This window comes from Pimephales promelas, chromosome 23 (genome assembly GCF_988280905.1).
Source record: "Pimephales promelas chromosome 23, fPimPro1.hap1.1, whole genome shotgun sequence".
Taxonomy (NCBI): Eukaryota; Metazoa; Chordata; class Actinopteri; order Cypriniformes; family Leuciscidae; genus Pimephales; species Pimephales promelas.
The window spans coordinates 16,107,999-16,252,177 of record NC_142791.1 but is presented as its reverse complement, the minus strand read 5'-3'; the positions used below and the strand labels follow the sequence as shown (position 1 = coordinate 16,252,177).

The following is a 144,179-nucleotide window of genomic DNA, read 5'->3' as shown; positions in this document are numbered from 1 at the left end:
ATGTATTTCTATCTATATTCTGAAGAGTTTTATAGAGGGGTTCAATAATATATAATATGCTTGATTTTATACATTTAATTCCTAAAAAATGTGTGAAAATTTATTTTTTGACAGTATTTTCTATTACTAGTATTTCTATTTCCCTCCTCTAACATGTCAACTAAATGAAGCTAACATTTTGAACCGGATGATTTCTAGAACTGTATGCAAATGAATATTTAATTCGTTTAATTAGCATCATTTGCATATGTAAACATATTTCAGAAAACTTGTAATACACTTTTTTGTTGTTGTTGCATTCCTTAATGTAATCAAAAAAGTGAGAAAATAGTTTAATTTATTATTTATTTATTATTTTATCCTTTTCACCTGGGGTGTCTGGCCTTAAATCAGATTAAATAGAATCTATTTAAAAATCTATATATATATATGTATATATCTATCTATATATCTATACATCATTTAAATACAGGCAAACTCATAACAAAGGACGACATCTAATCAGATGCAATCACTAATGGGAAAACCGTTGGACTTCCTCTGTATGAAACAAGCTGCCTTCAAACCTGATAAAGATTTTAAAGAAAAGAGAAATGCTGACTTTACTAGTTTGCTGTCAGATTTGAATTTGCAGGCTTTGAATGATCTATATCAGCAGCTATGGGTAACATTGACGCCTCTTATTCACCAAAGACAAATATCTATTGATTTAATACTTCCTACTGCAGTCAAATAAAGTTGTTCTGATAACATCAGCGATGTAGTTATATAATAGGCCTTTTCCCCCCATTGTGCTGCCTTTGCAAATAGGATCTGTGGTAACAATCACATACTGGAGATATGCAGTCGGGCAGTTAGGAAATGACTCACTTTTACTTCTGAATAATATCATTTCTTTTTAATTCATATCTATTTGTAAATATAAGTTATGCTTCAAAACTCAATCATTGCATTATTGAAATTTATTTTTTATCACCCTTATTATTTTTTTGTGATTATTCTCTGTTCTAAATATTAAGTAGGCCTACAGATAAATATTGTGTTATTATAATACTTGAAAACATGTTATTGTTATGCATGTTACATGTGCTTATTACAGTACTAAAAGTAGATTATGTATAATTGCATGTAACATTGTACAATTGCATTGTAAAAACCAAACCCTACCCCTATAGTAATTACAAATAGTAGTTTTATTAATACTATTCAGAACTTTATTGTATAATTACACTGTAACAAGGACAACCTAATAGTTTCAGTAGAACTAATACAAAATACAATTCTAAGTCATTTTAATAGCTATTCATGCCTTACTAATGTGTAATTACATTAATTATCAGTGATTTGTACAAGATGGGATGATTGGATGGATGGATGGATGGATGGATGGATGGGTTGGTGGATAAATTGATGGATGGATGGATGGATGGATGGATGGGTAAATTGATTGATGGATGGATTAATTTGTGAATGGATGGATCGGTGGATGGATGAATGGATGGGTCAATTGATGGATGGATGGATTGATAAATGGATGAATTGATGGATAAATGGATGAATGGATGGGTAAATTGGTGGATGGATGGATTAATTGATGAATGGATGGATAGATGTTTTAAAACTAAGTAAAAGATGTAAATCTAAGTAAAAGATGTTTTAAAACAAACTAAACATGGTTCGGTTAACAATACACTTGCATTTAAGTCAAAAACAATCCAGTTGTTCACTTAGATGCTTATTAAGTTAGGCCTACTTAAATGCATATTTAAAAATGCATTTAAAACACTAAGTAGAAATAAATGAATGTGATTCCTGACAGTGATTCTTTGTATAAATCGACACTCTCAGCCCTGTTTATTGTCTCCGATTTGCACTCACAGTAAATTTCCCGTACAGCACTATGAAATATTCACACTGAGGTTATCGCAGCAGCGGTTATGAAATTTTAAAGACTGTTATCTGTTGAAGCTATACTGTAAAAGCCCAGGCGAAGCGGTCCGTGTTTATGGAGCACTTCTTCAAAAGACATCAAACGAATGATTGTGATCTTAAAAAAATAACTACCACAATAAACAATAATCTGTTTTAAAAACTAAATCATTTCTCCGGAGGCACTTTCCCCATTGATCAAAAGCAAACAAACCATTAGTTTTAAAAGTCCCAGGCTTTCACAGAGATAATGCCAAACAATCTGATAGAACAGCACAATTTTTGTGAAAACAAATGATAAAAAGATTTGTTTCAATTAAAAAAAAATCATGTTAATTTAAAGGCAGTGAGGGGGGCATAATAGAATACTTGGGATTCTATGTGCATTTAAATTTTTAATAATAAAAAATTAGATATATTTCTTGGACAATCTGAGTTAGGACATGTTTGCCAATCCGATGTCATGGCAATTTGTACGAATTTTATAGGTGGCTAATTCGTATGAACTCGCACGAATGACCTACCCCTGACCCCTGACCCTGCCCCTAAACCTGACCATCACTGGGGTTTAGACAAAAAGTACAAATTCGAACAAGTGAGGTCATGCAAATTCATACGAATAAGCCACATTTACTCACGAATTGGTCGTGACATCCGTTGTTACAAATCCCTTCAACAACATCAATTTTTGACAGCAAATTTCCTAAACATGTCCAAAACTAAACTCTCAAGTAACTATTCATGTATTAAAGACAATCCTTTTATTGATTATAAGTCTTTATTCTGTTATGACATCCCATTTTTCCCATAATATTCACCTACACAGTAACGAGACATTTTAAAATAAAGTGTAACCTAATACTTTCAGTAGAACTATAAAAAGGACAATTCTAAGTCATTTTAATAGCTATTTATACCTTACTAATGTGTAATTACATTGAATCAGTGATTTGTACAAGATGGAATGATTGGATGGATGGATGGATGGATGGATGGATGGATGGATAAATTGATGGATGAATGGATTAATTAATGAATGGATGGATTAATTGATGGGTGGATGGATTTTCACAATTTTCATGTGAGTCCCTTCCCCTTTCATTATTTTTGAAAACAAACTAAACATGGTTTGGTTAACAATACACTTCCAATTAAGTGAAAAACAATCCAGTTGTTCACTTAGATGCTTATTAAGTTACTTAAATGCATATTGAAGTCAATCAATTTCTGACCGCAAGTTTCCTAAACGTATCCAAAACTAAACTCTCAAGCAACTATTCACGTATTAAAGACAATACTTTTATTGATAATAAGTCTTTATTCTGTTATGACATCCCATGTTTTCCCCATAATATTCACCTACACAGTAACGTGACACTTTAAAATAAAGTGTTACCTAATACTTTCAGTAGAACTAATAAAAAAGACAATTCTAAGTCATTTTAATAGCTAATCATACCTTACTAATGTGTAATTACATTGTATCAGTGATTTGTACAAGATGGAATGATTGGATGGATGGACAGACGGATGGGTGGATGGATCGATTAATTAATGAATGGGTGGATTAATTGATGAATGGATGGATTTTCACAATTTTCTTTTGTGAGTCCCTTCCACTTTCATTATTTTTAAACTAACTAAACATGGTTTGGTTAACAATACACTTCCATTTAAGTGAAAAACAATCCAGTTGTTTAAGTTACTTAAATGCATATTGAAAATTTGCAAATTTCCTAAACATATCCAAAACTAAACTCTCAAGCAACTATTCATATATTAAAGACAATCGTTTTATTGATGATAAGTCTTTATTCTGTTATGACATCCCATTTTTTCCCCCATAATATTCACCTCCATTGAAGAGACACAAGTTTTTTGGACTGGTTGTGTCATTGTGGTTCCTGCCCCCATCCCCATGTCCCGAGTAAAGCATGGCAGTTACGAGCAGCAGGCTGTTCTCTCAATGGTCTCATCTGTCTTTCTCGCAGTGAGTGTCCTCTGCCCTCCGCCACTGGCATGACTGCGTCTCCCGGGCTCGTCCTGTCAATCAACAGCCAGGGGCAGATGGCCCGTCCTGTAGACGGAGGCGACCGGTGGGCCTGTGAGTGGCCCCCACAGCTATCCCCACTCGAATGGAAAGCAGAGGAGGATGGAGACATACAATGATCTCAACGGTCTGCAAACATTCCCACATCTGACGTGCTCTGAAAGAGCCCGAAGCTTTCCGTTGACACTGTGGCGTAATGGAGCCGTGCCAAGCCAGGATGTGTGATGGGAACTGCGACACCCTACACAACATCATTTGTCCATTTGGTTAATGCACTGTTATACATTTTTAATTGCAAATGAATCTATCAATAAAATCCAGATTGACTTTTTTTGACTTTTGGCAATTCTGACTTTATAACATGCAATTTGGAGATATAAAGTAAGATTTTTTGAGAAACAATTCCTTAGAATTTAGACTTTATAGACTTTATAGCTCGCAATTGTGTGTTTATTTCTCACAATTCTGAGGAAAGATGTCAGAACCGCGAGATTTTATTTCTGACAACTGTGAATTTATATCTTGCAATCGCAACTTTATATCAAGCAAATTCTGACTTCATATCTCACAATCCTGAGTAATAACGTCAGAATTGTGAGATAGAAACTCACAATTGTGAGTCAAAAAATGTTTTATTCTGTGGCGGAAACAATACAAACAAGCTTGCATACAAACTAGAACAAGGAACAGAAATATAATGTAAAATGTGTGAAATTATGTATATGTAATACCAGCGCAGTCATATAACTGACGTTTTGGGACGTCTTTTGACCATACGTCAATATTCGCCTTTTTAGGGCCCCCTTAAACGTCGGTAGATGAGGTTATGGGATCCTAACTCTACCCCAGACCTAAACCTAACCCTAAACCTAACCCGTCACCTAACTGACGTTAAAGGTAAAGCGTCAGTTGTATGACGGCCCGGGATCGCCATCTAGCGACGTTTAAGGGGGCCCTAAAAAGGCGAATATTGACGTATGGTCAAAAGACGTCCCAAAAAGTCAGTTATATGACTTTTTGGGATGAGAATGTGTTGGTAATACTTAAGTCACAAACATTGTGCTTGTTTTATATATTGACATTCATTGAAAATGCTGCACAATGAATACACTCATTTTCTAATTATTCTGGGCCTCTGAATTATTATACATGATGTTCATGAAATGGAAAGGGACATTTAAGTCTTTAAAAAGTAAATTTTGGAGAAGGGAAGTCAAAGCATTAAAACACATTTCTTTATCATTTAATGAAGTTGGATTACATTAATTTTGACAGGTAGTGTGGGAGCTTCTCTCAGTAGACACTGTCTGAAAACTCGACTGCATTGAGATTTGTGAAAAAAACTGAGTTAGAATGAGTTTAGAAAACAATAATAATGTTAAAGTAATGTTGTGAAATACTGCTGAATTATACAGTATGAATATATTGTAATCTCAATCAAATGTACTGCACATGTATACAAAACAATTATGCAAGTCTTACCAGCAAAATCAATAAAAACAGGCATCACTTGGTAAAAAAAAGTATTATGTTTTACATGGTCTGCATTGTGACTGAGGAAACAAAACAATATTTTACCTAAAGCAAAAAAATGCAATAAAATGCAGGGAGATTTACAAATCGTTTTACCTTTCATTGTCCCTTTAGAGGAATTTCCCCCTCCCCTCGAATCCATTAAAAAATTTAATCTAAATTTAAACTGACATCTGTGGACGTTTTTTTCAAGGCTTTCGAGAATTTACATTTCATTTGCATGCCAGTGCAGTTAATGCCATTGAGGTGTTTCTCTCGATGAACTCAGCACTTCTGTACCTCTTCATTATCTCTGAAGATGCTGTAGATTTCCATTCTTTAGATCTATAATTATCTTCCAACTGGAAACCCAGAGAATACATTGCGCTCACAAGCAGAATTCATTGTTTAAAACTAATAATATCATCACTACATATCTCAATCTACGCTTTGTGGCCTAATGAAGATTCAGCTGGGAAGGAAGCTCGATGGAACGCTTGAACAGTACATAGAGCAGTGGTTTACAACTGGTAATCTTCAGTCACTTTTCCTTCAATATGGTGTAGATACAACATCCTGCAATGAAACTCTTTGCTATTCAAATCTAATTCCTAATCCCAAAGTGTTTTCTCCTGAAATATTGGTACGATCAGTTGGTGGCACTAGTTGGTTATTGCTCCCAGTGTCTGTAGCCAATACATTTTATTTCTTCTTCATTTGGCTATGGACCACTCACAGATCATTCACTCACAGTTTGATTGACAAGAGTTGCCAATTCCAATTTGTTTCGGTGGTTTTACAATAATCTATGTGGAACTAAACCATTTTACTTGGTACAGTTTTGATACAATGAACACTTGCCGTAAGTTGCCAGGTTAGAGGCATCAGACCTTTCAAAGAGACTCAGATTTGAGGTCAGAATATTTGTAATGTGGGCCAGAATTTTGTGCCGACAATCAAAAGTTTGGCTATGCAAGACTAATCTAGCTTCCTGATTTTGAGAATCTCTCAGGCAAGGGTGTTCAGTCCTTCTCCTGGAAAGCTCCTGCAGAGTTCATCTGCAACTCCATTCAAACACACTCAAATCAGCTAATCAAGGTTTTCAATGTTACTTGACAATTACGGGCAGGTGTGGCGCAAGGTTGGGACTGAAGTCTCCAAGAAGGTACTGTAAGCCTCTAGGAGCAGGGTTAGAGATCCTTGGGGAAAGGGTAAACATAGTCACACAATTTTGACAGAGACAATCAAATCAATAAAAGGCTCTCGGTAACAAGTGAACTTGACTTCTTGAGCAGAAACACGTCCTCTGCTTATATGTATGAGAAGTTATCTCTATTTATTAATTGTGGCCTGACACCTTCCATACATTTTCCAAACCACTTGTCCTATGTAGGTCTATCCTAGCTACTTGATCTGTAGGCCAGCCTGTTCACATCCCAAGGCGTCATCTAACTTACACTTTTGATAACACAGTCTCATCCCAAGACGTCATATAACTGCAACGCATTCTCACCCCAAGGCGTCACCTTTGACCATGCTTCAATATTTGACGTTTTAAGCGCCCTTTAGCGTCACTTACATGACGCGATCCTACGGCGTCATCTAACTGACGCTAAAGGAAAGCGTCTGCTAAAGGACGCGGTTAGGTTTAGGTGTGGGGTGGGGGTAGGGTACACGCGATCCTAGGGCGTCATCTAACTGACGCTAAAGGGCGCCTAAAGCGTCAGATATTGAAGCATGTCCAAATGCTTCCCAAGTCAGTTAAGTGACGCCTTGGGGGTGAGAATGGGCTGATAACTGACGTCTTGGGACGTCTTTTGACCATACATCAACATCCGCCTTTTTAGGGTACCCTTAAACATCAGTTACATGATGACGATCCCAGGCCGTCATACAACTGACGCTTTATCTTTAACGTCAGTTAGGTGACGGGGTAGGTTTAGGGGTAGATTTAAGTCTGGGGTAGGGTTAGGATCCGATAACGTCATCTAACCGACTTTTAAGGGTACCCTAAATATGTTGACGTATGGTCAGTTGTATGACGTCTTGGGATGAGACTGCGCTGCTTTTGACCATGCGTCATCTAACTTTAGGCACACTTTAGCGTCAGTTAGATGACGCTTTCCTAGTGGTCTAACCCTAACCCAGACCTAAACCTACCCGTGTCATCTAACTGACGCTAAAGGTAAAGCGTCAGTAAGATGACGCCCTAGGACAGTGTCATCTAACTGACGTTCTAACAAAAGTGTCAGTTAGATTACGCCTTGGGATAAGAATGCGTTGTGTAGGCAGGGAGACACCCTGGATCATGGTGTGTCTAATCTTTTTGCCAGAGGGCCAATGTCCTATAGAGTTTAACTCCAAACTGCCCAAACAGGCTTGCCTGGAAGTTTCTAGTTATCTTGAAAACCATAAGCTGGTTACAGGTGTTTAAAGGGATACTCCACTTTTTTTGGAAATATGCTCATTTTGCAACTCCCCCATAGTTAAAGTGTTGCGTTTTACATTTTTTGAATCCATTCAGCCGATCTCCGGTTCTGGCGGTACCAATTTTATCATAGCTTAGCATACATCATTGAAGTGCACAAGACCATTAGCATTTCTCCCAAAAAAATTACCAAAGTGTTTCGATATTTTTCCTATTTAAAATATGACTCTTCTATAGTTACATCGTGCACTAAGACAGAAGGACAATAAAGTTGCGATTTTCTAGGCTGGTATGACTAGGAACTATACTCACATTCCTGCGTAATAATCAAGAAACTTCACTCTCATACCATGCTTGCAGCAGGCATAATGATTATGTCGCAGTGCATAGTGCCCAGCTTCCAACGTGACCGGGACTAAGTTTGTGTAGTCATCGCGCCTGATGCACTCATGGTACGGCAGTAAAGTTTACGGTTGGTTCAAACTTACATATAATTAGATGGAGTAAAGCTATATGCATATTTGGCATGCTGTGCGGGGGAATTTAGCCCGAACCCAGAGTACTCCCCCTGTGGTCGGAATAGTTCAAACTAAAAGTGTGGAGATGGGGTGGTGGAGGGATGCTGATAAACTGTCAATGAACTGAGGTAAGTGTGCTGTATACACTCTAAAAAATGATGTGTTGGATTTACTTAAAATATATATGCACCATTTTTGCATCATACTTTTTAAGTAATCCCAACTTGGAATAATTTTACTTAAAATTAACAAGAAAATCTTTGTTATATGTACTTAATTATTTGAGTTCACGCAACATTCTTTACTTAAAAATTTATGCATCATGTTACATATATTTTTAAGTAAAGAATGTCACGTGAACTAAAATATTTAAGTTTATTTTATGTAAAATTATTCCAAGTTAAAAATTTACTTAATTAAATGATTACGGATTACTTAAAAAGTATGACGCAAAAATGGTGCATATATCTTTTAAGTAAATCCAACACAGTGCAGGCCATGTGAGATCAAAACAAATCTTAGTTCTGTTTACTTAACATTTAAGCTCATTTATATATAAAAATAAGACAATTAAATCAGTTGAACCAACCCTTTTAACTTATTTTAGATCTTCAGCTTACATGTCTTAAAATAAATCAAACTTGCAAATCACACACAATAAAGCATTTCACTTTAATATTTATTTTTTACCCAAAACTTTTAAATTGCATCTTAAAATATATTAAAATAGAAAATAGTTTTTAAAATAATAATAATAATAATAGTCACAATATTACAGTTTTTTCTTGGATCAAAGAAATGAAGGCTTGGTGGGCAGAAGATATATAGGCCTATATATTTATTTTTTTCAAAAATCAATAAAAAACAATTAAATGTAACAAATTAGTCCATTATTAAATGCCTATAAATATAAAAATTAGTCTATTAATATCTATTAATTTAAACAAAATAGAAGTTAATTAATGACTTTTGTCCAGAGGTTTTGAACGAATCTCTTCAAAAACATTTTACTGGAAAACAGTAAAGATCTACAATCTTTATTTGAAGCTAAACTTTTGTTTAAAGGGTTTTTACTTATTTTGATAATAATTTTGAAGGTTTAATTTACTGAATTGTCGCTGTCATTTAGGAATAATATGTGCTAGAATCAAGATTGCCATTATTTAATTATAAATTGTGCACACGGAGCTGTAGGCAATGTGTTTTTGAATGTAATATTTATGTTAACGTTACCAAAAGGCTAACCCGTGCCCAAAGCCCCCTTCCCCGCGATCCATGTAGCCTATAGATAGAGAATATGGGAATTTGTAATGCAAGGTACATTTGTTTTATCCAAAAACAACTCGCTAATAAAGTAGGCCTATAATCTAGGCTATCCGTGGGGGAGAAAGCGCCGTCCGAATTGGTAACCGAACGCGTCAAACACGTCGCGTCTAGTTAGATGCTTGAATCTTCCGCAGCCCGCTCAAGTTCAAATTTTTCTACCGAGGAAGACGTTCGCGGCAAACGAGTCACCCAATTCGCGACGCCCGGCGCGAATGATGCGTCTTCGCGTCTTTGCATTGACTATGAATGTAATCTGCTATCGCAAATAATTAAATTCACGTTCTGTGTGAACACACCATTAATGCATAGGCCAACATCATGGTCATATATTTTGAAAAAACACAATATACTCTTCAAATACTCGCGTGCAAAACACTTATTTCATTCATTAACATGTAGACTACAAACGTTTACATTCGTAAGTAACACGTTTCTAATTGTTGATGCAAAATTTGTAGCAATTCTGAAATTCAGTTAAAAGTACATTTCTTGACCAAAAATGCAATAAATGATCATGTGTAGGCCTAAGTACAAAAAATAAGCTTACCTCTTCTCAACGTCTTCACATGTGCTGTGAAATAAAATGGCTTAATTTTTGTCTAGGCATCACGGGAAATTGCATCACGTGGCTCATATAGTACTTAAAATGATATGCTAGATTTACTTAATTTTGACGCAAGTTGACATGCCTTATGTATTTTTCATTTTATTTATACATACATTTAAGTGCACCTAGTAACTTATATTTTTGTGTTACACACACTATATATGTTAAGTAAACGTTGAAAAGTTATGAATACTTAATTTTTTATGTTTGATCCAATTACTTTTATAAGTAATGGTTGTTCGGCCAACGAATCGTTTTTTAGAGTGTATATACCTCTTATAGTTGATTAACCGAATGCTCTCCACTCGTGTGAATTATGTTAATTGTCTGAACATGCTCCTCCCGAACTTTGTTAATAAAACATCATTTAATTATTTAAACTCTGAGGATAGAAGCCCTCCAAGAGCAGTATTGGACACCCTTCCCCAACATGCACTTGACCTGTATGTCTTTAGATTGTGGGGGAAACCAAAGCACCTGTTCGATACCAACACATGCAAGCTCCACACAGAAAGACCTCTTGGCTCAGACGGGACTCAAACTGTTGCTCTGCTGCAACAGTGCTACCCACTGAGCCACCTGAATCGTGATTGAATATAATGACACAAACCAGCTGTACATTACTTTCAGTCAGATGGCCTATTCCTGTGGGAAGTTCTTCATCAGAATTTGCTGTCGTTGGTAGTCGTTCAAGCCCTAAGAATGACCGGCAAAAGATCCAAGGTGTTTCCTTGCCTACAGCCCCTAAAAGTTGGGATAGGCTCCAGCATTCCGTGACCCTATATAGGACAAGTGTTTCAGAAAATGGATGGATGGATGCTTCCCATTGACATTCCTGGACTACCCTGCATTGAATGTTTCCCTAACCTGCGGACAGTTTGTGGCAGTTTGTGGCAAATGAATTCGAGTTAGAGATACAAGATTTAGGATCCCTTGATTTCAGCTTTGTATATGTCTAAATTACTTCACTGTCATGCAATCATCACCAAAGCCCTTATAATGTTCCCATGGGAGTTTCACAAATATCTCTTTACTCCTTCTGTGTCATTCATCCAATTGATATAAACCATATAGTGTCCAGAGTTTGGCTGTACGAAGCGATAATAGATCAGAGTGTTGCTCAGATTCAGATAGCGTTGATTAATAAAGCAGAGCGCTTAACTTTGTGTGGGTAAACACACTTTGTAACCTACACTTACATTTCTCTGTTGGATCAATTATTCATTGCCAGCGATGATTCTTTCATGAGACTTGCTGCACATTATTCATGCTGGGCTGCAGAAAGTAGGACACATATAGAGTGAGTGAGCAAGTGCTGCTAGCATAAGGATGAGAGTATCGCTGGAAACTCACAGGCTTCAATCGAGGGGGGAGGGGAACGCTCGGAGATGTCTAAATTAGAGAGTTAGCAGGGTTGGGGCTGACGCAAAGATGGAGAAGGGTAGCTGGAGAACCTTGGTGTCTTCTCTGTGTGGGATGAAGACACCTCAGGTGTCAAATAAATGTTCAGGCAGCAGTTTTCTTTGCCGTCGTTAGCTCAAGGGCAGTGTGTTTTCAGGAAGGTAACGGCAAACACAGTGTGCTCTCGGGAGGGTGTGTGTTCGATGGAGGGAGAGAGAGAGAGTGATAGGATGCAATGTTTTCAGGCAGTAACAAGTGTCAAAAATCATCTGGTTTTATAGTCTGTGGCACATCTATACTGCTTTTTTTCCATATATATATATATATATATATATATATATGACAACCATGACAGGGTCAAACATTTCAACAGCTTTTGGTTCCCTTGCCATGGAACAGATGACAGAAGACAAGTCTTACAGAATGCATTGACATTTCAAAGGCATTTTTTTCTTGTGGCCTCACAGTGACCGTGTAATTGTTGCTGTACAGTACGTAGCCTGAATTACAATCACCATGTGCTTATTGTTATGAATTTACTTGTGTTCCTCTAGACTAGACGGCATGCCCACAGTCTGTTCACTGCCACCTGGTGCATATTGCTCAAAAAACTGGCAAGAAATAGCGGAGATTCACAAGCTTCGCTCAGACTACCTAATTACTCTTATCTCTTTCCCAGCCAACGTTTTTTTTTTATTTATTTATTTTTTTTTTTAAGTTGTCGGCCACCATCCGTGTTTTTGTTTTTTCCAGATACCGAACAGATCCTTTTTTTATCAACACTTAGTAAATTTTGTATAATTTTTTATTTATTTATTTTTTTCCAGAAAGAGAAAGTCACGTTTTTTTTTTTTTTTTTTGTCAAAAGCTACATTCATATTCGATTCAGAACGATGATGAAAACACAGATGGAGAAGATCGAGTCCCTCAACACCCCCAGAGCAACACATTCTCATCCCAAAAAGTTATATAACTGACGTTTTGGGACGTCTTTTGACCATATGTCAATATTCGCCTTTTTAGGGTACCCTTAAACGTCGGTAGTTGGCGATCATACAACTGACGCTTTACCTTTAACGTCAGTTAGGTGACGGGGTAGGTTTAGGTCTGGGGTAGAGTTAGGATCCCATAACCTCATCTACCGACGTTTAAGGGGGCCCTAAAAAGGCGAATATTGACGTATGGTCAAAAGACGTCCCAAAACGTCAGTTATATGACTTTTTGGGGTGAGACTGCGCTGCCCAAAGATTCACAGTCCTATACGCTGATTTCACTTTTGGTGGGAAGAAACCCGGAAGTACAGATAGACAACAATGCCTTGGACTAATAATCTGAAGCTGCTGCCGCGATTTACACTAGTGGGGGTTAATATCCAATATAGGATATGTTACATGTACTTACAGTGTACTTACCTATTAAGTACTGGCTAATATAAGGTAAGTACATGGGCTAGGGATAGGTTTAAGGTTAGTACCTAGTTATTACCCAGTAATTATAATTACTATAATAAGTACAAAGTAAAGGACTGTAAAAGGAAGTGTTACCCTATATAGTCCTGCTTCTTTTTTTATGTTCTGAATTATATATAAAAAAAATATTTTATTTATAAATAAATTTCACTGTATATAGTCTAAACTATGAAAGAAATCTATGTACATTTTTAGAATAACTAATTTCTACATTAAAACAACAATACACCATCAAATTCGCGACTCTCCTATGATTAAAAGCGACACTTCCGGTTTTCTTCCCACCGGAGCGATTTCAAAATGGCGTCTGTGTGAAATCAGTGTATTTCTCGTCCTGGGTCGACATTTCATTCAGTAACAGTCGGACATTTTCATTTATATACTGTTTAATAGTGATGATCACATTGTTTTTCATATGCACATGCTTACATATGATATCACTTGTTTCTGCTTCTTCTTCACCTGTGTTTTGATCAGGAGATCCAGTACTCTTTCAGAAGATGTGTAATAGCGCCCCCTACCGTATAACAGTGAAAAGCGACAGGGTTTGAGTTCAAATAACATATAGCTTGTTTTAAAATCACAGTTTATTCACCCATTTAGGATGTCTATGTTTTAACTGTAATAACAGATGGGAATATTCTAGTAGTCCATTAAGAGCTGAAAGGTCTCTTTCTCTCTCTCTCTCTCTCTCTCTCTCTCTCTCTCTCTCTCTCTCTCTCTCTCTCTCTCTCTCTCTCTCTCTCTCTCTCTCTCTCTCTCTCAACCAATGGAAGTGAAGAAATATGTTCCCTGTGACAAACACAAGAGGTTAGTCTGCTTGACTGCTTGATTGTTGGGAATAAACACAATCTCTTTCTCATGTATTGTATAGTGCGTTTCATTGTTAGCACACCTGGACTTTGTTATCAAGGACAGGTTTGTTCTTTCCTTCACCTCTTTAACTGTGAGGACATGTTTTCATTCTTATCTATATTGAATGTCCCCTCAATGTGGTCCAGACGAAGTCCAACCTTTGCACAGGACAACACGGCATTGATATCGCATGTGTTCTGCGATAAAGCGTCCCATGTCTGGTTTATGTTTGCTGTGACTTATTGAACGTCACGTTACTTATAAAATAGACAATTATGAACAATTATGATTTGTTCATTTCAGTGTGATAGTACAATAGATTTCTAAACATTGATCATAATAAACAGAAATGTTTAAAAAATTGATCATGTGACACTGAATGCTAATAATATTTTGTAGTATAATATTACTGTATTTTTAATCGAATAAATGCAGCTTTGGTGAGCATAAAATATTTATTTTTTATTATTTTTTTTTTTTTTGCAAATCTTGCCGACCCCAGACGTGTTTATCTTTACAGTCAATGCATTGTACTGATGACAAAGAGTTACAACATTTTACAGCCAAATGATCTATGTCGTCTTGCCAAATATGGCCAGATGTACAATATCTTAATAGTACAACCTTGTTTGTACGGTACATCGTGTTTGCAGAGCCTCCCAGAAAATCAAGCCATAAAAACAGAGGAAGTATCAGTTTATAATGATCCGATTACTCTTATAGCGTTCACAAGACGATAACAATCGTCTCCATATCGACATGCACTCAGACGGTCTGATGACCGGGATTATATTATATGATGAAATAATTGTTTTCATAAACAAATTAGTCCCTTGAAATGGATACGGTCCCAAAGTGGAGAACACACTTTTACTGTAACCGGCTGCTTACGTCAGTACAAAATTATATATTTATATTCATACGCTAAACAAGACTTTATCCATTCTGATAAGCCTGTAAAGCACATTTACTGCTTACTTTTTTTTTTGTGTCTGTGGCACACCAAAGCGATTTTTGCTCTTTGTACTCTTTTTTTCTTTCTCTTCTGCCTGAGGACAAGTTCAAAGTTTCCTCCTAAAGCTCCATTTATCACTATGTCTACTTTAGAGGTCAGAGAGCCCTTCAGAAAAGAAAACACCCCCTCCCCAATGATACGCTATGAAGTAATGGATGATTTGAAGGCAAAATCAGAGTTGAGCTTGCTATCAGCGATTTGGCGAGGTATTTGACAGATAAGAAGTGTGTAGTGGTCATTAGCGCGTGAAGAAAAGGATGTGTACAGAGCATGATGCAATCACACACCTGTGATGATAGACACATGCAAATAGCCATGACCGACCTTGCAAGGCGAGCTCTTTCAGGATCACTCGTATGTTTTCGGCTATTATCATCTGTAATGTGTATGAATCTCTGATCATAAATCAGCTGTCACATTTTAAGATGCTTTGAATGCAGATACTGAGCTTTTTCATGTGTCTGTAGGAGTGCAGGGATCGTTCATACGCCTCATTGCACTTCAAGGAGGAATTTCAGCCAATTTCCATTCATTGCAGAGCAAGCGAAGCATTTTAACCAGTCCGTGAAAATTACTGTAGCCTATGTTGTAAAAAAAGAGTATAATTTCAGATAGCTAGGTTATTATCAAACCATTTATTTTAAAGAAAGGTGGTGCAAGTATACATTTTAAGCACTAATAAATAAATAAATGTAGGATTTTTTTATTATTATTATTATTATTATTATTTTTTTGAAAATGTTTAGGAGTTTGTTATCAATTCAAATCAGTAAAACATTTGTTATGATTTGCAATGCAGTCAAATAAAATGAAAATGTGTACTGGTTCTATGTTACCAGCCTGAATACGAAATTAAAGTCATAAAAAAAATGATAATAATAAAAATCAATAATGTTATTTTTAAATTATACAGAAGTAAAAAAGAAGAAAAATGTCATGCTTTTGTTGAGTAACATATTAAATCATATCCTTTAATACTCTCTTATATGATATATGGGAATATGAATGAGGATTCTTTTTTTTTTGCTTAAAAAAAGCAAAATGAGAAATTTGAGGCAGTTGCCAAAATATATAAATATGAATTAAATTATTATAGCTTGTAATGTAAATAAATGAGATCTTTATAACAGTATTATATATGTATTATAACACAATACGTACATAAATGCTTATCATTATCAATGTCATTCTGCTTCTCTCAATAATATGTCTCAATAAAATATTTAATTCTTAGATTTATGATCAAACTATGTATTTTTTATTGTTAGGGGGAAACTGCAGTGCAATACAATGATGATTGAGAAATTAACAAATAAATGATCCTCAAAAGCTTGATGGATCACATAACAATTGATTTCTATATTTGGATAACCAAGTAACTTGCTTCAAACTAGTAAGAGTTGGACTTGAAATATTACCACAATATAAATGTTAGCCTTCTGGTTACTTTATAAAAATACATAAAGTAAAAATACACATTAACCATACACAAAAGGCCTTTTTTCTTGCAATTAAAAACAAAACAAAAAAACTATCAATCAGACGTGGTAGATTTTGTACAACAGTTTTACTTATTTAGAGACCTTAGAAACTTGCATATGAAATATAATTGAGTTCAAATACTCTATCTATAAGTACTGTATGTTTGACATGTATGATATTATTATTCTGTTTGTTGGCCACGACTTTTGGAAAGTAAAGACTATTGGAAAGTGTGATAGATTGAAAAATATGCCGAATTACTCTAAAACAATTGCATTTATATATTTTTTTAATTCTATAAATCCTATTGTTTAATTTCCTGCACCAAATATCTCATTCCTCGGGCAATGAAGTTTATCTAATGTGTGTATGGAGCCCTGTAGCTGAACTTCAGATTTGTGTAACAGGATTCGTATGCGCGGGGCTAATCACTTCACCGTGAAACCCAGCGGCCGCGTGGGGCGCGAGACCGTCTTTGATGTCCTGTGTGTGCATTGGGGTCAATTGACATCACACTCCCACAACTCTGCGCTAGTCCAAATGGCAAAGCTGATGGTGAACACACAGCAATTCAGCCCTTCGCTTTTAATAAAGCTGTCAGAGATGACACAGCCAGCCGGGGTCTGAGTGCATGCCCCAACTTCTCTCTCTCTCTCTCTTACTGCGTTCGGGATGAGGGGGATTATGGAGATGAGGCTGTTCATTGTTATAGACTGGGGAGCATTGTCTTTTTTCCACACGGAGCAGTCTGCAGTTTTCCTCGGGTTTTATAAATGCCTGCACTGATGAGCTGTCTCTTTGGGCTAAAAAACACCTAACAAAGCTATTTAGCTCAGCTGTTAACTCGATGTGGCAGGCTTTGGCAGGAGGAAACCATGGTGTTCTTTTTTTTTTTACAACTTCCTTTTCTTTCTGCCCTTTCAAGTTAATTGCCCTTGTCCTGCCAAGTGCAGCCATCTTTTGCCAGTGTCACAAAAATAGCAATTACGCAGCATGATTTTGTGTATCAATTAAAATAATATCTGAGTTTGCTTCTTTTTTTTATTGGCAAGTGTAACACATTAAAAAAAAAAAAACATGTGATACAAAATTACACAATTGCATGAAATGATATGACAAATCATGACTTAGAGCTGGATACACACTCAAAAAAATTATATGTTGGCTTTAAGTAATTTTATTTCGTCAACAGGTTCCACTTAACTGACATAATTTGTTCATGTAACTTCAACATCATGAAATTAAGTCATTTTAACCGACCCAATTTAAGTAGTCTCAACATGAATTTTTTAAAGGCTTCCTGACGTGATTCAGGTAATTTTTTTGTTATATTCATTAATCCATTAATATTTCATTTATTTTAGTGACACATATATAAATTGATAGACTATAGCTAGCTATTTGTTAGCAGTAGCACATATTAGCATTTTAAAAGCTAAGTATTACTTGCTCATTCAACCAAAGCAATAGAAAAGAGTTCGACAACCAAATCAATCGACAACCAATCGGTTTTACCTCGTTTTTATTTATATTGTTTTTACATTAATTTTATTTCGTTAACAGGTGTCACTTAACTGGATTATGTTAAACAAGCATAATTTGTTCATGTAATTAAGTCATTTTAACCGACCCAATTTAAGTAGTCTCAACATGAATTTTTAAAGGCTTCCTGATTTTTACCTCTTGTAACCGCAGCCACAACAACGTTGTTTGTTGATATATCGAAATCGTCTTCCATTGCAATGTCCTGTATATCTAAATATGTTTAGATCTTCACAGTGAAGGGTAACACTTCTGAAATTTCTGTGTAAACAATGAGTGACGTACACCGGCAAGAGATCACTTCCGGGGCTTTCCGGCGCTCCCTCAGAGTAATTGGACGTGACTGTGATTACAAGAGGTAAAAACGATATAAATACTGTTCGTTTTCTCACACAAACCGCTCGTTTCGTGTCTTAGGCCATCAATGTGTACTTACATTTACGAGTCATTAAATCATGTTTAATTTGGACTTCTCTGTGCATGTTTTTTTGAGGTGGATCCCATAGACCTCCAATGAATGACTGACAAAACAAGAACGGTTTGACCTAAAAATATCAAATTTGAAAATACTGTGGAAACAAAGACACCTGCATCTTGGATGCCCTTGAGGTAAGCTAAAACATATCAAAAATTTATTTCAAAGTAGACCATCCCTTTAAAATCTATATGAAACATGCTTTTGTATCATTTTATTTGTTTAAGCAATATAAACAGGATTAAAACAGTGTGTCTAGTTTTCAATAAATAGGATTTTAATAAAAATGCGATGGTGTTGCAGTTATTACATTGTTATAACATCAACTAAAACATGTTCCCTGCATCCAAAAAACGACTGTGTTTCAGATGCCTTCGTAAACGTCAGATGTTACTGAGCGTGACTTTATATTGCGGAGTGCAGATAGACACTGCTTCCTCATTTTAGAAGTTCACCACTAATGACTCTGCAAGTATCTTGACAGGATAAACCACTATGCAAAGCAAGTGATGAATAAACTCATCAGCTAAGTCTTCTCATGTTACTCTCCCAGATCCCCAAGGTCCAATCAGTGTTGTGGGCTGTGTGATTAGAAATGTCATATGCATGTGCGACCTCCACAGACACACACATACCGGCCACAGTAACCAGGATCAAACTGTTGGTGGTTTCTCTAAAGTGTCAGTGTGCCAGAGGATTACAGTATAAATCACAGTATTACCGGTTTTCCGTGTACTGTGGAGACGGGGATGTTTCTGTGTGAGATGCCTGCACATGCACGGTAACAGACGGGCTTGCAATTTTAACAACCCACTCTTCTCCTCCCCCCCTCCCTTTGGACTAAGAAGATTTGTGGTTCAGACAGCTGGGCCTGGCAGTTCATGGCCCAAACCAACCCTCCTCAGTATTTAACAGCAACCCCAGACGCGTTTCTGAGTAATTATCAGTTGATAGATTGGGATATTATGCAAATATCTGCTCACATGCATGACGAATGAACTTTATAGCTACATTTTGAAAATCCTAATGCAATAATATGTAGAATGATGCAATAATTGCTGCACACTGTATAGAGAATTTCACCCTGCCTTTGTGACAAAATATATATCTGTGTCATATATGATTATCCACTAGCCCAAAGATGACACACCGAGTGCCGTCAAGATCTATTATTCATTTGCACCCTGCATGTGTTATGATGGTTTTAATTAGAGACCGAACTTTTTTCTGACATTGTTTTGGAGTAATGAAGCTCTGAAAGACTCAGTAACACCCAGTATCACAACATACTGTACAGTCTCACTACTATGTGACTGTAAAAACATGTATGTACACAATAAGCACATTCTCTTAAATTATTCATTTAAATGTTAGTAGTAGATAAAGACACTTAATATAAAGTGGGACCAGCTTGATGGTAACATTACATGTATTGTAACGAAATGAAAATAACGATGTGCAGCAACAAAACAATAAGTTTTTCATTTCCAATAACAGCTGCTGATTTTAAATGTCATTGCTGTCTTTTACTGGACAAAAAAAAAGTTAGGATAAAAATGTAATATAACATATAATATATAAGTAATTGCATGTATTCTTTCTTCAATTGGCACAATTATGAAACCTCAATTACAACCTGATGTCATGAGACAACATAAGTGCATTACAAGATGGCGGTCTCGTATTAATTCATACAATTTCGCTTGTACAAACACATATGATTTTGAGAATAAATAAGTAAAGCCTGGATAAGATTCTACCAAAATGTATTTGACATCCTTTGAATTGATACAAATTTGCCAAATTTCGCCAAAATTTTAAATAGTTACGAATTATGAAAAGATTGTGTTGTCTATAATGTAATATTTTGCAGGAAAATACCAAGGTAGTGATAGATTAACAAGGGCTGTGTTTTTTGTGTGATTTTGAGCTTGTCAGTCTCATCATGTCACATCATGCACTGAAAAACTGGACAAAAGACAGATATAAAACTTTGCACTTAAAATACTTCACCCCATTAAGCACTGCAAATAACAATCATTTTAAATAATTACATTTTTAAAACTAGATTAAATACACATCTCTTTAGCCAAGCATTCACATAATGCAACTCATAACCTTTCATTCCAGTTATATATCAAATTCAGATGACCATGTATTGCTTGAAATGTTGTGCTAACAGCTAATGCTAAATGCTAATTATTTCCCATTTGCTTTTCTGGGATGCATTTACCGAAAGTATCGTTAGCCAACTGTGGTCGCAAGTTGGTCGCAATTTCCATTGAACTCTATTGGTAACGACGGAACTTGCGACCATAGTTACCTAACAATGCTTTCGGGAAACGCATTCCTATTTGGTAACAAAAGATTACACCAGCTGCATGGCTCTTATGAGGACTTCAGATGACTTCAGAGACTTCCAACTCTGAATCAATATCTACTACTGCCAAATGTTCTATATATAGTATTGTACTCACTATGATCACAGTTTCTTTATTGAGCTCACTAAATGAATACATAATGTTAGCTAACTCTTGATTTGTATCATCTTAGACCTGTATATTTCTTGCATATGGATATTAATTTGACACGGGCACCTCTGATAACAGATTAATCTAAAATGTAATATAGAACAATGTATTTTCTTATAAGCAGTTATGTATTGTGGAAATTGCTACAAATAAATTTGAATTGAACTGAATTGATCAAACCAGGAACAATGGTATACTATAAAACTACTGCTGATTTATGTGTCAAGTTTGATTTATTTATTTGTGCCAAGTACCGATCCAAAAAAAAAAAATGCTACAAATGTAATTTATGAGGTAATTTATAAATATTGCAAAATATGTGTCAGATACCAAGGCAGTAAAAGAGTTGGCCTAGGTCCGGCCCACATCTGGTACTTGTGGAATCCAGTGTTGTAGTCGAGACCACCTCACTCGAGTCCGAGTCGACACCGAGACCAGAGAGAGTCGAGTCCGAGTCAAGACCGAGTCCATAGAGAGTCGAGTCCGAGACCAGAGACGGTCGAGTCCGAGTCGAGACCGAGACCAGTGAGGGTTGATTACCTAATTTACTTTTATTTACTTAGAGAAATCCTTTTTTTTTTCTCTTTTTTTTACTGAATTTACTTAGAGTTTAAAAAATATGATCAGTTTAGGGTGAAAAGGCCACATAGTAGGTGGTGTTAAAAGTAATTTTATTACAATTTGCCATGCGCAGTTGCGCACTAGAAAATCACCAATATCTGGGCGTGTAAATCAATTTAAAGAAATATTTTATTAACATACATTAATAATCATGAAAAATATTTTTAATTGAACTCGAGTGGACTCGGGAATAATTCCGAGTCCTAAAAAAAAAATGTTCGAGTACGAGTCAATTCCGAGTCCAAATGGCCACGAGTTCATGACAAGACCAAGACCATTAAAATATGGTCTCGAGACCGAGTCCGAGACGAGTCCGAGTCTCGAGTACTACAACACTGGTGGAATCCATAAGTACCAGACGTGGGCCAGATCTGGGCCGCCATTATGTTTCTCTCTGGGTATACACACATTTTGATAGATTGAGATAGTAGTCACTATCAATGTCATTTAAAATTTAGATTTCAAAATATCTCTCCACATAGACTTCACAGTCGGTTTGATGTTGGTCATGTGGATTTGTCACAATGAACAAGATTGCTTTGCTTCATATATTGCTACACTATTGACGACAGACAATATTTTGCCAGTGAAAACAAAAAGTTGAAAGGTAGAGGAAACCTAATGGCACAAATATCCAAAGAGTCATGTGGTTTGCTGGCATTAGTGTTGTATAACATCACAGGAACATGTTAGCCGAACCTCACCACAGGGGGTTAAGCCTTTCACCCACAATCCAGACAGCGAGTGGGATTTTGCAAATGACATCTGATGAGCTGACTTGTAACGAAGAATCACATTATGCAATTGAATGCAATAAAAAGTTTGCATTCAGCAGCATAACGTCTTTCTATGGGAGTGTATTGCATCTGGCAGCGATGTCATAGAGACGCAGTGTAGCAGACGTCTGGTCTGCACGTATGCAGCTCACACACTCACAATATGCTTGAGTTTCACAGTGTTACCTCAGGAGCCTCCAACATGCTCAAGGACTGGCTTAAAAACATGCTGCGATGGATTGCTCTAAATATCTCTTTCACTGTATTTTGAGATATATGTGAAGACAGTCATTGACAGATCACCTTAAAGCACACAATATATATTGTTAGGTAGATTTTCATTATATGTTTTGAGGCAAGCATCTCTATTACTCTGAGGAGAAACTCATTGAAGTTCTCATTGAGATCCAGAATGGTAAACGCAAGTGAATGAAAAGGTTCTGACGAAATCCAGGATTGTCCCTTCAAAACCAAATGTATTCAAATAAATGTAGTGTAGAAACAATGTCCACTCAGAAATTCAGAGTACATTTCATAATTAGTTACAAATAAATAACACTTTTCATAACTGAAACAGTGTTTTCTTTTTAAACACATTATCCAATGTTTTGTTTTATTTACAACTTTGAAAAGGCTTTTTTTTTATCAAAATTTTTTTCACGATCATCATTTAAACACTAAAGTCTCAGCTAAGCTCAAGTGCTCAAAAGGGGCATAAGTAAACCAATATCCGTCAAAAATGTGTCTTCAATAGAACGAATGAATAAAATAATGTTAAGTAGAAAAAATTTAGGCTGCAGTCACGTCCTCGTCTCATGTATGAAACTAATGCACTCGCATTCACGTAAAGCAGCCATGTTGACAAGTTTGGGTGAGCAGTAGCACCTCATTGCAGTACACGAAATCCAGGGGGCGGAGTTTGATCCAGATCTAAGGGGTGGAGATCTGTAGAATTAGGGGTGGGGTTAGGGATCAGAGGGCGGAGATAGGTAGGTTTAAAGTGGGAGGAGTTGAATCTGAATCCAACTCCTCCCCTTGGATTTCGTGTTCTGGCAAAACACACAAAAACACACAAGATATAGTACCATGCTCTGTAGATGGCGTTATCACTTATTAATAGCAGATATAAACAGCTGTAGGAAAAGTTGGTGCCATGCAAAACTAAGGAGTAATTGCACCACTAATCACAAATGTACTGGAGTAAAGATTACATATACTTATTAAAAAATGAAGTCAAGTCGAGAGTAAAAGTAGCTAATATTGCTAATATAATGATACTCATTAAAACTACAAAGTAGCCAAAAAATATACTTAAGTACAGTACCTAAATAACATTAAGTAATTTACTTCACACTACTGGTTAACCTTATTTGACACCCAGTCCAGTTATTTCTGCAACTGTTTTACGAGGAGGCGTATGTTTTATTTTTGAAAATAATTCTGTAAATTGAGTATCTGAGCCAATATAATAAAGACTAGAGGGTGTAATATTTCAACGCGATCTCATTCTAGGGCGTCATATAGTGACACTTTTAAAATTCCGTCTAAATCCAAGGCACATGGCACCCTTTAGCGTCAATATAACGCGCACAGAGCTTTGTTCGCTTATGGTAGGTTTAGGGTTAGACCACTAGGAGGAGCCTTCTGGCAAATATATATCTGCATCTCATATTGACGCTAAAGGGTGCCATGTGCGTTGGATGTAGAAGAAATGTCAAAAGTGTCAGTATATGACGCCTTGAAATGAGAGCGGGCTGAATATTTACACTCAAGGCCCATTCACATCAAAGACGATAACGATAATGATTACAGTATTGACAACACCATCAACTACCCAGCGATAAGCAATTAGCAACTACATGATTGATCCGCAATAGGAGGTAACGCACTACACGAGTTGAGAACAACTCTGTCACCCAACGATTCTATATTGTCTTGAAAAATCGCGCGATAAAACAAACCAGAAATGACGCAAAACAACATGTGCGCCAATACCCAGCGAATATGGACGGAATATGGACGTCAGACAGAAACTAGTGCTGCAAACTGTTTGCACGATGATTTGCTCTGAGAAAAACTGCAAAAAAAGAGAAAAAAAAAGATTTACTATGATTGGCTGTAGCTCATGACATCACTGAGGTTGCGTCGTATTTTTATTGCTAGATATTTTTCTGGGCTCGGTGACCCATCTGCGAGCATCTTTGATGCATTGTTGGCTCTTTCATTCTGTACTAACAGAGCATCCCGCTAATCCCCCCGCGATTTGCACGCGATAATTTCCAAATCGCGCTCAAATCGGGGTTAACATCATGCAAAGTCTCTAGTGTGAACTAGGCTATTTTATTTACCTAGCCACATCCCCTCAGAACACCCTAGACAGCCCATAGCAACACCCTGGAAACCAACCACAACAACCTATAGCATCTGACTTTTACATGGACAAGCACTATTTACATTGCTTTAAAAAAAAAAAAAATCTTGTTTCAAAGTAATTTCAGCAAGCAATCCTCTCAGTTTCATTGAAAGAGCAAATAACCTTTGGAAATGGAAGGAATTGAAAGCTTCCAAACTGCTTTTGTTTTCATTGTTAATGAAATCATGTCATGTGTAACAATGGGGTGATCAATCACTGCTATTCGTCACTGTCTCACTGTCAAGCTTTATGAAAAGGGAGAAAAAAAGAATCTGGCAGTGACCAGTGATTCAGTGTGCTTCATGTTTGTGGAAAAGAGACACAAAGTGAAATGCACAATTAGCAACTCCAATGCCACTTGCTAAGTTTACAAAAGTGAGAAGTACACATAATAATCAAAACATTAATATTGTATATGCCTCCGCATGCATGCAGTCATTAGACTACTCTGCTAACTCATTATTGTGAAGGTCATTCAACAGACATTCTACTGACTAGAAGTATCTTTGCAAATAGGGTACTTGAACTTATTCTACTAACCCCTAACAGTCTATGAATACTATAATGAGAGTTATTTGACATGTAGTTGGAAATTTACTTATAGTTAGTGGAATGTCTGAAAATGGATCATTGAAATAAACTGTTACCCAAATCTAATTGACAAAAAAGACCTGAGAAAACCAAACAAATCCAGTCAAGTTTTGATCGTTTATATCAGGTTCAACAAGTTCACAATGCTTGCCATTCACATTCTCTGTCAACTCAGCGTGTGCACCTTAAAGTGTGACATCTGCAGCAGTCGGTCAGCTTTATTCACTTCTTGTAAGAAAGACGGGGTTATTAAAGTTAACTAAATTTAAAACAATCCAATCCAATATTCGTTTAGTTTGATTTACTTTAAATAAAATAAAATATAAAGAACTCTCATGATTATGTACTCTTATTTTGATATTGTGTTTTCGTTCGTTTACTGTAGTTCTTGTTTCCTTGCTCTGTTTAGATTAAGTTCCCTTGGTTTAGTGATTAATTCCTTGTTTGTTCCATGGTTAAATATTATCTGCACCTGTCTGTCAGGAGCCAGGCATGGACCACTGCCTCATCGACCTGTGGTCCGTGGATCCAGTTCCCTTCTGAGTTCCTACACTCGCCTTCCTGGCTCCCATCTCCGATGATTCCATCCAGTCCCCTGGATCCGGCATCTCCACTGGTGTCGCCCAGCTCCTCGGCTCTGCCCCTGCCGCTTACTCTGCGCAACTCTCCGGTTCCACCTGATTCCCGATCCCTTGTTCGGCACGATGTCTTGGATTCCATGGCTTCACCTTAGGCCTCCAGGCCTATGTCTCCACCTCAGCCTGTCAGCCCATCGGCTCTGCACCGGCTCTGCGTGGTTGTGTTTCTATATTGTCTTCTTCGTTATGTGATTTAAACAGCCACCCATTACAAGAAGTTAAAGTTAGTTTATCTCAGCTATATACTCCCCTGGATTTGCCATCTCCACTGGGGTCTTCCAGCTCCTCTGTTCTTCCCCCATCACTAACTCTTCCCAATCTGGCTTCCCAATCCTCTGCTAGACATGGTGTCTTGGATTCCCTGGCTTCAACTTAGGCCTCCAGAACCATGTCTCTGCCTCAGCCTATCAGCCTGTCGGCTCCACCCCCGCTCCCTCTGCTCCACCGTGGTACGTCAGCTCTAGGACTCTTCCGGGCTCCCTCGTACCTCCGGCTCAGCCTCAGTCGGTCATTTCTCTGCTTCCGCCACAGATTCCTGGCTCTCCGGCTGCTCCTTGACCCTCCACCCCTTTGGCTCCACCGGGCTCCTTCTTCCCCCCAGCTTTCCGATCATCCTCACTTGCCCCTGGTTTGCCAATTCCCCGTCTCGGCCCGCGAGCCAGTGGCTCCACCTTGGGCTTCCAGGCCGGACAAGGATGTTGCCTGTTTTTTTTTTTTATTATGCCTCTTTTGATTATGCCTCTGTCAGTCAGTCCTCATGTTTCGCCACGGTGTTTCCCTCTACTGGATCCTACTGGTCCCTGTCCATCACCTGGAGGGGACTTTGGAGGAGGGCGTGAAGCAGGTCCCCTCCACCTGCTTCACGCCCTCCTCCAAAGTCCCCTCCATCCCTCCACAGTTGGGTTAGCTGATATGCCACGATGATGCGCCTTCCAAGAGGGGGAACAACTGTCACGATTATGGACTCTTTTAATAGTCGGTTACACTTTATTTCAATAGTCACTTTAGTCATTCTACTAATTATAAGTAACTTTTCAACTACATGTCAAGTAACTCTCATTAGAGTATTAGTACAGTATATTGTAGTGGACTGTCAGTAGACGATTAGGTTATGGTTAGGTGTTAGGCTTTGGGTTAGGAGAATAAGTTTACTTGTAGTCGCCAAGTTACATATAACCAGTTGAATATCTGTTGAGGGACCAACAAAATAAAGTGTTAGCAGATATTCAGCTGACACTTTACTGATACTCTAAAGACAGTTAGTTGACTTGTAGTTGTAAAGTTACTTATACAGTAGTTAGTAGAATATCTAAAGTGAAAATAAATCGAAATAAAGTGTTACCTAATATTCTGTTTTGTTCTCTTTAGTTCCTGTTTCGCTACTCTGTTTAGTTTTGGTTTGCTTTGTTTCTGATTATGCCCTCGCTATTTTCCCATGGTTACATATTATAATGTAAATTTGTGTGGTTGTGTTTCTATATTGTCTCCTTCAGTGTCTGATTTATACAGCTACCCATTACAAGAACTTACACTTAATTTATTCCAGCTAGGTGCCAAGGCAACATTTATCATTTTCATTTAGTTTAACCTGTACCAAAATAACTTAAGTTTAAATAAAATTAATAAAAACTAAATTAAACATTCTTAAATAAATAAATAACCCTTTTATTACTATTGGAAATAGATGTAACGTGTAACTACGTCACATTAAAATAGTGTTACCATTTATTCTTTTAAAGCATTTTTTTGTACTTCTTTTTTGTAAAAAAGTACATATTTTTCACGAGGGGATTGATCAATCAAAATCACATATTTCAGAGAGCTATAATAAAACCTGTTAAGGTTAACCTCACATAATATTTTTAGTGTGTTAATGGTTATTTGAAGTGTCCACTTATGTCTAACCGGTTTGCATTTCATCAGTCAAGACTACCCACTGGCTTCTGAGTCACCCTACCTCCCACAATGCACTAGTGTGCTGCTCTGAGATTGTGTGTGCTGACTCTTGGATTGTTTCTCTTCCTGTACTTTTGTCCAAGTCCTCTCTCTCTCTCTTAAATGCCAGGACACGATTATCAGTTGTGACAGCTCAGCTGTGTCTGCCTAAACCAAGCCTCCGCTCTGAGTGTGGTGGCAAAGACCCTGCTGTTTTAGGATCAGACAGCGTGGGTCTTTGCTGAAGTCTATGACAAGTCCAGTTCACTCTTTAATTTAAAAGCTGCAGCCTCCTCAGTAGACTTGGGGTACTTGCACTCGGACTCAGATTGTAATTATAAATGAACTTCAACTTGGACGCGTTTTGAATTTTTTGGAATACAGCCAAATACACATCATGAAAAAAGTAAAAACATAGGGATAGTTCACCCAAAAATGAAAATTATGTCAGTATTTACTCACCCTCATGTTGTTCCAACCCCGTAAGACCTTCGTTCATCTTCGGAACAGGAATTAAGATATTTTTGATGAAATCTGAGAGCTGGACCACTCTTCCATACCAGTCCATAGTCTTCTTGAGGGATTGAAACTTGCCGGCCTCGAAAAGTTATTAATTAAAGTTAATTAAAGTTATTGTCAAAAATAGTCCAAGTGACTACAGTGGCTCAATGTTAAGTTTATCAAACGTCGAGAACACTTTTTGTGCGCGAAAACAAACGTATAATAAATCTCTTTCTCTTTGGGCCCCTAATCAGTTAAACATCACATGTAGGATCACTATTGGCTGACGCTGGTCGTGTGTGGTGCGTGTGACATACTTACGCTGTTAAACTCGAGGCCCAGAGGGAAGGAAATTAGTAGTTGAAATAAAATCGCTGTTTTTGTTTGTTTGTTTTTGCGCACAAAAAGTGTTCTAGTCGTTTGAAAAACTTAAGATTGAGCCACTGTAGTCACTTGGACTATTTTAACAATGTCTTTAATAACTTTTCGAGGCCGGCAAGTTTCAATCCCTCAAGAAGCATATGGACTAGTATATGGAGGAGTGATCCAGCTCTCAGATTTTATCAAAAATATCCTAATCCATGTTCTGAAGATGAACGAAGGTCTTACGGGGTTGGAACAACATGAGGGTGAGTAAATACTGACAGAATTTTCATTTTTGGGTGAACTATCCCTTTAATAAACGTCTCACACTCAAACCCAATTGGTTCAGGACTCCACAAGGTGGACTCAGACAACCCTGTGCATTGGAACCATTTTGCAACAAAAAAACAAACAAACAAACAAACAAACAAACAAACAAACAATATATATATATATATATATATATATATTGTATATATATTGTTTACAATATATATTTTTGTATATATATATATATATATATATATTTTTTTTTTTTTTACATTTTTTTTTAAAGAAATTGCCAAATTATTTATTTTGGATAGCCCCTTGAGATGTACCATCTCATTTGGTACATGGTACACCCCCCTTTCAATCACTGATTGTAAATAACAACCTGACCCACACATGCTCAAAACAAGACGATACACAACACAGAAAAACAAGACAACCAAACTCATCAAGACATCATTCACTGAATGACCCAAGACCTACCCCCCACCCCACTGCCCCCAAATTATACAATATATTATATGGATAATTTGACAATAATAATGCCTCATAGGGTATTCACATGACATTACAGCATTTTAATGAGCCCAAATTTACTACAATATAAACTGGAAAGGAGAAAAAAAATCCTCAATTAAAACATGCACATGGTGTCTTTAAGTACAAAAATAGTGCCAATTTAAATTAATGTATAGATGTAATAGATTTCAATGACAATGGAATGGAGCTTTATAACAAAATGCTCTTCTTTCACGATGTATTCTAGGTGTAGCAAAACATGGATGTAGCAAGTGTTGTATGGGATAGGCTGAGGTATGTCTGACTAAATATTGTTGAAGATAAGGGGGACATTTGTTGGCATAATTACTAAAAATAAACATATACCAGTGAAACCTTCTTCTTTCTTTAAGTTGGAGTCAGTCCAATTTTTCATATGTGCAGTGATGTGTCATGAATGGATAGCTTAAAGAAGTTTCTTATGCTCACCATGGTTGCATTTATATGGTCAAAAATACATAAAAACAATAATATTGTAAAATATTATTACAATTAAAAGTAACTGTGTTGTATTTCAATTTTTTTTTATTCCTGTGATCAAAGCTGAATTTTCTGCATCATTTCTCCAGTCTTTAGTGTCACATGATCCTTCAGAAATCAGTCTAATATGATGATTTGCTGCTCAAGAAACATTTATTATTATCAATGTTGAAAACTACTGAGTCATATTTTTGTGGAAACCATGATACATTTTTTTTCCCTCAGGATTTTTGAATGAATATAAAGTTAAAAAGAACAGCATTTATTTAAAATATAATGTTAGCAATGCATTTTTTTATTGTCACTTGTGCCATGGTTGATGTTCTTTTGTTTGTGATTTTGAACTCCAGATCAGAGTCTGATGTCGGCTGCTGAAGAGTGTGTGTTGAATGAGGATGCTGAGGAGCGTGGGATGTGTCAGGAGGGCACTGCACGGGAATATGTATAATCATGCAGATGAAAGAGATTGAGCTGCAGTTATTGAGCCACATTTATCTTGTGGGTGGAAGTGCTGCTTCTGCTAAAATTTGGATTTTAAGAATGCAGTGGAAAATACAACTAAAGATAAAAAGGCCATGCAAGCTATCACATTTGTTCGGTGAATACAGACTTGCTTTTTTTGGGAAATCTTTACATGTTCATGTTGCTTAAGCTTGTTGATTTAAATTCGTTACAGTTTAATGTATAGAGGTCAAATTACTATGCCATATTTTTAGTGTTTTACTTTACATGTTTTCCTTAAAAACTAGTACAGAATGTGCATATATTGTAAACACTTAATGTAATTATCACAATAAAAAACAAAATTGTATTGTTCCTATTTCATGAATTAATTGTATGTTCTTCTTATTATAGATATACAGAAACAATTTGTTTGTAGAAAGTTGGCATTGGACTGTCAAAGCCTTTTGGTTTTAAATAGAACCATTATCACATTATAGCACACGAACGTCTGCAAGATGTCTGTTAAAGATCACTTGTTTACTAATATCTAATGGACATCTTTAAGATGTCAGTTTAACATACATTCTAAATCATGCATCTTAAAGACATCTTCTAAACGTCTATTTGACATCTGACAGGAAACAGACATATTGCAAGCACTCTAAAAAAATGTCTTCCAGATGTAAACACGCACATCAACGTCTCTGTGATGTAGCCTATGTGCTAGATAGATAGATAGATAGATAGATAGATAGATAGATAGATAGATAGATAGATAGATGCACTTATTAAACTATGAATAGTATTACGTAGGCTAGTTACTTATTTGTGCTTCAGACATTTTAATAGATTAGCCTACTTTAATACTGCAATGCTTCATGGATTCATATAAACTGCAAATGTATCATCGTTACCTTTAAAATGCATCTTAATAGCATTTCTTTATTAATCTCATTGGGGAAATTACCGAATAGGCCAATTAGGCTATCAGTCAAACACGACCAATACTCACACGACTTGCACATAGATGTCATTTCTGAACATTATTCGTCTGACTTGCACCTTCATTAGTCTAGATGAGCAGCAGTCATTGATGTCTATTGGAGAGCTGTAATCGTTTACTCCTCCTCCTCTTCCTCGTGCTGTCGGCTGTGTGTGTGTGTGTGTGTGTCTGACAGCTCCGCGTCCGCGACTCTCAAACACTCACCGCAACGAGCGCGGCGCTTTTCTCCGCTCAGATGTGTGTTTCTCCCTGCGTGTCTTCGGTCAGCGGTCCTCATGTCCCCCGCAACTCTCGCAGGATCGTTCCAGTGCTGATGTGATCTCAGTACGTTCATTCATTTCGACACATTTCTTCAGTCGACGAGGATGCGTTCACGGTGGAGTTACATCGCCTGGATTTGCGTCTTCAGTCTCGGCGCGTTCAGGACTTTCTGCATTCCTAATAATGAAGGTAAGATATGGGGAAATCAGGGAAAGCTGTAAATGTATTTGCAGGGATATGATGGTCGTCGTGATTCCGCAAAAAGAACATACAGTTCTGGAAGTAGCCTAAAGGTTCTACAATCCATTGGGTTCTTGGGTGGCTCTATGGTTGAGACAAAAACAAAAGTTCTTGATGATTCATTATGGTTCCTCAGATTAGAGAGTTGTTGTCTCAGATTTGGTGTCTGCATTACTGGTACACAATGGTCACTAAACCATAAGTTGTTTGTAGAACTTAAAAATGTTCTCCATGTTCTCCAATGAGATCAGATTGTCAAACCCTTTAGCTTTTAAATAGAAACATTATATAGCTTTTTATATATAGATAGAGTATAACCAGGGTTCACGATATATATTAAGAAGTAAATGCATGTAACCCCATCATATCTTCTGTTGTATGGGTCTACATGGGTATTTGATGGTATACACAGGTACAAGTGGCTCTCTAACATAAATGTTCTCAACACAGGTTGAAATGTTGAAGCATTATGTAATATTGTCCATAAAGCCAGCAATGATTTCACACCAGAGCAAAAGTTCCAGAACATTAGTTATTACAGTTCACCAAACTCCCAGCCAGGTGTTATTTAAAAAGTCTCAGATCACTGCCTCATATTCACTGAAAACACGGATAGAAGTCACAAAGTGTATTGTGAATTGCTTCATTTCCTTTGAAGACATTCAATGGAGCTTTTTAAAGACTTTATGAATCGTGCTGCTGAAGCTAACGTAGATTCAATAGTCTATTTTTAGACCTGTTGTACACAGATCTTAAATGCTAGATTATTTTTGATGAAAAGGAATGCCTATGATTTCGACAGTGCACAGAGACAAAGATGAGGCACTTCATGAAGGTTTTAAACCTTCTTTTCAGAGGTTAAACATGCTAAAAAGATCAAATAGCTCCATAAAACATAATGCGTTGGACCACAATGACAGGTTTGGAAGAAATGTGATGTCTTATTTTTGTGATAGCTGAAGTACACGTACACGTGGGATGGCGAATTTGCATTAGAGGCGTAGAGACAAAGGAAACATAGAGACAGCGTGCATCAAAGTTCCCTAAAATGTGCTTTGTTGTGGTCAGAGAACAATAAGCACCATTCCATATTTTACAGCTTTATTTCCCAGGATACAGCAGTATATTCACATAAAAACCCTCTCAAGCTTTTGGGCAGAAAACATAATAAAAAATAAAAGAAAATCAAGATTTCACCACTGGTTACCATGGGAAATGTCAGCAAATTATCTGCAACTAGAATGAATGTGTTCCAATTTATCACTCAGGCTGAAGTGCGCGGACTATGGAATATGTAAATATTGTAATGAGCAGAAGTCAGCATATGGATAATGCGATGACAAGTGTGGGGATGAGTTGATTGATTGTACGCTGATGATGGCACAATAAAAAACGAGAGCAGGAATGGGGGGAGGGCGCTAGGGTGCCTACACAGACTGGCACAATGGCCCGGCAGACGCGCAAGGACAACGGACACTTGAAAATCACAATAGCTGCAAGTATGGCAGGTTTGGGACGAACCTGTCGATTCTGAGAGCTAGGAACTGTGGTGAACTGTGATCTGTAGGGCAGAGTGCTTTAAAAACACCTCAAATGAACATGAACCATTATACCCATTGTATTTAGACTGTTTAACCTTGAGTATTCCGAAGCAGAAAGGCTACAAATCCGAATATTTACCTTCAACGTCCCGCAGTGTTTCTTGAGAATCTTTCTTTCATGGTTTACTTTTTTTTCGGTTTTAAAATGGGTTTTCTTCCCCTCTCAAAGTTTGATTTCCATGTATCGTGCCTCTTTAAACACTTGTATTTGCCTAAGGATGGACATAACCTCTCTTTTATCTAGTTCAGAACTGTACTTCTTCATGCTAATTAGATTTATGGGATTCTCCCCAGGATATTTTCTTTCAGTTTAAGTAGGACAATGCACATCGGTGTCTGCCATTCAAACAAAAGACAGTTAGACCTCATTTCGAGACATTTAAATGCACCACACGGACCATTTCATTTGTTGTTAAAAGCACGTTAAATGTAATTGAATGGTTTTTTTTTCCCTTAGCAGATTTGTCCTAATGTGTATGAGTGAGGGCACGTTTACACAACACCGATACGCTTAAAACAGAGACGCTTTTCTTTTGAGGTTTCCGCGTACAGACGACACCATTGTCAAAAACGATCCAAACGTTCACACGGCTCCGGGCCATTAGATGGCGGCGACACACTATAGACTGAATAATAATATGAGTAATATGCATGTGCATGACGTCATCGTCTTCAGAGATTCACATTTTTGTTGTTTACACGGAGACCGCTTTCAAAAATGTGCACTTTGGCCCTGGTTACACGAGAACTCGCGGGTGTAAAAATATTTTATTGGATGTGCCTTTTGTTTACACGGCGACCGCTTTTTTGGGGCTTAAAAACTCCAGAGTGAAAATCTAAAAAACGCTCCACCGCCGCGTTCCCGTGTAAAGGGTAAAAACGCAAAAGTCTGCTTGAAAGTGAAGGTTGTACGCAGGCGCATGGACTTGGTGTTTTTGTGTGGCAGTGCTCCACATTGCCACCTAGCTGCCTGGAGTGCATACTACATTGAATATCACAAACTTTTGCGTCACCATATGCACGCGGATTTCCCACCCAAAACGCTCGTCTAAACGCAGAATAAAAAGTGATAACGCAACGCCACTTTTGCGTTTTCTCTTCAGAATCGTTTCCGTGTGAATACATAGCCTCTGAAACGAGTTTTCAAAAGTTTGCGTTTTCAGGCAGTTGTCGTGTAAACGAATGGCCAAAATGCATAAAAAAGTTTTACATTTTTAGTTGAAAATGGTGTCATGTAAACAGCCCTCAAATTGTGCATTACATAACATGTAAAATCAATAATCTCTCTCTCCCATCCAACTGTTGGCCTTATTGATTAGGGTGTGAAGTGAAAGATTTTTTTTTTTTTACTTTTGACTAATGTATTTTGCATTCTTTTTTTTTTTTAGCACCATTGTGTCATTTGTGTTGGTTTCTTAGTCGTTAGCTTGTTATTTTGGAGCCAAAAATGATATTGCTATTGTGAGTCATCTCACACATGCTAAATAGTCTCGCCACACAACCTTTGATCAACACAAGGTCAAATTAAAATTCAGCCCATATCGGCTGTGAATGTAAAGGTCATCTAATTAGCTGTTGCGGTACTCATTCGTAAAAGGTTCCGGCAGATAAAAAAAAACGACCTGTGACCTGCTCTGCGTATCAAATACTGGCACAGTAATATATAATAAAAAAAAAGAAAGGATTGTTTTATAGACAGCTCGCATAGAATATGCACTCAATTTAAGCAAGGGCAAAGATTAGGAAAGAAATTATTTTGCACTTCCTGTTGGGTACGTTTTCAATGATTTGTCTCAGTGTTCAGGCAGATTTTGATCAATATTGTAACAAGCCAATGCGATTTTGTAGCTATTCAGATGCTAAGTGTCTGGATAATATTTTCCATCTGGGACTGGTTTTCATCTTTATTAGGGGTTTCCACTGAAAAGACTATATGAGACACACGGTGTCATTTTAGTTTAGCCATTACAATACACAATATTTAAAATATGAAATATAATTACATATTTTTGCCACTTGTGGTTGCAATTTTGACCAAATCCTCATTCATTTTTGATGATATTTTAATTTGACATACTGACAGCATCTAAAACACTTTTACATGTGTGCAGCCTTTCATGATTATTGCATTAATGGTATTTAGTGATTTTATTGTATGGCATAACACTTAAACTCCACATTTTTATATACATAGGTTCATGTGCATTCGTTCTATGCTTATTAGGGGCCAAGCACCGAAGGTGCGGAGGCACCTATTGTATCTGTGCCGGTTCTTATTATTAGGGGCCAAGCACCGAAGGTGCGGAGGCACCTATTGTATCTGTGCCGGTTCTTATTATTATTATTATTATTATTCTTCTTCCGACTGGGCGTCTATGGCAGCCCATAGACCGGTTTGCGGGAAAGTTGTTTTGGTTTGACATTCTGATAGAGGACAGTCCCAACTTTAAATACACCAATTTTGGTGTCTCTAACTCATTCCCTCTAGCGCCACCAACTGTCCAAAGTTTCACTTTTATTATGCTAATAACTTTTGAACCGTAAGGCCTATCAACAAAATTCTTTTTTCCTCTTGTTCCTGAGCTCATGCCGATTCGATCGCACCCTATGACGTCATTTTCCGTCATAAAAAAACGGCCGCCATTTTGAATTTTCCAAAAAACCTACTTTTGCGAACTCGTCCTAGACGGTTTGTCCGATTTTCACCAAAATCGCACCGGATCATCTCCAGGCAGTGCTGACAAAAAGTTATGGAATTCAAGATGATTCGAAGAACCGTTTTCGATAAACGCGCAAACTAATTTTACGTAGCGCTTGCAAAAACAGACGTGAGGCTGTATCTCCGCAACGCTTCATCCTATTCAGACCAAACTTGGTACGTGTCATCACAAGCATGACCTGAGGCTACGTGCAGCGTTTCGGCGCAGCGCCACCTAGTGGTCCGGAGATATGAAAAATGGCTATTTTTGCTCGTAACTTCTGAACGGTTTGTCCAAAAATCATAAACTTCATCTCGTTAGATTCAGGGCGTCATGCCGAGTCGACTGATATGCAATTTTCCCAGATCGGCCATTTTGGCTGTCGGCCATTTTGAATTATGTGCTAAAATGCTGTATTTTTTGAACGCATGAACGAATTGTTACGAAACTCGGTATGGGTCATCAGTACGATGCCCTGAAGGAGCCTGAGAAGTTTCGAAACAGCGCCACCTAGTGGTGAATTTCTTTTTTCAAACGCTTATAACTTTGGGTGTGGTACACTTATTTTCACGGGAGTCATCTTTTTGAGTTCCTGAATCGTTGCCGAGTCCAACGATACTAAACATGCTGGGTTTCGTCTCACGGTTGGTGTAGCGTAGCGATTTAGCGCGGAAAAAACACTTGGCGATATCTTTAAAACCGCTGTTCCGATCGAGACGAAACCACCGCCAGAAACACGGAATCATAGCTTGTTAACTATACGGTAATGCCCAAATGCGAAAATATTGATAGTAAGGGGTAGTAAAATTCAAACAAAGTCATGTGTCAGTCATTTTTTACGTGTTTTTTCATATAAATGTTTATAACTCGGAAGTGAATTGAGATATTTGCACCAAAATTGACACACATATGTATGGGGTCACTCTGAGGACACATAAAAAAAATTGTGGGACTGAGCCTCTTGGTGGCGCTATAATAGAACAAAACGTGAAATTCCCATTGACTTCAATAGAGTTTTGTGAAATAAAATGCTATACTAAACTAATGCATTGGTGTAATATTACAAAACTCAGTGTGTGCCATAAGCAGCATGCCCTGAAGGTACTCAAAAGATTTTGAGACAGCGCCACCTGTTGGTCAAAAGTTATAATTAATTTCTGAGAACGCTAATAACTTTTGAATAAATTTGCCTATTGCAATGAAACTGATCTTAATAGATTCCTTCGGTTATGCTGAAAACATAGATATCAGGTTTTCCATAATCAGACAAACGTCCTGTTCGCCATCTTTATTTCTTTGAAAAACCTTCTTTTTCGAACTCCTCCTAGACCGTTTGTCCGATTTTCACGAAAATTGAATCGTATCATCTCCAGACCGTGCCGACTAAAAGTTATGAATTGCACGATGATAGACAAAACCGTTTTTGTATACCACAGCATCAAAATTTAGGCATGCTGCCAAAATTACTATTTAGGCTTTATCTCTGCAATGCCTTCACATTTTGACACCAAACTTTGCATGTGTCATTGTCACCTCACTCTGACCACATCACATCTATTTCGTAACTGCGCCACCCGTTGTTCGAAAGTGATAACCCATTAAATCATCTTATAAGTTAATGTTTGTGATTTTCTTAGCCATTTGCCCAAAGTTCTCTCAAAATGCCCTTAATTGCTCCTTGCTGCAGTTGGTCTGCCACTCCTTGCCATTTTGGCATATGTTGCCGCTTCTTGCGCTTGGCCCCGGTAATGGCTGCTTGCAGCTATATTTATTATTATTATTCTTCTTCCGACTGGGCGTCTATGGCAGCCCATAGACCGGTTTGCGGGAAAGTTGTTTTGGTTTGACATTCTGATAGAGCACAGTCCCAACTTTAAATACACCAATTTTGGTGTCTCTAACTCATTCCCTCTAGCGCCACCAACTGTCCAAAGTTTCACTTTTATTATGCTAATAACTTTTGAACCGTAAGGCCTATCAACAAAATTCTTTTTTCCTCTTGTTCCTGAGCTCATGCCGATTCGATCGCACCCTATGACGTCATTTTCCGTCATAAAAAAACGGCCGCCATTTTGAATTTTCCAAAAAACCTACTTTTGCGAACTCGTCCTAGACGGTTTGTCCGATTTTCACCAAAATCGCACCGGATCATCTCCAGGCAGTGCTGACAAAAAGTTATGGAATTCAAGATGATTCGAATAACCGTTTTCGATAAACGCGTAAACAAATTTTACGTAGCGCTTGCAAAAACAGAGGTGAGGCTGTATCTCCGCAACGCTTACTCGTTTTCAGACCAAACTTGGTACCTGTCATCACAAGCATGACCTGAGGCTACGTGCTGCGTTTCGGCGCAGCGCCACCTAGTGGTCCGGAGATATGAAAAATGGCTATTTTTGCTCGTAACTTCTGAACGGTTTCTCCAAAAATCAAAAAATTGGTCTCGTTAGATTCAGGGCGTCATGCCGAGTCGACCGATATCCAATTTTCCCAGATCGGCCATTTTGGCTGTCGGCCATTTTGAATTATGTGCTAAAATGCTGTATTTTTTGAACGCATGAACGAATTGTTACGAAACTCGGTATGAGTCATCAGTACGATGCCCTAAAGGAGCCTGAGAAGTTTCGAAACAGCGCCACCTAGTGGTGAATTTTTTTTTTCAAACGCTTATAGCTTTGGGTGTGGTACACTTATTTTCACAGGAGTCATCTTTTTGAGATCCTGAATTGTTGCCGAGTCCAATGATACTAAACATGCTGGGTTTCATCTTACGGTTGGTGTAGCGTAGCGATTTAGCGTGAAAAAAACACTTGGCGATATCTTCAAAACCGCTGTTCCGATCGAGACGAAACCACCGTCAGAAACACGGAATCATAGCTTGTTAACTATATGCTAATGCCCAAATGCGAAAATATTGATAGTAAGGGGTAGTAAAATTCAAACAAAGTCATGTGTCAGTCATTTTTTACGTGTTTTTTCATATAAATGTTTATAACTCGGAAGTAAATTGAGATATTTGCACCAAAATTGACACACATATGTATGGGGTCACTCTGAGGACACATAAAAAAAATTGTGGGACTGAGCCTCTTGGTTGCGCTATAATAGAACAAAACGTGAAATTCCCATTGACTTCAATACAGTTTTGTGAAATACAATGCTATACTAAACAAATGCTTTGGTCTAACATTACGAAACTCAGTGTGTGCGATAAGCAGCATGCCCTGAAGGTACTCAAAAGATTTTGAGACAGCGCCACCTGTTGGTCAAAAGTTATAATTAATTTCTGAGAACGCTAATAACTTTTGAATAAATTTGCCTATTGCAATGAAACTGATCTTAATAGATTCCTTGGGTTATGCCGAAAACATAGATATCAGGTTTTGCATAATCAGCCAAACTTCCTGTCCGCCATCTTTATTTTTTTAAAAACCTTCTTTTTCGAACTCCTCCTAGACCGTTTGTCCGATTTTCACGAAAATTGAATCGTATCATCTCCAGACGGTGCCGAATAAAAGTTATGGATTGCGTGACGATAGACAAAACCGTTTTCGTATACCACAGCATCAAATTTGAGGCATGCTGCCAAAATGACTATTTAGGCTTTATCTCTGCAATGCCTTCACATTTTGACACCAAACTTTGCATGTGTCATTGTCACCTCACTCTGACCACACATCTATTTCGTAACTGCGCCACCTATTGTTCGAAAGTGATAATCCATTAAATCATCTTATAAGTTAATGTTTATGTGATTTTTTTAGCCATTTGCCAAAAGTTCTCTCAAAATGCCCGTAATTGCTCCTTGCTGCAGTTGGTCTGCCACTCCTAGCCATTTTGGCATATGTTGCCACTTCTTGCGCTTGGCCCCGGTAATGGCTGCTTGCAGCTATATTTACAATTTGATTTGATCCAATTTGAATACTTTTGGCATTTCTGTCACTAGTTTTGACATTATCGTTGTGTTGTGTTGAGTGATACTATTTTTATACTACTTTTCCAGCTCCAGATCATTGACTTGTCCCTGTTTCTTGTTCTCCCGCAGTGAACCTGCTGGACTCCCGCTCTGTAATTGGTGACCTAGGGTGGGTCGCCTACCCGAAGAATGGGGTGAGTTCCACACATCTTCCTGTCTCGCAGCACTTTGAGTTAAGAGCTGGCTTAGGAGAACATCTCAAGGTCTCCAATTCCCTCGATGGCAGAAAAGACAGTTTCAAAGTGAAAAATAATAGAACGTGGCGAGCGTAGCACACACACAGAGAGAGAGAGAGAGCGAGAGAGTACGAGAGGTCAGAGACAAACCCAGAAGAAGGGAAGCCCGTTTTCTTCTAAAAGAGGCACAAAGACACACTAAACCTGCTGTTCTAATTTCTTTATGACACTCAGAATGCAATTTATTTCTGTCGAGCCAGCCGATTGGGAAACCCTGCGAACAATATGTTGAATTTAAATGACAAATGGGCAACTTTCTAAATATCTTTGTTTTCTATTTCCTTGTGTTGTTTGGCATATTATAATACATTGAGAACACTAAAGAGAAGAAAGCTGAAGCTAGATGAAATGGTTTGTCAGCAGAAAAGGAGCATAGGTGTTGAGTATCTGGGTTGTTTTTGAGAGGCTGTCGAATGAATAAGCAGTTACAAACTTGTACAGAATGGGACAATACACATCAGTGTACACAGTGTTCTTTTAGGTCTGCCAGTGTCGTGTTGTTTTAATGCCCACCCCCCCCCCCCCCCCACACACACACACACACAAATCATCTTAAAGGGATAGTTCACCTAAAAATGTAAATCATGATAGGTGCACTTTTGTGATGGATAGATGCACTTTTACGATTGATAGATGCACTTTTATCATAGATAGGTGCTCTTTTATCATAAATAGGTGTACTTTTATCATGGACAGAGGCACTTTTATCATGATTAGATGCACATTTATCGTGGTTAGATGCACTTTTATCATGGATAGGTGCACTTTTATAATGGACAGAGGCACTTTTATCATGGATAGATGCACTTTAATCATGGATAGATGCACTTTTATCATGCATATTTTCACTTTTATCATGATTAGATGCACATTTATCATGGATAGATGCACTTTTATTATGGATAGATGCACTTTTATTATGGATAGATGCACTTTTATCATGGATAGATGCACATTTATCATGAATAGATGCACTTTTATTATGGATAGATGCACTTTTATCATGATTAGATGCACATTTATCATGGATAGATGCACTGTAATCATGGATAGATGAATGTTTATAATGGATGGATGCACTTTAATCATGGATAGATGCACTTTTATGACGGATTGATGCACTTTTATCATGAATAGATGCACTTTTACGATGGATAGATGCACTTTTATCAAGGAAAGATGCACTTTTATGATAGATAGATAGATAGATAGATAGATAGATAGATAGATAGATGCACTTTTATCATAGATGCCCTTTCATGATGGATAGATGCACTTTTAGCATGGATAGATGCACTTTTATGATGGAGAGATGCACTTTTATGATGGAGAGATTAATTTTTTTATGATGACAGATGCACTCTTTATCATGGATCTATGCACTTTTATGATGGATAGATGCACTTTTATGATGGATAGATGCACTTTTATGATGGATAGATGCAGTTGTATGATGGACAGATGCACTTTTATGATGGATAGATGCACTTGTATGATGGACAGATTCACTTGGAGCATGGATAGATGCACTTTTATGATGGATTGATGCACTTTTATCATGAATAGATGCACTTTTACGATGGCTAGATGCACTTTTTTCATGGAAAATTGCACTTTTATGATAGATAGATAGATAGATAGATAGATAGATAGATAGATGCACTTTTATCATAGATGCCCTTTCATGATGGAGAGATTCACTTTTATGATGGATAGATGCAGTTGTATGATGGATAGATGCACTTTTATGATGGATAGATGCACTTTTATGATGGATAGATGCACTTTTATCATGGATAGATGCACTTTTATGATTGGTAGATGCACTTTTATGATGGATAGATGCACTTTTATTTATAGACTTCAAAACAGAAACGGCCATGAAGAGCCAGGATGTTTCAATTTAACTGATTGTATTAATCTGAAAGAAGAAAGACATATACACCTACTGTAGGATGGCTTGAGTGTGAGTAAATCATGGGCTAATTTTCATTTTTGGGTGAATTAACCCTTTAACATCTTATCATGATATCGCCTAGTTCTAGTTTGCTAATCCAAGAATAGTTCAGCGATCCAGTGCTTGATTTTAGTGTTGGGCCCCTACTAAGCTATTGCTTGATTCTGAAGATTTTGATTAGAAAAGTGTATTTGCTTTTCGGCTGTGCAAACACTGTGATTTCTCCATTCTCGATGCAGCTTGCTCGTCCCAGCTGCGGTTTAGAGGCTTTCATTGTTATCCAGCACGGCCTGCATCCAGTGTTTACAGTGTGCTGTTATAGCTTAATTCAGTTTCCTGTTGTGATGGTAAAAAAGAGAGCTTGCATTGTGTTTACCTGCACCTGCCCTCCAATACAACAATACAGGCCGACAATAGATCCCAAAGTCTCTTGGCACGCTGCATAACACCTGTTATGAGAGGCGATTATTCCTCCTTTGAGATGGAAATACAAACGTCCATGCGTGATATCCTGAATATGACGTGAAATCTAGGGGGCGATAAATCAGTGTCGGATTCATCAGAGGGCTATTCAGATCCTTCTCAATGGCTATTGAGATTAAATGATTTTTGCTCTATTATTAGATGTTCACATTACTCAAGGGTGACACTTGCAGTTTATGAAGATTATGTCAACAACCTCGGGATGCTAACTAGTCTTGCTATTATGCTAGAAGTATTGAGTTTTGATCGAACAGTTGATATAAAAGGCTGACTGAATTGGTGTAGCTGTTATTTTCTTTCTTAAGTCAGATTTGTTTTTTGACAATAGTCCATTGAGTGAATCTTTTTTTCAGTGCAATTTCAATGGAAATGAAGGTATAAAATGCCATCAGTGAAGTAGGAAATTGTTTAGCCTCAATCTCAGATTAGATTACCAGGTACTAACGACTTTTATTATACTCATTTTTAAATCTATTAATTTATTCAAAACACGTTAAAATGTAGTTTGAATATTCAATAAATGAAATGCACCTTTTCTATATTGAACATGTTTTTCTGAATTAAAATTCATTTATTTCGGTAATACTTGATATGATATTCCACTATAGAAATAAGTAACTTTGCATGTACATGTCGACTTATTCTACTCACCCGAACCTAACAGTCTACTAATACTCTAATGAGAGTTAGTTGACATGTAGTTGAAAAGTTATTTATAGTTAGTAGAATGTCTAATTTTTTTTTTTTTGGGAGGGTTTAAAGTAAAAAATAAAATAAAATCGATTATGACGATGATAGATAATGTCTTGATATCATAGTGAAGGAAAAGGTATCATTGAAATAATAAATTTTCCAAAAGAAATCCTTAGAATTGATGTTTTATTATTTTCTTACTAAAATGAATAAAAATGCAAATTAAAAAAAAAAAAAAAAACGTCCACCAAATCAAAGTTGTGTGGTGCGATCAGCATTCAGAAACCTGCAGAAAAAGCAAGCCAAAAAATAGAAAGTAAAAATAAAATAAAAAACAATCATAAAATAAACTAATAAAAAATAAATAAAATAAAACAATAAAATTACATCATAAAGATGGCCCTTGTGAATGTCACTTAAAATATCAGATAATTTATTAAATGGTTGTACAGTTATGTTGGCCAAATGCCCATAAACCTAATCATATTTACATTGCTTATGTTAAATTGTTCTGCTGTTTGTATGTCCCTATTTTTTTTTAAATTTCTTTTGCAAAAAATAAATAAGTAATGTAGCTGGACGATAATACAGTAACAATATCGTTTTGTTATGCACCAAAATAAACTAACAAAAAATAAAATAAAACTAAAATTACATCATAAAGATGGCCCTTGTGAATATTTCACTTAAAATAACAGATAATTTATTAAATGGTTGTACAGTTATGTTGGCCAAATGCACATAAACCTAATCATATTTTTTACATTTCTTATGTTAAATTGTTCTGCTGTTTGTATGTCTCTATTTTTTATTTATTTATTTATTTATTTTTTTTCAAAATTTCTTTTGCAAAAAAAAAAAAGTAATGTAGCTGGACGATAATACAATAACAATATCATTTTGATATGCACCATTACACTGAATCATTGCTATGTTCGACTAACATTGTACAAATAATATATATTCTTTTTTAAATAAAATGTTACCTAACATGGTATGTAATTTTTTTTTTTTTTTTTTGGGTTGGTGATTGTCCGAAAAAAAGAAAAGTGGTGCGTGTGCAAGTGTACATAGAGTGATGTTGAGTAGATCACCATTACAAAATGGGCCGTAGATATCAAATTGCAGTTATAGAGAGAGTTCTCACATGAAATAAAACAGTTAATCTAATAGTTTTAGGCTATCTTGGACCTAGGTTAGTGAGGTTGGTGGTAAAGTGAGATTTGGGATTGATAATGAGTTAGGGAGGAGACGCTGGTTTGTTTGCTGGGGTGTTTGCTATGCTGTTAGAGTTGACTACACTCACAATCATATTAATTCAACAGAGCATCTAGAGTGTGAGATGAATTTAGCATCAGCTCAGCAGTTTCAAGAGATTCAGTAAAGCCTTTCACTAATGAGAAATGACACATAAACCCTCCTAATTTATCTGGGTATTGGTTAACAGTTATTTAATGTTTTAACACATTAAAGGGATAGTTCACCCAAAAATGAAAAAAAAAAAAAGGCTCATGATTTACTCACCCTGAAGCCATCTTAATCATGGGCTTGTTTTTAGTTTTGTGTGAACTATCCCTTTAAGAGAAACCTAATGGATTAGCATATTCTTACATCCGACATTTTTGCTATCTAACCTAGAGTCTCTGTAAGGTAGCATCCTAATTGAAACTGAACACAAGTGACTTATTTCGAATGCTCTTCATTGGCAGAAACTCCTCACTGAAAGCCCTCCTTATATGAAGAGAGTCTCACAGTTGATGCCCAGATGTTAGCATGTTGTTAAGCTATCTGCATCACACTCTGATATTGTGTCCTAACATGACCTGGACGATAATACGAGTAATCAAACTTATCTCTTCCATGTTAAGCCTGTTTTTGTCCTAACCAGCTGTGACCACAGCGAGCAACACACTGTTTTGTCAGCTGTTTGGTTTCTGTTTATGCTATGTTGCTCCAGCTAGCCCCCTGAACACACTGAAAGCACATTGACCCGAAGTAGTGCTCGTTATGTATATTAAACATGATAACGTCATTCAATTATAGATGATGAGAGACTTTTGAAGATAAGATTCAGATATTTTATGACAAATCAATTCGTAAAAAGTATGCAAATCTTTTGAAACATCATGGAAACATCACAAAAAGATTTGTAACCGTTTGGCCACCCACATTCCTAATTTTATATATAGAATGTGGGTAGCCAAACGGTTGTGTTTTTTTCATACTATGGAAGTCAATAGGGTCCATCAACTAATGGTTACCCACTTTATTATAAAAAAAACAACAACTTGAGGGCGAGTAAATGATGGCATAGTTACTATTTTGAACTACGTTTTTGGAGTGCATTCTGGGATTTTCCCGTTTTTGCGTGGAGTTTGAGAGAAATTAGGCATAAAGAGATATAGCACAATGCTTCTGCCTAAAATGCTGTGTAGGTAGGGAAGCTCACTAGATTTCGGAACATATATTTTACATAATAAGTGTTTAAATTCTTGTTTGCATGGTTCACGTAGGCAACTCATTTGGGCTAGATGCTTGTTTTTGAAGACTCAGAGGCTTTTGGGGCTTTTGGATCTACAATCACCAATCTGTACTGGCAGGTACATCACAAAATACCAGCGATTATCTTTTCTCCCCGGTTTGTTTGTTTTCAACCCTGGCTTCATGCTGCTTTCACCGCTGTCAGAACAGGCCAGATTTGCCAAGTCAACGAAGCGGTTTACAGGAGCTCAGCTAAATCCGGGCTTTGTGCAGGCCTAGGGCACCTCTGGCTCACACCGCTGTCCTTTTTTTCCTCCGAAGGGGAAAAAGCATTGACGTGATGCTCAACAGAGGAATCGCTTCATCCACCCTGAAAAGTCACATTCACGTGTCCCACCACACTTTCACGCAAAGAGCCAAAATCCTAGCAGGGAGTTGTTTTCAAGCACGCTTGTCAGTCAAGTTCAGCTCCGCCCCCATGTGGACCCTGGGTGGCAATGACAGGGATGGCTGGGCGATGGTGATTGGTGGGTAATGAAGGGTTATTGTTTGAAAGTCAGTGGAGAAGCGTCAGGAAACAGCCGAGAAGGACGTGCTCTGGGAGTTGGGGTTTATGGGTAAATGCATGCTTATAGCACATGCTAACTCACAATGGGTGAATTGAGGGTTTTAGGGGCAGAGCCTATTGGTAAATAAGTGTGCTGTGATAGTGGAGGGAAGGATTTAAATGGAGAAAACTAGAAAATGGAGAGGGTCTCAGTAGGGGATGAGAGTTTGAGTGATGATAGTTCACAGAAATTGATGTGCTGAAAGGCCCGACAAGTGAAATGGCCACAGAGGTACTGAAACAAAAAATAAAATGATAGTTTTTGTGGTCTATCATATGGTCGGTTAGACACATAATAGTATAGATGTACAGGCTGCACTGACTACTGTTGTTAAAGGGTTAGTTCACCCAAAAATATAAATTACTCGGACTCAGGTTGTTGAAAACCCAATAGACTTTCGTTCATCTTTGAAATACAAGTGATATATGCTATTATAACTATGCAATAACAACAAAATAGTCAGGTTATGTGATTTACCATAATTGATGTGCTCTACGTATGTATGTGGTTTGATCATTGTTTATATGAGAATAAAAGCCTAAATAAAGCACCCCTGTTATGCTATTTTAAAGGTTCCTAATCTTGTTTTGGACGTCTCCAACAATAGGTTTACGTGCATCCAAGGCTTATTTTTTTATTTATCATAATATACATTGTGCATTAGCTCCTTTCTCACTGTATCTGAAACAGTACGAGAAAGTATTCAGTCTCTCTTAAACCCTCTTAGTTTTTTCTGATAGCCTCCTCTGCTCTGATTGGTCAAAAACCCAGTCTGTTGCGATTGGTCGACTCTGCTGTGATTGGTTGAATGACCCAGTCTATTGTGATTGGTTTACTCTGCTCTGATTGGTCAGTTGACCCAGTCTGTTATGATTGGTCTACTCTGCTCTGATTGGTAAGATGGCCCAGTCTGTTGTGATTGGCCTACTCTGCTGTGATTGGTCGAATGACCCAGTCTATTGTGATCGGTCTACTCTGCTATGATTGGTCAGTTGACCCAGTCTGTTATGATTGGTCTACTCTGCTGTGATTGGTAAGATGGCCCAGTCTGTTGTGATTGGTCTACTCTGCTGTGATTGGTCAAATGACCCAGTCTATTGTGATTGGTTTACTCTGCTATGATTAGTCAAATGATCCAGTCTCATATGATTGGTCTACTCTGCTTTGATTGATCAGATGGCCCAGTTTGTTGTGATTGGTCTACTCTGCTCTGATTGGTCAGATGACCCAGTCTGTTGTGATCGTTCTACTCTGCTCTGATTGGTCAGATTGTCCAGTCTGTTGAGATTGGTCTACCACCTCTAGCGCAAAGTATGTTGTTCATGTTTAGCCAATGAAGAGCATAGGCTTGCATTATGCAAATTTGTTACACACCTACATAGGTTTGAGCCGAAAATAAGACAGAAATATACGGAAATTGATAACTCATTTCAGGCGGTTCAGAATTGGTTATTTTATTTTACAATAACTCTATTTATCTGCACTTTGATATTTGAAACTTTGCACACCTATTAATATACAGCCATAAACACATTCGACATGAAACATTTTTACCACATTAAAATCTGTTCATGTAAAACAATCTCTTCAGAAGACGTGGATTGAAATCCTTGACTCATTTTGATAACTTTATTATCTCTTTTTAAGTGTTAAAGTTTTGGCATTGTAGACTTTCAGTGAAGGGACAGAAATCTCCCAGATTTCATTAACAATTTTGTCATTTGTGTTTCAAATATGATCAAAATTCTTATGGGTTTGGAGCGACATGAGGGTTAAATTATTTTTGGATGAACTAGCCCTTATAAAGTTCACTAAATAATGAAAAGTCTGTCACCCTCGCTCTGGTGTTGTTCAATACTTTCTTCCATGAAACACAAGGGGTTGTTTAGTTGAATGTTAATGCTACTATTTTCTGTTTAATGAAAGCATACTAGATAACTTTGAAACAAAGGTTTAATATTCAGCCTAAAGGATTCAAGTAGTTTCTTTTTTCTATGCACCAAATGCACCATCTGGTTTTAAGCTTTCTTAAAGTCAAACCCAGTCTGTTAACCTCCTCTTGATTTATAGGCACTAATTGGATTTATTCCCTCACCCCAGAACTGGGCCAATGTCAGACCCAAGACTAAACTTCTAATTTGCTATTTTTGTTTGTTTGTTTTTGTTATTTTACACAAGCAGCATTACAGTGGAACTCCAATAAACAGAAGTTCACTTTCCTATTTAATCTTTTTCTTGCACATACAAACAAAATAGCTTACCTCCACTTTGTAAAATAAGGTGGACAGGTGAAGGACATAATATTTGTAACATTTACCAAACTGAATGGCAAAAATAATAAACTTCCCTGTCTGTAACTGGTCAGACAAGAACTTAGTCCCAGCCTAAACTCACTATTGGTTGAGCCATTGTTGATCTAGGAATGTTCAAATGAACAGAGCAATGCTTTGAAAGAAATACAGAGCCACAGTTTTCACTCAGAAATAATTATACTAACTCTTATGATACCTTGAGTTAAATTTACCAATGTCAGGAGGGCAAGACCAGGGCGGAGCAGGCTGAGGGCGAGACCAGGGCGGAGCAGGCTGAGGGCGAGACCAGGGCGGAGCAGATGGAGGGAGGACCCCTGGTGGAGCCGATGGAAATGGGGCTGACGACACCAGGGGGCCGACTGACAGGGGCAGAGCAAGTGAGAGAGGAGACCAGGGTGAAGCTGAGGGACTGACGACACGGGGTGATGATGAGGGACCATGGTGAGAACACAGGCTCAGGTGACCGAAGTGATGACAGGGGCACAGAGGGACACGGTGAGGCCAGAGGGAGTGAGGGCTGACTGGTGACTGGAGGGAGTGAGGAGTCCGACAGAACCGGGGGGGTGACATGACGGGGCGGAGCCAAGGGAAGGAAGTCCAACGGTGAAGTGAGGATGACGAGGGAGTGAAGGGAATCTGGAGGGACGAAGGAGCCTGGCCGAGCTGGTGGACTGAGGGACCACGGAGGAGCTGAGGGAGGTATGAGCCACGGGGGAGCCAATGGAACCGGGGGCCGAGGAAGTGTCCATGTGGAGGAGGCGGGAGGCGAAAACCGGGGATCCACTGACCAAGCTGGTTTCGGGGAGCTGAAGGGCAGGAGAGAAGATGGAGGACAGATGAGAGGAGGCGGGAGAGGGAGGCTGGGTGGGATCCTGGTCTCTGGCGCTGGCTGGACGGTCTCTGGCGCTGGCTGGACGGTCTCTGGCGCTGGCTGGACGGTCTCTGGCGCTGGCTGGACGGTCTCTGGCGCTGGCTGGACGGGGCTGGACGGAACCAGCGAAGAGGAGAGCTCGGGCTCGGCGGGGCTGGTGATCATGGCTGGAGATGGTGGTTGAGCGGCGATGTCATCAGCCTCACCAACAGTGAAGGCTGAGGCGCTCAACCACAGCACATGGTCCAGGTACTGGGAGAACGATCCAGGAACAGCCGCCGCTGGAGCTCGCTGATACAGATGATCATCAAGACTGCCCCAAAAAACTGTCTTCAGGACTTCATCTGTCCAGCTTACCCCAACGGAAAGCTCCAGGAAGCTGGCGACATATTCCTCAATGGAGCCGCCATCTTGAAAACAATGAATCAGGCGATTAATTGGAGTTAGGTGGTCCAGAGTGATCTTCATACTTAGGGTCGGTCAATCTGTCAGGGTGTGGTTCAGGCAGAGGACGAGGAGTCTGGAATATCAGCAAAGATTACTTTTAATATACAAACACAGGCTGGAAGACAGGAATACGGGCACCACACAGTCTAACATCAAACATTGACCGACAATAACTGAATGAAACAGAGGGAACTAAATACAGGGAGGAATCAAACATAACGATGTGAAGACAGGTGATACTGATGAACAAGACGAGGAACAGGTGGCTGATGAGGGAGTGAGTTCAGGAGTGGAGACAAGAGGATCCTGGGAAGTGTAGTGCTGATGACAAGACAGGACGGTGCAGACGCAGACTGTGACAACCAAGCCTTGCACCAGTGCAAACCATCTTTTGGTATTAAAAAATACTAGCAGATTTTCCACATGGACAAAGGTATGAAGTCGTAAGACTATGATAAAATAGTTTTTACACACACTAAGGAATTAATTTGTGATGCGATCTGAGAAAACCCATCACATGGTGAATTTGTACCTATTAAGAATAAGGGTCTTATCAAGTGAAACGATTGCTCATAAAAAAAAAAAAAAAAAGGTTAGGTTTTTTAAGCTCAAATGCTCGCCTTGCTCTGTTCTGTGATGCGTGTTCGTGACTCTCCTGTTCAAACTCGTTTATCAAAATGAACAAATCTTTTTTCGTGTCATTTGGTTCATTCAACGAACGAAATGAACGAGTTGACCCGGGAAAAGATTTGTTCATTTTGATGAACGAATTCGAATAGGAGAGTCACGAAACAGAGCAAGGTGACCATTTGAGCGTATAAAACTTAAACTTTGTTATTTTTTTTTTAAATGAGCGATCATTTCACCTGATAAGACCCTTATTTATCGTCTGGAATCGTTTAAAGCCCTTTGAACAGTTTGCACTGACTGTCTTTTGAACCCTGAACCATTTGGTTCCCATTGATGTCCATTATATGGAGAAAAATCCTGGAATGTTTTCATCAAAAACCTTCATTTCTTTTCAACCGAAGAAAGAATGACAGGGATATCTTGGATGACATGGGGGTGAGTAAAATATCAGCAAAAGTTTTAAAAGTGAACTACTGAAGCTGGTTTCAAGCCCTTTCGAAATCTGTTTTTATTTCTTTCTTCATTTGTCGGTAAAAAACGTTATGGTTATATGAAGTCGGCTGTACGATTTTCAGGAACGGAATCTTGAGAAAAAGCAACCCGATCTCACAGCAATTCATACGAATTTTAATTATTTTTTCTAATTTGTAAGAATTCATACAACCTCACTCGTACAAATTTGTGTGAATTTTTTTTTTTTTGTGCTAATTCGTAAATTTTTTTAATTCGTAAATCGTACGAATTAGACACCTTTTTTATCACTCATACGAATTCGTACAAAATAGTGGTGATATAGCGTTGGGAAAACAGGTTTAATTATTTATTTATTTTTTTTATTTTTTTGCACCTCCGCCGTGCGTGTTCTTAAAGAGAATACACACTCTTTTTAGCTTGCCACTATAAATCACTATTTTTCCTGCACTAAACTAGTGAATTTTGCCAAGATATATTCAGAGATGATAGACAAGATGTTATAGAATAATAATTTAATGAAAACACAATTTTGACAAAACTGACATTAAACCTATTTTTAGACCTTTACTGAAAAAGTACCAGCGCGACATCCGACGGCTTTTCCCAGATCGCATCACATTTTCAGATTTATGCCGTATGTAACAAATTAAGGGTGGAGGGATTGTCAGAATTTTTTTGTACAAAAAATGTCAAGGCATGCAGGGCCATGTGACAGGCGAATGTCCAGGTGTGCCATTCCAATCTTTGGCTTGATATGATTCATGTTATCACTACACAGCTGTGACACGGATCCTTGTGCAATCTCCTTTTTCAATGTGTTTTTGTAATGAAGGTCTTTCAGAATGATCGATTCATCTTCATCCATGTGTCAGAAATGTTGTAGTCCTGGGGTGCCTGGTAGCTATTAGTAATGCATTTTCAGCGGAGAGCTTGAAACGAATATTCAAACGCCCTTGGTTATCTGCATGATCCACATTCACACAGGCCCATTTTCATTTCAAATGGCGACTTTCCCTAAATTGCAGCTTTGCCAATGTAATTTACCAGATCATGGCCACAGTGACTCATATTGGAGAAATCTGTAACACACACTTTTCTGTATCATTGTGGCACTGATGCATCACCAAAGGGCTCTTTAGCCTTTGAATATGATCACCTCTGCGTGTAAAATTCAGATGGTAATATGGGTGTTTGGCTTCCTGGAATGTAATCAAAATGTTCCATTAGAGTATTACAGTGTTAGCTTAGCAACATGCTAACCTAAACTCTGTTGGAATTAATGAGTTGAGTCTTCACGCTATTTGCATATTCCAAATTTGCATATTCGTTTAGGCTAGGATGTTGTCTTAAAAGGCAGATTATCAAAAGCAAGAGAGAGAAAAAGGAAGAGTAGTGATGGCACTGTGAAACGGATTTATTTCCCAGCTGAGACTTTGAAATTGGATACAGCTCATGTCAGAATTTTAGGTAAGATACAAAACAGTGTAAATGAATTATTTCACGACAATGTTTTGTTAGTGGACACATTGAGTGAAAGAAGCGATGCATATCTTTCTTAGCTGCGGAATGGGTGACTACGTGATTTGAATGATTATTTATTGAATGCCTGATAATTCCAATGAATTATTGAATATGCTTTGCTATAGTAATACTGATTTTCTTGCTAAACTCTTTTTAACATTTACCTATAACTGAAGAATATTCTGTGCAGGATGCTCTTTTTTTTAATATAGGCCTACTACTTATTTTGACAAACAGATTCTCCCCATTCCTCAGTGAAGATTCACTCTCAATTAAGCACACTTTTTTTCCCACAAGCGTTTAAAGGAGTGTGCACTTGGTGGACTGGTGTATTAAATATATATATTTTTAATTATATATGCAGATAATATAATAATAATGAATTCAAAAGCCACAGTGGCCTTAAAGAGAGCACACTTTCATGACTGTTTCTGGTTACACTTTATTTTAAGGTGTCTTTGTTACACTGTAATGATACATTAATTACTGAATTAACAACATGTACTTACTATAGAGTTGGGATTAGGGTTTGGTTTAGGGTTATTTGCATGTTATTATATAGTTATTACTACAGTAACTACTTGTAACATGTAACTGACACTAAAATGACCATTACCATGTTTCTTAACACACTTAAGTATACTTTTAAAAAGTACACTTTGTAAAAATGTGTGTACACACACACTTGTACTTCAAAGCACTCAAATGTTCAGCTCAATTTTTAATTTTTAATTTAAACCATACTACATTTTTATTTAATAACAAGTGGCTGAAACGGCCAGACTCAGTTTGCACTTAAGTATATTATTTTAGAATCTATTATCTCCATAGTAAGTACTCACTAAAAGTATGCTGATATGTACTTCTTTTTCACAAGGGCATATTGCAAAAAATAGATCATGGTATACTATTTCAAACAAAGTTTATAACTAGATCGAGATAAAGGCCCTGTTCTTAAAGCTGCACTTTGTTATTTTTACCCCCATCTAGCAGTGAAAATGTATATGACCATCCATTGAATATTAGTTTCTGTTCCTCTCAATTCCAATTTCGTTTTAACTCCTACGGTGGCCAATGTAGTCCAAGATTAACACGGCTTCCAGTTCGACCTCGTCCATGAGTGTTAAGTCAAACGTAAACGCGAAAGGCGAAGCTTGAATTAACGGGTATGTCCCTCTTTGGCTAATGTACTTTCAAGATGGAGGGGCAACATGGCGACCGACATTAGAATTCAATGGCATATTATACACTCACGATAATACTTCATTACTTGAACGAAGTAAATATACATTAATGAGAACATATATTTTTTAAAAGAAAGTGTTTTTAGCTAAGAATAAACTAAAAGAATTACACAGTGTAGCTTTAATGTATTCAAGTTTTGAAGCAGTAATGACTTTGAATTGAATAAATTAGAAACAAATGACTGCCAACACAGAACTCAATAGTTTGTGCTCCAGTAAGTCATACTAAAAGAGACGATGAGTTTTCAGTGTGTGAACTGCGAGACTCTGCGATTAGCACTCGCTGTACGACTCCCAGTGGTCCGGACTTCAGTTCTTCTACTGTCCTCACAGCTCACAATCGCTCACATTCAGAGAGTGTCAGGCAGAGGTAATACGAGGCCTCGGGAGGGTCTCTCTGGTCATCGACTGCGCTTTTGAAGAGCGCTGAAGGGCCGTTCGGGCCCTCAGGGTGCATTCCATGGTCTTGCTTTGTTAACTGCCATGTTACAAGCCTCCTGACTGCGTAGATTATAGCTGGCAGATTGTTTTTCCAATCTCCCCGCCACCTGATGTATTGTTATTGAGCATCTCTACGGACAACAAAACATACAGCCGTATTTTGTTAGATGTGGCTCTTTATGTGTGTGAGAATGGATGCCACAATGTTCTCGTACTGTTACAATTATTTTCCCTAACATACTTAATTATAAGTGTTTAATGGAATTTACTAACTTTACTGGCAGAATGTAAATAGTTAGGACTAGGACAGAAATATTAGACTTGTGTGAGATACGACGTGTGAAGAAAATATAAAAACCATGTTGTGTGTGAAGTAAGCAATCAACTTGTGAACAGTATATTTTATTTTTCCCAGCAATATTTTGTCAAATTATGCGGAAGGTGTGAACATGTATTTAGGATACATAAAATGCTATAAAAATGGCCTTAAACATAACTACAACATCAAATATCATTTCCATCACAGAATCACAATACACAAAGTACACAATTTGACAGTTCACAAAAAAGGAAGTGATTGTGTAAAAAGGAGTTTTAAGAATTAGTCCACGGCGCTGAAAGTGCCCACACTTGAAGAAACACCCTCCAGTTCCACTTTTGTTGTATCTGCCACTGCATATCTTTTAATATATAATCCCCAGAATGCACTTGACCCAAACGAAATGTCCATGAAGTCCACTAGAGCACACACCATTTGTCATTTGATGATTCAGAGGGGTGAACACCCTTTCCGGGCATAATGTGCCCTCAATGCACCCTTTTGCCGAGCACGAACATTGTCACCCAAATGTAGACCTACATTTGGGACGAGGACACTCTGCTGCTAGCGTCCCGGTAGCAGGACACTGGAAATACCTTTTTGTTCCCCAATTTTCTTTTTCTTTTCACATTGTAACAATGTTAAAGGCTCAGGGAAGAAGGAGGAGGGAACTGGCGTATGTTAAATATAAATTTATTTTTAAAATAAGTAAAGCGGCAGCCCCTCACAGACTGTACTAACTATTTTTTATTTTATTTTTTGTAATCTTATAATCTTAACAAAACACATCGTTGGAAAGATCTGAGACTAAAGGTTCCATTTGGCCACGGTTTCCATCAATTATTTAATCTTTTTTGGGATAAAAGTGATATTGATTACAGATATGTATTAATTTGTGATAGGAGAATGCATCAACAAATCCTTTTGAATGTGGATTTTGGTATAGCACCTAAACAACCTCATAGGAAACACTGTGATATCAACTTCAAATTTGAAAGACAAAAGTGGAAGACAAGACGTGTGACTTTGATTTGTATTACAAATTTAGAGCCCAAATTATTCAGTAAAATATACATTTTGGGTTATATTTTATTTTACGGTGTCTGACGGTGTTCCGAAGTGTGACTTTGTGGCCTTTTGTTCAAAATAAAATACTTTCAAAACAAAATTCCTGGTTAAACATTATTGTACACTAGTATGATAAACAGTATGATATATATATATATATATATATATATATATATATATATATATATATATATATATATATATATATATATATATATATTCTATTGAATATTGACACATTTATATTCCCGGGGATATTCCCAAAAAGTACAAACATTATTCCAACATTTTGGGAAATAGTTAAAGCATGTGTGAGCAAAGTCAGTAAGTTTTATAACGCATTAACATTAACTAGCATTTTCGTGGGAAAAAAACAAAACAAAACTATTTCAAAATTCGGGTCAAAATGACCCGAACACAACATGAGGGTTAAATACTGAGTAATAATTAACAACATGTACTTACTATAGAGTACCATAGAGTTAGGGTTGGAATTTGGGTTATTTGCATAAAATTATGCATAATTTAATGTTACTACAGTAAGTACATGTGATATGTAACAAGGACTACTATTTTGTAATTTTTCCAAATTTTGTATAACATAAAACATGTTTACTGGAATAAACTTGTATAACTTTTTTACACTGTCATTACATCTGTATTCAAAAACATTCATGATGTACAACCATTCAAGTTAACAGGTTAATCTGCTTTTTCTCTCCTTGTGTCACAGTGGGAAGAAATCGGAGAGGTGGACGAGAACTATGCACCCATCCACACGTACCAGGTGTGTAAGGTGATGGAGCACAACCAGAACAACTGGTTGCAGACCAACTGGATTATAACCCAAGGCGCCCAGCGAGTGTTCGTGGAGCTCAAGTTCACTCTACGGGACTGCAACAGTCTTCCCGGAGGTCTGGGCACGTGCAAGGAGACATTCAATGTCTACTATTACGAAGCCAACGACGACGAGAGAAGGAATATTCGGGAAAGCCAATACTCGAAGATCGACACCATCGCGGCCGACGAGAGCTTCACAGAGCTTGACCTCGGAGACAGGGTCATGAAACTCAACACGGAAGTTCGGGATGTGGGTCCGTTGACCAAGAAAGGCTTCTACCTGGCTTTCCAAGACCTGGGCGCGTGTATCGCGCTCGTTTCCGTCCGGGTCTTCTACAAAAAGTGTCCTTTTGTTGTCAGGAATCTGGCCCTCTTCCCGGATACTATAACCGGGGCAGATTCCTCACAGCTTCTGGAGGTGTCGGGGACCTGCGTCAACAACTCGGTGGCTGATGAATTTCCCAAAATGCATTGCAGTGCGGAGGGGGAGTGGCTGGTGCCCATTGGGAGGTGCATGTGCCAGGCAGGCCATGAGGAAGTTAATGGCTCCTGTCAAGGTTGGTGAACATCTTCATTATTATGCAAATGCGAGCGCTGCCGATGCCACACGTGTGTAACATATTCCCCTTGAACTGCGTCTCTGAATGTCACATACGATGATGAGAACCTGAACTCTTTGTGTGGCGTGGGTAGACTGTGACATTCATTTCACAATCTAGTGATTTTACGGTTTTAATTTCTCATGTATTATGCCAGGCGAAGTTTATATTTGAGATGTTCATAATGGAAGCGTGTGTATTTAAGATACTGCTGGTATTTAAGATACTTTCTCAGAATCGTTAGACGGATTTACGTGACTCCGTGGTGAGAGGCGGCGTTAATCATGCAGGGAATGGTGGAAGTGGGTTGGTAGAGAAACAGCTGTCAGAATGTGTAAGAATGACAGGCAAATGATTCACTGATATGAACAAGACAATGAACCTAACTTGATAGTAGCCCACTTCATGCCGGATACTGTTGTCTATTACACCATTTACTTGTACTGCAACAAACTTGAGACAATCTGGTTTGAAAGTTATGTGAAGTTTGAACAACTTTTTAAAGGAAATGTGACTTCAAATTTGACAGGAAAGTTTTCTCTCAGATTTTTGTTGGGCTCACTGTGTTCCAGGAAAACATAATCAAAATGTAACGGATCAGTCTGTAAAAGTGTCCTAGAAAACATTTGATCTCTTTAACTTTAGAAATGATTGCCATATGGAAGCTCATCTACTGCACAGTGCTGGGATGTCAATGAAAGCGTGCAACGTTTGGAAAGCTCCGTACTCTAATTTAGGCATAATTCTTGAATATAAACAGCTAATTAAGGCTCGATCATCATACACATTAGCCTGGTAATACCAGACTCTGCTACTTCACTTTGCTTCGTAGACAGAGTCTGGAATGGCATAATAGAGAAGTGTTTTCTCTCTCGCAAGGGGGCGCTTCTCTGAAGTTTAAAATCATTGGTTACCCGTAAGCCAATCAGATAAGTTTATTTATGACGTATGTTATGTGCCGGCACGGTCGCATCGAGACATTATGCATCGAACTCAAATCCATGATCGAACTTCCACTGTAAACAGGGAGCGGCGCTTTTGTAAGGGCTGCAAAATGTGTGCCAACCGGGAATGAACAATTCACAAACTAGGTTATTTATATGAATTACTGAGTTGCGGCCACCACGCAACGTCCGCATGCCCCGCTCTCACGAGTCTGATTTGAATGATTTAGCTTCTGCCGCCCCGCAGCGCCGCGATCGGGCGAGACCGAGCCGCTGCTCTCGCGAGTCATGATAGCAAGTTCATTTTACTGATTTTCTGAGTCATTCGAGTCATTTCGTTTATTTAAGTGGCTTAATGTTATAATTTTAACAGCCAAATTCCCCGATCACATCCACCTATGCAATGTTGATCATATTCTGAATTAAGAAATCATAATGCAGTAAAAAATGATTTACAGGGAACATAAATAATCACTTTACCTTCAGAGTCTTACGTTCATTTGTCACGTGACATACGCAATGAACAGATCGTTCATGAATCACATATCTGGGACTAATGCAGCAGGATGTCGAAACGAAATATGGTGGATTATTATTATGATAATAATAATATGATAATAAGAGCACACCAGGAGTGTTCACAGCTGAGGAGACCGACTTTCTTGTCATGGCCGCAAAAGACGGAGAACTGACGTTGAATGGGGGTAGGTTATGTCCTTATAGTTATGCATATAGTTATGGCCAAACAGGTCTGATAAGTCATTACTACAATTAGCCTGAAAAAAATTGGGTAGACTAAATGCCTAAGCTTGAAGTGTTAATATTTTTCCTTATAATGATTTGCAAAAATAAAAACGGCTGCATCTGTGTTGATGAGAGAATCAAAAGTGTATGCGCGTTGTGCAAGCTACATAATGGCCAAGCATGCTGGTTTTTGCTGGTATATGTTGCAAATAGAGGGGCAGCAAAATTGTTTTTTGCCTAGAGCGGCAGAAGTGCACACGCCAGTCCTAGCTGTAAACACTGATGATGCGAGCAAAATACCGGAGTGAACATGGCTGTAAACGACTTCAGTTTGAAAAACCCCGGAATGTTCTCCATAACAGAGCGAATTGCATCCCGTGTCTTGTTTCCCATTTCTGCGTGGTTGTTTCGGTTTTCAATTCCTCTAACCTACAATGTAAACTCGGCCAGACTCGGCGCTTGGCGTCTACGTCACGGCTCTCAGCCCGCCCTCTGTTCGTTGATTGGCCGGCTGTTTTCAGGCCGGTGGAAAACTGAAAGAGAGGCCGCTATCTCAGACTGACTACAGGAGCGAAATGAAATTAGCGGAAGTAGGAAGTCTGACGTAGTCAGGCTACATACACATAAGGTTTTCTTCGCAATGCCCCAGCCCATCCTGTTGAATGTTGCTGCCGTGGAACCGCCACCATTGGCCAATAAAATCAGAATGCAAATACTTTCAAATGCAGATATTGACTTTTATAAAAAAAAATTCTGCAAATTATTCTCAAGAACACTGCTTAACATATTTGTTTTGTCGTGGGCTGAATATTGCATCGTTTTCAGTCCCTACACTGAAATTGTTTGCTCATCATTCCCCCATAGACGGACAAATTAAACAACTACGTTTACATGCAGCCAATTTTCGGGTTATGGTCGGGTTAAGGTCACTTTTCACGTTTCTGAAACATTAGGAATAACCCGTTTACATGTGTGAGCAGAGAGAGTTTCTCCTGTATACATGGAATTGCAATACCCCGATGTAAACGGCAACGCGCGATTAGCATCTAGACGTATGGACAACCTTAAGACGAAATATGCGTCATTTCCGATTCTTCTTCCTGTATCCAAAGACAACAACAGCAGCATGTGGATGTTAATGAATAGTTCGGGGCAGATAGCGATCGTCTTTGTTTGCACTTTGATGCTGGTAACGTTACTGACCTCACTCCAAAAGTATGCTGTGCTGCGTCTCGCCTGGTCTCGCCATGTTTACTTCCGGTATACTAAACACAGATTTTTGTATGTACTTACGGTATACTAAACACAGATTTTTGTATGTGCCGAGAAGTTTCTCTACTCAAAAGACCAAGATTCCTTGTGAATAGAACATGCGCAGAACACAAATCACTATGAGGATATGCCGATACGCATTTACATGTCCAAAAATTTGGGTTAAAAAGGGCTACCCCAGGTATAATATCCTGTTTTTTAAAATCCGGGATATGAGCATATTCTGGTTTTTGCCGGTGTTTACATGGCCGTTCGCAACCGGATTATTGCTAATATCCCGGTTTTGACCGGGTTATTGGCTGCATGTAAACTTAGTCAATGATCATGTGGGCTTGAGAAACCAACATATTAGTATACTATTAAACGAATACTCAATTTTTTGCGAATACTCACCTACCCATCTGATTCTGTGTGCTGCAAACTCCCATCGGATGCAAATTGGCCAAGCTCCTCCTCCAATTCGTCAACTCGCTGCCCAATTTTGCGGGTTTTATTTTTCAATCCGTCTCCTGTTGGCTGTCCAGTGCTTATTTGCTTTTCTTGGGGAGTACTCAGGGTGAGGTCCAAAATTCTGATCTCAGAGCCTTCTCCTCGGACAGCACGCCAAATACACATATTTTATACTATATCTGATTATATGTAAGTGTGAACTTGTGAAATTATGTTTTATAAGCAACGTTCAGGGGGAGTGTTCAGATAATCTACCCAATCAGCTCGAGAAAAGGCATATAGAGCCGACCTACCACTGTTTCACTACAGTTTTCTAGCATCCCTCCTCCACCCCAACTCCCCACTTTCGATTCCTATCCCAGCCAGGGATTGGGGACGGGGGTTGCTCTGTTGCTTTCGGGCCAAATTCTGAGCTCGGACACCACGCCAAATACGCATATGTTATACTATATCTGTCCGATTATAGTGAGAGCTTGTGAAACTGGGGTCTTGTTTAGTTGAGCCAAGCAGCCTCATTATTGGCCTATAACAGTCAATGGGTTTTTCAATGGCTCATGCCAATATCTTTACAGAAGAGTGGCCAATAAGTTATATAATACCTGTTCGGGTTGAAAAAATTAACAACAACAAGTAAAATGTTCATAACATTTCTACACGACTACAGGGTCTATCACTACTAGCAGTCTTTTTTTAAAATCTCTTTAGTAGCAGATCTTCTAAATTGTTTAGATGCTGTGCAAAACAATTCATGTTGCTTTCAAATATCGTGTTCTTCTTAATGCTTTCACCTTTCTGTTGGTACGTTGATCAATATATGCAGTATTCTGACTTTGGTTTCTGTAGCAACCACAGTCAGTCTTTGATCGTCAACATACATTGATTCATCTGTTAGCATGCTAAGTTGCAGGACGATGAAAGTACTGTTGATTCCCTGTGAGATGCAAGAAGATGAACTGCGGTTTTCTCTGTAGTTTAAGTCTCAGTTATGATGGCTTTACCCAACCCCCATCCACACCACTGGAGCCTAGAGAATATAATGATGGCTCGGATGGAGAAGACAGGAAGTGATAGAGGGATCCACGCTCCAGTGCTGGAAGAGGGCAGTGTGTCCTGTGAATGAAACGTCTCCTTCATCCTCTTTCTCCTCTCTTCAGATTGCTTCCTTTGTCTGCTGCCGGAGTTGGCGCTTTGCGATAAGGATTCTTTTTGAGCGCGGTGTGATATTTTTTTGTGCGAATTAATTTCCATTGAGCTGTCCCGAGGGAATGTCCGGTGCTTCTGCAATGTAAGCTTTAGAGGGAGTTGGTTAGCGCAGTTGGCCCGGTTGCCAAGCAGACAGGGGCGACAAAGTGTCGGAAACGCTTTCAATGCTTTTGTCTGTGGGGGACGGTCTGCAATTCAGTGGGCAAAGAGGTACAATGAGTATTCGGAGCTGTGGGTGTGGGTGTGCAATGGTGTTCCTATTCAGATGTTTTGTGCAAGCAATTATACAATTAATGTAAACATGACAGTCACCTGAGATAAAGAGGGAAAGGGGTTGTCTGGCTCTTTAGGGAGACACACTGAATGCATTCAGTTTGTCAAAAAAACAATTCCATTTTATCTGAGCAGAAAAAAAAAGAATACAGAGGTTAATGGCTTAGAGGAGAATTTGCTCCTCTTGCAATAGAATAGAGTAGAATAGAATAGAAAATAATAGAAGAGAATAGAATAGATGGGAATAGAATAGATAATCTGAGCTGAACTGTGAAAGATTGTAGTAGGCCTATACAATTGTGTGCTATTACCAAGCAATAAAGGCCTTAAAGTCGGCATGAAATGGAAGTTGCATTATGGTACGTTCTATTATAGCCAACGAATTGACTCGGACCTCGGATATGACGTCACGAAAACACTTCAAGCGTTCTATTATGTTTTGCATGTCCGAGTCGGAGAAAAAAATGCACGCCACCCGGAAAGCTGTTGTAATGGTAGCACTGGCCGAGTACCAGGCACTTACATTAAAATAAATAAATAAATAAACAAACAAACAAAAAATAAATAAATATATATATATATATATATATATATATATATATATATATATTATGACTACACCTTATCAAAACGCAGCCATTTGAACTTGAAAATGTTCACTTTATTTCATGTTTTTCATGTTAATCTTCTGTTAGCAACGCTAGCAACGTTAGTAATTGCACTCACAACAACCGATTCCCATACCTACTGGGGACGCAGTAATACGAGTGATTATAATCGTCATTTAAAATACCAAAGCGGTTCAAAAACAATGAAAACAATTCATACAAGTCACACAGGGCGCAGGAAATCGGAATTTCTTGCTCGGTGTCCTCACGGTTGCCCGACGTCCGAGAGGAGAAATCCGAAGAAAGGGCGCGTTGCTAGGCAATGCCTGTCTTCCGATTTGGATCTCCGAGACGGAAAAATAATAGATCGCACCATAAGTCTGAGTGAAATGGCTTCTGGAAAAAGATCAAATGTGGGCGGGGCTTGATTTTTTTCTGTGGGGAATTGACTGGATGATTGTTTGCTATTGGTGGATGTCATGTGATTGACAGGTTGCTTCAAATCCCTGCCACATGTATCGATTGCAAGAGAAAAAAAATATTAACAAATTTTAGCTTCTTTTATAGCAGTGATTAATTTTTTGCCGTCAATTTTATATATATATATATATATATATATATATTATATTTTGTGATCCTTTTTTGCTTCTTATTTATTTTTATTTAGTGTTTCCACATTTCTGTTTGGAATTATGTGTGGCATGAATTTGACTCCCTAAAAGTATATCCATTGTGTTAAATCCAGATTGGATTCCAGTAGTTTCTGATGAATATATCGGATACCAAGATGGCCAACAAAGTAGTCAGCCTAAATCCGGAGTTTTGTAATGTTATACTAGCATATCCTCTTTAAACCATTAAAATCAGCTTTTTTCGATGTACCCATATCATACATGGTTGAACTGGGAATTCGAAAATGAAATGCCAGTCCACATCTTATATAAATGAACAGTGGTGGACTAAGCAAGCTAATTGGCAAAGACAAGGTGTGAGTGAGGGAGAAAAACACAGAGAAAGATGGACTGGATGGAATGGCGTCCGGCCCTCTGTGGAATTCATTCGGGCTCTCCAGGGCGGAAGCTTTCAGAAAGAGCTGGATCTCCAATGATCTCCCTCTATTTTCATTCCTGTCATCCGTTACTGCTGCAAATGTCAAACTCGATCCGGTCACTCGCTACATGCCAAGAGATTGAGCTTTTCTGTGAAAATGAACCAAAGAAAAAGATATTTCGGGAGGACATCATGCTAACAGCACCGGGAGACAAGCACTGGCTGGGTTTTAGTGAAATGTGGAGGATGTTATTTCCACCGTGTTGTCTGGCAGTATCAAACCTATTGTTACAGATTAATAAGTTACAGATTTTTAAAGGAAAAGCTCATCCAAAAATGTGTCATTATTTATTCATCCTCACATCGTTCCAAATGCACATGACTTTCTTTATTTTTTTGACACACAGTATAGTACATTTTAAAGAATAGCGATGCTGTTATTTTATTTAGGTTGTAATTTAGGACTGCACAATAATCTACCATTGTGAATGCGATATTTTATTTCTCAATATATATATTGTATTTAAAAAAAAATACAAAAATAAAAAGGGATTTTAACTAGACTGTAAAAAATCATTCTAAAATATTTGGTGTGGTTTTGTTTGGAGTATTTCTGAATTAGAATTATGACACAAATACTTTTAACTCTCAAGACTTTTTTGTGAAAACAATCGTTTTAGGGGTGAATAGTATGGTGAAATTTTGGTTTACATGGTTTAAAAAAAACATGGTTTACAAGAACAAAAACATGGAGTTTTCTTTATTGCTATAAAATAATAATAACATTATTATGATGATTAGCATTGAGTTTATGATTATTAAATTATAATGTAATAATTATTTATTAACATTATGATTAAAACATGTTAAAACAATACATGTATTACAATCATTTTCAATATATTAACTCAAATATTTATCTAATTATGATTTTTTTTGCAATATATATATATATATATATATAAATATCATGAATCATGATACTTATTTCTGATATATCATGTATTTGTGTACTTTAGCTTAGAAGACTTAAGCTGTCCTTGTATGAAATGTGAATGTTCTGCAGTGTAAAAATTCTTCAAAATATATTCTAAAGAAAACCAGAAAGTATATTGTAGCATAGGAGTGTCGCAGCATGGACTAAAATAAAGGCTGAATCTAGACGCAACAGTTGATTTTAATGAAAACAATCTAAAAAAAAAAAAAATTCTCTGAGTATCAAAATACAAAAACTCGGCAAACAGGACAACAATTTAACTTGGACTGGACCAGATCCAGATAGCAAACTGACATTGGCAACATGACATCGAAACAATGTTGATCTGGCATTGTTTTGCTTATCGAATTAACGTTGAACCAACGTTAGACGCACCATTCTTCAAAACTAACGGAAAATCAACTTGAAACCAACATCATTTCAACATTAGGAAAGCAAACCAATGGCGTCGATTTTCAGTTAGTTTTGAAGAATGGCGCGTCTGACGTAGGTTCAACGTTAATTCGATGAGCAAAACGTTGTTTCGATGTCATAAGAAACGTCGTTTCCACGTTGATTCAATGTCAGTTTGCTATCTGGGGACAAAGATCACTACAAACACAGATCAGTGAAAGGAAACGAGCAACAGGTGCAGTGCAATAATCAAACAATGAGTAACCATGTAACATGTACTAACACAGGAAACAGTGCAAAACCAAACAAGAATACTCAGACCCAACATGAAAAATAGTAGACAGGCTTTTTTGTCCTTTTTGGAGCTTGACAATTTCTAGTCACTGTACATATTGACCTTATGCACCAGAGAAACAAGGGCGCTTCCATCTTTAGAATATTGTCTTTGAACTTCCGGTTTTGCGGTCGCTCTGTATATCTCTATGGCATTGCTGTTCAGGAGTAATTAGCTTTTGAAGTGGATTTACTTAATGTAAAGTTAACGAAAGTTATCAATGTTTGTAATGTTTTAATATTGTAATGTTTAAAGCAGAGGTCTTAACAAATGTCAGTAGACCGGGAAGATTTTAAAACGAGCCGTTCATTCCTACCCTATCTCTAATTCATACAAATTCGTACGAGTGATTAAAAAGTGGCTAATTCGTACTAAATCGTACGACCTCACTCGTACGAATTCATACGATTTGTCTAAGCCCACGTGATGGTTAGGTTTAGGGGCGGGGTCAGGGGTAGGTCATTCGTACGAATTCATACGAATTGGCCAATTCGTAAAATATGAACGATTTAGCAAAATCGTACTAATTTGTACGAGTGAGGTCGTACGAATTGTTACGAATTAGCCACCTCATAAAATTCGTACGAATTCCCGTGAGATCGGGTTGTTCATTCATATATAGGCAATATCACTGTGAAAATACAGACCGGAAGACAAAAGACAACGAGCGCACCGCTGAAAAGGGGTGGGGCTACATAAGGTCTATAGACCTTATCCGCCAGAGAAACAAGCGTCATCTTTATAATTTTGTGTTTGAACTTCTGTTATTGCGATAGCTCCGTTTATTTCTATGGCATCACTATTGAAGAGTAATTACCTGCTCAAGTGGATTTACTTATTGTAGAGTTAACAAAAATTACCATGAGCATGAATGAGTGGTTCATAAGATCATCATCTTACCTTCATAAACCGTAAGATAACGAGTGCAGCGCTGAAAAGGGTCAGGGCTACATGAGGTCTATGTTTTTGATGAATGGAGAAGAACATCATGGACATATTTTGTGTTCCGTGGAAGAAAGAAAGTCATACAGGTTTGCAAATGACATCAGGGAGAGTAAATCATACATTTTTCTATTTTATTCTTGATATTTGTCAAATGAACTGACAATTTCACGATCTTTTGTGGCATGTAGTGTGGAAACCAAATTAGTGATTGATTACTTTGAAAGCACTGTTCATAAACGGCTTCGCTACTTTAGTAGGATGGTGATCTAATTGTGATTGACTACATTTTTCCTGCGCCGTCAGTGTGAGGATTTGATAGGGTTTTTATTGGCTCATTTGTTAGCCGTTATACCTGTGATTTCACCCACCGGTGAAGACTGCAGTGTGCTCGGAAAGCGGCACGTCGGATATTCTTCAGAGTCAGGAAATGACAGTTTCATCCTGAGAGTCTTCTTCTCAACCCGTCTGGGGGCCCTGCTGGGAAAAGACCAGCTCCACACACACTCACACACACGAGTGAAAATGACACAGCTAGAGCTATCCACACTCGCTGCTGTGTGTGTGTGTGTGAGAGAAGCAGCACCAGGTTGTTAATTCTACATTTCCTCCTGCACTCCTTGTGAGGTTTATACTTTTCTATGGTTACTTCACAATCTCAATGTGAGTTGACATCAGGTTTCAGAGTCGCAGGCGCTTTATAGCCCAGATGTGTCTAACATGGCTTGATTTTATTATTTGTGGATGCCAGACATGTGCGTGATAACAGTTTCTGATGTGATTATGTGTGGGTGAACATTGATCTGAGAACACTGAAGTGTTGTTCTTGAGCAAACTAGGTCTGCATTGACACTGAATAAATGCAAGGTCTTTGGAGGTTATTTTGGAGTTGCAGTCAAATGCAAATCAAGCACAGGTTTTGCCTTATTCAAACACACTGACAAGCTTTTGTTGTTTACATAAATGTTTCAATGACTTTTTTTTTTGTCAGTAACATCAACAGAATCTACAAGTGTTCTGCAATGCAATATCAACACAATATGTACATTGGTAACACTTTACAATAAGGGTCATTAGTTAAAATTAGTTACTGTACTAAAGGGATAGTTTACTTTGAAATTGTTTTAGCTTACCTTAAGGGCATCCAAGATGTAGGTGTCTTTGTTTCCACAGTATTTTCAATTTTGATATTTTTAGGTCAAACCGTTCTTGTCAGTCATATAATGACGGTATATGGGGTATAAGAACGTTTTAGGGTTCTTTGTAGCCAATACAAATTTTCTATATGGAACCTTTTGGGGTTTATTCCTTATCATTTGTTTTGTCCTTTCCGGATTAAATATTTCATATTATTGACAAACAACAAGACCCTAAAATGTATTTATGAATGCATGTGAATGATCACACAATTCAAGATATGGGGGTTAGAAAATGCATATATTTTTTTATCATTTTATGTAGTTAATCAATATCACACGAAGAATGCCATTTCAGTTTTTCTCCTCCAAAAATCATCATGATTAAAATGTGATATTGCTACAAAAGTTTAATAAACAATAATTTAATTACAAAATGTTGCAGAATAATGTAATATATGAGTGAATATTAGCCTATAAGAATCTTTGTGCCAAAAGGGTTCGTTCTTGTCATTATTGAATCTTTTTTTGCATAAACGAACCTTATGCTTCATAAATAGAACCCCAATGAAACCTATTTTTTATAAGAGTGTACCAATTAATTTTGTGCCAATGCAAAAATAAAGTCCTTTTCAAAGTTGATATAGCTAGTCTAGCATGGTTATATACTGTATAAGTAGTTTACTTTATAATTATATTTACACTTTATTTTAGTATTTGCATTCAGAATTGCTTTTTTCCTGCTGTACTTGATCAGACTAGACCTGTGAATCATTATTTGGGGTGGCAACCCACCAATTGAGAATAACTGAATTAGCTAAAATTACAGAAATGTTCCAATTATGTGTAATTATGTCCAAATTTTGTCCCTATTATATTCCCTGTGAACACCTGCACTTTTATTCCCTTTTACAAGCATGTGACAGTTCGGGAATGCTAATCACTGCTTTTTATTTTTTCTATTTTTTTTTTTCTTTAAAGGATTTCATCAAAACAGAAAGATGAAAACCTGAATGCTCCACAAATCATTCTAATGTTGATTAAACATAGATTTTTTTTGCATCGACTGGATGATTGGGGAGCTTTCAATTCAGGTTTTCATCCCCAACAAAAAAAAAAAAACATTATATAAAATTATAATTAACTTAGTCAATTTACATAATCCTTATTTCATTCGAGTTAGATTTGTAATATTCCCACTTATACGTTTCAGAAGATGACATTGGAACAAAAGCTAGCTTTGCCATTTTGATTATCAACCATAAATGTACCTTGTTTTACACATCTGTCAAAGAAAATGTCTCCTGACAACTTTGACTTCATTTAATGCATTTTTTTTTCTTTGCTTAAACAGTTTATCATTAACTAAACCACAGTATTTTGTGACTTCTAACACGTGTTTATCTGTGAAACCTGAAATTTCCAAGTATAAAGCTGTAAATTCTGGATGTCTGAGTTGAATGCAGCATTAACCCTCAGACTGGTTATTTATTCCGTAATAATTTTGCGTAGATAATATCAGGATTTTAAGCTTAATTTGCTCCATTTCCACTTAGCTTGCCTTGCACCAAATATGGAGACAATCTAATTGAATATTCACAATGTCAGTTTTTGTTCTGTGAATAGTCCAGCATTACATCCCTTCTAAGCTCTTTTCATATCTCACAATGCATGACAAAACCCAACAATGACAATTTTGATGCGTTTTCAGGCCTGCATATACCGGGCATCATAGAGATGACATGCTGTGGGTATTAGCAGACGTCCAACTTGATGTCATTGACATAATGGAATTTAGATAGCAGATTTGCTATGCTATAAATCAACTTCAATCCACCCCGCTATTCAAACAGAGCACTGAGGGAAAATACACAAGTTCGGACTCAACAATAGCCGAGCACAAAAACCAACACTAGACGCTGCCAATCACATGTTTGCATATTGGCATTTGAATGTATTCGTTTCAAGTCACGTTTACTCACAGGAGGTTAAACATAGGAAAGGGATGTTTATCGGAGAGAGTCGATAGCCATCTGGGGTACCATTGTTACAATTTATTTTGCGGTCTGTTTCTGTTTTAAAAAATGCATTCTTGGAAAAATAAGTTTATGTTTTCTCATAGGTTTTTGTTTGACGGATTTATTGATTTTTTTTTTTCCCTGTCTGTTCTAAATAATAATGTACCATAGATTTCACCTACAGATGGAAATTTGAAATCAAAATTTAAGTTTTTTAGCTTTTAGTATGAATATGTTAGCCTTATGGTTATGAATAAGCTGGTGTGATCCATGACAACGACAAAATTTGCATGTGTAAGCATTTAAAACTTATAGTCTCTCAATTCCTCTAAAATGGATCACACATTTTTATGACATCACCACGGACGCTTCTCAATCACATCTTCTGTCCAATCAAATGCTCTCTAGAATCTAAAGCTCCACCCACTGTGCTATAAACATCACCTGGCCAAAGCGACTGTTGACGCGTCATGAGAAATATGGGCTGGAGATGTGTGTTCGGTTGCTCAAACGCTCGAGTTTTATTCCGTTTTCCAGCAGTACGTTGGTTAATTAAAAATGAAATACCTTTTATTAACACCTCTACTATTGAATCCAACGTATCATCAGCGCTCAGATTCGCTTAATTGGTACCGTCAAATAGGACTTGCAGTCTGTGAGCTAAACTAAGCGCTATTGGCTATTTTAAAAAGGGGGAGGAGCCATTTAACATGTCCCGCCTTAGCTTCCTGTTTCAGTGGAAATCACGTCAACACATTATACAAAGCTGTGCGCTCCAAGGCACTTCAGTGGGACTTCCAAAAATAACTATTTACATAAAATAAGATTTATTAATTTATGAGTTAGGCTACACTTTTTTTTTTTTTGATTGTAGCCTAGTAAAGATATTTATTATCTAATGCCTATGTTTATTTAATGCCTACCTTGTGGTGATTCGTAAACCCCAATTAGCGTTAGGATGCAGTAATCGATTGTTTTATCTTGTTTAGTGTGTTATAGTGGACGACAACGGACTGCGGCGCTTCACGACGTCACAACAGGAATACTAACATGTTTAATTGTTTCCACTCCACGATGGGCTTGTGACATTGACCAATAGGAGCACAGAAGCTCTTTCGTCCATGGCTTTCAAACATGACGCAACGAGTGAGAGATGCAGATATTTGGTGGAATTATGCAATGGAGGATAGGTATATCCACTATATATCCACAATACACCCACCTTTATGATGTTTCCTCAAGGGGCGACCACGACAGATAAACACTGATAAAAAAAGATAGAAAAGATAAACGCTGGAGAACGATAGTGGAGGCACTACAGAAACCGAGTGAGTGTTGGAATTAGCATTAAGCTAACACACCTCTTTTGCTAAGCTAAGCTGGAATTAGCATTAAGCTAACGCACAGTGTACGTTTACTCTCTTGTTTCCAGAAGTCAGTCACTAGTTCCGGATTTTGGATGACATCACGCATGTCGTTAAAGATGGCAAGTGGTGATTGGCTGAGCAGGACATGTTTTTTGTCAATGACATGACATGAATTTTAGGAGTCAAAATCTCATGACATAGTGACTATCATAACAAACCAAAAAAACGTGTGTGGTCTGAACCCAGCTGAAGTGTATTTATTGTACACATCAACTTAAATGTAATTTTGTTTGTGGTGATGCTGTAGATTCAGCATAGAAGTGGTGTCACTGAATTATAATGAAATTACAGTTGTTTCCAGTATTTAAAAAAGACAAATTTCAGCTGAATGATTTATCCTTGTGGAAAAAAAGGACACTAAATTGTATTAAATGTGCCCTTGCAGTGTACTTCAAATCTTAAAAGTAAAACTGAACTTTAATATTATTTGTACATTAATATTATACAGGCAATTTAATATTAATGATACAGGCAACTTAAGTGTACTTAATACATTACACTTTCAGGACCATGATTCTTAACACTTCTAAAAAGTGCACTTTGTAATGATGTCAAATTAAAAGTTTTACATTTAAAGCACATTTGTAAACATTGTTTTGTAGTGATGACATTAGACTTAATTATGAAATTACAAACAGTATAAAGACATACTTATAGTTCACCCAAAAATGACAAATCTGTCCAAAGAAGATATTTTGAAGAATGTCAGTATCCAGACCCCATTGACTTCTACAGTACGGGAAACAAATACTATAGAAGTCAATGGGGTCCATCAACTATCTGGTTGCCCACATTCTTCAAAACACTTTATTTTGTGTTCAACAAATGAAAGAAACTCCTACGGGTTTGAAACGACTTGAGGGTGAGTAAATGATGACAACATTTTCATTGTTGAGTGAACAATCCGTTTCAGTCCTGCTTAAGTGGTCAAAATCATTCTAAAGCTCAGCTTATTGCACTTAATATACATTAAAACTGTAGTAAATTTGCATTTAATTACAATTTAGTTTCTGAAAGCATTGCATGCAGTTTGCACTTTGCACTGTAATTAGACTCTTTTTGTAGTGTATTTCTTTTTCACAAGGGCAGTGGTGCGTTCTGTTGTGTTATAAAAAAAAAATAATTGAGCACACACAATTAAGCAACAGATAATCCATTCCAACATTTAGCTTGATTCGCCCTTTATTAAATGCTTGTCAAACACTCAACTTCCTGTTGTAATTAGCATCAAATCTATTTGTCAGGGCATTTATCAACCGCTTTCATCGTAATGTTCTCCAACCAATTAGCTTTCGTTAACTTACTCTGGCTTGCATCTTACAGTGAGCATCATGGTTTCAATTATAGGACATGTCTGCTATCAAAGCTAGATTTTTTTTCCTCTCTGGTATATAAAGCCTTATTAATCAACACTTCTTGTCTCAAAATGTCGCTTATACTGAGATCCTTGCCGGCTCGTTAATTGCCAGACACACCACTGTTTGCTGCATATTAATTACCTATTAGCCTTTTGCGCAACGCATTATGACTTTGGATAGACTCCCTGCCACTGTGAGCAGCGATGATCCCCGCATTATCAATGAGACACTGCAGTCAAGCATGCTGGAATCAAATCGCATTTGAGACGCAGCCAGGCCAGAGTGCACTGGATTGATTTAGGAATTTCATAGCCACCGTTTTGCTTGAACGGGCTGTGAGATAATATTTAGCATCTGTCATTGTTTGGTGGGTGTTTGTTTGGGTTAGATGTGGTGCGGTTTTGTATGATTCTAGGTAATGTGAATGTTTGGAGGAGGTTGTAATGTGAATTGGCTTGGTGTGGTGTGATATGTTTTGCTGTATATATTGAGGGTTGATGTTTTTGAAAAAAGCAGGCACTGAGGAATAATGTTCAAGAGAGGAATGTGCAATGCACACAAAGTGTAGCTCCAGCAACTGTACAATCTCATTGGTTCAATGATATATTCCTCTTAACTGTTTATTTAACTTTTAATATTGCTTATTTGCTGGGATTGAGTCATTCCAATTTAATCTCATACGTAAAATGTAACTTTTTATTTTATTTTATTTTTTTCAAATGAATTTGTACACTGCAAAAAAGTGATCAGTTGACTTAACTTAAAAAATGAGGAAATCTGTTAAATGTTAAGTAACTTCTTACTTAATCGAAATAAATAAGTAATGTGGCATTGTGAAATAATATGTAATTGTCAAGTTCATATAACTTAATTTTTTCAATTAATCATTACGTTTATTCACTTCGTAATTTTAAGGCAACAAGTTTACAATGTTTTTTTTTTTTTAAGGCTGTCAGTTTAACGCGTTATTAACGGCGTTAACGCAAACCCATTTTAACGGCGTTCATTTTTTATCACGCGATTAACGGTCTTTTTCAAACTTTGTAGTTTTTTTGATCCATTTCGGCGTCTCGCGCTTGTCATCCACTCAAAGCTGGCTCGCAAGGCCAAACGTGTGTTTGCGGCGTGCCTGTTGTTTTGTTTCCGTTCTAGATCCGCTTGCGCTTTGGTCGAAGAAGCAACAAAACGTCCTCGCGCAGCACAAGCCATTGAAATGAATGGGTTTCAGAGCGCAGGACGAGGACGTTTTGTGCCGCACACACTCGTTACGGCTTGCGAGCCGGCCAAATAGTAACGTTACGTTTTGAGTAGATGACGAGCGTGAGACGCCGAAATGTTTCCCCTTCAGAAGATTCTGAATGGAAAGTTTTCATTTAAAAAGTTGCCAAATTGTCCCATTGACAAGACCAAGTGATCTGTGTGTTTTGTCATTGTGAACTGAGCTATCATCATCGCAGCACGTCCAGTCTGAAACACCACTTGATGATGGCCAAGCAAACACACACACACACACACACACAGATGATGCGAATTCTCCAGCCCCTCGTCAATATCAGGACCTCGTCAGTATTTATTTCACCCTTTTATTGATAGACAGTGTTACATTTTGTGAGAGATTATTTATATGTTAGTGTGAAATTCAACACTATTCCAATGCTATTTTCAATAATAATAATAATAATAAAACATTTGCACTAAACAAGCCGATCCACTTTTCCATGTTGACAAGAGCATTCTAATGAGAAAAAAAAATAATGTACCAAAACGAAATCAAAAGACATTTCGAATAAATAAAAATGTGCGATTAATCACGAGTTAACTATGACATTGATGCGATTAATCGCGATTAAATATTTTAATCGTTTGACAGCACTAGTTTTTTGGGGTTTTTTTTAGTAGCCTAAGTGAACTGAACACTTTTTACTGTGTATGGAATTGTAGGATTTTTAGAAAAAAAAGTAAGCTGGGTGTAAACAGTTCGTACAAAAATAGATTGACTATAAATATGAATTAGACGTTACGAAATATTTTGAATAATCCACCAAAATGTAAAACAGTTATTGCCATGAGAGTGAGTTGCATATTATTTCAGCCCAGTTAATAAGTGAACGAATGGTAACAATGAAGCCATTTTTCTAGTTTCGCAGGTAAAACACAGATCTGCTGTGACATATTTCACTCTCTTGTGCTGGAGAGACACAGAGGTGATGATTGAGTTACCACCCAGCTGAAGAGCGATAAGAGCGTGCGCGCGCGTGTGTGTGTGTCAGAATAGAAAGAACCTGGTGACAGTGATGAATCGAGCTTGTGAGCAGGTCTCACAAAAGACTAAGCCATTGAGAGGTGATAAACAGGATGGCTGACTATCAGGTGTGTGTGTACCTGTATGAGGACACAAATTTGTATAATGACATGGTTATTACACTGGTATTACAATGTAAAGTGGTTTATGTTGACATGTCCTTTATCCTCATAATTAAAATGGGTTTTAATGTTATATTAAGTTTTGTGTGATGGGTAGGTTTAATGTGAGGGAGAGAATATACAGTTTGTACAGTAGTAAAATCATTACGCCTATCAAATGTCCTCATTATGATGGGTACACCAACGTGTGTTTGTATGTGTTCACAGGTGCTTGTTGGCTAAAAATATGTGCCAATAATCTATTCTCAAAGATATCTGGGTCAATTCAGAACAGCTCATAATAAAACATACTCTTAATGGTCAGTACAGTATCTGATTCTGAACTCTCTGTTGTATATTATAATCAGTGAACATAAATAATTACTTTGTTTTTCATTTCATATTGATTAATTTCAATTATGTTAGTGCTTTTTTACTGCTAGTTTTGTTCATTATTTTAGTGAATTGAACTTGAACACTAAATGATCCTTATCTAAATTAGTTATATATATATATATATATATAAAAAAAAATAATAATAGTGTTCAGGTTTGATTAATTTACATTCTGCCACTTCCATTGCTGTGGTTATATATATATATATATATATATATATATATATATATATATATATATATATACAGTGTGTGTGTATATATATATATATATATATATAGCCTAAAAATAGAAAACTGTGTGAAAACGTCAAATGATAATGCTCATACCATGCCTAGTTATGACCTAGTTTCATTCTTTTAATTCAGATATTACAATATCAACCATATAATGTTTCTGTTATCCCGAGTGACATCTGGGAATGCTTTAATTTCTGCTTTGTTATACTCTCGCTATTGTTAACAGGCTTGCCATGAATGCTCAAAACAAATCAATAAAGCCATGGTGTGATAAAAATATGATTAAATATTCAGTTTACAAATCAATACAAAGACATTGAAATGCTTTTAGTCCTAGACATCTATGCCAAATCAATAAGTAGAATGAAATCAGCAAAAAAAAAAAAAAGCCTGTATTATGGAAGATTTCAGTATTGTTTTTCCTAGTCTAATGTTGCATGACGAGAGAAAAACATTCGGTCCTGGTAAATCAGTTGGTGACTGACTTTAAAAAACCCTGCATGGTTTACAAAGGGAAAATGTCTTTGGGGAAATAATAAATACATAAAATAAGACTACCAAATCCTTCATTTTGGAGCTATTGGATTATAGCTTGAAGCACTTTAGTAAACAGAATGCATTTTTTTTCCTAATCTTCAAGGAGGCATCTGCACAGCTCATGAAACAATTTCATGAAATATGCATTTTTAGATATTTTTAAATATCAGTTCTGTGCTGGATTGAGCCCAGCATGTCATAGCAGAAGATATATACTTGTCTGGTGACTTCATTATGCAGATAAACTGTTGAATAATCTTGTCGTCTGAGCTGTTCATTTAATAAAGACATGTGTGGCCGATGGACCCAAGTGTAATGCAATCAAAGCTTCCTACAAGCTCCATTAGTGCAGCCCAGCACCAATCCTTTATTTAATCAAAACTTGTTTCGTTTCCATTAACACTGGCTTTTATATCATAATGCTGCATGACATTTGTGGGGATTATGCAGCGTGGAGTTGAGTGAAGTGTGGAAAAATGCATTTTGCCATGTCGTGATCTATATCTGTCAAATTGCCATCTCTTCTAAATGGATCACGGTCAGATGACAAAATGTTTAAATGAAGTAGCTGAATCGACAGGCTGAATGTAATTCCCTAGCATCATTACTCAAGTCCTCAGTGTCACATGATCCTTCAGAAATCATTCTAATATGATGATTTGCCCACCTACGGTCCTACCAAATTGGACCAGTTAAATTTGGTGCCGTGACCCGGATGGGAGTGAGGTTTAGGGGGTTGAGTGTAACGGGGACCAGCTAGTAAGAGTAAGAGGTGTGTGAGTAAATCTCACTCTTTGGGCTCACGAGGTGCAACTAGAGACTGCGGACTTTACAAGTCTTCACATTGCGGCCGCTTGGATCTAGGGCTGTCGCGGTAACCGCAATATTGTAGTACCACGCTTCTGACAAGTCAACCGCAGAGGATAGCACGTAACCGCAGCAACCGCGATATTCACGTTTTTTTTTTATAAGGCTATACCCTTCTTGTTTTCAACTTAATGCATGTGTATTGAATGTTAAACGAGTTCATAATGATAACAAGACTGTTTATCATGGTGATGTGTAGCCTACAGACTTCACACAGACAGTGAATGAGAGAGATCGGCAGAGCGCGTGCAATTACCTGCGTCTGTCTTTGAAGTCGTGAAAAGCTTGTCGTGTCAAAGGGAAGCGAAATATTTGTTGCATCATCATTTTAACATTCTCTTCACGGGTATTTTCCCATAAATGCGCGTCAGCAGCAGCGCTGGTCAGCATCCCACAGCACAAGGAAGCCGAAATAAAATCAGTGAGTCACGCATTGGATCAATGGGTCTCTAATAAGTGAAGCATCAGCTTCAGCGTTGCCCATGCGACGCATTGCTGCTCAGCTGAGCCTTGAAAAGTTGAACATCAATGTTAAAAATAATTAACATATTGTTTCTTTACATCTCTTTTAATGAATCAGCTTTTTTAAACGTGTTCGTTGAATGAACGGTTCAATGACTCGCTCAAAGTCCGTTGTCATAACAACATGCCCGCTGAGTGAAGTCTTTCAATGCGCATATACTGTAGACGCTGTTTAGTTTCGGTTACAATGGTTACTGAAAATGTCCTCGTTTTTGTCCACATCGTAAACTTTATTTATATAGCAACAAAAACATATAAATTAAACAAATAAATTTACTCAATATTACCGCAAGGGAAATTCCATAACCGTGACAGCCCTACTTGGATCGGCTCGAATTGGACCGCTTACACCAGCAGAACACAAGTTAATGGTAATTGCAAAGTCAATAAGATGCCTGTTAATAAGGGCCCTATCATACACCCGGCGCAATGAAGTGTCAGACGTGATGCAAGTATTTTTTGCTAGTTTCAGCCCGACGCAATTATCATTTTCACATCCTGCGCCACATTTGTTTAAATAGAAAATGCATTTGCACCCATTTGTTGGCCCATGGGCTGCTGGTCTGAGAACAAGGTGTGTTCAGACGCATTGTTGGCACGTTGCTATTTTGAGGCAATTGAAATAGACTGAGCCATTGACCAACTGAAACCTGGTCTAAAGTTAATGGCGCAGTATATTTTTTTGCTATTTAACCCTTGTGCTGCATTAGATTTTTAACACCATTGAGTGCATTAAGGACCAAAAATGGCCACATATTAAACATTGCCTAAAATATTATATATTATTATTATTTTCCACTTTTACCAAGTTAAATCTTTTAACCAGCATCAGTCCTCATCATAACTACCAAAAATGTATTCAATTTCAGGATTTTAACCCTTTAATTACCAGTTTTGGTGGCAAAACCATCAATTTGTATAAGAGGAAAAAACACAAAAATTCAATTATTTTCAATAAACTAAATGCAAAGAGAAAACTTTAGATTTGGATTATCACAGTCCCACTTTGCAAAAAATCCCACTTACTGCGTTAGAGACCAAAAATGGCCACCTATTAAACATTGCCTATTGCCTAAAATAAGGTGCATTTCCACCCATAGGGAATAAATATGTAGTGACGTCATCTGGTGGAATACACTATATAATGCAAATATAATGCTTTTGCTTCAAAATGAAAGGATGTTTGTGCAAAAATCATGTTTCATGTATTACTGACACCCTCAGATTTAAACAACGTTTTAATGGGTTTCAATGGGCCATTTTTGGTCTTTATAGTGCTGAGTGTTACTATTTGATCTACACAGTGTGTGTTCTACATATTTTGCAAAATGGGATCACATTTTTTACATGTATCCAAAAAGTAAAAATTTTGCCAAATTTCATACCATTTGCATTAAAACAGCCAAAATGGTCAAAGAAATTAAACTGCAAAAGACCAAAAATGTCCCTAATGCAGCATAAGGGTTAAAGAGCGTGTAATATGAGCCTATATGAGGGACACATGCCAAGTATTAAAAATAAAAGAATTCGAATGTAAAAGATTAAAGAGCCCCTATCATAGCATTTGAAATGTTCCTATTTTTGTTTTAGGAGTTCCCAAAAACAGTTTAACATGCATGCAATGATAAAAAATACTTTATTTGCCTTATAATATGCATTTATTTTTAACTGATTTGCTCACCGACTCCCAAATGATTCGTACAACGACTCATTTTTCCAAACCACTCCTTTGCGTGACGCTAATCGGCAGTGATTGGTCTGATGACAGACCCAGTCAGTTATTGTTTGTTAGCATAACGCATAAACATATTGATAAAGCACTGCAAAACTACAAGACTCTCTATTCTTTATGACAACTCCAATAACAGCGACAAACATTTCACATATTTACAAAAATTGACATTGGAGACCTAGAAGCTGCGCTGAGCGTAACTTACACGCACACGCGCACACACATACTTATTGCGCCTTCCCTCCTCGCGCCCGATGCTACAAAACCGTTCAAAACCCATAAAAGCAACAATTATTAATAATACTTACAGGTTGTGATTCATAGGAGGAAGCTGATCCATATACACTGGGTAAGTAAGTTACTGAGCCCTCCTTCAGGAACAACCGCTTGCGAATCCACATTTGAATTCATTTATGTTTTTGAACGATTCGTAATTAAAATGATGAGAACACAATCGGGCTATACTGTTGTGGTATCGTTGCAAATATGAACTCTAACCACTGATTCTTCACATGCTCGTCCCTGGTAAATGAAAACAAAGTGGCTGAACTATCTTTGCATTGTAGAACACAGCGTCTTCTCGACATGATGCTATGATGAAGTATTTGAATGTGTAGACTTCAAGCTTACACTTCCGTCTGCGCGCAGTAACTGGGCGCGGCTAATGACTAATGGGCGCGGCTAACAGCTAATGACTCGTTTCAAAAACAATTAATTTCATAGACTCAGAGTCGACTCTCACTTTTGAAAGACGATAACTTTATATACGGTGCACTTTCAGATATAAATCTTTGCAGGATGTTTTCATTCCCTTAGAGCTATATTCCACACCATATGAACAGTCATTTTAAAAAATCCATGATAGGGGCTCTTTAATATTGCGTACATGAAGATATGGTGGAATACGGCTTGTACTGTAGATGGTCTCGCTTTAAACTCGTGCACGAGCAGATCTGTTTCCTCGCTAGAGAAGCGTCCAGTCTTTCCGCTTGCAAATTCCACCATGTAAATGGCACGATTCACCATGGCAGGAGGGCAACTGGCTTTTAAAGGGAATGGGAGATGAGACTCGATTGGTTTATTACACGTTACACCCAAAACACACCCATTATTCATTAAGATAATAGGGACAACCCTTTAAGACCATGCGCCGGGAGCACCAACCATTTTTCCCGTCGTTAAACTAGCTACTAAGTGCACTTGCGCTTAGATCGTTAAAATAGGGCCCTTAGAGTCAGTTAGCACAGCTCTGAAAGAACTGTAGGGCAAGTATGGTAATTTTAAAGGGATGGATCACCTAAAAATGAAAATTTTCCCATTTGCTCCCATTCCACTCATTTCATTCCAAACCTGAATGTATAGTTCTCCTCTGTGGAAACCAATTTTTCACCATACTAACCAAAAACAAGCAATCCATTTAGCTCCTGTGAGGGTAGTCTCGTCTAAATGCTGCCAATGGGGCAAAGATGATCTATTTACAGCCTCAGACAGGCGCTACAGTTGAGCAAATCTTGTCTGGAGGCCATTGCATTGGCACTGAAAAAGATGGATATGCAAGTCATGCAGAAGAGAAAAAGTCATAAGATTTTTTTTTTACCCTGCTTTTAAATCAGGCGATTGAAGAGGGAATGATCATTGATAAAAAGGGGCAATTTGGTTAAATAATATTATACCATCCCAATGTATAAATTAAAAATATGTGCTTCCTTTTCAACATTTGATTGTACCTGTATATTTTTGGTCATTTGATCTAAAACACTCGCTAGTTACCCTGCAATGCTAGAATTCGAATTTGACTTCTGGTTAGAATCCATCCGACGTTGACAAGCTTTAGCATTTAAAGCGGCAGAAGAAAAAAAAACTGCAGTGCATGCTTGTAATAAATAGTAACGTATCGTTCATTGGTTTGGACACTAAGGGCCAGATTTACTAAATAGGGCAAATTAGCGTGAGACCTCAATTTAAAAAAAAAAGTGCTGATGGGAGTGTGAAGTGGGAGTTTCTCAAATGAAAGAACACAGACGCAACCAGATCATTTCCATAATGACATATGCAATCTACCAAATAGTGTTTGGTTCTTTTGGAAGTGGTAAATAATGGAATAAACCTCAAAACTATATCACAATATTTCAAGATTTTTGCGATAATGATATTTATGACGATATAGAAATTCTTTTTTTTAAGAATTTAAGAAAACATTACAGTATGTTTGTCTCGCGTAAATGTTTGCTCACTCATTGCGATTTTACAATGGCGTAATTTTGTTATGTTTACACAACACTAGGAAGCTTGATATCAATCTTTGAATTGAATTGAAAAAAGTATCAAAAATCTATTAAAAAATACAAAAAAAAAGTTTTTGGGTAGGTCTAACTCTAGTATTCAGAAATACTACAGAAACTGAATAAAGTTATCACATGTAAAATAACACATCTTTTAGTTCTGATACCCCACTAAACGGAATACATCTATTAATTCTCATTCCTATTAATTCTATTAATTCTCATTCCTTACAATTAAAAGCTATCTTTTGTTGTTTTGACGACAACATTAATGACAGAGACACATGTGGCTGCTGTCACTTTTACTAGTGCACTGATCCATTGCTCTTTTCATTATATTGTCTGTCACACTGTGTTTACAAGTACACTTACCATGACCGGAATTTTGACACAATTTTGCTTTATTGTCTATTGTGGGTCTGAAAGGGAAACTCCTACAAATGCATATGCAACAAGCATAAATCATATAAATATAAATAACCGTCCAAGTCTTATTCACACAAATTGTGTGTTTTTAGTAAATCCTGTCAGTCGTTTTTTCTTTTTCTTTTTTTCTTTTTCTTTTATTTTTTATGCTAAAAGAAAATCTGGTAAAATTGGCCTTAATAAAGCAATAATGGTTGGCAGATATTTGTAGGGCACATTTATAAAAAAAATAAATAAATAAAGTTTAATTTACTATGTAGCCCATTCGGATAAACGACACCCGGATGTGGAGTTCAGCCAATCATAAAAGAGATTATGTATATAGCTAAAAGTTTTACAATGGATGTTAAACCTCATTTACAAATTATTTACTTCAGTATTCTCTCTCACATTTTCAGGTAAAACAGCTTATTCAATAGGGGGAAAAAAAACAAGTCATGATTTTGTCCTTTTAAAAAGGACTATATTGTGATGGAATGCATATTATGAAAGTAAATAGGATCAATTTTGATTTCATATTGACATTTAAGGCAAAGTAGCAAAACTACAACTTGTTTTTGGTGCATATACGCCTTAAGTGGACTTCAGGGGAAAGCATAACATACTACAGAATCGCTGAATATGGCCCATTAATAATAGTTAGAAGCTGAATGATATTATACATCATATTATTCCACATTAGCTGCCTGTTTCAGCCGGGCTAGTTCTCGCTGTGGCTCAGAGTTGGGTTGAATTCAACAGCGCACCTCTGCTGTCTGCCTCTTAATGCACACCAGGGAGGCTTTAATTAATGTCTTTGTGTGCACTTTGGACTGCCGAGGCCATTGATAATCTATCTCTCTCTCTCTCCGTGGCAATACATTATCTAAATGCGTTTTGCGCTGACAGGGTGTCTGCTGTGCATAAGCACCTGTCCTGCATCGAGAAGCATTTAAGTAGTTGCAGAAAACCCCAGATATACAGATTCCATTTGTCAGTGTGATATTGTGTTTTAATGCTTTCAGAGCATGTTTCTGTGAAAATTGTGGAGTTTCAATGAGGGAATGTTTGTAGATTTACACTATGGCTGTAGCGGTTCAATTAAAATCCTGAGCGCTGTTTGTTCAAAGCGTCAGCTCTCTATTGAAATTAGCACCTGCTCTTTTTAATGAAGTTGTTGAATGTTTGACTGTAATGGGTACATTTTCTCATCAGCCCTGAACAAGCAATACAAAGGCGCCGATCGATCGCATTAGAAGTGTAATCGCCCCTGTATTTGTGCTTGATATCTCTGCAGTGTGTAAACCGGGCTTTTACCGATCAGCACTTCAGACCAAAAGCTGCAGTAAGTGTCCTCCCAGAAGTTTCACCAAGGTGGAGGCTTCCACTTCCTGTCAATGCGAGCAAGGATACTACAGGACCGAATCGGACCCGGCCAATCTGGCCTGCACAAGTAAGTGCCACCTCCGTTATGTGCACCATATTTTGTATAATGTCTGTAATTTAGTCGTGATACTGTATCACCTTGCAGAGCCCCCCTCCGCCCCACGAAACGCCATATCCAACGTGAACGAGACCAGCGTCTTCTTGGAGTGGACCTCCCCGGAAGAGACGGGCGGACGGAAAGATGTTCGATACAATATCCTTTGTAGTAAGATCAGCACAGAATCGGGCCACTACGAGCCGTGTGGAAGCCACGTGCGATTCCTCCCCCAGCGGACGGGCCTGAGGAACACCTCCGTCAGGGTCGTGGATCTCCAGGCTCACACCAACTACACCTTTGAGGTGGAAGCTGTGAACGGGGTGTCGGAATTAACCGCCCCTTTGCGCCTGTATGTCTCGCTCAATGTCACCACCAACCAAGCCGGTGAGTAGATGCGTCCCTCTGGAATTGTTCCCATTACATGCTTAAGCCTAACATGACAGTTCATACTGTCTTCTAGAGCTTAAAACAACATTTGCAATGCATTTAACTTGTGATGTGAGACATATATCAGAGTAAAACAAAATCTGCAGCTTTAAATGATGTTGAGCGGGGATATGTTTGATCCTTAAAAAACATGATCAGGACAGCCATCTAACGTTGAATCTGGCCTTAAAGGAGTAGTTCACGTAAAAAACAAAAACAAAACAAAAACCTTTTGCTGATAATTTTGTCATCCAAAATTTCCATGTCTTTCTTTCTTCAGTCGAAAAGAAATTAAGGTTTTTGATGAAAACATTACAGGATTTTTCTCCATATAATGGACTTCATTGGGAACCAAATGGTTCAAGGCCTAAATGAGAGTTTGAGTGCAGCTTCAAAGGGCTTTAAACGACACCAGACGATGAATAAGTGTCTTATCAAGTGAAACGAACTGTCATTTAAAAAAAAAAATGACAAAGTTTACGTTTTATAAGCACAAATGTTCGCCTTGCTCTGTTCTGTGATGCATGTTTGTGGCTCTCCTGTTCGAACTCGTTCATCAAAATGAACGAATCTTTTTCCGAGTCAATTCGTTCATTTCTTTCGTTGAATCAACCAAATGACTTGAAAAAAGATTATTTCGTTTTGATGAACGAGTTCAGACTGGAGAGTCACAAACACGCATCACAGAACAGAGCAAGGCGAGCATTTGAGCTTATAAAACTTAAATTTTGTTATTATTATTATTATTATTTTTTAAATGACCGATCGTTTCGCTTGATAAGACCCTTATTCATCGTCTGGTGTCGTTTAAAGCCATTTCAAACTGCACTGAAACTCTCATTTGGACCTTGAACCTTTTGGTTCCCAATGAAGTCCATTATATGGAGAAATGTTAAAATCCTGGAATGTTTTTATCAAAAACCTTAATTTCTTTTCAACTGAAGAAAGAATGACATGGATATCTTGGATGACATGGGGGTGAGTAAATTATCACCAAAAGTTTTTTTTTTTTTTTTTTTTTTTTAAGTGAACTACTCCTTTAAACATACTACAGTCCTAATAAATTGGATATTATATATATATATATATATATATATAGTTTTATACTCAAATATATACTTTTTTGTGAAATGGAAAGATTAGGGGCAACTGTAAAAGGATCTTAAAGGAACATGAATGTCAATTAAAAAAAAAAAAAAGCTTTATTTTTAGGAGTGTACAACAAAACCAAAAAGTTGAGGTATTAAACAATATAAATGAGTTTTCTTTTCTACAGGGTGATGTTATTGGTTAATCTCATTCCCCCCACTGACATGACCTTGTTGATATTATTAAAACAAGAAAATTGTTTCAGAGATGCCTGAAGGTTATTACATTTTAAAGAAAAATCATAAAACAGACATTTTAATTTAGAATAATGTGCACAATAATACCTAAATTAAATAGAGTAAATCCTTAATGTCATTACTTGTTGCCTTTAACGTGATTAAAAATAAGATATTGTTTACTGTAAAAAGCAGGTATATTTTTATACTCTTTGACCAGTCAATTGACCGCATTTATGTCATTCCCATGGTTGTCATGTTACCTCTTATTTACACATATAAAAAGGGGGCTAACAAGGATAACTGGCTCTAAAACCTTTTCAAATTCAGTGGCACCTCTCCTGACTGCCATTGACTTTTCATTAAGCTAATGATGACCCTAATGGACACTGAAGCGTAATCTGCTTTATCTGTAAGCGGGTCTGTAATTGCTGGGGATTGCCCAGAGACAGCGGGATGGGGACTCCTGTGTGCCCATCGTGGAAGTGTTAGTGTTGATAAGGCACTTTTGAAATGAAGGATTTTGCGTGAGCCGAATGGTCGTTGCAGTGGATTGCTGAGCGCCTTGCCTCTGCGGTCGGGATAATCCGCTCTGTCGATGTGTCGAGTAGCGGTCATGTTTTATGTGAACTGGATGGCTGGAGGCTAAGTGAGAGGTTTGGCTGGAGTTCTGAGACCAGATGTGCTCACAAAGGTGCTTTACTGTCTGAACGTGAATCGCTATTAAAGTATTGAGGGGGAATTCTGGCTTTCCACTGTGTCGACTGACTGAAAATCACTTTTCCATTATCTTGCTTTTGTCTTCCCTCGTTTGAAGCACGACTCTATTTGAAGATCTTTTGTAGGCCAGCATTCAAAGAAAACACATTCTGGGATATTCCTACTCTGCAGTACATTAAATGTACTGTATGTCTATTACATTTCATGTAGTGTGTAATATGGCTGTTTGTTAATGTAAAATGTCTGCAAAGTTTCAAAGTGCAGATAAGTGGAGTAACTGGAGTAATAAGGTTGCACAGTAGGGTGCATCAAGCCGATAGAGCCAGGCCTCTCAGTGCTTCTACCTGTCTAGGGTGAGAACACGGGAGTAGACCAGCTCTACACAAAGGCTATAATATCGAAATGTGTTAGGTGTCGCCCACCCGCAGCTCTACAGATATCTGTTAGCGAGGAGCCACGTGTCAGCGCCTAGGAGGATGCAACGCCTTTGGTGGAGTGTGCATGCAACCTGAGCAGGCAGGGAATGCCTTCTGCTTGGTAAGCCAAGGCGATGGCATCCTCTATCCAGTGGGTCATCCTCTGCTTGAAAACAGCCTTTCCCCTCTGCTAGCCTCCGTAACAGACAAAGAGCTGGTCTGAGGTCCTGCCGCTTTGAGTTCTGTCCACGTATGTACCCAGAGCGCGAACGGGACAGAGCAAAGCTAGGGCTGGGTCTGCCTCCTCCAAAGGCAAAAATGCTTTTCTGAGTGTACATTTTGAACGGTAGATTCAAAACTTGCAGGTCCAAGATCGGTCGTAACCCACCACATTTCTTGGGTACAATGAAGTAGGGACTGTAGTGTCCTGAGCTCATATCGGCTGGAGGGACTGGCTCTATAGCATCCATCGCCAGTAGGACTGCGATCTCCACATGCAAGACATGGGCATCAGCTGCTCTTACTGTAGTGGAGTGGATGGCCCGAAACTTGGGGGGACGCCGGGTGAACTGAATCGCATAACCGAGCCTAATGGACCGAGCGAGACGGACTGGGGAGAACTAACTAGGCTCTCAGAGACTGTAAAACCAGAGGGACCATAGGCATACCGGAGTGGAGTAGCGAGGTGGAACACAGGGACGCGGCTCGGGAGGCTCTCTCTGCGAGGCGGCCCATAGCGGGGTCTAAGTGTGCTGTGCCACACTTACCTTGTTCCACGGGGCTTCGGACCCAGAGATGAAGGAAACTACTCTGGTTTTTGGAACACAAACAGAAGATTTTTCCACCCGGCCGGCCGGCCCTATTTCATGGGGGAGGAGCGGTGCCGTCAACATCTCCTGCAGAGCAGTCCCATCCATCTCCGGGAGCTTGTCTGTCTCCCTCATGTCGACCAGACACAGCCAGAGAATGACGTTCCTGGACCACCAAGGTGGACATCGCATGACCCACTGACCTCGCTGTGACCTTCGTCGCATGAAGTTCTTGGAGAACTTGTGGATCATGACCACCCTCGTGCAGGTCTTTCAGTGCCATGGCCTGAAGAACCTGCAGCAATGCCATGGTGTGCATGGCAGAGGCAGCTTCCCTACAGGCCTTGTAAGCCTCGTCAAATAGGTCCCTCTGCCGAGTGGAGTTAGAACACAGCTGCATTGCAGGGGCCCGCTCCACTGACGGGACATGCGCGTATCCCTTAGCTGCCTCGCCATCAAGGGTGGTAAGGGAGGAGGAGCCACTGAGACGGTTTCTGGGAGTAAAAGGTGCTGTCCACGTCCCTGTGACCTCCTCATGCGCCTCCGGGAAGAAAGGTACTGGGGTAGGTTGCTGAGAACCAGAACGCACCACCCCAAGATACCAATCGTCCAGCCTTGGGGGCTCGGGACACGGTGTAAGGTTCCACTCGAGCCCGATCCTGTTTGCGGCCTGGGAAACCATGGCCATCATCTCTGGGTCTGACTCGGGCACCGCTGGCACACCCGAAGGAGGCTGCGGCTCCGAGCCGTCATCCTCAGAGAAGTCTGAACCACCCTTTGATGCAGCGACCGACATTCCTAGGGTTGGTTCCCTGAAGGAAGCACGCTCACCGCAATCCTCAGGTCTCCCGTGTCACTGCCAGAAGCAACCCTCTGAGGAGGATTGGATCGAGGCAGAGGCACGGGAACACCGCCCCTTTGCAGGAACGAGAGTCTCGACCGCAGCTTCGAGATGGTCATCTTCCCTAGTGGGTATATGACTCCATCCACGAATGCTGCCTCAGCGTGTTCGAGGCCTAGACACACGAGGCAGCATTCGTGACCATCCCGTGATTTCAGGTAATGACCACATCAAGACACACACAGATAGTACGTCATCTTTTTTATTTTATTTTTATTTTTTTCCCCTTTTGAAAAAGACGCAAACTATCTGTGTAAGCTCTTTTAGAGACTGCTCTCCTTGGTGCTGAAGCACGCAGTGTAATGGTCACCGAGAACCCTGTGCGCTTGATGTAGATTGACCACTCTAGCGAGATTCCTATTGTTCAGTCATGACCTATGTTGTAGTGACTGACCGATAGGGAACATAAAGTTATTACGTAAATAAACAAGTTATAATAGGCTTGAAATGCCCTTTTTAAAAAATACTGTGTCAAATTACAACACAAACATGTTTAATTGTTTATTGTACTTTCTTTTAAGTTACAGAAACATCAAGGTCCTGGATAACAGGAATGACATGTATATCAAATGAAATGCTACTTGCTGTGTAGTCTTGGCCAATCAGGAAATGTTTTCCCTGTTGTGCCAATTAAAGCAATGCTAAATCGCTAGTGACCTACACATCAGAATATGAATCCAAAGCTGTACCTCAGGCTTACAGACCTACAGCACAGCAGCGCAATAACAGGCGCAGGTGTTGCAGGCGTAAAACATTTATCTCCACCTTGCGTAATCCATTATCTTAAACTCTCACTCCTTTTTTGCAACCTTTACGTACAAACACCGCATTGTAATTTAGGGAGAAATATTTAACATAATATTTGTGCCTTATTTCCGTGCCGATGCATCTGTCACAAAAGCACAGCAAATGCGCTTACAGAAACAGTCTTAAGGTGCTAATTTATTTCACCAGGGCTGTGAGGGTACAGTATTTCCCCCTGAAGAGACTACTTCAACATCTGCTCAGCTCATTAAGATACTCTCAAATCAACAGAGGAATTATGCTCTTTAAAACACTATTAATTATGACGAGCAAAATGATAATTTCTGCAGCACAAGGCGAGCTGCCACGCATAGTCAACAAGGCTCATGTGCCGAACGTTAGCTCGCTAACGCAGATCTTTACAAAGATGCAGATGATATAAATTCTGTTTTTACTTCTGAAGTGGGGGGATTTTTAGAACTGGAGGCAGATTGTACTGGTTGATCAAATGCTCGCTAATTTCCAGCATTTTTCGAGTGAGCGCGATTTCAAAACAGACTGAATAGTTTGCAGGTGCCAGCGATTAGCGCTTAGCATTGGCATGCCTCTCAAGTGCTTTCCCTGATAAATGTCGACAGGCGCATGAGTGGAGGCATTTGTGGAGCTCTTTTTTTTTTTTTGCTGAGTTATTTGTGATCCTTGACTGTTTTCTCATTGACTGCTTTTCAGAATGATACATGAAGTATCATTCTGAAAAGAGTTGTGACACTAAGTATTCTCAAAGCCTCTCAGCAAAGCTCTTCTGGCAAGCGGCTGTGAGCACTTGTGCTTTACTAAACTCGACACATCCGTTTGAGTCTCTGCAGATGGTGACCCGGTAACTAGCAGGGAGCAACTAACCAAAAGTAGCAACACAACTAACTTTCAATAGTTTGATAGCTTTCCATTTACATGCTAATTTCAACTACCCAGATAGCAAACTGACATTGAATCAACGTGGAAATATGACAACAACGTTGATCTGACATTGTTTTGCTCATCGAATTTACGTTGAACCAACGTCAGACGCGTCATTCGTTCGGAGACGGAAAATCAACTTGAAATCAACGCGTTGTATCAACGAAAGCAAACCAATTTTCGATTTTCATTTCGATTTTCGTCTGACGTTGGTTCAACGTTAATTCGATGAGCAAAATCAACGTTGTTTCAATGTCATGAGAGACGTCGTTTCCACGTTGATTCAATGTCAGTTTGCTGTCTGGGTAGTAGCATCTCATTTTATTGTGCATACAGCTTTACAGTCAAGCAAGCTACTAATCAGCATGTACAATTTTAAAAAATGTATGTTCATGCTAAATAATTGGTTTGTTTGGCCAGAAAATGTAAAGGCATTCATTTATTCATTCAGTCAGTTGCTTGTATTTACAAGCTTAGCTTAACCCACTCTGAAGAAATTTAAAGCTATGATTGAACTTTATTTGATTAAAGAGTAACTAAACCCTAAACCAACCTTTTTTTTAGTTAATGATCGGTAAGAATGGATCTTTATTAATACCAGTCATTGATTTGAGTAACTTTTTTTGACATTTTTGTAGAAAGTGTTTTATTTCTACTATATATGGTGTAAAAAAAAAAAAAAACGTCTTAGTGCTGCCCTCTTCAGGTTGAAAAGTGGCTACTGCAGTTGAATTTTCCTATTGGATGTTTCGCACTTCGTGGCGTACGCAGGTTTCAGCTCACTACACTCTTGGTACGAGCGGCAGTATAAAAAACAGCTTGTTTTGTCAAAACCAGTCAGGAGTTGGAATTGCGAGTATTGAAAACGATCAGGATAGATGCAGTGTTTTAGCATCTATTTCGCCCCCTCTATCTCCGCTGGGGTCTGCTCACTTTTTCAGCATTTTTCAAATATCGCCAACTCTATTGGAAAAAATTAACCTTGTTTCGGACTAATAAATAATACTAACAATAAATTAAATGTTAAAAATTGAATTTTATCTCATAATTCTGACTTGCAATTTTGAACTTCCACTTGCAATTATGAGTTTAAACTTAAAACTGTTAGATATAAACTTAGTTGTGAGAAATAAAGACAGAATTGTCAGACACAGGGCCAGATTTACAGCTTGCTCCAGCGCAAACCCACTTTTGGTTTTGAAAAACAACTCTTGTGATTTACTTAAGACACGCAGTGATAAATTAGCGCTGATAAGACGTGGGCGGTTATTTTTGCGGCTGATCTTGTTGCATATGCATTTGTAGGAGTTTCACTTTCAGACACATCATTTATGGGAGGAGAGTATTTACATGAATCATGCAAGCTGGTTTACTAAGGTGTGTGCTTGTTAATTTACTGATTTGTTTGCCATTATATTTACATCTTAATAATAATAATAATAATTTATATATATATATATATATATATATATATATATATATACATTTATTTTATTTTTTATTATTTTTATTTTTTTTTATTGCTAGAGTGCCAAACGTTAACTAGTCACATATTTATTCTGACTATATGACCTTAATCATCATCAAATGATAAGGACAAATTAGTGCTGGACTGTATGTGATAAAAATAGCCTTTTTTGCAAACGTTTATGATACCAAACAAACAATATGGCATATTGACAGATGCCTATATGCACAGGTGTCTATATATGAAGAGTTCAGATGCAAAAGCCTCTAAATGCCATTTGAAATTTTCTTCTTTAATGATGATTTTTATCAAACTTGTATATTTAAGTTCAGTAATTTCACTTAAATAACAATTAATAGGTAATTATCATTGCCATTTAAGTGAAATTACTGAACTTAAATACACAAGCTTGATAAAAATCATCATTAAAGAAGAAAATTTCAAATGGCATTTAGAGGCTTTTGCATCTGAACTCTTCATATCTTGTTTCCACTACAGCTTTGGAAGTGGCTCATCCAGTCTGATTTTCATGTATTACTTTTGAGTCTTTTTAATATTTTAACTGATGTGTTGCATATATATCTATAGACATGTATAATTTAAATGACTGGGTAAAATAAGACATTCTATAATAATCAGAAATGCTTCTTGATCATCAAATCATCAAATCAAGGATCACGTGACACTGAAGACTGGATGCTGAAAATTCAGCTTTGATCACAGGAATAAATTACACCTTAAACTTTATTCACATAGAGAACAGCTATTTTAATTTGTAAAAATATTTTGAAATATTACTGTTTTTACTTTATTTTAGTTCAAATACATGCAGCATTTGTGAATAATTACCGACCCCATACTTTAAAAAAATTAAATAATAATAAAAAAAAAAGATATAATTTAAGATATCTTGTCTGAAAATGTGTAAGAATAATTTATGTTCTAGACGGTATGGCTTCAAGTTTCAAGTTGACATTAATGGAAATCGAGACAATCTGTTTTGCATGTCATAGAATCTGTGCGCTTCTTTCTAGCCAGATGCTATATGTAAGGGCAGATATGTTTGGCAAATGCAAGATTGTGTTTCATAGCTACTAGTTCTCAGGCCAGGCCTCTGGCTGCATGGCACCCGAGTCTGTTGGCAGGAGTTATATCTCAGGCCTGGATTTGGCTGACGGGCCGCTCGGCTCTGCCAGGGGTTTTTCATCTTGCCTCTCGGCAGGGCTCCCCAAACAACACTTGTTTACAAACACACGGCCCGTCGAGATCGCGGTGTTGGCGTCGATTCAGGGCCGGAGCGGAGGAGATGACCTTTCTTACCCAGATGAAAACCACAGCCCGGCATGCTAACTTCAATCAAATTACATGCAAATATCCGCTTGGAAGATTTCGCCTAAACAAGAACCAATATAGCCTGGAGTGTCTGTTGATTCGCCAGGAAGTGATGCTGTCGGGTTCTTGTTTGACAACTGCGATTAAGCTAAAGCAACTCGTCTGTGTGAAGCAAAAGACTGAAATAGTTCGCTACACGAGTTTGGTGTGGAAGTAGTGACATTTCTTGCTGTTTCGTGTTAGCGATTCCAAGACTGGCACTGATATTGAGCAGTTTCCCAGTTTAAGGATTCTCACACTAGATGAAGGCAACACTTCCCATTTGGAGGCATTAATGCGAGCGCTATCATCACACTTCTCCTGACACGTTTTCTCGGAGAAGGCTGGCGTTCCATCTGTTAATGAACTGAGAGTGGGACCTTTGCAGTGGGAGTCATGACAAGATCTGTTGAGGACTTTATTACTTTTGCATGTCGTAGTATTTTGCAACTCACTGTTTGGCAAGTGTGCTGAATAATTGGCCTTTTGGTCATTTTCAAGCTGTGAAATAAACACTGTGTGGATTTATCACTTTTATTAGATGGTCCACAACTTACTCAGCAAAGCATGTTAGATGAAATCTATCACTGAGCTAAAAATAGGGCTGTGAAACTTCACACGGAGGAAAGCTGCACTGCTTTTGTGTTGGCGTCATATGTAAAAGGTCTATGCCAAATCTGCACATTCCTCTGTTGATATTGGGGCAATATCTGTGAAATTAGATTCATGGATTTTGCACTCATGGGTAAATAAGAGTAGAATCAAATTATTCTAAAATACTCTATACGTTGAAAAGCTATAATTGATTTAATGGGACGTTTCATGTGATTTTACAGTAAATATTGTTAAATGTAAAGTTTTTGGAAGTGAAAAAGATCAAGTGATCTTTTGCTGTACAGTTACAGTGAAGCTCAGCTTTTGGAAAAGCTAATTCATAATGTCTTTTTCTTTTTTATCGTCTCTGTTTTTACTGTGGATTTCAAGTATATCACAAGGGTACACTGTAAAAAAAATATTTTCATGATTTGTAATCTCAACATTTTTTTTTTTGTCAAATCAACTTAATTTATGTAGTTCAGATAACATAATACAATGAAAGAGATTGCTTTAATCATCAGAAACTCAAAATATTAACAAAATTTTTCCATTTCAATGAAAATTTTAAGGCGACCTCGTTACTTAATTTTTTGAGTTAAACCAACAATATTTTGTACATTGTATAAGAAACTATTTTACTTAATGAATTATGCAGTTTCTTCGGAAGATTTGGATCAAACCATTATTTTCATATGGATTATTTTTATGAGGTACATTTGTATAAATAATGTTGGTTGGACATTTAATGGATGGACAAAAATCCTTCCATTAAATCCTTTTCACCAAAACTGTATTTTAGGTGGACAGTAGGGCTGTCAAACGATTATCGCGATTAATTGCATCCAAAATAAAAGTTTGCATTTACATAATATATGTAGGTGCACTGTGTATAATTATTTTTTTACATATATAAATACACACACATGCATGTATATTTATGAAAAAAAAAATATTATTTATATATAAAATATTTATATTTATTTATAGTATATATAAATCTATATACAATATATACATTCAATATTACTTAAATATATACAAGAATGTGTGTGTATTTATATATATAAATTATACACATATATTATGTAAACACAAACTTTTATTTTGGATGCGATTAATCGCGATTAATCGTTTGACAGCCCTAGTGGACAGATCAATACAGTACAAAAAACATAAAAAAATAAAGGGATTGGAACATAGCAATGTCTTTTCTAATAACCAAATGCTTTTTAATCTTCGCTATTGCTTCAATGCAAACGAAAAAGCGCACCGTTATTCGTTGCTTAGTGATGTGTGTGTTCAAGTAAGCCATATTTGTGCAGATTCTGTGTAATACACTGTGTTTAATATATCACAATGACTCACGAGTCAAGTATTTGGGCTAAATCTGCGCAGATTTGGTTTACACAAACTTCCTCTGCAAAGTAAGTAAACATAATACGTAACACGTCAAATTGACTAGTGGTTTGACAGCGTTGCCCGCCACAGTTGTTTTTACACGCATTTGGCGGGTTGGCAGGTGTTAATTTCATTTAATGTCGTGTGTGTTTATATTCTCACTCCCTGTCATACTTCATGACTAGTTTGATGGATCCCCTGCTGATGTTTTTGTTTCGTGCCATCACCAATATAGATCAAAACTCCCTGTGCTGACCTTAAGGATTATTGAGAATCAATAACTCAAAGGGCCGCGTCTCCCGCTTGACTGAAAGTCAAACATTTAACAGGCTGCCGGAGCGTTTAAGTGGCCCATCTACCCTCCACAATACCTCTCTTTCCCTGCAGGCCTGCAGATCAGGTTGCCATAGTATACCATTTCAGGCTTTTAAGATAGGAATGATTACAGTTTTGTCTGGGCAAAAAGGATACAGTTACTCTTTGTTTGGGAAAAAGGGGATGGGGGAAACACTTTTCTTTGCTTTCCTATGGCGGGGCTCTATTGAGCTATTGGATCAGCGCTTGAAGGATCGGCCAAAGAACTTAAACGCGTTTTATCTCTAGGACACAGTCCGACACTTCTGTTGAAGGAATATAAAGCCGGGTTTGATTTCACCGTTCCTCATAAAGACAGATAGGGGCTTTTTTTCTCATATAAGACACTTCACACACAGTAGAGAGAGGGAACTTGGAAAATAAACAACTGAATTTAAAGTTTTAGTTAACTATAAGTTGTATGTGAATATTCTACACAAGTTATGGGTTTTACAGTATGATCTTTTCTTATAGTTCCTACTGTGAACTAGTAACGGTTTCAAGTCTAGTGACTAGAACTAGTAACGGTTTCACATACTTTATCTCTAGAAAAATGAAACCCCTATTAAACATGAAAGTATCATGCAATCATTTAAGACGTTTCTCTTTAAATCGAACCTTTCTGGCATAAAGGGTTATTTAAAATGGTGTCAAGAACCCATATAGGACCCACTGTACTTTTTTCTAAGATAAATATATCTAGCCCACTTTAGTTTGACAATTATTAGAAAACTAAAGAGAACTGTTGGTTTATCTCCCTCTTCTCATCTTCTTGGTAATAAAGCATTAGAGCCAGACCGATTTATCGGCAGGCCGATATTATCGGCCGATATTAGGCATTTTCCAAACTATCGGTATCGGCAGTTATAATGGACGATAAATTAATATTTCAAAAATAAAATAAAAACGGACGAAACACGCTTCAACCATGTCATGAGTTTTGGAGTTATAATGGCCGATAAATGAATATTTCAAAAATAAAATAAAAACAGACGAAACACGCTTCACGAACTTTAATATATTTTGATGTTCCTCTGTTCTGTTGTGACAATAAAAGTAACAAGTTTCTTTTTAAGATGCATTATCATATTGTTTTAGTTATAACTCATAAATAACTACAAATAACTAATGTTAGGGAATCTGTTAATATATATATATATATATATATATATATATATATATATATTGGCCGATATATCGGAATATTGGATTTTAAAACCAACAAATATTTGTATCGGTATCGGCCTTCAAAATCCTTTATCGGTCGGGCTCTATAAAGCATTTCTGAATTTAGATTCATCGACGCCACTCTTCCCCATCCTGCACCATGAGATCTTTTCATTCCATGCATTTTAGTGATTTTAAGATTATAAAATCAGTTTAATGCTTAATTTAGAAATGTCAACCCAACATTTAAAAGCCACTCTTACCACTTACAGTGAGTATGAACTCTATAATGTACTATAATGTGAATATTTAACAGAGTTATGGTGAGTAGTATCAGACAAAATGTTGTATAGACAAATCATATAAAGTATAAAACAGTTTAATTCGTGTTCAGAGTGATGGATAAATCCGGACAGATTTCCCCATGCTTTATTTTGCCGGCAATAATTAGGTTAAACTAAAAATGAAAGTACGTCATTGCTTGAATCCACTTTCAAAGCGATTTCTAAAAGCAATCATCTAGTTGAGAAGAAAGACATTCTCTCTGATTGTCTCTATCACTGAAGTTTAGAATATTTCACATTTCTGAATTGCTTTTTTACTCGGAACAGTATGAATCACATTAAAGTAATTAGCACAATGTGCTATCTTCATTTAATTAGAATTGCTAAGGGGATGGACTTATCAAAATAACTCTCAAACATATAGACTTAGAAACGTTCAAATGACAATTACAGGACATTGCATCAGGACTTCACTGCATCATGCAAGAAAAGACATTTACTGCCTGGTTTGATGGAAAATTTTTAAAGTGATATGTAACTTTGTTCCCAGCTCCGTCTCCTATAACCGTGGTGAAGAAAGGCAAGACGGCGAAGAATAGCATCACAGTGTCCTGGCAAGAACCCGACCGGCCCAACGGCATCATACTGGAGTACGAGATCAAGTATTTTGAGAAGGTAAATATTGTATAGAGCACATATGCATGTACAGATCACATTTTTGCCAAGAAAAAATATTATATAATATATAATAACACCTGATGATCATGATTTACAGCTTGGTTTGAGAATGTTTTAAAGTGCATCAATGGCCCGGAAATCTAACCTTGAGATTTGTATGGTCAAATAACACAAATTTGCTTACATTTGATTATTCACCTAGAAAAAGTGTAGAAGATTCCTTCTTCACTTTGTTTTGTCTAGTTTGTTCGAGGCAGTATGGATATGAATTAAAAAAATAAATAAATGATGTGTTTCTTGGAGATGCACAACAGTTCTGCCGTGGCTTTTTGTATTTGTGAAATTAAGCAAAAACAGACAATATTGGGTCTAAAATTAAACCATATTAGCTTCTTGTGTATTAAACTGTTGTATGAAGTCATTATCACGGCATATTTCTCAAGTGATATTATCATATCATATCATATAAATATAAGACAACAAAAAACATATATTGGCTTTTTTTTTTTTCCTGCATTATGCTCATAAATTACATGCATTGAAAAATGACAGATCTGCGCTTGGGCGGGGTGTGTAAAAACATTCATATAAAACACTTGGTTTTTCCATAATTTATCGTTTAATCGTACAAAATTAATGTATTAAATCCACAGCCTTGTCTTGGCTTCTGGCTTTAATATATATATATATATATGTATACGTATATACAGTATGTGTCTAGTGTTTATAACTATTTTGTATATATAAATACACGCAAATGCATGTATATATTTACGAAAAATGTGTTGTTAATATATCAAATATTTATATTTATATATAATATTAATTCTGTATAAATATGCAAATATTTCTTAAATACATTCATGAGTGTGTATTTATATACACAAAAATTATACACACCACACACACATATATTATGTAAATACAAACTTTTTTTTTCGGATGCGATTAATTTTTTAAATTTTTTTTAATCGCGATTAATCGTTGCCCAGCCATTTTATGTATATACATATATATATATATATATATATATATATATATATATATATATATATATATATATATATATATATTCATAAAATGGGGGGTTAGACTAAAATGCCATTTAATTTTAGTCATGTTTTAGTTATCTAAATTGTTTTAGTTTTGGTCTACTTTTAGTTGACTAAATAGCATAAAATAGTAAATTTTGTCGACTAAAATTTAATTTTGTTTAGGTTTAGTTCAATTATATTGCATCAATTAAGCTTTTCTCTAAAATTCCCAAGCTCACTATAAACTCCAGGAGAAAACCTCTATTAACATTTAAATATGAATGACATTAAGTTATGAACATGCAATACAGGCACAGATTTAACTGCTGTGACATACTATAACAACTTAATGATATATGCATTCTTTTTTTTATAACGCCTTGCATACAATATTCTTCATTCTTTCAAGCAGGCATATTTAGTTTTAGCACCCATACATGCTTAAACAATTGCCTGATGGGCTGAATGAGCCCTTCTCTGATCACTGCGATTGCCTCTATAATGCTGTACAGTAAAACAAGAGGGATTCGGGATGGGATTTGAGACTGGGTGTGACGTCATGCACGTTCACACTCACCTGGCTATGTCTGGCAGGTTTGTGTATTCGCCGTCATTCTCCGTATCAGCGAAGACAACTCGAGCAACAAAACTTTAGTCAACTTTCGACAAAAGTAGAAGATGGATTCAAAGAGACCGGCTTGTAGTTCATTCCAGTCCCCAACGCAAGCTCCACGTAAGACAAAGAAAATAAGACTTTTGTCTAAGTGTCAGGTGTCGGAATAAGACGACATCGGGAAGGCTTTCAACAAATGAAGAGATCTCCGTTCTGCTCTAGGGCTCAAACAGGATCCTATACAAAGTAATAACTTATACTGTTCATGAACGTGTTTCCATAATAATACAATCATAAGTGGATACAGTAAGCACATAAAACAGTTCAACATGGAGATAGATGCAAACAAAAACCGTTTTCTACCACCCCCGTTGTGTGTAATTTACTCAAATGCCTTTCCTTTCAGATATTTAAAATGACTTGCAGAACTTTATTACCTCTGAAGGCATTATGACTGTAAACAAAAGATTTGTGCGGCTTTTGCTCCTTATGAACTTCTTACGAACAGCTTGTGCAAGCGTGCTTGTGCGTGTGGTTCATGAGCGTGCAAACCTCTGGTTGCAGTTTTGCTTGTCGCCAGAGGGGGCATAGTTTTGCAAAAACTCAGAGACTTGCGCAATGCACCTTTAAAGTTATTCAGTAAAGAACAGTGAGTGATTTTCTATTTTTATTTTGTTGATTAACATTAATGATGGACAATATCAGGTTTATTAGGCTGCTGTCACTTTAAAGCCAATTGCACGGATCCAATATACTGATACACCTCCGATATTCTCCCAGTTCTTTATGTTCAGACACAACCAACTGGGTTTACGTGAATACTCGCACATTTTGACGTAATTCTGTGTATTTATCCGTTGAAGATGCGAAACAGAGCTCAATTCAGTACTTTCTGAGCGCATAGAAAACCATACGGTCTCTTTTCCCAGACTTTTACATTTTTTAATGTTTAATGAGACATGTATTTCAACTTATGTCCTGCCGGGTAGATCAGCACATTGCAATTCAAATGTGCGCATCTAACACACACGCAGGACATCAGTTCTAATCCCATCTCTTCCCAAATCATCCCTCGCTAACATTTCTGTCTAGTAGGGATGGGTAATAAATATCGATTTCTCGATATTAATCGATTCTCATCTTTACGAACCGATATCGATTCTTAAATCTCAAGAATCGATTAGTCATCCTGTTTCATTTGAATGAATGGAACATTGTATCGCGGCTGCGCGCATCCAAAAAATCACAATAATCTTTGTGCTTTGTTACTATTGATATGAAACAAAGTCTCAATTCTCAAATTTTCTTTAGAAATTCAAAAACATAAATAACGTTTTGGCGTGAGATCGCTCTGGCGCAGCTCAAGAGAAGCAGCAGCGCTGATCTCTCTTCCGGGTTAATAATACCAGTCACAGCGCGAAATAAACATGAATGCGCATCTGAAAGTGTGTTAAAAGATAGAGTACAACTTAACGAAATCCGTATGATGTCACGTTGATTCGCTCAATCAGCGTTTGAACCGTGGAAAGACGTCTGTTAAACAGCTAAACAATGTCATGCATCATCATATTTACCTCAGAAAACCCACATAAACTCATTAGTCAGCTAGAAAAAATAACCCTAGAGGAGCATTTTGCTAAATCTATACACCATATTACATATGCATTATAATCTTAATGTTTTTCAATTTAATGCATATTTGAATAAATCTGGCAAGTCTTTTTTTATTTTTTATTTATTTATTTATTTTTAATGACAGCCACCATTTAAATGTTTAGATTTCATATAATCTTCTTATTATAAAAATAAATAAAAGTGTAATTTAAGTGTTTGTATAGCTACAAAACGGTTAATTATAACCTTCATATTAGGCTAATGAAGCCTAGTAGGCTACAACTAGACTCCCATAGTTTACAGTATTAGTTAAGAGATTTAATTTCCTTGAGAAAATTAGCCATTTATTGCAACTGATGCCCAAAAATCAATATTGAATCGAATCGGAATCGAAACCGAATCGAATTGCAAGCTTGTGAATCGAAATCGAATCGAATTGTGAAATTTGTGTCAATACCCAGCCCTACTGTCAGGTTTTTATTCATTGACGAAAACGTAAATGGATTTTCCTCATAGTTTTTTGTCACTCAAAATTGTTTTTTATTTAGTTATCGTCTCATTTTCGTAGGAAAATTATGTGATTGCATGAAAAAAGAAGGGCCAGTATATCAGCCGTACGCCTGTACAATAACATGAGGTTGAGTGAACGATGACAGAATTATTCCTCTACAGAAGTGACGTTAGTCGCAGGGTTGTTGTTGAGCATCATTCTCACCAGACCTCCCCGCTGGCGACAACCCTCACAAAACCTGAAACTAAATCCCCTCTCCGATCGCCATCTCTGATTGCTCCTCACCTTGCAGCATTTTCCGGCTGCTTTGTTGAGCCATTTAAAGACAGAATACGTCTGAAAACGAGCCTCGGCTCCTCATGACCTCAGTGTTTTGGACCGTTCTGTGAAACACTGATACGATGCACTTAGAAAAAGAAAAAGCTATGACGCCCCACACCCGGTAAAATGAAAGCTAATGGACGGGGCACTTAACACAGGGCTTTAAAACAAAGCCAATGAAGACCATGAAAGCGATCCTCTCTACTGGCCCTCGACACACACACACACACACTTTCCCATTCTCTCATGGGATGCAATGCCTTTATCCCTCTCTGACCGTTTTTATCTTCCCTTGTCTTCTGGTGGCTCTATAGGATCAGGAAACAAGCTACACTATCATAAAGTCGAAGGAGACGGATGTTTTGGTGGATGGCCTTAAACCTTCCTCAGCATACATCTTTCAAATCCGAGCACGCACCTCTGCAGGCTACGGGGGCTTTAGTCGGCGCTTCGAGTTTGAAACAAGCCCATACTGTAAGTGAAACAGTTTTTTATTTTTTATTGATGAGCCACATTCAAAGTCATTGTAAAATAACAATATATGCACTGTAAAAAGGAATTTGTTGAGACAACCTTAAGTTCAAGCCAACAAGTGCATCATAGCTGATTTGCAGCAATTACATATGTTCCAGGTTACAGCACCTTTAGAGTCATGCATGCTAAGAAATATTGAATTACCTGATTCTATCACGAAACTCTAGATGGCGCAGGCTGATAGGTCGAACTATTTTGGGAGCGATCATTTCATTATCTACATAGCACAGCTGATTGGTTGTTGCATCTGTGACCAATGAGCTGCAGCTTAACATTCAAACAAATACTTGTAGTTAGTGCTGGGCGGTTTGACCAAAAATTTATATTACGTTTTCTTTCAAAATAAAGCCGGTTTTCCGTTTTTTTTTATTTTTTTTATGCATAATCAGGTGTTCAAATCATTTTCTACTGGTTGATAGGGGATTTACTGCAATAAATTGACTTAGTTTTATTTTACTCTCATTAGTTAATATTGTAGAATAGAATAGCGCCCACTATAACCTAAAATTGTTATTTCTTAACGCTCTAATATCATTCTTATAACCAAGCAAGAACGTTAATAGAGCATCACAGTCCTGCCCACAGCCGGTGCTGGAAGTAAAAATTCAATACAATTTCTCCATTGACAGTTGGGATATAAGCCGTTAAAACGTAACCATGGTAGACTTAAAACCAGCTATGGCTGTACTAAGTGATTGTATATACTCATGTAAACGCCAAAAGTTCATGGGGCACTAACCTTTTTTTTAAATTATTATAAATCCCTTTTATTTGCAATGTATTGGATAAGTACTTCATTACCCACAATCCTGAACAATCCCACAGTAATGCATCTGATTGGTGGAAGTTGTGTAACGTGTCTGAAACCCCGCAAAGGTACGTGACAGACTGAAGATTGTGTAATGATGTTGAGCTAAGTTCATTGGTCGCACCTCTGAGACGCCCCCGCGCCATTGGATGTGTAGTTGCCACAGCACAGCCTATAAGTGAGCCAGATGCTCAATGTTTTAGCATGTGCAGCTGCAAAAGCGTTTTACATATAAGCTTCAGTAAATCGAGGAAAAGGAGTGTCCCTGCACATTCACTATATAAAATTCACTGGAGGAAAAAGTTCACGTGGCCGTCGTCAGATTTGGAAGTCACTCAAAAGACTCTTTCACTGTGGTTTATGGGAGGAGTACACAGATTTTCTCTTTGTTTTTTCACTCGAAATGATAAGTTGTATGATTTTGAGTTTAGCCGTAGCTAGTTATCCTCAGACATGCTCTAATACTCTTTAGACATGGATTTTACAAAATGTCAATGGCAGAAATGAATGGGAAATTTACTTCCGGCAGCAACGCTCTCTCGGGCTGTGGGCGGGACTGTGATGCTCTATACAACGTTTATATAACAGGAGAATTGAACGTTCTAATAACGTTTTGAATAACGTTCTTATAACCAAGAAATAACCTCAATACAATGTCTAAAAAAAACTGAACGTTTTGAATGTTCCTAGAAGTCCCAGAAATAACGTTTTTATAACTTAATGGGAACGTTACGAAACCTAAAATTGTTAGATGGGGAAGAGGAGAGATTTGCGATTGCACTGAACACGTTTTGAGTGGAGGATTCTCAAAATAGACCTATTCTTGCACGAGCAGCATGTATCTGAGAGCGCTCATGCGATATTCCAGCCCGTTCTCATCCTTTAACGTCATATAGAACGCTATATGCAAAAATGGCGCTATACTACGCACATGGCACCCTTTATCGTTAATATAACACGCGAACCCAAGACGTTATAAATCCTTTAGCGTGAATATGACACGCACACCCTACCCCACACCTAAACTTAGCCCTCACAACACGTGTTACAGTATATTAACGATAACGGGTGCCATGTGCGTAGTATAGCGCCGTTTTGTCAAATAGCGTTCTATATGACGTTAAAGGATGAGAATGCGTTGGATATTCCATGCGCAAGCAGAAAGATTCGCGCTTGCGCATTATATTCATTTACTTTCGCGCCACAATAGTGCACTCTCGACATTTAACAAGAAAATAACGCCATAGTTCTGCAGCATCCACCTTCCTTCCCTGTAACGTAACACCAGAGCACAGCTGTTCGATTTACCCCCACCTCACCGTCGCTGCTTAGAAGTGCAACATTGTAAAGGGTCCGTCTGAAACAGCGTCGCGCGCCTCAGCGTAACGCTGGTTCCGAACATTGTGGAATTAAATAGATCGGTATGGCGGTTTATTAAAAATTTGGGTAACACTTTATAATAACTACACGCTAATAATCATTAGTTAAGCATGAGTAAACCATTAATTCATCATTCATAAAGCATTAATAGACATTAATAAGCAGTTCATTAATACAGCTATAAATGCTTTCTTCTTGATTTAAAAGCATATCTATAATTTGTTTAATAATTGTATTTTCATCCTTTATTAATGATCAATTTATCATTTCTAAATGAAGAATTGCGTTTTTTATGAACCAGTTATTTAAGAGTTGTCAGTGGTTCATACGATTACTTAGAGCGAGTAAGTAAATGATTAATAAACTATTTAAATGTACATTGATACATCTTATTATTCAGACATATAGTGATGGTTACTTAATGTGTTAATACATGCTTTATTAACATGTATTAATGCTGTAATTAAGGATTAATTTGGGTAGTTATAAAGCATTTAGTAGTGGTCAGTTAACTATGTTCGTGAGCTCATCTAAAGTGAGGACTAGTCATGCCTTGTAAAGCATTTTTAAAGGCTGTTAAATATTTCTATGTTCTGTATCACTGCGTTGTGTTTGTTACATTTTACTGTTTAGAAGATTGACGAGTCTTTAAATCACCTTTATAAATGCTTTACAAAGCATGAATAGTCCTCACTTTAGATTAGCTCACAAAAATAGTTAACAGACCACTACTAAATGCTTTATAACTACCTGTATTTACTACATTTACTTACACTTTCTAAGTGATCTTATGAATGACTGACAACTCTTAAACAACTGGTTTGTAAATAATGCTATACTTCATTTAGAAATTATTAATTGATCATTAACAAAGTATGAAAATACAATCATTAAACGCATTATAGATATGCTTATAAATCAAGAAAAAAGCATGTATAGCTATATTTATAAACTGCATATTAATGTCTATTAATGTTTTATAAATGATGAATTAACTGTTTACTCATGCTTAACTAATGATTAATAGTGTGCAGTTATTATATAGTGTTACCAAAATTTGTATCATAGCTAAAATATACACCGGTTTTCGGTATGAACCGGTATACCGCCCAGCACTACTGGTAGTGTTGCTTTTAGTTTGCAGCACGCTTTCAGAAACCCTCCACCTGTATAGGTCTGCTATGGGGGTTAATTAATGTATGTTACATGTGCATCAGAATGTATTACATGCTCACAGCATGCTTCACAGTGTCTGAAAATGTATTGGAAGTGGAAAGTCTCAGTACATGATCTGTAGCAGCAGGAGCGTATCAGATCTATTCTGTCAAAGCCAAATACATTAATACTGCCATATCCATTACCATGCCAATCTCTATTACCATAACAATCTCACTAGAGTTGTCATGACAAAGCAATAATAATATCAAAAGACCACTTTTGGCCATTTCCATATGGGATAATCATGTTACCTCAATGTATTTATTGGCTAAAAAATATATATATTTTGCATTTACCAATATTTTATCAAATTTGTAAAACAATTAAGTGAAATTAGTGATAAGCCCCTATATTAAAACGTCTGTGTTCCCCCACGAAACGTTGCATTCGCTCACAAAGAACTCAAAAGGTTAGCAAGGGAAACTTCTCAGGGAACGCAAAACATTTGCAAGAGACCAAAAAAGCGTTGACATATTTTTTCCTCCCATCTCATTTTTTTTTTTTTTCATCACCATGCTCCTTTAGGGGCTCCGTATATACAGTATGCTCTTAACAACAACTACTGTGTCAAAACAAAAGTGAGAAAACAGTGAAACAATAAACTTGTAACAGAAACCACATACTTTATTCATGCTGCAATGCATGCTGGGAACCCACAAACCCTTAACATTTGAATAGTATTGTTCAATTTAAATCCTTGACTAGTTGGGACAACATTTTGGAGGCATTCTGTTGCTCCAACATACTGTTGTTTTTTTATGAAGTAATTCATATTTCTTAGTATTTGTGACTCAAAAGATTCTGTAAACTGGCAAATAGTGTTGGGGCATGTGTAATTATTGATGTTACCAGCAATTACCTATACATTTAACACAAAAACAAACAAGCTATGATGTTTTCTGACGTCTCTTGGTTTGTCTTCTCTCTGCCCGAGAAGTAGCGGCCTCGACTGACCAGGGTCAGGTACCCATCATCGCTGTAGCTGTCACTGTGGGCATCATCCTCATCGCATTAGTCACAGGTTTCCTAATGAGTGGCAGGTAAGAACCATAACTAAACATCGAACCAAGTAGCATTTATTTGAATGTGAATGTGATTTCACCAAGTGCAATATATTCCTAAGTCTCCTGGAACGAGATTACAATCAACTGATCAGAATTGAGGGGAAGTTTTACAAATTATGCCCCATTACAAACCCTACACCTAAAATCAAATCCCTCTGATTTTAGGTGTAGGCTTATGTTTACAGGTAGGGATTGAGTTAGGACTACATTTTTGGACAGGAATGTTCCAGGATCAACAAAATATGTATCATCACTTATATTTGAGCATATCAATTGTGTTAAGCTAGTCAAGGAGCTCACAGAAGAATTATCTACATTTCTGTACATTGGTCGTAGTTCTATAGTGGGAAAAAATATTGTGTGAAATATGTGCCTCCCTCTTCTTAATGTAAACAGCGGTGGGAGATTTGTTTTCACGATCACAAAACACAATGGCAGAGCATGACGAGGAGCCAACAACAATATCCTGTTTCATACACGCTGTCCTATTCTGCATTTCAGGCACAACATTTTAAAATGAGACCGTAATGCATGCTATTGTCCTCACTGGCTAGAGGAAACAAACGGAGACGCGTTCTGTCTATAATAAACAGCAGCACAATTTTCCAGAATTACACTGGAAGTGCATTGGGTGTAGATAAAAAATGTGTGTTTATCTTTTATTTGCTCTTACTGTATGAGATGTTATGTTTATTCAAAATAAAAATTGAATATTGAGTTAAGTTTACAAGTTTTTGAATGTTTGCCAATTGACCATTACTGGCAGGGCTAACTAGACAATGCTAACCTCAGAGAGTGTATTCTCAACCATCAAGTGTGTGAATTTCTGTGAGTCTCACAGCCTCTTCCTCCTCCAGTTTGTAATTTAAGTGCATGAAGTTTCCAACATTCCACACATTTTTTTTTCTGGTAAATTAATTGCATCGAAACACACTTTTTATTTTTTGGAATTTTCACTCGCCATACTATTTATACTATGGAATGCCGTCAGGGGTGGCTGGCCAATAGAGGGCGCTAGGGAGCCAAATGCAATAAATAAGCACTAATCATGTTTACAAATTGTCAATATTAGTGTGTTTGAGATGTTAAATGCACCCAGTATATGTGATAAAATAAAATAGAAATTCAAAATGTTTGGTTTTTCTACACGTCCCCTTCCTGTAGTGCACGTGATCAGCTCTGGGGCGCTTGAGAAATCGCCCCAGGAAGGCGGGTCTCTGGAGCAGTTTAGCCAATCGCTGATTTGAGATAAAAATGTTTGACATAAACTGTAGCCAATCAGCGAGCTCAAATCTAGTTAGCTATGGGCGATTCTTGTAGCGCCCCAAGCAAGCGTGCGGCCGCTCCCATGCCCATACGCACCACTACTAAAGTCAAGACAAGTCTTATTTACTGTACCTGTGGAATATTTGCTTCAAAATCACTCAAAATATTTGTGGGAAATACTTTTTTTATTTAATCAGCTAATTAAGCAATCACTAAGTATATTGTTTGAGTTCAATTTCAAATGGAAAGTTTATGCAATACGTTTGTTTTTGTGCAAGAATGCCTCAACCTTTTAATACTGGCATTAAATAATTAGTTTTTCACAGAGCACTGGTATCCTTAAATTGAATTTGGGTGGTTATTAATTATAATAAGAATTGTTAATAATATAGCCTTTCCAACACCCTAGGTCGCTTTACAATATAGGTTAAGAAATTAATATTCAGAGGTTACTTGCAATAATCTCTTACAATATCCATAACAAGGCAGAGGCCTACATCAAAGTGTACAAAAATAAGCATGTCATGGAACCTTTAAAGATTGTGAGCTGAAGATTTTTTAAAGTGTTTAAGAGGTTTTTGATGGAGAGAAGGGTGGATGCTTGACGGATGTCTTGAGGAAGAGCATGCCACAATGCTAAAAGACCTGAGTCCCAGACTATTGAAAATGCCAAACCTAAGCTATTTTTCACCAGCCGCCACTAAATGCCATAGAACACTGCACACAGTCGTGCACGTTAAGCCTGTCCTCGCACTTTACCCTTGAACCGAGCTGCAACCTTTAATTCGATGGTGTCAAGACCTCGCTGAGATTGACGACTGGCAGGAGAGGAAGACCTCCGAATCAGACATCAGCCGGTGGAATTTCTTAAAAGGCTCAAGATTGCCACTTGAAGGGAAGTTGGAATTGTTTAAGCAAGGGTTAGGGTGCCTCTCAGGGGTGTAACGGTTTCAAGCAATTACTCTTAAAGTGTGTATCAGTGTATCATGTGGGCCACAGCCTTGACACTTGCGTCACCTTTCATGTCACAGAGGGTTTTGAAGCACGCTCTCCTGCAGGAAGCAATCAGGGTTGTTAATAGCCTTCTTGGCCTTACTAGGTCAAGACTTATTCATGAACGAGCTGCAAGGGCACCATCAGAAGGCTATTACAGCAGGCTGTCTGGAGAACAAGCTCTTTCCGGACGGGGCTGTTAGTATAGCTGTCAGAGGACTGCAGTGATTTGAAGTTGAAATTTAGGGTTGAATCGAGGACAGTGGCTCAGAATGGGGCGCTTGGCCTTGCTAATTAAAATATCACTTGATATTGGGATTTTTTTCACATACAGATTACTTAATCCTTTCAACACGTAAGTTTAAGGGTGTATTCACACCTGCCTTGTTTGGTTCGATTGAATCGAACTCTAGTTCGTTTGCCCCCTTGGTGCGGACCTTTTGGGCAGGTGTGAATACAGCAATCGAACTCGGGTGCGGACCAAACAACCGAACCGAGACCCAGCTGAAGAGGTGGTCTCGGTACGGTTCCAAACGAACTCTGGTACGGTTCGTTTACGGTGTGAACATGAACCGACCCAATTGCAAGAAAGCACTGCGTCGAAAGAGAATATTGCGCGTCTTTCTGCGCGTCGTGTGTGAATGTCTAATCGCGCAAAGATGCAAAAAAAAATCATTTGCAGTTCACCACCTTTTGGTGGTGGTTGACGAGTTCCCCCTTAAAGCGAGTGCCGAGAAAAATTCTATATAAATGTAATGAATTATTATTATTATTAATGTAAGGATCGTTACAATACAAGGATGATATGCGTTAATTTACGTTAAACTGGACAAACTTAATCGCAAGCGTTAACATTGACAGCACTTGTACACAATAAGAATCTCATTATTTGAATGAGTGAACATAGCCCCTCTCTATGAATGAAAACTTTATACCTTCTCCGTCTTCTGTGCAGTGCCACTTGTAACGCAAAGTTGAGATGTTGCAGATTAAAAAAAAAAACAGTAGATGGTCGAATGAAAAGATGCACGAAAGACGAGAGTTGTCGTATTTCCCCGCGTTTATAGGGCCACTCAAACGTTACACTCGTCGTCTTCTCAAAATCCGAATTACAACTTCATATAGATGACATTGTATCATATGATACTCATTAGTTTCTTCATATTACGTTTGTACAGAATTAACATAAAATTAGTAAAAGAACAAATATTGCAGTATGAAATATATGGAAATATCGCCATGCTGAGCCTTTTTTGCACTTCCTGATTTCCCTTGAGAATCCTTGTCCAATGAATGGACGACCTTAGCACACGTGTGGTTTGGTTTACAAATTTTGGTTCACTTGCAAAAAGAGCAGTGTGAAAGCGAACCGTACCAAAAAAAAAAAAAAATTATTTGGTCCGGACCAAAGCAAGTGAACTATCGGACTTTCCTGGTGTGAATACACCCTAAAATATTCTAACTGACCCCCCAGAGTGAGTTTTTCAGGCCAACCACTATTTAGAACTTGTCACTTTAATGTTTCCATGGTGACGTGTCATTGCTTGTCACTTGACGACAACAGAGCGCTGAAAGAATGATGATCTGCTTTGTCATTTTTCCTTTTTTATTAAAAATATTATTATTTCGAGCTATAGCACGAAACACTGATATTCCGATTGTCAATTATGTGCAAGTGGATGGGTGTTGTTGTTTAAACATTTTTATAACGATCGCATTAGTTGAGCTGTATGCACAATGGGCGGCGCCATTTTAGTTTGTTTTACAGTTCAGAGAATCGGATCCACTTCTCACGAAATACATGAAAGCAAGTGACCGCTGAACTGGGAGAAGAATATGGGAAAATGTTAAGCTACTTACACAATGTGTATCTGATATGAGTAAAACATGAGTAAAACAGTGAGTATTTTACAAACTCAAAATCATTGTTTTGCTAGTACTTATGTGTATTTAAATGTCTGAAACCTAAAATAAACATGATGTGGTTGAAAACACTCAATAGTTGTGATATATGACACCACTGAGTGCGTCCTACTCTCGCTCAGCGCCAGCCAACGCGCGAGAGCAAGTTTGAATTTAGCAGTTGATGATGTGATGCACTGACCGTTCTAATCACACCGGTGTGATCGTACGTGTAAAATGGTTGATGTAAGTACCTTAATGAGCCCTATTTTAACTATAGGCAAGGCGCAAACACACTTTGTCCGATTCCACTTTTGCTAGTTTAACGATGGGAAAAATGGTCGGCGCTCCCGGCGCATGGTCTTATGGTTGTCCCTATTCTCTTAATGAGTAATGGGTGTGTTTTGGGCGTAACGTGCAATAAACCAATCAGTCTCATCTTCTATTCCCTTTAAAAACAAGCATACCATCTACAGTACATGACAATGACAAAGTGTACACGATTTGTGGACCTGCCTATAGGCAAATGTTACTAACACACTCTTTAAATGACAAAAAAAAAAAAAAAAACATTTTTTTGCACCATTGACTTTAGACTTTTAGAGTTCCAATCAAGTCCAGCAGAAGAAAGTGGAGCGAAGAAAGTGGAGCGCAGGAAGAGGCGGGGCTTCAGGGTTGACAAACTCATCAGCTCTGCACTAGTGTGTGAGGTGTGTGTACCTCCCCTGGGGCTCGAGCCAAACAGACCCATCCCATGGGACTACACACACTCACACATAGAGTGTTGTCTACAATATACTCCTAAACAGAGCAGGGATCTGCCTGAAAGGAAAATTTCTTAAAAAAATAAAAAATAAATAAAAGGATGGGGCATAAACTGTCATTTATAAGTATCCGGTACATGGTGAAATGATAATGTTCTACACCATATTGAAATACTAGTGCCCTTCATAATATATACTGCATGCTGCTAATAGTTACAGTTACATATTGCCATTAGCAATATGCATATATCCTAAATTTACCAAATACATAATATACACAATCCCACAATGCAATGCTCTTTACAGCTTTGTTCTTTATTGCTGCGTATTGCGTACTGTTTCCTATTGCAGCATGCAGTATATATCATATAATATGAATCTGTACACTGCCGAAAACTCCCATACTGTGAAATACTGTAAAAAATACTGTAGTATCCAATTTGGAACGTACCCTAGAATCATTATTAATCATATTTTTGATAATAGTAATATAGTATGCAGTGATAACGTACAAAATGTGTTTACCCTACTGTCTGTGTCTCAGTTCTGAAGGGGATAATGCCTTGTTTATTCTAGTTAATTGTGTTTTAGTTGATGTCCTCTCTCTCTTTCACACACACACACACACACGCACACACACGCACACACACACACACACACAGACTGCTGGCAGATAAAACAGTGATGCATTGGGTTCACTTAAGACTGCTGTCATATTGCATGTATGTTTGGATAGTCCTCTCTAGAGTATTCTTGCTGAAAGCAGATCAAGCCATTACCAGCCCTGTATTCACTCTGTTTACTTCCCCTCCTTTATTAGGCCTTTCAATTATTAGCATTGCATCTAAAAAATGAGGGGAAATGTGTGAAGGGGGTGTGTTTTTTAGAGATGGCTTGGAAAATAAAGGAAATATGTTGTATGAAGAATAACGCAGGTCTTGTTTTTCACAGACGTTGCGGCTACAGCAAAGCCAAGCAGGATCCAGACGAGGAGAAGATGCACTTCCACAACGGTCACAGTAAGTGTATCAGAAAGGGACAGACAGACACATTTGGGTTCACCCAGAGTTCAGTGGGCTAGTCTGATCCTCTCATAAGCTCCAGTCGTGAGGGCAAACATGACATCAAGGCAGTTCGTCATGAGTGAGTTTTGTTTTAACAGCACGTTTACAGCCCTCAGCTTGTTTTTATTGCTATTATGTTATCTATTTATATTAAATCAAGAGATTTCCTCTTTGAGAAAAAAAAAATAATATATATATATATATATATATTATATATATACAGTATATATATATATATATATATATATATATATATATATATATATATATGTGTGTGTGTGTGTGTGTATATATATATATATATATATATAGTTGATATGTGATTATGGTACACACATAACATATAAATATTGCTTTAAATTAAAAATATAATTATTCATTGCATGTAGTTTTGCCAAATGTCAATTATATCACCAATCAGTGAATAATAATCCTAATAATTGCTTTGTTAATAGCAAATTACAACAATATGTCATAATTACAACAACAAAATACAGCATCAAAAGCAACGATAATAATGGTAATAATAGTCATAATAATAGTATTAGTAGCAGTAGTAATACTACTACTAATATAACAAATATAAAGGATAAGAAGAATAAAAAATAATTGTATCATTGTTTTGTTGTTAGTAATACATATATTATTATTAATTACAAAGTTAACAACTGGTGAAATTGTTGGTGGTACTACTACTACTAATAATAATAATAATAATAACAATAATAAGCATAAAATAATATTATTATTGTTATGGTGTTAGTAATAAATCTATTATTATTATTATTATTATTATTATTATTATTATTAATTACAAAGTTATTAACAAACATACTTTTTGGCACTACTATTACTGCTGCTGCTGCTAATAATAATAATAATAATAGTTGTCTTAATAAAAATACATTATTATCATTAATATAAATTATTATTGTTAATCATACTAGCATTATTAATATATCAAAATTACAACAAAATACACAAATACAACAACATCATTGACAACAACAACAATAATATCAATACAAATTGTAATCATGAAAATTACTATAAAAATAATTATTGTTTTTGTTTTTAATAAGTAATTAACACCTACAACATTTTTGCTAATAATAGTTTTGTTAACATTAAATTATCATTAATATTAAATATTTATGTTAATATAATTAGGATCATATACGAATAACAACAAAATACAAAAAAATCAACAATAACAATACAAATAATATTAATAATTATTAATGTTATTATTGTGTTATTGTTAATAATATACTATTACAATTATTAACATCTACATATTTTTGTATATTAAAAATAATAATAATAATATAATTAACAGTAATATTCACTGGCAATAGAAGGAAGATTAAATAAATCCCATACATTAACATCATTTGCTGTTTATTATCATTACTTGGACACCCATCCATAATCTGAAAACCTCATCGTCCCATGAGGCTACAACCACACTAACCACGCGTCCAATAATACAGTGCCACATATAAGCGTGGCATATTCCGGCTTATTCTTATTATGTAGTCCTAGAGCAATCCATCAATATGTTGTGCCTTGCACAGCAGGGAAGAACAAACACGGTCTCCAGAGATGAAACCTCAAACAACATCTCCCCATCGTTCCTGCACGCATCTTCTTCTGTGATATTACATAACCCAACCCTAGAGCTGTGAAGTGCCAGGAATCAACATTTCATCCTCTTTCTCTCTGTTTCTCGTCCTCTCTCGCTTCATCACAGTCAAATTCCCAGCGGTCCGCACATATATCGATCCCCACACCTACGAAGATCCCAACCAGGCCGTCCACGAGTTCGCCAAGGAGATCGATGTCTCCTCTATCACCATCGAGAGGGTTATTGGAGCTGGTGAGTGAGTCAAACAACACAACATTCAAATTAGGTTACGTGTGAAATACTCACCGCCTAAAAGACAAATGTGAGATGGTTTGGAGCCCCAAATTCCACTTTGGTTTTCAAAACTCATCTTTATTTCATAGCATTTTGTGTGTGATTAAATCTGTTCAGATCTTCTCCCAGTTAAAAATCCTTGAAACAAGAGGTTTGGGCTAAACATTTTTGAATAAAATCTCGCTCTGGAAGTGTCACACTGCCAGACTTTATTCGTTCAGAAGGAAGTTCATACCTCAGTAGTTTTGCACTTTGTCGCTTCACGAGGGAAATCCGGCCGAGCACAATGAGGCGTTTCATTGTCTGGCTCTTCGACGGCTCTGGTTCATCGACGGCTCTGCCTTGCGCTTGCAGGAGAGTTCGGTGAGGTGTGCAGTGGTTTGCTTCGGCAGCCAGGGAAGAGAGAGATCCCAGTGGCCATTAAAACTCTAAAAGCCGGTTACACCGAGAAGCAGAGGCGGGACTTCCTGGGAGAGGCGAGCATCATGGGCCAATTCGACCATCCCAACATCATCCACCTGAAGGGGGTGGTCACCAAGAGTGAGTACACTTTTCAATATGATTATTACTGAAAATGATTGCATGTTATCTTTAGTTCAGTATTATGATCGATTCAAAGTTGGAAACATTATTTTGCTTAAGATCAGCTCACAGTATGAATAATTATTATTCATTACATCTAGTGGTGCATTAGCAAATTGTATTGGCAAGGGTAATCGTCAGTGCTATTGTTATTATTAACCACAGCAAATGTGTGTCTTTATCTCAAACGTTCTAGCACCAAAACAGCATACCGTTGCACTTGTGTTTATGCTAATAACTTTTGAACCCTATAAGGGCTAGAAACTCCCAAAGCCTGACTGTGTAACAAGTGCTGAAAACCTGTTTATGGCTATAACTTAATGTGTCGCATAATAATAACATAGCAATTCCCTGAAATGAGTGTTATTCATTTCCTCAAGGTAAACCAGTGATGATAATAACAGAATACATGGAGAATGGATCCCTTGACACATTTTTGAAGGTACAGTTTCTGCTTTTTGGAAGTACAGTCAATAAAGACTGCATTCAACAAACGTCATTCTACGGAAATGTCACGAAAAACGTACACTTAAAATGTCGGCGATCTGTAATTACACAGAGACAGTCTATTATTTTAGGTTACACTTTATTTGCCAACACTTCATTGTACAGTGTTCTTGTTTCATGTACTTACCATAGTAATAACAGTAAAGTATGCATAATTACATGGAACTACCCTCAATCAAATTCTAATCCTACCCTGACCCTATAGTAAGTACATGTAGTTGCTTAAAGGGAGAGTTTACCCAAAAATTAAAATTAAGTCATTAATTTCTCACCCCCATGCTGTACAAACCCCGTAATGCTACGTTCACACCGGACGCGAATAGCGCGTCAGGCGCGAATGATTTCAATGTTAAGTCAAGGCAAAGACGCTTTACGCGCGTGAAAAATTCCTGCGGCGCGAATGAGGCGCGGAAGACGCGAATACGCCTCATTCGCGCGTCAAGTTCGATTTAGTTAAGACTAAATGCATGGTGGGATTATGCACAACAAAGCAAATGTTTTATCACTTAAAACATTATTTCTATATACGAGACATGTTCATTTTGTATTGAATGTTATTCATTCCATAGCTAGATTATATGAAATAGTATTATGTTGTAAAGACAATCAACATATGTGCATAAATTCGTGTCTGGACGTGAGAGAGAGAAAAAAATCACAGGACAGGTTAATAACTTTTGAAGGCTGGCTCTATTCATCATCAAAACAAAAAATAAATGACAGCTAGATTAGATGGATGAGGGCGAGGGTTATCCTCGCTCCGATGCGGGACAACATGTCATCAAACTGGGCGCGGGACAGGCGGAAGTACCGCTGACAGCGGCCGTCATCCAGCGCAGCTCCTGGAGCGAGCAAATGGTGAAACTCGCCAAACGATTCGGCTCTTAAGGGTCCGATGGACACAAATATACGGCGACGATGATCCCCACGCCCCTGTTCTGCTCTCCAGAGTAACTACAGAGCGGTAACTCTCTCGATGAATGCTCGGTCGACATAAAAACAATGGCCGCCAACGGATTTCGATTCTGACGCGCGTAAATTTCGCTTCAAACTTTTGTTTTTACGCGCACCAGTTTCGCTCTTGACACGCGAATTAACACAAAGTGGTCAAGCGTCAAACTAGACGCGTCCGGTGTGAACGTAGCATAAGACCTTCGTTCATCTTCGGAACACAAATGAAGATATTTTTGATTAAATTTGAGAGCTGGATCACTGCTACATAGGCTGCCTAAGGGATTGAAACTTGACGGCCGAGAAAGTCAATGAAGAAGAATATCTTTAAATATTCCATGTGACTACAGTGGCTCAACAATAAGTTTATCAAGTGACGAGAATACTTTTTGTGCGAAAAAAAAAAATGACTTTATTAGACTATTCCCTATAGTTGAGCCACTGTAGTCACATGGAATATTTAAACATTTTCTTCACTGACTTTCTGGGCCGTCAAGTTTCATTCCCTTAGGAGCCTATGTGGTAGTGATACAGCTCTCAAATTTAATCAAAAATATCTTCATTTGTGTATGGGGGTGAGTAATTAATGACTTAATTTTCATTTTTTGGGTAAACTAACCCTTTAATATTATTCAGTACTTAAATATAAACCGGCTTAAATACCTTAAAATAAAGCTGTTTATTTGAATGTGTCCTTGTTACAATGTAATTACACATAGTTATTAATTAATAAACTTACTATACTATAAATGACTTATTTGCATACTAAATGTTTAGATGTAGGGTTTGGTTTAGTGTCCGTTGCTTAATTATGTATATTATATTTATTGTTAATTCATTTATATGTATTATCCATAATAATGTTAACTGTAAATATGTTCATATCTGTAAATATGCCAGTTCTGTTTCTTAAGGCCAATACACACCACACAGACAAACACCAACAAACAGGTTCGCCGTTGGATTTAGAATTTGATGAAAAATAATGGTCAGGTTGACACTGCCCCAACAGACACCAACAAACACTGATTGAACATGTTCAGTCGGGTGTAACAAACTGATCCGACAAAACCCAACAAACATGTTTGTTGGCGTTTGTCTGTGCGGATTGGCCCTTACACTTTTCATATTTTATTTCTTATTTTTATTATTATGAGTCTTGTTGTTGTATTTATACGTGTGCACTGGAAGTTTCATTTACTAAGGAAAATCCCTTTTGTGTGCAATAAAGGCAATAATATTCTTTCTGATACTGATGTCGCAGGGACACTGTAAAATGGAGTGCTACCTTTCTTGGAATGGAATTTGTACAATTAGCCAATCTTCCTGATTTAATTTGATATATTACACTCTTATTCATACGTATTATGTGTCTTTACTGCTCCAACAGAAGAATGACGGCCAGTTCACTGTCATCCAGTTGGTTGGCATGATGCGAGGCATTGCTTCGGGAATGCGCTACCTCTCTGAGATGGGATATGTGCACCGTGACCTAGCAGCCCGCAACATCCTGGTCAACAGCAACCTGGTGTGTAAGGTGTCCGACTTCGGCTTGTCGAGAGTGCTGGAGGACGACCCAGAGGCGGCCTACACAACCCGCGTACGTGCTTCAGAGCATAAACACTGGCTAGCCTACTACATCTTACATCTATGAGCTACCTCCCAGCAGGCCTTTGTTTTAAAACCCTTTTCCTGAACACCCTTTCAATGCAGTGAAGTAATAAACTGGACACGTCCGTCTCAGATTGCATTGAGGGCATTTTAGATGGTATGTGATATTTTCCTTCACAACCTAGCACTCAGAACTAACCTGCAAGATCTAGAATTTGCATTATGCAAATTGTTTTTAGTAGCACTTTTTGCAGTGATTTGCATAATTATTTTAGAGAAGGGTCCTTAAACAATCCAGGGGCGGCATTCGGAAAAGTTATGATGAATTTGTAACCCTTCAAAAATTCTTAAAGTGCTGCTATGTTGATTTTTCTAATATTCAAGTGCTTGTAACAAGTGCTGAGGAAGAACTCCTCGGATATGGTAATGAGCGTTTTGTTTCCGACAAGCGGTGAACAGAATCATAACAGACTGGGCCATGTGACCAATCAGAGCAGAGTACAACAAATTACAACAGACCGGGTCATCTGACCAATTAGAGCAGAGTAGACCAGTCACAGCAGACTGAGTCATCTGATCAATCAGAGCAGAGTAGAACAATCACGACAGATTGGGTCATCTGACCAATCATAACAAAGTAGACCAATCACAACAGACTGGGCCAACTGACCAATCAGAGCAGAGTACACCAATCACAACAGCCCGAGTCATCTGACCAATCAGAGCAGAGTGACCAATCACAACAGACTGGGTCATCTGACCAATCCAAGCAGAGTAGAAAAATCTCAACAGACTGGGTCATCGGACCAATCCGAGCAGAGTAGACCAATCAGAACAGACTGGGTCATCTGACCAATCAGACCAATCACAAACCAGCCTCACTTTCATACCTGTCATGGCGCTGCTCTGAATAAGGTCTATGCTCTTCATTGGCTAAACATGAACAACATACTTTGTGCTATAGATGGGTCCAATCACAACAGACTGAGTCATTTGACCAATCTGAGCAGAGTAGACCAATCAGAACAGACATAGGTCATCTGACCAATAAGAGCAGAGAAGACCAATCACAGCAGACTATTTTGGCCTTTAATTCATGTAAACCTATTGTAGGAGACCTCCAAAACAAAATTAGCATAATAGCATAAAAGGGACACTTAAATAAAATAAATGTTGCTAAAACACATCAAGAATTTTCAATTTTGCCAGAGCAACAAACAAATATATTTTACAGTGAAAATAAATTATTGTTGAGTCCTAAAAAAGGAGCTGCCTTAAATCCGGAAAGAGGATTATTAGAGGTTTGGTGGTGACTGTCATAATTAGCATCGTTTTTTTCTTTTCTCTTTTCTTCTCATCTTTGTTTCTTTGTTTTGGTGTGTCAAAGTAACACAGAAGAAAGCATTTCACGTGTGTGTGGATGTGTGTGTGAACTGTCAACAAAGTAAATGAAGACATGTCTCCCCAGTGCGTGAGTTGCCTACAGAAATTGAGAGCGCTAACACCAGGACAGTCAATTAGCGATTAGCATGCAACAGCCATCCACAGACAGAATGCTTCCTGTCAATTTTCACAGGCTGACAGCATTCTTTCCCAGTGATAATCACCCATTAAGATCTTCTGACAAGACGCGTTTCTGATCTGAGACGTGGAGTTCAGCATGCGTTTGCCTTGCAGGGAGGGAAGATTCCCATCAGGTGGACGGCTCCAGAGGCCATCGCTTACAGGAAGTTCACCTCAGCCAGTGACGTGTGGAGCTACGGCATTGTTATGTGGGAAGTGATGTCATACGGCGAGAGACCATACTGGGAGATGAGCAATCAAGACGTAAGTCGGAACGAGACCAGAATTCCATTAAATTCTGTACAAATGTGATATTATTGGTGCTACATAAAGTCTTTGTAAGAACCTAATCCCACTTTTTGAGCAAAGACCTGAAAAAGACATTTAAAATGGCATAAATCTTGAATGCACCGCAATACTGGAACACAAATTTAGATTTGGTCTTTTTAACTCTTATGTTGCGTTTGGGTCATTTTGAATTTTTGTGATTTTCTTCTTCCCGAAAATGCTAGTTAACGTTATCGGATATTGGACTAAAGGGCTGTTTACACGACACCGCTTTCAACTAAATACGTAAAACTTTACGCGTTTTGGATGTTCATTTACTCGACAATGGGCATTTTGGGTGCTTGAAAACCCAAACATTTGAAAACGGGATTCAAAATGTTTTTGGGTATGTTTACACAACAACGATATGCTTAAAGGAACACTCCGACTTTTTGGGACTTTAGCCTATTCACCTTACCCCCCAGAGTTAGATAAGTCCATACATACCTTTTTCATCTCCGTGCGTGCTATAAGTCTGTTTGACGCACCCACCGCTAGCCTAGCTTAGCACAAAGACTCAATGTGACTGGTTGCAGCTTTCATACTGATCCAAATGAGTGGCAAAATAACGCAAACGTTTTCCTATTTACATGTTGTGATTTGTATAGTCACATAATGTACAAATAACAAAGTCAAATGAGACACAGACATCTTTTAACCGTATAAAACCTGGGAACTATTCTCTGAAGGCGAAGCACTGCTACTTTGACGGCGTAATAACCGCATCACCGGAGACACGCCGTGGTGAGGAGCGGAGAGTTCGCTCGGTGTTTGGGTAATAGAGTCAGCAATTTATAAATAGTAAAAGCGTAGTTTAGAGTCATGGGTTTTCGCTCTATTGTAAATAGCTGCGACTGTAAACAGGGGAGGTAATACCATGTTTCACAGAATTCCAACTAAAAACGCTGACTGGATGAAGAAATGGCTAACTTACTCTGGATATTTATCCAAACACACCTAAGATTATCAAGGGACATTATGTTTGCTCGGTACATTTCAATGAGGACGACTATTTTGAAAAAATGGAATTTGCCACACGGACCATAATGTGCTGAAGGATACGGCCATCCCATCTATAGCACAGACAGGACAAGTGGATCACCTGCGGCTGAGGTAAGTGTTCCGTTATGTTTTTAGATGACCTACTGTATCAGTGCCTTTAGCCAGATCTAATGTAACGTCAGTGACACTATTATATGATTAGGGTATGAATATGTTTTTATCTTGATGCGGTGCGGACGCGCTTGGGAAAAAAAACGAGCGCGTTTACCGCGTTGAACTTGCACCCTGTGCGCGGCGCGCCTAGTAGCCTAAATTTGAAATAACCATGGAAATAACGAACTTGAGCGTGCAAAAGGGTACGATAGGCTGTGAGTTCATTGTGCAAAAACAATTTGTGCTATTACTTTCCCCTTATTCTATCCTATAGTAATGCAATACTGTATATTATATAGGCAAATGTATTTACTGTTGAATACATTTGGTTCAGCTAATAAATTGCATTTAAAATATATTGATTCCTGTAATAATAATTATTTATTCATGTGATATTTATAAATCTGGGTGCGTTTTTGGTTGGAAATCAATGAAACATGGTACTGTATTACCTGGTCTCCCCTGTTTATTGTCACAGCTCATACAATAAAGCAAACACCCATGATAAACCTTGCTTTTCTATCTAACGTTAGTAATTGCTGACTCTTTATTCCAACGCTGAGCGAAGCGAACTCTCTGCTCCTCGTCACGGTGCGTCTCAGGTGATTGTTATCACTCTGCCCAAGTAGCAGTGCTTCCCCTTCAGAAAATATAGTATTTATACGGTCAAAAGATGTCTGTGTCTCATATGGCCTTGATATTTGCACACTCTGTGACTATACAAACCACAACATGTAAATAGGAAAACGTTTGCGTTATTTTGTCACTCATTTGGATTAGTATGAAAGCTGCAACCATTCACATCCAGTCTTTGTGCTAAGCTAGGCTAGCGGTGGGTGCGTCAAACAGACTTATAGCACGCACGGAGATGAAAAAGGTATGTATGGACTTATCTAACTCTGGGGGGTAAGGTGAATAGGCTAAAGTCCCAAAAAGTCGGAGTGTTCCTTTAAAACCGAGAAGTTTTTCCTTCGAGTTTTCAAAACGATCCCTGTTCACATGGATCCCCGAAAATGAATAAAAACGCTGCATGCCTCCATCAGACCATTAGATGGCGATGAAACACATAGACTGAACACGTTATACGCATGTACATGACATCATCGTCTTCGGAGATTTAAGTTTTTTTTTTTTTTTTTTACCAGTCCATTTTCAAAAACTTGCACTTTGAAGACCTTTTTTTAAAAGTTTGTGTTTTCAGGCACCCAAAACGCTGTTGTTGTGTAAACGAACGGCCAAAACGCATTTAAAAAAAACAAAAAAAAAAAACGTTTTTAGTTGTAAACGGTGTCATGTAATCATCCCACTTTGAAAATGACGTCATGCACATGCGTATGACGTGTTCAGTCTATAGTGTTTATCGCCATCTAATGGCCTGGCAGCGGGGATCGTTTTAACAATGATGTCATCTGTACACGGAAAACTCAAAGGAAAAACTTCTCAGTTTTAAGCGTACTTTAACCCACCTTGTTACACTTGCGGTGTTCCCGGTCAAAAATTACTGGCAAAAAATGATAAATGTTTATAAATATAATTGCAAACGTTTTACTGGTGGGATGGTGACAGATTATTTTTTATTTAATAAATAAAACTAAAATAATTTAAGTACAGTTCAAAAGAAAATACTTCAAAATTTGTCTTTTAATTCAACATGTTCCTTGATGTTTCTTTATAATTGTTTCTGAGCGACAATTGTTTCTACACAAATTCTTTTCAGTATACCTGTTATTTATATAAATATAATCCTATCTTACATCCAGTGATGTTATAGTATAAATTTATGAAAAGATTCTGTGTAGGGCAGTGTTACAGCCAAAGTGCAGTTTTACCCTGCAGTATTTTAACACTACAACACAATAATTGCTTCCCATGGCCGTTTTTAGCGCTCACATGCTCTTGGATTTGCCTTAGGGGAAATGAGAGCGATAGAATGCTGATGTCTATAACTGGATCAGGAAGTGAGGGTAAACTCTGAGCTAAACCGACATATCGAACCCCATCAGTGGGCAGAGATCCATGCAGATTTGGGGGTTGGGTTGGGGGTAGATCCACTCTTTCTCTCACTGCGGTACATCTGCCTGCGGTCCAGTCAAAGGTCATGTGAGACGAGGAAGACGCGGGATGCTGGGTAATGGGTGTTCGAGGTTGAAAACCAGGTTTTGGCCACAGAGATTTTCTGCACGGAAAGAGCACCAGATCCCTGCAGACTGAGATCTGCCGGGCGTAATAGAGTTTGGTGTTGGACATTGTGTACAGAAGCTTACAGCATCTATTGTTTCTGTCCATGCCTGAATACTAACAGGATCTCACTGGCACACTTTTGTGTTTTAAACATTGGGATAGACGTTGAAACCTATGATGGCTCATATTGATAGGATAGCATCTTGCAATTGATGGAGATTTGTGGGATGAACATTCAGGGCACGAAGCTCCCGTTCCACCACATTTCAAAGATGCTCGATTGGGTTGAGATCTGGTGACTGTGGGGGCCATTTTAGTACAGTGAACTCATTGTCATGTTCAAGAAACCAATTTGAAATCATTCGAGCTTTGTGACATGGTGCATTATCCTGCTGGAAGTAGCCATCAGAGGATGGGTACATGGTGGCCATAAAGGGATGGACATGGTCAGAAACAATACTCAGGTAGGTCGTGGCATTTAAACAATGCCAATTGGCACTAAGGGTCCTAAAGTGTGCCAAGAAAACATCCCCCACACCATTACACCTCCACCACCAGCCTGCACAGTGGTAACAAACATGATGGATCCATGTCCATTCTGTTTACTCCAAATTCTGACTCTACCATCTGAATGTCTCAACAGAAATCGAGACTCATCAGACCATGCAGGCAACATTTTTTAAGTCTTCAACTGTCCAATTTTGGTGAGCTCTTTCAAATTGTGGCCTCTTTTTCCTATTTGTAGTGGAGATGAGAGGGTCTTCTGCTGTTGTAGCCCATCTGCCTCAAGGTTGTGCATGTTGTGGCTTTCCAAATACTTTGCTGCATCCCTCGGTTGTGACGAGTGGTTATTTCTGTCAAAGTTGCTCTTCTATCAGCTTGAATCAGTCGGCCCATTCTCCTCTGACCTCTAGCATCAACAAGGCATTTTCGCCCACAGGACTGCCGAAAAATTGATGTTTTTCCCTTTTCACTCCATTCTTTGTAAACCCTAGAAATGGTTGTGGGTGAAAATCCCAGTAACTGAGGAGATTGTGAAATACTCAGACTGGCCCGTCTGGCACCAACAACCATGCCACGCTCAAAATTGCTTAAATCGCCTTGTGTTTCTTTCCCATTCTGACATTCAGTTTGGAGTTCATGAGATTGTCTTGACCAGGACCACACCCCTAAATGCATTGAAGCAACTGCCATGTGATTGGTCGATTAGATAATTGCACTAATGAGAAATTGAACAGGAGTTCCTAATAATCCTTTAGGTGAGTGTACAGCTAAATGCTAAACACCAAAGTTAATGTTGTAAAAACACAACAAACGAGGAACATTTTTATTACTACAGGCTATTGAGTTTGTTTGCATATATTAAGCCATTCCAGCTTGAGATATTGAAGAGCACATGCCGAGCCGCCTCGCTGTCTTTTGTTATGTAGATGTGCATGTCATATGTCAGCGCGTGAGATGACAAGTATATTTGCAGGCAGAGATGAAACGTGAGGCGATGCTTATGTTTTCCCAGCATATCCCAGAAGGAGGTGCACATAGCAGTCATGGTTTTATCAAGCACGACTGACCTTTTTTTTCCCTCCTTTACAGTTGCCGGTGACGGCTTCATCTGCGCCTCACATCTCGTCCTGCGCTCCATCATTAATCTGTTTCACACACACTCGGGAAGGGGAAGTTATTTGATGTTTTATTTCACAGTTTCTCGAGGGTTCCCCTTAGATGTCGGCTTCCTCAGCTCAGCCAGACACTTGTGTGTTTCTCTCGGTTGCTCTGTCTTGGCTCTCTCTCTCCACAAGGCTTTTCCGCGGGGAGCAGCTGTTGATGTAGTGTTGCTCTTTGTGATGTGGGAGTGATGGTGGGATTTTATTTTAGCTTGGAGGAGAGGAGAGACGCTCTTTGTTGATTCGAGTTTGTCTTGCCAGGTTTTTTTTTTTTTTGAATCTCACAAAAAGTGAAACTGATCAATATTAAATTCACTCTGTAGCAGAACATGGCTGTCTATTCATGTTCATTATGTATTTGTTATAATATGATCTGTCGAATTAGGCACTACAAAAACATTGAAAATTCTAAAGAATCTTCTGATCAAAGTACAGTAAAAACAGTAATATTGAAATGCTATTATAATTTTTAATAACAGTTCTGTATTTTAATTAGCGCTTGGCAACGATTAATCATGATTAATCATATCCCAAATAGAAGTTTGTGTTTAAATAATATATGTGTGTGTTGAGTGGATAAATATTTTGTTTATATAAATACACACAAATGCATGTACTATATAAATAAGAAATATTTGCATGTATATATTCTGTGTGTGTGTATATATATATATATATATATATATATATACTCATCCTTGCATTGAGAGGTTTCTATATATATATATATATTAATTTAGCTGATGCTTTTATCCTTTATATATTAATTATTTATGGTATACAAATATAAATATTTTATATATACATAACGCATTTTTCTTAAATATATACAATTATCCACAGCACACACATATTGTCACAGTCCTCCGTCTGCACCAGTCTGTCTTGTCTTCAGCACTACACTTCCCAGGATCCTCTCGTCACCCTATCCCGTGGTCACTCCCTCATCAGCCACCTGTTCCTCGTCATCGTCATCTGTTTCACCTGTTCTCACCCCATTATGTTTGATTAGTCTGTGTATTTAGTTTCCTCTGTTTTACTCAATGGTTGTCGGTCGATGTTGAATGTTACCCCGTGTTTCCCTGTATCCCTGCCTGTATTCCGAATTAAATATACCTTCAGTGTGAATCTGGACTCCTCCTATTCCTTCCGCCTGCACCCCTGCTCTCCTGCACCTTACTCCGTGACAGATCGACCGACCTCTAAAGAAAGCCGAGCATTATGGACCTTCCAGCGGTACGCCTCCTCTGTCTGCACCAGGAAGACCGCTCCCTGGAGTCCCATACCAGGGACTTTCTGGAGTTGGCGTGCCTCACTCACTATTCGGACCGCTCGCTGTGTGTTTTCTACATCGCCGGCCTCAGCGAGCGGTCCCGGGCACGCCTCCCAGGGAGCGGTCCAGAAGATAATTTCCTCGCCTGTGTGGAGTGGGTGCGGGTGTGCTGTGGATCCCCATTCTCCGTGGGGGAAGTCACCAGCACCACTCCAAAACCTGAGCCCTCATCTTCACTGGTCACCGTCAGCCCTGCCGAGCCTGCACTCATCACCTACCAGTCAGAGCCCTCTTCACCGCTGGTTCCGTCCAGCTCTCCAGAGACTGAATGCTCTTCGCCGCTGGTTCCGTCCAGCTCTCCAGAGATTGAATGCTCTTCGCCGCTGGTTCCGTCCAGCTCTCCAGAGACTGAATGCTCTTCCCCGCTGGTTCCGTCCAGCTCTCCAGAGACTGAATGCTCTTCACCGCTGGTTCCGTCCAGCTCTCCAGAGACTGAATGCTCTTCACCGCTGGTTCCGTCCAGCTCTCCAGAGATTGAATGCTCTTCACCGCTGGTTCCGTCCAGCTCTCCAGAGATTGAATGCTCTTCACCGCTGGTTCCGTCCAGCTCTCCAGAGACTGAATGCTCTTCCCCGCTGGTTCCGTCCAGCTCTCCAGAGATTGAATGCTCTTCGCCGCTGGTTCCGTCCAGCTCTCCAGAGTCTGAATGCTCTTCGCCGCTGGTCCCGTCCAGCTCTCCAGAGATTGAATGCTCTTCACCGCTGGTTCCGTCCAGCTCTCCAGAGACTGAATGCTCTTCCCCGCTGGTTCCGTCCAGCTCTCCAGAGATTGAATGCTCTTCACCGCTGGTTCCGTCCAGCTCTCCAGAGACTGAATGCTCTTCCCCGCTGGTTCCGTCCAGCTCTCCAGAGATTGAATGCTCTTCGCCGCTGGTTCCGTCCAGCTCTCCAGAGTCTGAATGCTCTTCGCCGCTGGTCCCGTCCAGCTCTCCAGAGATTGAATGCTCTTCACCGCTGGTTCCGTCCAGCTCTCCAGAGACTGAATGCTCTTCCCCGCTGGTTCCGTCCAGCTCTCCAGAGATTGAATGCTCTTCACCGCTGGTTCCGTCCAGCTCTCCAGAGATTGAATGCTCTTCACCGCTGGTTCCGTCCAGCTCTCCAGAGATTGAATGCTCTTCACCGCTGGTTCCGTCCAGCTCTCCAGAGATTGAATGCTCTTCACCGCTGGTTCCGTCCCGCTCACCAGAGAATGAATGCTCTTCACTGCCGGTTCCGTCCAGCTCACCAGAGAATGAATGCTCTTCACTGCTGGTTCCGTCCAGCCCACCAGAGACTGAATGCTCTTCACTGCTGGTTCCGTCCAGCTCACCAGAGAATGAATGCTCTTCCCTGCTGGTTCCGTCCAGCTCACCAGAGGATGAATGCTCTTCACTGCTGGTTCCGTCCAGATCACCAGAGACTGAATGCTCTTCACTGCTGGTTCCATCCAGCTCACCAGAGACTGAATGCTCTTCACTGCTGGTTCCGTCCAGCTCACCAGAGAATGAATGGTCTTCACTGCTGGTTCCGTCCAGATCACCAGAGAATGAATGCTCTTCACTGCTGGTTCCGTCCAGCCATCCAGAGACTGAATGCTCTTCACTGCTGGTTCCGTCCAGCCCTCCAGAGACAGTATGCTCTTCACTGCTGGTTCCGTCCAGTCCTCCAGAGACAAAATGCTCTTCACTGCTGGTTCCGTCCAGATCACCAGAGAATGAATGCTCTTCACTGCTGGTTCCGTCCAGCCCACCAGAGACTGAATGCCCTTCACTGCTGGTTCCGTCCAGCTCACCAGAGAATGCATGCTCTTCACTGCTGGTTCCGTCCCACTCACCAGAGAATGAATGCTCTTCACTGCTGGTTCCGTCCCACTCACCAGAGAATGAATGCTCTTCACTGCTGGTTCCGTCCAGCCCTCCAGAGACAGTATGCTCTTCACTGCTGGTTCCGTCCAGCCCTCTAAAGACTGTATGCTCTTCACTGCTGGTTCCGTCCCACTCACCAGAGAATGAATGCTCTTCACTGCTGGTTCCGTCCCACTCACCAGAGAATGAATGCTCTTCACTGCTGGTTCCGCCCAGCCCTCCAGAGACTGAATGCTCTTCCCTGCTGGTTCCGTCCAGCCCTCCAGAGAATGAATGCTTTTCACTGCTGGTTCCGTCCCACTCACCAGAGAATGAATGCTCTTCACTGCTGGTTCCGTCCCACTCACCAGAGAATGAATGCTCTTCACTGCTGGTTCCGTCCAGCCCTCCAGAGACAGTATGCTCTTCACTGCTGGTTCCATCCAGCCCTCTAAAGAATGTATGCTCTTCACTGCTGGTTCCGTCCAGCTCTCCAGAGACCGAATGCTCTTCACTGCTGGTTCCGTCCAGCCCTCCAGAGACTGAATGCTCTTCACTGCTGGTTCCGTCCAGCTCTCCAGAGAATGAATGCTCTTCACTGCTGGTTCCGTCCAGCCCTCCAGAGACTGAATGCTCTTCACTGCTGGTTCCGTCCAGCTCTCCAGAGACGGTATGCTCATCACGGCTGGTTCCGTCCAGCCATCCAGAGACTGAACGCTCTTTACTGCTGGTTCCGTCCAGCCATCCAGAGACTGAATGCTCTTCACTGCTGGTTCCGTCCAGCCCTCCAGAGACTGTATGCTCTTCACTGCTGGTTCCGTCCAGCCCTCCAGAGACTGAATGCTCTTCACTGCTGGTTCCGTCCAGCCCTCCAGAGAATGAATGCTCTTCACTGCTGGTTCCGTCCAGCCCTGCAGAGACTGTATGCTCTTCACTGCTGGTTCCGTCCAGCCCTCCAGAGACTGAATGCTCTTCACTGCTGGTTCCGTCCAGCCCTCCAGAGACTGAATGCTCTTCACTGCTGGGTCCGTCCAGTTTCTCCGAGCCCGAGCTCTCTTCTTCGCTGGGCCCGACCAGCCCAGTCCCAGAGACCGTCCAGCCAGCGCCAGAGACCGTCCAGTCTGTGCCGGAGACCGTTCAGCCTGCTCCGCCCTGGCCACGCTCTCAGCCAGCTCCGCCCTGGCCACGCCCTCAGCCTGCTTTGCCCTGGTCTCGCCCTCAGCCTGCTTCGCCCTGGTCTCGCCCTCAGCCTGCTCCGCCCTGGCCACGCCATCAGCCTGCTCCGCCCTGGCCACGCCCTCAGCCTGTTCCACCCTGGCCACGCCCTCAGCCTGCTCCGCCCTGGCCACGCCCTCAGCCTGCTTCACCATGGTCTCGCCCTCAGCCTGCTCCGCCCTGGCCACGCCATCAGCCTGCTCCGCCCTGGCCACGCCATCAGCCTGCTCCGCCCTGGCCACGCCATCAGCCTGCTCCGCCCTGGCCACGCCCTCAGCCTGCTCCGCCCTGGCCACGCCCTCAGCCTGCTCAGCCCTGGCCACGCCCTCAGCCTGCTCCGCCCTGGCCACGCCCTCAGCCTGCTTCACCATGGTCTCGCTCTCAGCCTGCTCCGCCCTGGCCACGCCCTCAGCCTGCTCCGCCCTGGCCACGCCCTCAGCCTGCTCTGCCCTGGCCATGCCCTCAGCCTGCTTCGCCCTGGTCTCGCCCTCAGCCTGTTCCGCCCTGGCCACGCCCTCAGCCTGCTCCGCCCTGGCCACGCCCCTCTCAGGCCCCAGTTCGTCCCCCCTCCTTCCTCTGTTCCGCGGCGTGAGGTCACGCCTCCCGGGAGGGGGGAGTTCTGTCACAGTCCTCCGTCTGCACCAGTCTGTCTTGTCTTCAGCACTACACTTCCCAGGATCCTCTCGTCACCCTATCCCGTGGTCACTCCCTCATCAGCCACCTGTTCCTCGTCATCGTCATCTGTTTCACCTGTTCTCACCCCATTATGTTTGATTAGTCTGTGTATTTAGTTTCCTCTGTTTTACTCAATGGTTGTCGGTCGATGTTGAATGTTACCCCGTGTTTCCCTGTATCCCTGCCTGTATTCCGAATTAAATATACCTTCAGTGTGAATCTGGACTCCTCCTATTCCTTCCGCCTGCACCCCTGCTCTCCTGCACCTTACTCCGTGACACATATTTTGTAAACACAAACTTTTATTTTGGATGCAATTAATCGTTGCCTAATTTTAGTAGATTTTAAAACAATCGTAATTGTCCTTCTTAAGTAATCCTTCAGAAATCATTGTAATTTACTGCTCAAGAAACATTTATTATCATTTACATTGTTAATTCTGAAGCTTTTTTAAAATATTCTTTGATGAATAAAGTTTGTGATCATTTTTTTTTTTTTTTGTAACAATGTAAACGTCTTTACAGTGACTTTTGGTCAATTTAATGTGTCCTTAATACAATTCTGAATATTTTAACCCTCAATTGGGTCTTTTTTTTTTATATATAGTTACATTTTGTTTTTTAGAATTTTTTACTTCATCGAAATGATGCGAAACTTGGTTTGGTAATGATGCGAAACAAGGTTTGGCAATTGTTGTGTGCTCAAACAAACAAAAAATCATGGGCATGGGTCAAAAAGGTTAAATGGTCTTAAAAAAATAGTCACACTTGTATTGTTAATGGTCAAAAGTGACCACATTGAAAATTAATGGAAGACGACTTGCATCTAGTGGAAAGGTTTGGTACTGCACACAAACAAACTCTTACTGAAAGATCTTTTTTTTTTTTTTCTGAGATTTTAAACACAAAATTGTTGCAAAAAAAATTGTTTAGATTTATAGCTTTGATTGTCTGACAGTTGTAGAGTAAAACTTAGTTTGGAAAATCTATATTTCTGTTTAAAAAAAAGAAAGAAAGAAAAGCATTTAAGATAGTCTAAGTTGGAAATTTAATTTTCAGGTCCATGCTCAAAAAGTGAATACATGGGTTATAAATACTGAGTAAATATAATGTAGTACCATAAAACTCCTAAAAATACAAAATATTAAATAAAAAATATGATCTAATTAAAACAAAGAAAAATCATTTCAGTAAAGCTGCTGTCCGTAATTTTTGTAATTAAAAAATAATCCAAAATAATTATAAAAAAAAACAAAAAACAAAACATGTTCTGCCAGTGGTCAAAACTGCTTGCCATAGCTAGATTCAAAACGGTTAGCTTGTAATAATGATTTTAATTCCAGCAGTACTGATGGGTTTTCGCGGGAAATTCGAGCATGTCTTTGCGTCATTACGTCACACCCGTACACATAAAGAAAGAGTTTTGCTAGCTGTGCGTGAGGAGATATAGAGATGTATAGGCTTTTCTCGCAGCACTTTACATAATGGCGTTAAAGATCCAAACAACAATCATCAGTGTCAACTGGAGATTCAGCAGTTATAAAATCCAAAAGACTTCGTACTTCGGATTTAAGGTGGCTAAACAAAAAGAAAGAAACCATCTCATGTGAACACAAGGATTTAAACTTTGGTGGGGCTTTTGAGAAGTGTGTGTACTCCGTGTTTTGAAGGGGTTGAAAACGGAAGAAGAGATGGCTTTTTTCTGCTTAACAAGTAAGACATTTCAGTAGTCCAATCGTGTAACAGTTCGTTTTCTTAATTCACACAGTTATGGAGTTTCCTTTGTTGTGCCTTTCTCATTTTGCTATTATGGAGAATATGAATTCTGCACTACACAGGTAATCATAAAACACATTGATGTTGTTAACGTGAACAATTGAGAACAAAGTAGGCTATAATTTGCATGGTTGCTAAATAAATAAATAAAAATTGATTGATTAAATCTAACGAAGCTTATCATGTCAAATGCTTTTCCCTCCTTAGTTGATCAGAACAAAAGTGACATTTTCCAGTGAACATTCTTATGTTGGTCAAACTTTCAAAAAGTGAATCTGTGATTCTGTATGACAGTATTCACACAGCGCGGTGATTGACAGCAGCACTCGCCTCAAAACATTGTGTTCATCCATGCTGTTTCATGCCGATTTACAACCCACGTAAAGATGATAATTCTGCAAATAACTGCAATTGCAGATTTCGAACAGAGATGGCGACAAAGAGGAAAAGTTGCGGACTGCAGCTTTAAAAAAAAAATAAAATATATATATATATGTGTGTGTGTGTGTGTTTATTTATATCATTTGTTCATTTTAGCCCGACACACGACAAAAATCTGACCCTAAACTTTTACATGTTAAATATTGTTACTGTTGTTGCTGCCTATTTAGAGCACCAAAATAGGTCACTATAAAGGTGCCAGTTAATGATGCCTCTGTAAGCCATATATGGTAAGGTCAAGTTTATTGACTCTGCCAACCAGCAACAATTCATGAACCAGAACAATCAGTGTTTGGACACGTAGGGCACATCATATATTTATTATGGAACATGATGTAAAGTGGTTGCAATCTTTTCTGTTGTCTCAGGTGATAAAGGCAGTGGAGGAGAACTACAGACTCCCGGGGCCCATGGACTGCCCGACCGCCCTCTATCATCTCATGATGGATTGCTGGCAGAAAGACAGGAACAGCCGGCCAAAATTCGAAGAGATTGTCAGCATATTGGACAAACTCATCCGCAATCCCAGCAGCCTGAAGGGTCTGGTTAACCCGTCTAACAGGTAAACGATCAGCTGTTGTTGTTTACTTTGCTCGTGATTTTCATTCAACTCTGTTCTCTCAATTCAGGTTTTTTAGCTCTCGTTCTTTATTGTTCCCATCAGACCACATGCGTATTATGTTGTTATTTACGGCATGTGATTGAGATCACAAATGATTTGACGTCTGTGGAAAAATTGATAACCGAGGGTTAACCACCGTGCTACACGCTTGTCACAGGAAATCAAGGTTTAATGACACTTGTAACAAATACGCACTCACATTTCATGATTTAATGTTGCGTTAAACAGAAGTGACAGTGTGCAAATGACTTCCAATTATTGTGATTATACGTATCGAATACATTTGCTGCAGGTGGATTGTTCTTAATTCTTACACGTTGGAATCATCCATTATCAGTAATTGTGTTATGCAGTCACATTCAAGTTTAATATGAAATTGATTTGGAGTCTGGGAAAGTTTCAGTAGCTTTTATTGCACCGTCATTTTCTTTCTTTTCCCTGGGTGATAATATTAGCAAGTCTGGCCAAGGGATCACTGATTATAGTAATATGTATAGTCGTAATAAAGTTTGATTTAACTTGCACAAAAAAGCAGGATTATAAGCTAAGTTTCATATATTGTACATATTTGTTTGGCTTTTCATAACCCTTTGGGGATAAAAGAAAAAGCCTTTTTCCTCTGTGCCTGGGTATCGCCGTCGTTGATAGGTTTCAGCACCTTCAACTCCGTCACTGATAGGCTTCAGCACCTTCAACACCGTCATTGAGAGGTTTCAGCATCACCAACACCGTCATTGAGAGGTTTCAGCACCGCCCACACGTTGTTGTTAGGTTTCAGACCCTTCAACGCCATCATTGAGAGGTTTCAGCTCCTTCAACACTGTCATTGAGAGATTTCTGCACCGCCAACACAGTCATTGAGGGGTTTAAGCATCGCCAACACAGTCATTGATAGGTTTTAGAACCGCCAGCACCGTCATTGAGAGGTTTCAGCACCTTCAACACCGTCTTTGATAGGTTTCAGCACCGTCAACACCATCATTGATAGGTTTCAGCACCTTCAACGGCATTATTGAGAGGTTTCAGCACCGCCAACACCGTCACTGATAGGTTTCAGCACCTTAAGACGTCACTGAGAGGTTTCAGCACCTTCAACACCGTCATTGTTAGGTTTCAGCACCTTCAACACCGTCATTGATAGGTTTCAGCACCTTCAACACCGTCATTGATAGGTTTCAGCACCTTCAACGCCATCAATGAGAGGTTTCAGCACCGCCAACACCGTCACTGATAGGTTTCAGCACCGCCGACACCGTCATTGAGAGGTTTCAGCAACACCAACACGTCTTTGATAGGTTTCCGCACCTTCAACGCCATCATTGAGAGGTTTCGGCTCCTTCAACACTGTCATTGATGGGTTTCAGCACCTTCAACACTGTCATTGTTAGGTTTCAGCACCTTCAACACCGTCATTGATAGGTTTCAGCACCTTCAACGCCATCATTGAGAGGTTTAAGCACCACCAACACCATCACTGATAGGTTTCAGTAGCTTTAACACCGTCGTTGAGAGGTTTCAGCACAGCCAACACGTCGTTGATAGGTTTCAGCACCTTCAACGCCATCGTTGAGAGATTTCAGCACCTTCAACGGCATCATTGAGAGGTTTCTGCACCGCCAACACTGTCATTGATAGGTTTCAGAACCGCCAACACCGTCATTGATAGGTTTCAGCACCGTCAACACCGTCATTGATAGGTTTCAGCACCTTCAACGCCATTATTGAGAGGTTTCAGCAACGCCAACACTGTCATTGATAGGTTTCAGAACTGCCAACACCGTCATTGAGAGGTTTCAGCACCTTCAACACCATCTTTGATAGGTTTTAGCACCTTCAACACCGTCTTTAATAGGTTTCAGCACCGTCAACACCGTCATTGATAGGTTTCAGCACCTTCAACACCATCATTGAGAGGTTTCAGCACCGCCAACACATCATTGATAGGTTTCAGCACCGCCAACACGTCGTTGATAGGTTTCAGCACCTTCAACACTGTCATTGTGAGGTTTCAGCACCGCCAACACCGTCACTGATAGGTTTCAGCACCTTCAAGACCGTCATTGAGAGGTTTCATCATCGCCAACTCGTCATTGATAGGTTTTAGCACCTTCAACACAGTCATTGAGAGGTTTCAGCACAGCCAGCATGTCGTTGATAGGTTTCGGCACCTTCAACGCCATCGTTGAGAGATATCAGCACCTTCAACGGCATCATTGAGAGGTTTCAGCACCTTCAATGGCATCATTGAGAGGTTTCTGCACCATCAACACTGTCATTGTTAGGTTTCAGCAACGCCAACACTGTCAGTGATAGGTTTCAGAACCTTCAACACAGTCATTCAGAGGTTTCAGCACAGCCAACACGTCGTTGATAGGTTTCATCACCTTCAACGCCATCATTGAGAGGTTTAAGCATTGCCAACACCATCATTGAGAGGTTTCTGCACCGCCAACACCGTCATTGAGAGGTTTAAGAATTGCCAACACAATCATTAATAGGTTTTAGAACCGCCAACACTATCATTGTTAGGTTTCAGCACCTTCAACACTGTCATTGATAGGTTTCAGCACCGCCAACACCGTCATTAATAGGTTTCAGCACCGCCAACACCATCACCAATTGTAACCTGTAGTGCATGCATTCTCTCAGGATGGCAGCGTGGGTATTATTGTTCCCGTAGCGTCAACGCAATGACGCGGCTTCAATGTTCCCTCAAAAGGGAACTGAACATTGCATACTGAGAATGGGAATGAGACACCATGTTGCGTTGCCATACTGTCAGCGTGGCTTCTTCAGACCAGTGAACCTTTGCCCGTGGCCAATAGATAACCGTGTACTACACATGATTCAGACACCGGCTTACACAAGCCATGTTTCCATCGACACGTTTTTATCCGAATTAAGTGATATCGAATGAAAAAAGCCTTGTGGAAACAGTAAAATTCGATGAAATTTCATGAAAATCGACTCAAATGAAATACGTTCGGTCTCATCGAATTTTCTCTTGATCGATATACGGCTAATGCGATAAAAGCTGATGGAAACGTTATTTGACGAATAAATAATGAATTGTGATTACGTTTTATGCCCTTTTATGGTTGCAACACGTCAGAAGACGAGTTCATTTCCGGCCAGTCTGTTTGCGCACACATGGCGGATGTCAACAAAGACAGATGTAAGTGGACAAAGCAAAAAGATGCTTCAACCAAAGGGTTTCCGTGAACCACGATCTCCCAGAACTGATGGAGCGCTGCCGTTCCCACACCACAGTCACCTCCGCTGTCGTCGGGCATACGTGCATCGGCATCATCATAGCAATGTTTATAGCGTCGTTGTTTTCTTAGGTTAGTTTTGCTTGTTTTTACGTGGCTTGGTTGAATTCTAATGTAGAATGTGGTCTGTTATTTCTAGTTAACAGACTACGGCGCTGCTGTAGTATAACACACCGTTGCCATGGACGCAGTTCAGAGACGGAACAGACTATTTTCTTTAGCAGAAGCAATACTCGTTTTTAAATCAATAAACTCGTTTTTAAGTCAATATTTTGTGTCAAATTAGTGATTTATTTATTTATTTGGTTGATTTATATGTAATAAGCAGGATAATATATAGCGAGGCGGTTGTTATAGCGAATACAACAACCGCCTCGCATACATTATCCCATTCATATGTCGCTATCAGCTGGCACATAAGCATTATTAGCCTTCAACTTGTGAAATATTGATCATTTTTTGGTAGATGGTGCGATCCGTTTTGTCCAACAAAACTTTGTTCGCAAAAGTTTGCTTGAATGTTGTTCGATTCAGTGCGAAAATAAATGGAAACGCCTTAAAATGTCTCAAATCAATTCGATATACCAATTTGATCGCAAAACAGCATGTGACGTCATTACGTACAGGTTTTTATTCGCTTTAAAGCCGTTGGATGGAAACAAACTTTCACCAGCGTTATCCGCATGAGTTTTTTAACCGAATTCGATTGACAAGTGGATGGAAACTTGGCTACAGAGGGCGTTCCCATTGTGCCAACGCAATGATGCGGCATCTCGTTTCCATTCTCAATAATGTATTTTTTTTTATTATTATTGAACAAATTAATTACAAATATTTTAGGCATAGAAACATTTTTATTTAGGATTATGTGAAGATTTTTTTTTTTTTTTTTGTGTGTGTGTGTGTGTGTGTCTGTGGTCTCAGACCTTTGGACCTTATTGTGTATTATAACAGTTAATATAGGATTGTAACACATTTCAAGGCGGAAAACCCTTTTTTTTCTTTTTAAAAACCTGTTAGATGGTACATTATTCTGCTTGTGTCAGCTCAGATCTATAAAGGTTTTTAGTATCCGGGCTTCACCTAGAACTTTAATGTCAGGTTTATGCATCCATTTGTTCACCACTGTACCTGTCTCTCCCGCAGAGTGTCCAATTTATTAGTGGAGCACGGGAGCCCCGAGGGCTGTGTATTCAGATCGGTGGAGGAATGGTTAGAGGCCATAAAAATGGGTCGATACACTGAGCTTTTCATGGAAAGTGGATACACTTCTCTGGAAGTAGTCACTCAAATGACCTTGGAGTAAGTCATCTGTTTTGGAGGACATTAAGCCTGTTTGCTGTTCATCTACTGTTAAAATGACTGAGAGTGTAACCTCCATTTCATGTGTTGATCTTTGATTTGGATGTACTTTTTAATGGTTAATTGTTACTGCATAGTTTACATCATCTCCTGAGGATGTCAAATCAGCATAATAGAATGGATTTACTTGAGGCATTTTAAGTATTTTCTTTCATTTCGTGTAACAATAAACAAATATAGTGGCAAAAAAGCTTTAAAAAAAGACATTTTACTTTAATTATTAGAAGTTAATTTTTTTAAAAATCACTAGGTATACCTTGATTGGTTTCAGTGTTTTTTAATCATTATCAATGAACCAATGACATAAATATATTTCATAACTTTATGTTGTTATTTTGCAGAGATCTTAGGAGGGTTGGAGTCACTTTGGCCGGTCATCAGAAAAAGATTCTCAACAGCATTCAGGAGATGCGAGTCCAAATGATGAACGCCACTTTGCCCATCTGAGACCTGCTTCAGAGGAACTTCCAATAGTAGCCTAGCACTTTCTATGGACACTTATTTATTGAGCGGAACTATTTAACGATGCGATCTGATGCTAAAGAAAAAAGAAACCCTGGATAGATGGACAAACGGTTACCGTTTCGTTTGTGCAAAGCCTCCGAACTAAGAGTCTCAGGAGGAACTTGACTGAAATGTTGAGTCGTTGTTTGGAAAAGTGTGGCACATCTCCAGGTAGGACTACTGACTTGGGATCAGGTGTCTCTGGGCTGAATGTATAGCGTTTTTCCATGACCTCATTCAACAATATTATTACCTCCAGAATTCCACAAAAGACCAAGGTCGGTTTCAGTTCGGATGTTTTTCTCACACGAAGTTCCCCGGGGGGCGAAGTTTAGGCAGCGAGACTGAAGTCATATCATGGGCTGAGGAACAAATGGCAGTGTTAAACAAAGCAATAGTAGATTTCGAGCTTGATGTTGATATTACTTTGTTCTAAAATGTTGTTTCCTTGATTCAAAGAGAGGACAAAGAAATGGACTGGATCAATTTCCTTTTGCACAATATATGTGTCATGAAGGGCGGAGGAAATGTATTTGTATTTGAAAATGTGACACGTTTCCGAAAAACACGTTTATTTAGTTCCACTGATGTTTTGATGTTTTGCGTGTAAATAGTGTACAGTTGCGTAGATAAAGTGGAGCTCAAATGCATCCATCCATGTTCATGTGGGGTTGATATACTGTACTTTAGTGCGCGGGTGGGCTAACATACTATGTATATTCAGTCCAGTCAATAAATGTTTATATTGCCTCTCAGTGCTTCATTAGATAGAAAATGAAAAGTTGTTTTACCATTGATGTGTGAACTCTGCTATATTTTGCCACCCATACTTTTTCCTCGCTTATTTTTTTACAGCATGGTGAGATTAAAGTCAACATGAACTCAAAACGGACCTGATTTACTTAAAACGGGTTTTTGGTTTTATTGGGCACAATTCACTATTGTTTTCATACGTATATATGTGGAACCTTTAAAATTAAAATGTGATAACTTGGGAAATAATTAAAGATTGGGATACTATGAAGTACATCACGTTAATGAAGTACACTGGGTTGCGGATATCGTTTCATGTTGACTTTAAGTTGGTGCTATGGGAGCATATTTCCGCCACTTAATGAAAAATAAAAAAGGTAATTGTGACTTTTTATCTCACAATTCTGACTTTTTTTTCACAATTGCGAATTTACATCTCGCAATTCTGACTTTATTTCTCAATTGTGAGATATAAAATCAGAATTGCGTAATATAAAGTCGCAATTGCGAGATATAAAGTCAGAATTGCAAGATATAAAGTCGCAGTTTCATGTTATAAAGTCAGAATTGCGAGATATAAAGTCAGAATTGATTGATATAAAGTCGCAAGTGTGTGTTATAAAGTCAGAATTGCAAGATATAAAGTCAGAATTGCGAGATATAAAGTCAGAATTGTGAGATATAAAATCAGAATTGTGAGATATAAAATCAGAATTGTGAGATTTAAAATCAGAATTGCGAGATATAGTCGCAATTCCGTGATATAAAGTCATAACTGTGAGATATAAAGTCAGAATTGATTGATATAAAGTCGCAATTGCGTGTTATAAAGTCATATTTACGAGATATAAAGTCAGAACTGCGAGTTATAAAGTCAGAATTGCGAGATATAAAGTCAGAATTGCAAGATAGTCAGAATTGCAAGATATAAAATGAGAATTGTGAGATATAAAGTCAGAATTGCGAGATATAAAGTCAGAATTGCGAGATATAAAGTCAGAATTGCAAGATAGTCAGAATTGCAAGATATAAAATCAGAATTGCGAGATATAAAGTCAGAATTGCGAGATATAAAGTCAGAATTGTGAGATATAAAATCAGAATTGCGAGATATAGTGGCCATTGCGTGATATAAAGTCATAACTGTGAGATATAAAGTCAGAATTGATTGATATAAAGTCGCAATTGCGTGTTATAAAGTCAGATTTACGAGATATAAAGTCAGAATTGCGAGTTATAAAGTAAGAATTGCGAGATATAAAGTCAGAATTGCAAGATAGTCAGAATTGCAAGATATAAAATCAGAATTGCGAGATATAAAGTCAGAATTGCGAGATATAAAGACAGAATTGCGAGATATACTGTAAAGTCAGAATTGTGAGATATAAAATCAGAATTGCAAGATAGTCAGAATTGCAAGATAGAAAATGAGAATTGTGAGATATAAAGTCGCAATTGCGTGTTATAAAGTTAGAATTGCGAGATATAAAGTCACAATTGCGAGTTATAAAGTCAGAATTGCGAGATATAAAGTAATAATTGATTGATATAAAGTCGCAATTGCGTGTTATAAAATCAGATTGCGAGATATGTAGTCAGAATTGTGAGATATAAAGTCAGAATTGTGTGATATATAGTTTGAATTGCGAGATATATAGTCCGAATTGCGAGATATTCAGAATTGCGGTATATATATAGTCAGAATTGCCTGTTATAAAGTCAATTAAAGGCAATTGCGAGTATCTCACAATTCTGAGAAAAGATGTCAGAATTTCGAGATATAAACTCGCAATTATGTGTTCTAAAGACAGAATTGCATGATTTAAACTATCAATTCTGTCTTTTTTTCTCACAATTGCGACTATTTCTCAGTATTGCGACTTTATATCTCGCAATTGCGACTTACTTTCTCAGAATTGCGACTTTATCTCGCAATTGCGACTTTTTTTCCTCACAATTCTGACTTCATATCTCGCAATTGTGAGATAAAAAGTCACAGTTATTTTTTTTTTTATTATTTTTTTTTATTCAATGGCGGAAACAAGCTTCCATAGGTTCAATATGTCATGCATTATATTAGCAAAAACAGTTAAGTAAAATATATGTGTCGTATCAGAGACAGGGTGTCGGTTACTGTAGACAATATGTTTGGTTAGATGGCTGATAACGAATGTCACATTACGTTGGATTCAAAAAAAAATATTTTTAGTACATTTTAACTTAAGATTTCCCCAATTAATAGGAAAGGGTAAACATTTGCAATAGCACATGAAGGCTGCCTAACTTCTCAACAAGAGTAAAATAAGTCTTAATTTTCTTTTTTATGAACAATGAGGTATAAGTTGAAATCGATGTCTCTTAATCGACAACAAGTCACATGCATTATAGATATGGGTTTCATAATAAAAGAAAATGCTGAATGTTGGGACTCATATTCAGAAATTACAGCCATTAGGTCATGTCTAACCATATTTTAAGTTCATAATTGTTTATTATAGCACATTACTTTCCTATTAACACTACTGAAAGGCCACAAGATTGTATTAACAAGTGCTCAAGTATGTCACATATTTTCTCAAAACCCCTTATAACGGCTCATAATTATGATCAGTGTAAGTATTTCCATTCAATCCACTCTGGTATGTATTACTTTTAATTTCTTGAAATGTAATCATATCACATAAATAGCAGCATACTGCTCCTTAATTAGTCAAATGGAAGTGTTCAGAGATCAGATTTAATAATGGTCAAAAATCCTAATTACAAAGTTAAAGACATATTTTAAGTTAATTTGAATCTACATTGATTTGCACTTATACATCTGCTCTGTTTATTATATAATGAATGAACATTATTTGATGTGTTGCAATGAATGTTACTACTAATGTTACTATGTTACTAAAAAAAATTGAACCCGACCACACGCCGTGCTTTAATAATGCAAAAAGCTTGAGTGTTTTTTTTTTCTTCTTTTTTTTTTCTCAGATTTGTGGCTGTTGTTTATTGTAGTGATATTTCTTCATAACCATTGGTCATATCTGTCAGAATGAAAAGCCAGATTCGTCATGTTTTCAAGCATGTTTGCCCTATTATCAGGTTGTTGAATATGTAAATTTGGATAACTTTTAGTTGTAGCCATAAACATAGAACAGTTGCCTTTTGTTTGACATTTATGATTGTGGTCACGCAAAATACATCTAATTCACACCTGGAAATATAAAATGTAGCTGCAATTAAAAAGCTGTCTGATTAGCACAGAAAATTGTTCTATAGCCCTGTGAACTTGGGGTTAATGGCAAGCACACGGTTTAACAATTGTGTAGAATTACTGTATAACCTCACACTACTATTTGATCTTTATTAAGTGAACCCACCACCCCAAAAAACATGTCTTAACTGACTAAAATAATGTTGAGTGCATCAAATCGTTTCCAAACATGTATTCTAATACAAAATTATCAGCATGGTGTTGGTGGGCTGCGCATTACAAATGCATTTTATCAGCAAAATGAATATCATTTGGTCCAATAAAGACGGTGAGAAAAGAATGAAAGCACAGAAAAAAAAAGTGTAGTTTCTATGTGATAATTGTTTGTCTATTACCTTTTACTGTGTGTTTTGTTGTGTAAATGTCTTTTGTAGTGTAATATATTAAATTTTATATTTTTTTGTAATAAACTGGAGAGAAACCCAAATAACGCTGAGTTCTCTATGCAATATCGCAATACTAGCTGATATTCACCAACACCAGGTGGTGTGTGGAGGTGGGAATATCCCAGTTGAGATGTCACCCCAGATAGCAAACTGACATTGAATCAACGTGGAAATATGACATTGAAACAACGTTGATCTGACATTGTTTTGCTCATCGAATTAACGTTGAACCAACGTCAGATGCGTCATTCTTTCAAAACTAACGGAAAATCAACTTGAAATCAACGCGTTGTTTCAACCTTATGAAAGCAAACCAATTTTCGATTTTCATTTAGCTTTGAAGAATGCCGCGTCTGACGTTGGTTCAACGTTAATTCGATGAGCAAAATCAACGTTGTTTCAATGTCATGAGAGACGTCGTTTCCACGTTGATCCAATGTCAGTTTGCTATCTGGGACAGTTCAGTCAATATGGAAAAATACAGAATTAAATTAACATATTGTTGCCATTCACTTTAAAAACAGCTGACAAAAAGTAAAAATTAAGGTATCATTATGTCTAATATTAAAGTTTGTTCACTGTATCTCTATAGGCTATGCTCATTGAAAACTGGACTTGGAGCCATCTTGGAAGTATCATCAAATAACAGTCTTGCTGAGTTCGGGGTTGATCGATCTGTCCAACGATATCCAACTTCGAATGGTATTTCAGACGTTATTTCCAAATAGGAGTTGGGGAATATTCAAATTCAGAGCTATCTGGAACGCAAGCATTAGTTCCAGCCCTGATCAAACACCTGCGTGTCATTTCCTTGATTAACTCCAGGTGAGTTTTATCAGGGTTTGTGTTGGAACGCACAGCAGAACTGAAGAACCTATAGCCTTCATAATGGGTTTTTTTGTGGGAATTTTTCTCTATTAGGTCAACTACTGCCAAGATGAAGCAACAGTAAAGCTAGTAGTCATCAAGAAATATTCTATGAAATCTTGTTTATAAATTCAAGGGTATGTAGACAGGGGGAAAATATTATATAAATGTGGATACCAGCACATGTGGGCATAGAGGGAAGTGAGAAAGTTGATAGAGTTGCAAAAAAGAGCATATTGACATAGAAATTAAATTGTCAAAATCAGAAGGTAATAATCTAATGTGGAAAAAGGTAATGGAAATATGGCAATGTCAATGGGATCAGGAAAGTAAAGGAATACATCTATACTAACACAGTCTCATCCCAACGTCATACAGGATTCAAAATAAAGTAGGTATTGTGAGAGAGATGTCAAATAAAAGGAAAGAGCAAGTTATGATAACAAGACTTAGAATTGGACATAGCAAGTTAAATGGAACTCTTTGTATTTTAGGAAAACATCCCACAGGATGAATGTCAAGAGTCAGTCACATTTTTATGTCATGCAGAAAGGCAAGAGTTAAAACATAATTTGCAAGAAATTGGTATAGGACAATATAATGTTAAAAAATATATTAGAATATGGGAAGAGTGAACAAGGAAATAAATATTTATTTTATTTTCTAAAGAGGACTGGAAGGACGAATATGAGTATGAAATGACACGATAACAATCAGTAGATGGCAGTAATACAACTTTTTTGATGCCAACTGCCGTAAAACACCAAGGAAGAAGAAGAAGAAATGAAGCAACAGTTTGAAGGGATTTGGTGATCAAGTTAGACACAGTTTGCTAAACTGTATAGACATGCTTATCTGGCTGCTTCAATAATAGCACGAGTAGTTTAATGGCACATTTGACAGCAACTGTATCACCATCTTGAGCGCTGAGCTGCCCTTGTGAAAAAAGTGGGCTTAATTGTAAATAATGTGCAT

The 144,179-nt window shown here is 38.2% G+C and overlaps 1 protein-coding gene across 1 annotated transcript; it reads left to right on the top strand.

Moving 5' to 3' along the window:
• The first annotated feature begins 31,841 nt into the window (after positions 1-31,841).
• Positions 31,842-142,110, top strand: unm_sa34860 (un-named sa34860). Its single transcript, XM_039677091.2, has 17 exons — positions 31,842-32,183; positions 40,577-40,641; positions 57,026-57,689; positions 83,561-83,716; positions 83,795-84,130; positions 97,234-97,358; positions 101,769-101,928; positions 106,332-106,434; positions 112,335-112,402; positions 114,201-114,326; positions 114,723-114,908; positions 115,331-115,392; positions 117,799-118,008; positions 119,697-119,846; positions 132,539-132,732; positions 137,211-137,366; positions 137,768-142,110. The coding sequence occupies exons 1-17, from the start codon at positions 32,099-32,101 to the stop codon at positions 137,871-137,873; spliced, it is 2,952 nt and encodes a 983-aa protein (XP_039533025.2). The 5' UTR covers positions 31,842-32,098; the 3' UTR covers positions 137,874-142,110.
• Positions 142,111-144,179: the final 2,069 nt, after the last annotated feature.

Bases quoted from the DNA above. Each gene is read 5' to 3' on its own strand.
- unm_sa34860 (XM_039677091.2), top strand. From the start codon at position 32,099: ATGCGTTCACGGTGGAGTTACATCGCCTGGATTTGCGTCTTCAGTCTC. The intron at 32,184-40,576 runs GTAAGATATGGG...GTTCTCCCGCAG, and splicing joins CTGCATTCCTAATAATGAAG to TGAACCTGCTGGACTCCCGC. The intron at 137,367-137,767 runs GTAAGTCATCTG...GTTATTTTGCAG, and splicing joins GTCACTCAAATGACCTTGGA to AGATCTTAGGAGGGTTGGAG.